This window comes from Anolis carolinensis, chromosome 2 (genome assembly GCF_035594765.1).
Source record: "Anolis carolinensis isolate JA03-04 chromosome 2, rAnoCar3.1.pri, whole genome shotgun sequence".
In the NCBI taxonomy this organism is placed as follows: Eukaryota; Metazoa; Chordata; class Lepidosauria; order Squamata; family Dactyloidae; genus Anolis; species Anolis carolinensis.
The window spans coordinates 163,154,146-163,293,582 of NC_085842.1; the positions used below are offsets into that span (position 1 = coordinate 163,154,146).

At 40.9% G+C, this 139,437-nt stretch overlaps 2 protein-coding genes across 4 annotated transcripts; both read right to left on the bottom strand.

Annotated features, from left to right (window-relative positions):
• Positions 1-6,053: 6,053 nt before the first annotated feature.
• Positions 6,054-71,141, bottom strand: mmd (monocyte to macrophage differentiation associated). 3 transcript variants are annotated; one of them, XM_062970991.1, is made up of 7 exons: positions 70,921-71,141; positions 29,370-29,451; positions 24,802-24,962; positions 22,439-22,513; positions 14,052-14,153; positions 12,576-12,645; positions 6,054-9,285 (listed from the first exon to the last, which is right to left on the bottom strand). In XM_062970991.1, the coding sequence occupies exons 1-7, from the start codon at positions 71,139-71,141 to the stop codon at positions 9,085-9,087; spliced, it is 912 nt and encodes a 303-aa protein (XP_062827061.1). In that variant the 3' UTR covers positions 6,054-9,084. The 3 variants fall into 3 exon arrangements, with proteins under 3 accessions (XP_062827061.1, XP_003229902.2, XP_062827063.1); XM_003229854.4 differs by lacking the exon at positions 70,921-71,141 and adding an exon at positions 57,253-57,503; XM_062970993.1 differs by lacking the exon at positions 70,921-71,141 and adding an exon at positions 54,143-54,217.
• A 634-nt stretch (positions 71,142-71,775) lies between these two features.
• smim36 (small integral membrane protein 36) lies at positions 71,776-120,303 on the bottom strand. Its single transcript, XM_062970994.1, has 2 exons — positions 118,471-120,303; positions 71,776-71,906 (listed from the first exon to the last, which is right to left on the bottom strand). Exon 1 carries the CDS (start codon positions 118,842-118,844, stop codon positions 118,560-118,562), a length of 285 nt encoding a protein of 94 aa, XP_062827064.1. The 5' UTR covers positions 118,845-120,303; the 3' UTR covers positions 71,776-71,906; positions 118,471-118,559.
• Positions 120,304-139,437: the final 19,134 nt, after the last annotated feature.

A 139,437-nucleotide genomic window follows, 5' to 3' on the forward strand; every position in this document is an offset into this window, starting at 1 on the left:
TCTGGAACATGGACATACAGCCCGAAAAAAAAAATCACAGCAATCCAGTATATTTTTAATTTGACAATCTGATTGGTGAGCAAACCATTTCTGAGGAAACCCCATTGTTGGGGGGAGGGGGGGAATAGTAGAGAGCTGCCTTTCTGTTAATATCTAATTTGATCCTATAGACCACAACCTTCCCTCAACCCATGTTTTTAGTTGTGTATTGCTGCTCACACTCCTTCATCCTCAGAGAAAGACAAAGATGAACCTCCTTTAGATAAATCTTTCTAAGAAGCCCCATGATCTTGTGGTTGCCATGAACTGGAAATGACTTAAGGGCACACAGCAGCAGCAGCAGATGTCTTGACATGACATGGAGAAAGCTGTGCCCTTAATCCATGACTTGGAAATCTGTGGTCCCTATTTGTTGTTAGATTATGGTCTTTAACAACCTTGACCATGGTAGATGCTTATTGGACTTGGCAGTCTAAATCTGAGGAGCCATAGAATTCTTATCTCCTCTGTGTCTTTTGTTAGTTCAGTTAAACTCTGTATTTCCATCCTTTGCAACTGCTCAAAGATTTAGGGTGATAGGGCAGGAATTCATTGTTGTCAAAATCTACAGAACAGCTATATACTCATCTTCTATATCTCCTATATCTCTATCTATATCTATATATCCATAATAAAAGTGAAAACCCGTATGTGTGTATGTGGCACGGGTATCTGTTCACACAGACAGCATCCGGCCTCCACAAACAGGCTACAGTTCCCAGTGCTGAGGAGCCAGCAAGTCACTCTTTTCCACTGACATTGCGGTTACATCGAGCTCCATGAACATGCAGCTCAACCCTTGCCAATGTCCTCCCCAAACACTACGGTCCACGGTTTGGGGACCATTTCATCCTAGATTTTGCATTGTCCTCCACCACAGGTAGGCATCCCAGGGTTCTCCATTGGTGTGAAATTTGCATGATTCCCGCCTACTGCCTTTCCCTTTCAAACACAGCACAACTACACTTCCTGGAGGAGTTTGGGGGATTGACTCCACATGCATCAAGTCAGAGCCCTGACTCCTACTGGGGAATGTAGAGGAGTTGTAGTTCACCTACACCCACAATGCTATGAACCCAAACAATGAAGGTTCTGGGCCAAACTTGCCATGCATACCTGATATGCCCAGATTTGAATACTGGTGGGTTTTGAGGGGAATCGGCCTGGACATTTGGGAGTAGTAGGTACTGGGATTTATAGTTCACCTGCAATGAATGAGCACTCCGGCACACAGAGCCCCCATAACCAAAAGAGCATATTGGACAAGTTTGGGGGAAAGGGAGTTATAGTTCACCTGCATCCAGAGAAACAGTGACCCCCACCGACAATGGACCGGGACCAAACTTTGCACAGAAAAGCCTCATGACCAACTGAACATACTGCAGGGGGTTGTGGGAATGGGCCTTGATTTTGGGAGTTGTAGTTCACATGCACCCAAAGAGCACTGAACCCAGCCAACGACGGATCTGGATCACACTTGGCACACAGACTCAACATAGCCTGCTGTGGATACTGACAGATGTTTTGAGACAATTGCCCCTGGAATCTGGGAGTCGTAGCAGTTCACCCCCATCCAGAGAGCACTGCAGCCAAGCGATGACCAGCCAACGACAGATCTGGACCACACTTGGTACACAGACCCAAAATGGCCAACTTTGAATGCTGGCAGGATTTAGGGAGGATTGACTCACGATTCTGGGAATTGTAGTTCACCCACTCCAAACTGAGAATACCTAACAAACAAAGACAAATAATGCCTTTATCAAATAACCTGGGCATCGCCGGGTTCCCAAGCTAGTTGTTATATAAAAAAAAACCTAGGAGTACAACAGCTAATCTAATTACAATAGTTACTTTTTAATTCATGGATTGAAAATCGAAAGGGGGAGAGGTTTCCAGAATCAGGCAAGAACACAATAGGGACGATAGTCACATGTCCTTTATTTCAGAGCTGCCTGTCAATTTCTCTTTGAAATGTAACAATAAAGTACATATTTCTAAATTGAAAGAAGTGCAGCTCGCTGTCTCCCACAGCTAAGGGCACAGAAATACTGAGCGATGAATATCTGTACTACTTTTTATGACTCACTTGAAATCATCAATCAAAGCCTGCTGAAATAGGAATGAGCTCACAGTACTGAAGTTTGGGTTTCTGCTGCCCTGTCTGCGCCTTATTCATGCCTATGAGGCAAAGGCAGCAAGGAGTCCTACATCTTGGGCTGAGGACTGCTGGAGCAGCCAAACATCTGGTTTTATGAGTGGTGAGGTCAAAGGCAACAGCGCAGGGCAGCATAATTTCCCCCCTCCCACATCACCGGGTCTCGGGATAAAAGGCTGGGTTAGATAGTAGAGGGCCTACCCAGCAACCCTGAATCCTTGAACTAAGACTGGTCACCAGTCAACCAGGCCAGGAAGAAATTTTCCCCGCAAGCTACTTTGGTTCAAAAATGATGGGGTTTCACTTCTGCCATCACATCTTGCCTAATGTTTCTGTTAACAGATGCTTCCTCTTTGTAACAATGTTCACTTTGTGGGCATTTGGGTGGAAAAAGGGTCAGCTTGCCCTGGGACTTAAAAGATGCACTTTCAGCTTGGGGACAATTGTGCCAGATCTGCCCCAAAGTACCAACACCACTTTACTCTACTGTAGAGCCCCAAAGTTGTGACTACTCCTTTGGTGATCTCTGAGGCATGTTGCTTGGCCAGTTTTTAATCTATCCAAATTTTACCAGTCTAGTGTGTTTTTACCCCGCTTCTTTTGCTCTTGATGTCCAATTTGGCTAAGGATGTAATAGCTCACTCTTTTGATCTATCAGACCAGAACTTCAAACATAGTACGATAACATGTAAAAGTGTGTAACAGAGCTCCATCACCATAAATTCATCTGATTATGCCTACTCTGCCCCGCATCAAAAGGCTGTTCGCTTTCACCTTGACAACACCCCAACCAAGAGGCCCTGCTCTCGATCCCACCACCAATCGTGCTTGATCCTAAGCACGATTGGTGGGGATGAGGGACAGGGCCTTTGCAATGTTGGCCATCCATCTGTGGAACTCCCTCCCTAATGAAATCAGGTTGCCCCCCCTCCCTCCTGTCCTTTAGAAAAAAACTCAAAACATGGTTGTGGGGCTAAGCTTTCAAGCCGTAGATGCCGCGATAATGAGAATGATTTATATGACTGATAATGGACAGACCTGGATTATGACTTTGAACTTGGATGTTTCATATTTGATGTTTTTAACTATTTGTTTTACATGTAATTGTTGTTTTTAATTATCTGTGTTGGCATCTAATGGTTGCCGGTTGTGAGGCCACCCTGAGTCCTCCCCCAGGGGTGAGAAGAATGAAATATAAATGTATGAAATAAATAATAAAATCAGTGACTGCCCCAGTGCTCTCCCAATCACAGGGCACATCCAAAATAAGCTCCTGGCTCAACTGCTTGTCCCAACGTGCTCTTCAACCAGGAGTGTGCATCAGACATTACTTCCCACTGCCCTGATCTGTGTTGCCTCAGAAACCCTTTGGTTGGACTGCTGCTAGGCTGAAAAAGTCTGGTTTGGAGGATTACATCTTAAATATGAGCGCCCATTAGTAGCTCTGTGTCGAACAGTACACTCTGCAAACATCTGCTGCTTATTTTTAATCTAGGTTTGGCTTAGGTAGCTAGCGGAAGAACACAGTGGGTAGAATGATATTCAGTTGTTATGAAATCATAAACTGGATTTACAATCTGGGATTTTTTAGGATTCACATTTAAGGTCCTTAGTGGCCAAAGGTGACCTGCTCTCAACTTACCTTTCTTGCCAGGCAATGCCTCAGCCAAAGGGTTTCCAAGTCACTGCAGACTGGGTTACAGTGGAATTCCACTTCAAGCCCTTTCCTGATTACATTGAGATTGTGCATTGAGAGTCACAGCAGGAACTAGAGGGGGTCTCTTCAGCTTTTTGTTCCAAATGTTTCCATAGCTTGGAAAGCTCTACAGATGGCATTTCCCAACACATCAACCTGCAGACTCAGAAATGCCTGCTTAGCAGAAAAGTTCGATTTTGGGGTTGGCACAATCTGACATAGCTACATCCACAAAGTGCTGGCATTGCAGTTGCAACTGACAATACCAAAATACCTTGGCCAATCCTTTTAAGGGAATGTCCCCCAGGCCCATCTGTGAATGTTTCAGCAACATTTCATATAGCGAGTCAAGTTGACTAGATAAAATTATCACACATTCTAAAACAGAGTATATGACAGATTTCACTGAGATGTAAAAAACTGATTTGTGTAAACCATTTTAAAAAATTAGTTCTGAGTCAACTGAAAATCATTTATCTATTTATCATTAAGCAAGAAAAAACATTATCAAGGGCAGCAACTGTTTCAACTTGCTTTAGAGTGACAGTCTTCCATGAAACAATGCAAGATGCCTGCTGCTATTATGGAAGCTTTTAAGAATTCTGTGTGAATTGTTTGTATCAACAGTTTTTGTGGTTTTACATTTCCTCCGTATTCTTAACATGCTTCAAGATGTGGTTTCAAAAAGACTTTAGTTGCATTTGACACGTGCTTTTCAGAGTCCCATGTAAACGATGTAACAGAGCAGCCTTTCCTAAGCATGTCACCTCCGGCAATTCTGACTGTAGCTGATGACATGTGGAACCCAAAGCCTTTGGGGAAAGCATGTGCACTTCACTGCAGCTATATTTGTTGTTGTGTACCTTTAAGTTGTGTCTGACTTATGGTAACTCTAGGGCAGTGATGGCCAACCTATGACACGCGTGTCAGCACTGACACGTCTAGCCATTTTTGCTGACACACTGCCGCATGCAGATTGATTGAATGACTAATGTATTTTGTGGCCAAATTTGGTGTGATTTGGTCCAGTGGTTTTGTTGTTTACTCCATGGGAATTATGCACATTACACACACATATAATCATTCTATTATTCTATTATTATTGTAGTATATTATTATATTATTACTATTATATTATTATTATATTATTCATTATTCATGACTACAATAGAGAGAAATCAGCGTGGAAATTGCAAGAGGTACCATAGATTGTCGTACATGGAAATAATGGTAGTAAATAGTTTTTGATTTATTAAATAGTTATATATTACAATTATATATTTTTGTTATTTAAACTATATATATTGTGAAATTATGGTTTTTTTCTCGAAGTGACACACCACCCAAGTCATGCTAGGTTTTTTGGTGAATTTTGACACACCAAGTGCAAAAGGTTGCCCATCATTGCTCTAGGGCAAACCTATCATGGGGTTTTCTTAGTAAGGTTTGTTTAGAGTGAAATTTTTGCTTTACTCCGAGGATGAGAGCACGTAACTTGCCCAAGGTCACCCAATGGTTCTTTCATGGTCAAGTTTGGGTTTGAATTCTCGTCTCCCGAGTCCTAGTCCAACAACCAAACCTCAACACCATGCTGGCTCACGGTAAAGTACACAGAAGCAAATATAGGTAAAGGTAAAGGTTTTCCCCTGACATTATGTCTTGTCATGTCTGAGTTGGTACTCATCTTCATTTCTAAGCCGAGGAGCCTGCGTTGTCCATAGACACCTCCAAGGTCACGTGGCCGGCATGACTGCTCGTTAACTTCCCGCCAGACCTATTGATTACTCACATTTGCATGTTTTGAATTGCTAGGTTGGCAGAAGCTGGGGCTAACAGCAGGAGCTCACCCCACTCCCTGGATTTGAAGTTCAGCCGCTAAGCAATTTAATCCACTGCACCACCGGGGGCTCCGGAAGCAAATACAGATCCCTGAAAAGTGGGAGGAAAGCCCGAAACACCTATTATACATTTGACTCTTTATTTATATTAAGAAAGGGGCAACTGAACTTTTCAAAAGTGAGAGATTTAATACTGTAAGAGCCCTACTAGCATGGTAGTTTAGATGTCCAGATTATGGCCACAGTGTATCAACCATGAGTGACAAATAGGAATGAAGCCTCTTAAAATCAAACTAAGACATAGAAACTTCAACAACATGTCTCCAAATTGCACAAAATGTTTATTTGCATTAATCTAATACATTGATACCTTTGGGACTAGACTGAATTACAATTATTTTTGGCGAGTTTAGGTTTTTTTATTTAAAAAAACAAAACACCTTTCACTTTTATAAACAAACACATTAAAAAGACCATGATAAATCACCATAAAAGTAGCAGAATTAATTGGAGCAAGTTTCATAAATTCTGACAAAAGCAGGAAGCTTTACATATATCTTAGTGGTCTTCCACTAAGTTCTGGACTGGAACAGCATACAAGAACACAGAAAAAAAGAGAATATATTCAAAGCCAGACATGTTCGTTGTTTTTAAAAAGTGAGCAGGGGAAAGAGACAACAAAGATGACCGAGGCATTCAGATGTTCCAAGACTGCCAAGTGTAACCTATTTCTTATTCTATTCGTTTATTCAATTAAATAAATCTCAATTGCCCCAGACCAGGCATTGCAATACTTATGCAGGAATTATAGTCATGTGAGCGCCTGCATTCTTTGCCATTGTGTATTCAGATACAAGTGACACAGAGATCTCCAGAGATCTGTGTGTATCCTAAGCCATGCTTCTCATGTTATTTGATGTGGGAGACTGACATCCCCCTGTCACCCAATATGCCATGGACCAGCACCATATTTGTGCCCATTGGCTAAAAGTGTTTCATTCCTGGAAACTTGCCAGGGAGCAGGAGGCAATGGCTCAGGGGCCCTCACTTTGCGCAGTACTGTTGTTGAGTTCTGGAAAGCTTAAAAATGTTTCTGATGAGGGACAGATGTCGGGTCATCAGCTAATACTATATGGAAGTCAGGGTGTGATGCTCTAAGTCCAGTGGTTCTCAACCTGTGGGTTCCCAGGTGTTTCGGCCTACAACGCCCAGAAATCTCAGCCAGTTCACCAGCTGTTAGGATTTCTGGGAGTTGAAGGCCAAAACATCTGGGGACCCACAGCTTGAGAACCACCGATCTAGTCTCATCAGAACATTTCTCCCTTCCTGCATCATATACAAATGCACCCACTCCGAAGATATAAACAACCCACTTTCAAGTCTAGATAATGTTAAATATTTCTAGGGGTATCTCCCTCTACACCTCTATTGTATAGATCTATTTTTGTGACAGGCAAAATATCCAGAATAAAATCTGAAAAAGGCAACATGTTTGATTTTAGTTTTCAAAACACTGGTATGAAAAAGAGCAAGTTAGAAAAAGCATAAATTCAATCTTAATATAAGACATTCATAGTACAGTGGGACATGCTACAGTAACTGGACACCAATCAATACAATGAGGAGTCTAACATCTGGTTATTTAATGCACATTTTCTACAATCAAATTGCTACAGCATTTCATTGTCTGAGATGCTAAGGGAGCAGCACATCTACAGCCCAGTTTTACTACTTTTAAGTCCCAGACTGATGAGACCTCTCAAGTTCTTTAAGTTTCCCTCCCTGAAAAGGCCATTTGGGTGTATGATAAACCTAACTATTAATACTCAAAGGTTATCAGCAACTGTTATAGGCTACGTTCTCAGAAATGATAGGAGTAGCAAGGCTACAGCCAACAGGAATCATTTTCCAAAACCAGACCTCTTTAACACTGCAGGGACGCAATCCTAAACATATGAACTAGGGAGTAAGCCCCACAAAAAGGAGACTTATTTCTGAGTAAACATGCCTAGGATTGTGCTGTTAGGATTACTTGAGCACCAAAGTGTCTTGCACACCATTACTGCTGCTTGAGAGTAGTTTAGATCTTGCAACTGTTCGTTCCTGGCCACAAGAATGACAACAGCCAACATTTCTCGAGTGCTTTTCCCATCAACACATGCAACTGCCTTTAGAAATGGCACTGTGTGATGGATTCAGGTGTTATCTAGCATTGCATGTGCCCTTAAATCATTGGTTCTCAGCTGGTGGATCCCCAGATGTTTTAGCCTTCAACTCCCAGAAATCCTAACAGCTGGTAAACTGGCTGGGATTTCTGGGAGTTGTAGTCCAAAACACCTGGGGACTCACAGGTTGAGAACCATTGGCTTAAAGAAACCTAGATTAGGCAATTCAGTTTACTGTTTAGGATAACAGGTTAAAGCTTAGCCAAGCCAATTGTGAAATTCATCATTATCGACCACAGTTTTCACAAAAACCTTTGAAAGAGGTATATCCGTCAAGACAGTAAGTGGAATGTAACTCTCTCTTGCAAAGTTTCACTACAGGCACAGCTGCACAACAGCAGCTGCGTATACTTTTAAAATACTGTTAAAAAACTATTCTGTTTATATATATATATATATAAAAGTCACAGCAGCACAGCAAGGGGGTGGTGAGGAAAGCAAAACATTATCCACGATCTTCATTTTATTAAATAGTGTGTGAAAAAAGTGATAGAAAGCAACTATTTTTTTTAAAAAGGAACCAAGCCTTTGCTTTACACCAACTTTCAAAATTCAAAACTGTCATTTAAAAAGTTTATGTCATTTGAAGTTGCAGAAATGAAACTCATTAAATACATTTCTTTTTTTAAAAAAAAAACCAAAGAATTTGTAAACATCAGGCCACTAGCCAATTTTTTACACTGTTTTCCCTGTTAATGTGGAATGGATTATTGATAATGCAGCATGATGGTTTGAACCACAATTCAAAGCTAGGCATGCTGAATACAGCCTTCACTTTCTTAGTGGATATAATACAAGAAGGAAATGTTTCTGTGCAAGACAGACTGAAATGAATAGGAGCTGTGTAATGCTCTGCTTGCATTGGTCCTATTTATTCCAATAATTGTTGCTCGAGGAAAAGTGCTTGGAGAACTGTGTGCCAAGCACTTGATATACAAACAGTAATTCTAGGACACATGTTTTTGTCATTTCAGTTCACAGTAAATGTGTTCAGAAAACAAAGTCAGTGCTTTTCTCCCTGTGCAACATTTCCCCCCTCTTCCTCAGGATTTCTTTTACATGAGTAATACTGAGTCGGAGGCATAGTGCAGGATACAGGTGTGTGTGTGTGTCTGTGAGTGTTTAATATCACAAGTGACGGATGATGTCGGCAGGGCTCTTGTAAAGATACTTCCAGATAGCGTAGTAGTGAACTGCAGCAGCTGTGGCAACGAACAGGTGCCAGATGGCATGGGCGAAGGGAATGACCCCATCACATTTGAAGAAAATCACCCCCATGCAGTAAATGAGACCTCCCCAGGCAACTTCTTGTAGTCCATCGGTGTTGTTCTGTGGATTAATAGAAATACAAAAAATAATAACATTTTTGAGAAAAGGATGCCAACTGAACAACTGATTATATCACAGAAGTACAATTACTGTTGAGATTGCATATGGAAAAAACTAGCTAGAAACTGTTATGGGTCACCAATACTCTGCCAAATGATGTCCAGGTACCATGTAGTTCCTGGTGGACAGTGAAATATTCTAGGACAGCCGTTCTCAACAATAGCAATAAGGGACAGTTAAATTAACCAAGTCACCCTGTAGACCAGTCGTTCTCAACTGGTGGGTCCCCAGATGTTTTGGCCTGCAACTCCCAGAAATCCTAACAGCTGGTAAACTGGCAGGGATTTCTGGGAGTTGTAGGTCAAAATACCTGGGGACCCACAGGTTGAGAACCACTGGTCTACGAAGATCACAAGTGGGACATGAACATGATCAACTATTTGTCTCTATGGCAACACCTGGAATTTGATAAAATGTTGATTCTGAATACAGAGCTGGCACTTTACAATATCATAACAAACAGACATATTTCTGGAAAAATCTCTTTTTTGAAGCCATTTAATCACCCTTACCATATTTTGTAGCAATGTATCTGATAGCTAATTGCACGCTGAGCAAAATGTGCTCCCTGAAATTATTGTCAATCATTTTTACTGGGCGTCATTAAAGAAGGAGAATTATTATTATTTATTTAGTTTTCTCCCGTTTTTCTCCCAGAAATGGGACTCAAAGCAGTATACACAAAGCCTCAATAGGTACATAATAAATAATACAAAATCCCCCATCCCGCAACCCAACATATAAGCAATAACACACACATTGTATAAACCCAAGTTACAAAAATATAGGTAAAGGTAAAGGTTTTCCCTGACGTTAAGTCCAGTCGTGTCCGGCTCTGGGGGTTGGTGCTCATCTCCATTTCTAAGCTGAAGAGCCGGCGTTGTCCGTAGACACCTCCAAGGTCATGTGGCCAGCATGACTGAATGGAGCGCCGTTACCTTCCCGCCGGAGCAGTACCTATTGATCATGTTTTTGAACTGCTAGGTTGGCAGAAGCTGGAGCTAACAGCGGCCGCTCCCGCCGCTCCCGGGGTTTAAACCTGGGACCTTTCGGTCTTCAAGTTCAGCAGTTCAGTGCTTTAACACACTTCGCCACTGGGGCGAAGCATAAAAACACATAAATCAATGTCAGTTTAAAAAACTTCTACAACTCTGGCCACTGAGGTTATCTTAACATTAAAAAATAAGCTGAACAATTCAGAGCACCTTAGCTCTGGCTATATAAGCCACGAGGCTTTATCTGATCAAAGTAACTAGTCTTGTGTGTTATCAGGGAAGGTCTGCTTCCATAAAAAAGTCTTCACTTGGAAGTGAAAGGCCAATAACAAGGGGGATGAGCGTACTTCTTTGGGGAGGGAGTTCTAGAGCTGCGGGGCCACCACCGAAAAGGCCCTTTCCCTTGTTCCTACCAAGTGTACTTGTGATGGTGGAGGGACCGAGAGGAGGGCCTCTCCTGATGATCTTAGGGCTCGTGTGGGCTGATAGGAGGAGATATGGTCCCTCAAATAGACCTCTCTGTCTTCTTGCCCGGCTGCATTCAGAAAGTCTTCCAAACTATTTTGTTCCCCCTTATCTGCGCCCTTTCCTCCTCTCTCTAAACTTAGGAAACATCAAATGGCTTTGCCTTCTCTGCCAGGGACATTGCCCCATCATTTTGATGCTCTATTTTAGGTATCAATTTTTGAGGCTTCTCTGGCATCATTCTCTCCTCTCCCAAATGGATTCTTCTCTTTCATGGGTCAAATTCAAATAAGTGCCAGAAGGATGGCCTTGTAAACTCCAAAGAAAACCCTTACTATATTCTAATGGAAATTTAATTGGATATGCCAGAGTGAAATTAATTGTATTTTCTTTGAGTATCTGACTGAATGGGGTGCTTTGTTAACATTATAAAAATAGGCTACTTAAAAGCCAAGGAGAAAGCATTACCCCAAGGGACAAGAATGAGTTTCTATCAGATAAAAAGCACATGGCAGCCATTGTGCCTTGTCTTTTCAAAAGGCAGCCTGTTTCCTCTCTGCTTCATACTGGTACACACTGCTTTGCCTGAGGGCAATCAAGCAATAATTCTTTAAGAGGATGTAGTTAAAAATAATTGAATGAAATACTGCAAGGCTATTATTATTAATAATACTTTTAATATATCCCTCCCACATCCTTTTACTTAAGCGAGAAAAATCGGGAGGCAACGCTTTAAAAAGAGCGACCAGAAATCATGTTGTGCATCAGCACGCAAAATATAGTTTGGTTCGTAAAAGTGTCAGACAAAAGTGATTACGCATGTGGTGGACGTAGTCAAGAACTCTGCAGTCAACCAATATTCAAAATATGAGCTTACACCTTTTACTACAAGTGGAACAATGCTGCCAATGACTCCAATCGACCTTATATACCTGGGTAAAAGAAGTCTCCAAATCTTTAACTCCCTGCCTATCTTTAACTTCTCTACCTATAATTAGAATCTACAATAGCTTGTATCATAAGCCTTTAGGCCTCTGTGTACTAGGAACATGAGGTGATGGTGTGAAAATGACAGGAGAGTCCTCCATGCCCTGTCTGTGACCTTACAGTGAGCATCAATGCTCAGGATGAGCTCCACTTGCATTTGTAGGCCAACACAACTCATCTACAGTAATTAAGACCATGACCCTGTATCCTCAGGATGCAAACCTGCAGTTTCATTTAGCTTCATTAGACAAAATATCTCCTTCCTAGGCAATTTCTAGTCCTCCAAATGATTCTATAGTATGCCTTTGCCAGAGGTTGATCACAGAGTTAAATTGGAGGACGTAGCAATGCTAGAGGTGTCCACTCTATACATTTCCTAGGTTCCTCAGAATGATCGTATGATATGCCCCCACCAGAAGTTGTTAGTTCAATAGGGTTCAAAAATTGTTTGATGGACTGCTGAACCGATAGGTCAGTGGTTCAAATCCAGGGAGAGCGGGGTGAGCTCCCCTCTGTCAGCTCCAGCTCTCCATGCAGGGACATGAGAGAAGCCTCCCACAGGATGGTAAAACATCTGGGTGTCCCTTGGGCAACGTCCTTGCAGATGTCAAATTCTCTCTCACACCAGAAGCGACTTGCAGTTTCTAGTCGCTCCTGACACGAAAAAAGGGTTTGCTATTAGGCCATTACATGAGGGTTTGTACTGTAATTCTCAATAACCTAATTGTCAAAAATGCTTAAAATTTACATTTTGAACATCATTAATGAACACCAATTACTCACCATGGAGGTCACAACTAGAGCAGGAGAAAAGCCCATTGCTAGGTAGAAGAAGAGCTCCACAATTTTGTACCTACAAAATAAATACATAGAGACTTATGGTGAATGTTTTCTTAGTCTACATATAATTCAGGGAATACGTAATTATATCTAGCAAAATATTCTCATTCTTCTCAAACATAATACTTGTAATACACCTTGATGATCAGCCTATTTGTTTTTATTGCATTGGTTTTAGTTGATTCACTTTTCCATGATCAATTGCTAAAGGATGATAAATACCCACTAATACCCAAAAATATGTCTTTCTTCCATAGTGATACAACATGTCTGCAGTCAAGGCACACACACACAAAATCTTATAACAGCATCCAACAGACTGAGTAGCTTTTCTTCAGCTCTCAATAGGGAGGGAAAGAAGGAAAAAAGGAGAACAACATGACTAATGAGAAAAAAAAATCAGACAAAATCAATCAAAAACTTGCTTTCCTCCTCCTTGCATGGTTTTAGTTTATTTAAACACACATTAGTCTCTGTAGAAATGAGATCAAATAACAGAAGTGTGCAGTTTGGCTCCATTCAGCAGAACAGAAGATGGACTGCAGGAACAAATTTTGTTTCTCTGACAGAAAAGCAGGCTCTTCTCGCCCACTCATATTAAATGCTGATTGAATTATTTATCACAAGGAAATCTCAAAAAGCAAGACACTGTTATTTTCTCAACAGTGGTTATCTGCCTGGTGATAACATGCTGACAGACAGTTGGAAAAGGTTAATTTAATAGCTGAGCAAAAGGGTTCTCCTTCTTCTCAGGAGAAATAAGAGTGTGTTTTAAAGTTAAAATTGGTTAGCTAGAAAAAGTAACATGATTTTCTGCTCCTATTTCGAATACAGTGTTCCCTCACTACTTCGAGGTTCACTTTTCGCGGATTTGCTGTTTTGCGATTTTTCAATAAACTCTAAAAAACTATTATAAATCATACAAATTACAATTTACAGCCTAAGGAAGGGAGGAAGGAGAAGCCAAAGGGAGAGAAAAGGACTCCAAGTGGCAACGGGAGGAGAAGGAGGTGATTTATCAACACACGATTGGTTGATAAAGACTTAAAATACTGTATAACTACTAAAATAATGTATAAATATTAAAATAAATATAGTGTCCCTACTTCGCGGATTTTCACTTATTGCGGGTGGACCTGGAACCTAACCCCCACAATAAGTGAGGGAACACTGTACATAAAAAACCCACATGTAATAAATACAGGTTACATATCTGAATAACAAAAAATAGTGTTGTGACATTGTGCTTATTAAAAACCTTGGTCTCAATGGGAACACAAGCTACCCTCCAGACATTACTACCCTGCAACCTCTATCATCCTTAACCAGCACTGCAAATGGTGATGAGAATTAATGATAGCTGTAGTGCAACAACACTTGGAAGAAGATGTAATTTCAAGTAATCACCATGTTTCTTACTTTTCATGGTAGAGAAATACATAAATGGCTCCTCCAGCAGCCATGAGCCAGATAAACCATCGCATATGTGATGCCAGTGGTCCAAGCTCACGAAGATTTAACCTAAAAAAAATGAAGATAATTTTTGAAGCAGTGAGCAGACATCAATAACTTTTTTGAATTCTATTTGCAGATACAACAAAAGTATTAACATCAATTTAAGTAGAGAAAGAAGGCTAACTGAGAGACACTCTGGCAGAGACCTGTTTGTTAATCCCAAAGAGAGAAGGCAAACCAAATCAATCATCGAATGGTGAGTTGGTATGGCCCACTGATTCAGTGGGTCTACTCTATATAGGACTCATACCTAGTGGCTTTCAAATAGCAATAAGTGGCAGTTAAATTACACAAGTCCCCGGATTATTTTGGCCTTCAACTCCCAGAAATTCTAACAGCTGGTAAACTGGCTGGGATTTCTGTGAGTTGTAGGACAAAACACCTGGGGACCCACAGGTTGAGAACCACTGATGAAGACAATCAGAAAGTAGCTATTAACATAGTGTGTTCTGTCTAAATACAGTAAAACCACCAAATACTGCACTTACTGCAATTAGTGAAAATTGTGGATAATGGAGAATCATATTGAATGAATTACTTTTGGCAGAACTGTATCACAGAATTACACCAGAGGACCTAGGAAATGCTTAGGAAGGACATCCCTATCGGCATCGCTATATCTTCCAACATGGCACTACACTCAACTTTCAGTGGAGGAATAGCATATAGAGTTACTTTGGAGAACCTAAGAAACACCTAGAAAGCACTATATTGTTAGATACAGTAAATGAAATAATGAGTAACAGTCCCATGGATATGAGGCTCGTGCTGTACCAAATAAGGGTTAACTTAGCAATGTGCTACTCTGTAAAATGAACATATAGTTCCTGTTGTTATCAACATAAATTACATGATGCCAAACCTCTGTCTTTAGGAAACTCCATATTTAATATATGTTGTTATCATAGAAAAATACTGGACAACTATGACTGAAGTTCAGAGTAACTGATTTTATTAGATTTTAAAAAGACCTGTTACTTTCATTATTGCCATTTGTGGAATACAACACCAAATAAACCTTTTCTATAAAAACATATGACACTGAAATACTTTAAACAAGTGAGACAAAACTGCAACTACAGTTCCACTTAAATCCACAGCCAGAGTAACAATCCACCTTGACTTAAATACTTTCAATTGTAAAGAAAATATTTCAATTCTTTTGATTCACCTTTTCCGCAACATTCAAAGCTCTATAGCAGGGGTCCTCAAACTTTTTAAGCAAAGGGCCGGTCCACAATCCTTCAAACTGTTGAGGGGCCGAAATATCACTTTTAAAAAATACAAACAAATTCCTTTGCACACTGCATATGTCTTATTTGTAGTGCAAAAGAAAAAAGAAAAAAAGAACAACAACAACGAAAGAACAATACAATCTTTAAAAACAAAAACAATTTTAACCAACATAAACCTATCAGGATTTTAATGGGAAGTGTGGGCCTTCTTCTGGCCAATGAGATAGTCAAGTTAATTAGGATTGTTGTTGTTGTTGTTGTGTGCCTTCAAGTCATTTCAGACTTTGGGCAAGCCTAAGTCTAAAACTGAGAGTGGGGGCCAGGTAAATGATCTTTGAGGGCCGCATCCGGCCCCCGGGCCTTAGTTTGGGGACCCCTGCTCTATAGCATCTTGTTTCAGTTGGAGTGACAACACGAAATGTACCATGCCATAGCTATGTAGTCCTATACTGGCATAGGGTTGGGGTAGATGAATTCAGGGATTCCATCCAACTCTAGGATTCTATGGGATTCCACATGTAATGATTTATGATGTAATTACCAAGTTCAAATACGATTGTATGATATGTTTGCCTGCAAGCGCAATACAACCTCATCTTTACTTAAAGGACTAATACTTCGAAGTAAAAGTAATGGGCAGGCCCAGTTCTTCATGGACGCCGCTGAAGCCCCTGCCTCGGGTGCAACGCCTTCCTGGGCGCACCCAAAGCAGCAGTGGCGCCGGGCAGCGGCGGCGACCATGGGGTCACTCGCCGCAGAACCAGGAAGTATTTTGTATTCTCGTGATATTTCGCGAGATCTCGCAAAATATTGCGAGATTTATGCAAGATCTCACGGAAATCTTGCGAGATCTCATGAGAATACAAGCTACTTCCTGGTTCCGCGGTCAGCGACCCAATGGTTGCCACCGCTGGCGGTGAGTTTGGGGTGGGGGGCGCTAGGTTGGCTTACCACCTGTAAAAAGCTAGGGTTACGGGTTTATGGTAACGGGTTATGGATTGGATCAATGTCAGAACATGAAATTGGTTGAAAAGTGAAAATCAGGGTATTTAATTTGCAAATGGAAGACTAAACACTAGATGGTGTTGAGTTGACTGAGAAATTAAGGCAGGAATGAAGGGGTAGGAGGAAATGGCCATATAAGGAGGTACGAGCAGGCCAGGAACACAGCCGATGGGTTATCACATGGTTTCCCTGAAATCATGTGTTTTGAGAGAAACGAAAGTAATGAAATGTAATACTGCACCACAAATATGCACCAATGGTTTGATATGTGGGCGGTCGTAAAACTGAACCCACTGCCTTGTATAAATAGACACTCGACCCTGTCTGCGGGGTTCTCCCCTTTTGAGCATCTAGTTGTGCGTGGGATGAACCTCTGCAGCTGCAGGAAACTTTTAGTAAACTGCTTTCTTTGGGAAAAAGAAAAAACCTCCAGTTGTCTGTCTCCTACTTCCACTGCGTCCGCACAGACACACGAGAAGCCGGGAAGAGGGGAAATCTGGTTTCCGCTACATTTTCTGGTGACCCCGACGTGATTCCACAATAAGACGGGCCAGGAGATCGGAGACGGATCCCGTTGGCGGGAAGGTCCCAACTCGGCGGTGGGGGCCAGAGGCAACTACCGTGAGACGAGAAGGGGCCCCTGAATATTGTAAGACCGGCTGCGGTACTTGCCTCTGATGCCAACGCCGGCCGACGGTGGGAGCCGCAACGACAGCGAGGTTCCAAAGAAACCAGGCAGGGAAAAGGATCCAGGGAAAAGTCCAGGGGCGAAGGTTGGTCCGACGTCTACAGCAATCTGGCAAGTATAGTGGTTAAAATGAGACACTAAGGGAACAGCGCCGGGAGGGGACACACAAAGGTTCCCAGGGAGGTATAAAAGGGTTTCTGTCTTGTGATTCCTGACACACACCGTTGAGTGTCCAGGTGCCCAGTCCAAGGCAGTCCCCTCTATTAGGCAGGATGGGAGGCAGTGGGTTCAAATCCACCACCCCATTACAGTGTATGTTAGACAATTTCGGCTCAGTTGCAAGTAGAGCCGTAGAAGGAATTCCCCAGAGAACAAGACTTGTGAGGGTGCCCCAAGACCAAGTCGTGCAGGGCTCATGAGGAGTCGCAACTCCCGGGGAAAGGGAAAAAAAAAAACTGTTTGATTTCTTTGTCATGTGTGGGAAATAATGAGTTTCAAGTTCTGCATGTTTCGTGGTAATATTGAAGTGAAAATGAAAAATGAGTCTATAGATTTACACAAAAAATGTTGAGCACAAATATCTAGAAATGTTTTATTACGGTTGAAAAAATCTGATTCGAAGAGGTTCTGTCTGTGTTAGTTTGCTTTTGCTGACAAGCTGCAGAGAGGCGAGAAAAAGGGAGGGAGTTAAAGTGGTGTTGAGGCTCAGAAAGTTTTTTTTTTTCCTTGTTATTTCTGAGGAACAAAGGCTGTTTTCTTAAAAAGTTTTCTTTTGCACCTGGGCCTCATGCCAAAAAGATAGTGGGAAAATCTTGACAGTTCAAGGTAAAAACTCCCTGTTATTCTGGTTAAACTCAGGCGAAATGCCCAGAGGAAGATAATGGAATTCCAGTGGACAGCCAAGGTCAATGAAAGCCGCTGTGAAATGTAATGTGAATTTAATATGAAAAAAAAAAAGAAAGAAAGAAAATGATGATGTAAATGTGTGTATATATATATATATATAATATTTTGGGGTTCTGTCTTTCACCTGGATCTTAAATCCTTGCTTTGGACTTATTTTGGGACAACTGGGTGAGAATGTTTTCATGAGCTGAGAGAGAGTGTGTGACTTTATCTAAACAACTAACCACTAATCAGAATTCCTGTGGACTTTGTGTGAATGAGATGTATGTGTTGAATTCAAAATGCATAAAGAGTTATAAACAATGTTAGTAGATTTGTTCAGAAGCAATTCGGAAGCTGTAGATATTTTTTTTTTTTTGGAAAAAAAAATGGTCTTAGGCTTGAAAAAAAAAAAAAATCCTTGTTTTGAAAGAACAATGCTTCAGTGTTTTTAGAGAACATGGTGCTACAGACTTTAAACCCCTTACAGGTTATAGGGAAATGTTGGAGGTTCTTTTTTTTTTTGCAGCACTTTGGAATACAAGGAGAGGAGTTATTGGTTGTAGAGACTTTGTATGGAAAACTGTCACAAGTTGGCAGTGCAAGAAAAAATAAATAAATTGTTTTTGAAAAAAATTGACCCCATATTCCTGACACAGAAGGATTAAGAACTGACATTGATTTTTAAATTTTTGATTGACATTTTATTCAAAAAGGGAGCTAGTGCCCAAGTGATAAAAAGTTATCCTTTTGAGAACCAAAGACATGATATAATTGGCTACGTCTCATGTTGCTTCATAATAATTTTGTGAGATTTGGATTCTGGACTTTGTGATTTTGGCCCAACTCTTTCTAAAGGTTACGGAAAGGGAGGACTAGGACTTTTGTAAAATGGGACATTAGATCATGCAAATAGGGGCATTTTTCCATCGCCCCCAGCCTGGATTTTGCCAGATTTGAGAAGCGGCAGGAGGCTTTCCAACGTGTGTTACTAACAAATTTTGATCTGTTCAACGAGTCGGTGTAAAAGGGGAATTGAGTAAGTTTAACACTGCAGCAGGACTGGAGTGGAAGATTGCATTGCAGCAAGTGGATACACGATTGTTAAATCGTTTGCGGAAAGGAAAAGAAAAAGATGCGGAGAAGAAAGATTTTGTTGGATTTCAAGACAGATGAGTGAGTTGTCAAAGGCACAACCTCTGAGGAGGCCTGCCGTGGATGTGAGCGAAACGACTAGAGAGAGTGCTTCAAGAGCCATACAGCCTGGAAGGATGAGTATTTCCCTCCCCTTCTTTTCCCTCTCATTGTTTTTTTTTGCTACAGGTCCTGAACTCCTGTATGGGATAAAAACCCAGAAGTCTATGAGACATGTTTATTGAGAGGCCTGGGAGGGCCTATAGGTGTTGCTGAGTGCTAAGGCTGTGATGGAGTGTGGCATCAGGCTGGAGGCTGTAAGGGCTGACCAACTCAACAACATACAATTTTCTATTTTGACCCAACTCTCCTGGTTAGGACCTTTTGTAACGGGACATTGCAAATAATTCGGATTTTTGCCGGATTTGAGAGACAATGAGGGACTTTTTATATGCCATCTAACAACCTTGCTTTTTAAGCCAAAAGGAGGATATAGCACGGAGGAAATGTGACAAAGAATAAAATAAGTTAACCATTGCAGCAGGACCAGAGTAAAAAGGATTACTGCAGATCGCGGAAGAAGGCCCATGGAGGAATCATTTCTTAAGAGGCCATGGAGGGGTCGTTTGGGAGCTGAATAGTGGCCTACCTGCCCCACCCGTGGAGAGACAAGGGATTTCAACAAGATTGGCTGAGACAAAAGTGATGCCGAACAGGATGATCGACAGATGGGTAATCCGTTCCCCCTCCCCCATTCTCTCTCACTGTCTTCCTGCTTTCTTTTTCAGCTTTTTTTTTTGGACTCCTGTTCCTAAATTGGAGATCCATAAGGCATTGTTACTGAGAGGCCTGTTTTCCAAAATGGAGATCCATAAGGCATTATTACTGGAAGGCCTGTTTTGGAATCCAAAACCCGTAGGAGTTTAAGTCTACCCCACGCCACACATACTGGGTATGACAGCTAAAGCCCTGTGAGAGATGGAGATTTTCTTTACAGATTTTTCTTTACACAGAGACAATTCTTAGAGACTAGAGACTTGATTGGACAAAGAGACTTTCTTCAAATTAACTGAACATTATTCCTTTGATCAAGGAAGAGGAAACACACCCCCAGTTTGACTTTATGCCAAAGACTGAAAAGACCTGAAAGTTGGACATGTATGTGAATGGCCACCTCTGGCCATAGCAACAAATCCATCATCGGAAGAAGCCAAATGACTGGGCTAGATCAGAATTCTGCTGTGGACTATGTCTTTTCTAAAACCTGATTAATATTTTTAATCCTCATGTGTTGTTTACCTCTGGTGATGAAACTATGTACAAATGCTATTCTGCGCTCATTTTCCACTGAAAAGATAGCTTGGCTGCAAGCTAGAAGGGATTGGAGGGACCCATAAGTCTGCTCATTTAGTTTGCTTCAGCTTTTGTATACACGCTTCGCAAAAAAAAAAATGGGGGAATAAGGCAGGAATGAAGGGGTAGGAGGAAATGGCCATATAAGGAGGTACGAGCAGGCCAGGAACACAGCCGATGGGTTATCACATGGTTTCCCTGAAATCATGTGTTTTGAGAGAAACGAAAGTAATGAAATGTAATACTGCACCACAAATATGCACCAATGGTTTGATATGTGGGCGGTCGTAAAACTGAACCCACTGCCTTGTATAAATAGACACTCGACCCTGTCTGCGGGGTTCTCCCCTTTTGAGCATCTAGTTGTGCGTGGGATGAACCTCTGCAGCTGCAGGAAACTTTTAGTAAACTGCTTTCTTTGGGAAAAAGAAAAAACCTCCAGTTGTCTGTCTCCTACTTCCACTGCGTCCGCACAGACACACGAGAAGCCGGGAAGAGGGGAAATCTGGTTTCCGCTACAAAATAACATTCCATATAAAAACCATACCTGCTCCCCCCCCCCCAAAAAAAACAAACAAACAGAAAACAGACCATGGTCTGTTCTAATCAGTGTATATAATCAAACAAACAAAAAACAGACCATGGTCTGTTCTAATCAGTGTATATAATATACAAGCTTTCTACTCTTCAAGAAAAGGACACCTGAAAACCCTATAATGGGCAAGGTATTGCCCTTCAAACAGTGCAATGGCTCAATGTTGTCAAATCATGGCAATTAGAGTTTTAAAGCAGTGATTCTCAACCTGTGGGTCCCCAGGTGTTTTGGCCTACAACTCCCAGAAATCTCATCCAGTTTACCAGCTGTTAGGATTTCTGGGAGTTGAAGGCCAAAACATCTGGGGACCCAAAGGTTGAGAACCACTGTTTTGAAGGGCCTTTAGCCTTCTCTGCTAAATAGTGTGCCAAACAATAGCTCTTATGATCCCACAGTACTGAGCAATGGCAGCTAAAGTGATGTCAAAGTGAATTAATTCTACAGCATAGTTGCACCTGTGGAAGGTTCAAAATGTTTCTGTTAGTTCATAAAAACAAGGTGACCTGACTTGTTGTTTCATTTTATATATGCATAATGTTACTTTAGAATAAACATATTGAAGGGTTCTTTTTTTTTTTTTTGAGGGTAGGAACGTATTCTTCTTCTTTCCATGCCTCTGGTACCAAGCTTGATGTTAAAGTAAAGCCCAGGGACATATCTACTTTGTTAACTGAAGTATATTTGCACTGGTGCTTGGGGGAAAATAGAAAGGGCGAAGTCAATGAAAGGCCATGTTATTAAACTCCATGGTCCTCATCCAGAGGTGCAAGCACTGCATAGCCACATAAACAGAAATACGCAAAAGATAAAAGCCAGGATTTATTAAATGGGCAAAAAAAAAAAAGATTTCTTCTCACCCAAGCAGATTAGGCCATAAGCAATTAGGTCACCAAGCTGCAAAGGAGTCATGCTTCTAAGTACAAGAAGTCCCTGCTTATCTGATGGGTTAGGGATTGGACCATTGTCAGAAAATGGAATTGTTGAAATACGCAAGTCGATCCCATGTATAAGCCAAGGGCAGGTTTTGGAGCCAAAATTATGGATTTTGATATGACCTGTGGATACATTTAAGGTCATTTTGAAGAAGGAAAAGCACGAAAGCTGCTTAGGGGGACAGCCGTCCCTGGCCGCCGCTGCCATTTCTCTGCCCGGGCATTTAAAAATGCCAGAAGTGGCATCACAACAGAGAGAGCCGAGCAGGTCAATGGTTCTTTTAGTTTTTGTCTTTCTCCGCTGTACTCAGAGAAGTGGATGGGTCCTTCATTGATAAGAGTGGATGTCAACACAGGTGTCTGGGGGTTGATTTTTTTGACTAAAAACTTTAAACTTATACATGACTATAAAGAATATATGTCCTTTCAATTTTAACTATTAAAGTACATATTTTAATCCTTACCATGGTGCATATGATGCTGCAATGAAGATATAGATCATCACTCGGTCACACATATGGAAACAGTGCTCCATTGTCCTAAAGGAAAAGGTAGAAAAAAGGGAAAGTTCATCTCAGATCTGGAGGCTACTAATACTGGGCTATTGAGATGCTGTATCTGCTCTCTCTGGGAAAGACCATCATGGCAAAGCAAAGATCGAACAGCCCCAGCGTTTCAATAATACAGGGAGCTTGCTTCACCCTACTGAGCAAGAATACACTTCCTAAGAATTTTGCAACTCAAAAGGTTGTTTTTTCCCCACTTGTCTGCGAGTTTCTTATTCTTCATAAATGTACAACTCTGGGCACATTTGATATCTCTAATGTGGTGTAAAAATTTAGCAAAATAAATGTTAAAGATGGAAATATTCTTTCCCCAAAAAACTACCATTAAACAATTCAGAGGCAGAACGTATCTAGTTCTTTAGATAAATATCTACTTCTTAAGCAGGATATAACATTACTCTGGAGGAAAAGATAAAAAACACATTCCATTGAAAGTATCTTAGCAATTCAACTCAGGGAGATGCCAAATTAGAAGAGAACGATGCCTGGTGCATATGCATGAATACAGATGGCCAGGGGATGACAATGCATCACACTACTCTCCTGTCTTGTGTTTATAATACTAAATTTTCATTGTTTTACTGTGGTGTTATTAAACTAGTTTGCAAAACTCATCCTGCCTTGTCATCATATTTGGCAGTTAAACAGACAGAGCTCAGCACCAACAGCAGTAACTGAATCCTAGGTCAGTTGCAGACTTGCTTACATTGCCAAAGGCATTTGCAGTCATGAGTTTTCAGACTGAAAACTAGAAATAGACTCAGGCCACAGTTTGATGACTTCAAGGATGTTTCATTTCCCTTGAGTCATATTTAGTCTCCAAGAAGTTTAATCATGAAATGTATAATTGAGCTGTTCGGTCTCTATTTTCAGAAAACCCCTGAAGTCCTATCTATTCCAAATGACTTCTAACTGAGATAGTTTTACTAGATGTACTGCTGATTCACTGCTTTACTGTTGTGGCTTGTGATAAATTATTGTAAAGTACTGATGCTTATATTTCAATTACTATAATCTGCGATACTATACCAGTGTTTGGTTTATGCTGTTAACCATTGCCTCAAGAAGACTTCAGGAAGAGAAACTTCACATTTCACTTTTGAGGATTTGATTAATTGTGGATTTGATTAATACATTCTATCTAGGATTCTTTGGGCACTCCAGCACGACATGGTTAACTTTCACCATAGATTTACACTGGAGGACTTAGGAATTTCATAGAGAGAACACTTTCATAAGCATTTGTAGGTTTCCCAGCATTATTCTATGGTCAACTTTCAGTAGCAGTTTTCTAGAGGACCTAAAGATTTCTAGACAGGTGTTCCTTCAAGTAAAAAAATAGAGATTTTTTTTTATTGTTTTCTCACTTTTGCAGGTGTCTTGTGCCCTTAACCTGAGAAAATGTGGGGAGCCAACTGTTATGTGATTACAGGAATATGAAAGGGAAGTAGACATACAGCAATCCAATGGGATCTGAAACTGTTTGGTTAATTCTAAAGCAGTGGTTCCCAACCTTTGGACCTCCAGGTGTTTTGGACTTCAGCTCCCACAATTCTTAACAGCTGGTAAGATGGCTGGGATTTCTGGGAGTTGAAGTCCAAAACTCCTGGAGGCCCAAAGGTTGGGAACCACTGTTCTAGAGAGAGGACTGTGAACACAGAGGATGGTAAGAGACAAGCAGATCAATTCATTGATGTTTCAAAAAGAAGAGGGCTTCCTACTCAATAAGGTGAAAGACCCTGATCAGATGTATATGATACTACTGATACATGGGTCACTTGCTTGATACTACAAGTAGGATGTAGTCAGAATTAATGTGTGTTACATTTGTGGGGAAAACCCGAGCATCTGTTGGGGTGCTTTGACTGTGCTTTTCCTGCACAGCAGGGAGTTGGGCTTGATGGCCCATGTGATCTCTTCCAACTCCTATTAGTCTATGATTCTAGCTAGACCAGTGGTTCTCAACCTGTGATTCCTCAGGTGTTTTGGCCTACAACTACAAAATCCCAGCCAGTTTACCAGTGGTTAGGATTTCTGGGAGATGAAGGCCAAAACATCTGGGGACACACAGGTTGAGAACAACTGACCTAGACAATCAGACTTTTGACCGTGATGTTTGCCTTGGATCAAAAGAGAAGATGTAAGCAATGAGGGTGGCTTTCTCACTACTGCTGACAAACATAAAGAGAACAATGAAGAACATAAGAAGACTTTCAGCATTTGCAATACAAAGGAACCACAACTCAATATTCAGTTTATACCTTAAATGACTCTTTTTCCAGGAAATTATGTGAAACACTGTAGAAACGATGAAGAGGGCACACAGGCCGATGCCATACATCCATGCTGTTATCTTTTCCCATTGATCATCGGAGAGTCGGTGGAGAAGGGTGCTACCCACAATGGCTGGAACAATGAGAAACTAGGGAAATCACCAGAACGTGTTATTTGCCATTCTCCCACACCACCTTTCCTACTTGTTTATCATTTCTGCTGCCTACCCCTAGATCAAGCCCGGCTTCTCTAGCCTTGGCTTCAAAAAGTGTAAATGAAAAGATGTGGAATTTTGGAACATTAAAATTACAGCCAAAACGGTTGTCTCTTTTCTTTACAATGGAAAGGAGAGACTCCTGTGACCTTGGCAAGTAAAAAAAAATTAAGAAGTTGCTCTTGTTGGAGGTTACAGAATTGCAATGTCACCCCAAAAAAACACAAAGCAGTGCCAAATTGTCAGCTAGTATACTGTATTTGGAATTAAAATCTGCTGAAACCACCACTTTGTTAAGCTTGTTGTGAAAAAAGGAAATGCAAAAAGCGCTGAGAGATGAACTACTGCAAAAAAATGCAAACACAGTGGTGTGTAACACACATATACACACACTTTATTTTTAAAAACAGGAACAGTTATACAATTAAGAGATTCTACAGAAAAATAAGCCCAATTGCCTGTGTTCGATACTAACAGAAACAACCCGAATTAGATTTTTAAGGGAATAAAGGCTACCAGAACCGGCTATGGAATGGGGAAATTGCATGACCAGGAGAATAAAATGCAATATGCTTCAGTATGTGAACTATACAGTTGAGATTATTACAATTACAATAAAATGAAAATTCTTGTTTACTATCAGTTTTTCATGATAAAGGTGATTTGGATAACTGAATGCATTATATTGTTGATTTTGGGAGTTATAGGCCGGAATTTTTATATATTTGCCAGAGAAATCTGCTAAAGCTTTTCACAGGTTACTTAGAGAAACCTCCTAAACCTTTAGTTTATTTTTAACATAGGTAAGAACTAACTATATGGTTGTTCTAGATTCAATACAGGAACTAAATAAAATCAGTTATCTGTATCCATGCATTCAATCCACCATATAGTCAATTCTCCACAGCTTGAAAGTATTTTTTTAAAATAAAGCAAACTTTGATTTCCCCATTTTATATAAGGGTTGCCATTTTACTATGTTCTTGTATAACAGGACTCGAGCATCCATGGATTTGAGTATCCATTGGGGGAGGGGGGGGGAGTCTTGGGACAATCCTCCACAGATACTAAGGAAAGGATGATTGGAAGAATGAGTAAAAGTAGTAGTCACATATTTGTTTTGAAGGAACTAGGGATTCCTAAATGGGACGTATGAATCAAATCAGTGAACAATCAAATCCCCTAAAGTTAAACCCACAAATGTAGAAGGCCAACTGTATCACATTTTAAAACATGGTCAATAGTTTAATTCTTGTTTAATTGTGAATTTTCAATGTTTTTACTATGTTACAACTAATTTGATTTATAGAGGAGTCCCTGGTGACGCAGTAGGATAAACTGCTGAGCTGCTGAACCTGCTGATCAAAAGGTCGGCAGTTCAAATCTGGGGAGCGGGATGAGCTCCTGCTGCTAGCCCCAGCTTCTGTCAACCTAGCAGTTCGAAAACATGCAAATGTGAGTAGATCAATAGGTACCGCTCCAGAGGGATGATAACGGCGCTCCATGCAGTCATGTTGGCCACATGACCTTGGAGGCATCTATGGCCAATGCTGGCTCTTTGGCTTAGAAATGGAGATGAGCATCAACCCACAGAGTCAGATATGACTAGATTTAATGTCAGGGGAAAACCTTTACCTTTACCTAATTTGATTTGTACACCAATTTTGAGAATTAGGCCCGTTTTAAGTTGTTAATAACAACTTTAGAAACAAGATCCCCATTTTAAGTCTTCAGACACGTCTGTCTGACTGATCTTCCGCACCACTCCAACTTGCAAAATGAGAACTAATAATACTAATACTAACACTAACACTAAAAACTTTACCTACAGGGGCATTAGAAGCATTATAAAGAATATTTAGGAATCACTTTCAAGGGTCTCAGCACCTTAGCTATTATTGATTTGAATCCTATTGCTAATAATGCTAGCTAGAGTAGACCTGCTGAATCAATGGAATTCATTTATTATTCAACAACGGATTGCATTAGTTTACTCGAGTTGGGATCAACCAACAGGATAACAGCAATTGTTAGCTATTCTACAAACATTTCCTTGCATTTAAGATACAAAGTAAAACTCCTGAAATATGCTGCTTAAGAAATGCCTGCTTTGTGATCTTCCAGCCTGATAACTACCGTAGTTGGGTTGTTCAACACTGTCTGGTTGATATTTTGGGAGACCTGGTATGTACAGTCGATGAAGACCTTCAATATCGTGCCTTCCACAGCACATGTTCAACATAAGCAGGTGACTATGAGCCATAAGCTGATCAACACGTTTTTGCCCCAATATGTATCTTTTCTTCAGTATACAAACACAGTAGATGATATAAATCATCAGCATTATGGCTGAAAATCAATCCATTAGTCTGATAAGGCAAAAGCTGCTCATCCTTTAATACCCGAGAATTTTTTTTAAGCTGTTACATATTAGACTGTTTGTCTAAGAGAGTTCTCTTAGTGGTCATGCAAACCTCAGCTGGTTCAGAACAAACCCAAAAGAAAGTACAGTGGCATTATGCCATTACGTCAGTGTATGGATTAGTTTTCTGGATCCTAGAAAAAAATCCAATGTGCTGAGATCTGATTTAGCACATCTGACTTTTACGTAGAGAGCAACATTTTAAATGTATGCAAATTATACATATCTGAAAATTATATCTTAGAAGTCATTCCAAAAGTATATTCATTGGAAAATCTATTTGGTGAAAATATCAATAAAAAGAAAGAAAAAATCAATAAAACACATGTCAACATAGAATACACTGAAGGAGATAGCTTTGGTGATAAGGACGTCACACAGAGGCAGATTGTATAATATGGAAGAGAGAGGCAGATTCTGTTAGAATGCTATCTTCCTAACAGCTTTTTAATAATTGTGAAATGTTTTGAACATATGTTAATTTTCAGTGAAGGTTCCCATAAAAAAGTGCTTCAGGTCACTGTTCATATTGGTACTTTGGGGGTAAGGAGGGAACAAATCAACATTTACAGATCTGAATGTCTTGCGTTTACTGATGTTCATGGCCCACCAGAGAAAAACTACTGAGAATATTTTCCATGGTTATGTATGTATGAACATTTAACGCAACATTTAAGTTTCGGAATAAGCTCTCAAAACATTACTGTCCCAATGTTACCTCTATACCTCACAACAAGTTAAACATGAGCCTACAATGTGATGCGGCAGCTAAAAAAGCCAATGGGATTTTGGCCTGCATAAATAGGAGTCTAGTGCCTAGATCCAGGGAAGTCATGCTACCTCTCTATTCTGCCTTAGTCAGCCCACACCTGGAATCACACTGTGTACAATTCTGGGCACCGCAATTGAAGAGAAATGTTGACAAGCTGGAATGTGTCCAGAGGAAGGCAACTAAAATAATCAAGGGTCTGGAGAACAAGCCCTATGAGGAGCGGCTTAAAGAGCTGGGCATGTTTAGCCTGCAGAACAGAAGGCTGAGAGGAGACATGTAACAAGTTATGAGGGGAAGTCATTGGGAGGAGGGAGCAGAATTGTTTTCTGCTGCCCTGTAGACTAGGACGTGGAACAATGGCTTCAAACTACAGGAAAGGAGATTCCATCTGAACATTAGGAAGAATTTCCTCAATGTGAGACTTGTTCGGCAGTGGAACTCTCTGCCCCAGTGTGTGGTGGAGGATCCTTCTTTGGAGGCTTTGAAGCTGAAGCTGGATGGCCATCTGATTTGAATGCTATTTTCCTGTTTCTTGGCAGAATGGGGTTGAACTGGATGACCCACGAGGTCTCTTCCAACTCTATGAGTCTATGAAATGACTCATAGTTAAGAACAGAGGTGAGCCAACAGGTAGTGAGAGAAACCTACCGCTTGGAAGGGAAATTCACTCCTGAAATAATTATTATAATGGGGAAAACGGGTCTTCACTGAAGCTTTAATAGGTGTCATAAGCCATATTTGCAAGACTACTTTAATAGGGAAGTACAAAACACTGCTGTCTCTTCATTCAAAAAGTGCCTTTGAAACATTTAGGCAATAAATATCTGTAGATTTGTGAAAGTGACATAATAATATTTTAGCAATCATCAGTTTTTTACAGGATGTACTTTCATGAGGATTTAGAGAACCTTTGCATCCTAAATATAGGTCAAAGTGAAGGAAAACTCTATGAATTAATAAAATCTAGTGGAACTGTTATAGTCCCAAAACACAAATTTATGTCAGCAGCTTAATCCACGTTAATGACACTTCCAGGACTAGCATATAATCAGGGGTGATTTAAAACACAATAAAGTCTAATGCAGACGAGAATCTTAATGATTTGGATGTCACGTGAATTGTGCTGTCAGTAAGACAATTTACTTACCGCATGAGTGTAACAGTTAGCAGCATGTTCATAGCAAGTGGGTTTGTAACGACTGTTCGCTGGGGCTGGATGGTTCATGAATCTGTCAAGATAATCAAGATAAGACAGGTTATACATAAGAATACACTTATTTATTGGGTTTAAAATGAATACAATGTTCCTATATTCTATTACAGGGACTACACAATTACAATATTATTGAACATCAAGGTCAGGATTGTCCACACCACTGTTCTTCTGTGTTTTGCTGTTAAAGCTGGATGGGGAAAAAACATGGAAAAGGAAAATAATCCCATTTGAAAAGTGATGTTGAAGGAGAATTCAGCAGATAACATGGACTGCTGAAAAGAGAAACAAATGGGTCCTAGAGAAGCTGCAGAAAATCCTGCCGATTGAAAGGTTGGCAGTTCAAACCTGGGTTGGGGTGAGCACCCACCATCAGCGCCAGCTCCCTGCCCACCTAGCAGATTGAAAGCAGAAATGCGAGTAGATAAATAGGTATCGCTTTTAGCGGGGACGTAATAAAGGCACCCTTAAGGACATCGATTGGGAGGGCATCTAAGGGCATGGAAGATGGAGCGACATCACCTCCCGTAACCGGAGGCAAGCACAACCTCCAAGATGCTGGAAACGGAAAGCCGCAAAACGTCTTTACCTCTGTCTTTATTGTCTGTCCTTGTTAATTGTATAACGGCATTGAATGCTTGCCATATGTGTATTCTGTAATCCACCCTGAGTCCCTCAGGGAGATAGAGTGGAATAAAAATAAATATTGTTGTTGTTGTTGTTATTGTTAAATCAAGCCTAAACTATCCTTAGACACCAAAATGACCAAGCAGAGATTATGCTGCTTTATCATGCAATGATATGACTCACTAGAAAATACAATAATGATTGGTAAGGTAGAAGGCAGCAGGAAGAGGAAGAAGGTGGATAGAGTCAACCAAGGAAGCCACATTCCTGAGTCGACAAGACCTGAGCAGGGCTGTTAGTAAAAGCATGGCTTGGAGGTCTCTCATACATAGGGCCATCATATGTTGAAGTTGACTTGGTGGCACTCAACAGCAACAAAGCACAATCACATTGAAAACTGTATTGATATAAAAATGGATAACACAATTCCCCATGTAAATTCAGAATAGTTTCAAACAATGATGAGGATGTTTCTGGTGCCCCAGATGTTGTGAACTGCAGCCACCAGCATTCCTCTCCAGCTGAATTAGCTAGGATAGTTGCAGTGCAAGAAGAAGTGGAGGACTACATAATTCCTACCTCTGCTTGAGAAGTCTGAAGGAAATACTTCAAGACATTTTAGCAGCATAGATAAATTGACCTCATGTATAGGTTGAGAGCAGGTTATGGGGATTACCAACCTTAAAAGGACATTATACTTCCCAATGTATTTAACGGGATTCGGGCTCCTGGAACCAAACCTCACCGACCACTGTCTTTTTATTTACTTCTGGAACATGAACTTAATTTGAATATTTGTCTATGAAAAACTATAGTACAAATGGATGGTTTATGCTAATAAATATACTTTATTTATATCCCATTCTATCTCCCAATGGGGACTCAGAGCAGATTACAGAATATATATATTTGGCAAATATTCAATGCCAATATACAATTAACAAGACAGACAGTACATAAACCTGTGGTTCTCAGCCTGTGGGTCCCCAGGTATTTTGACCTACAACTCCCAGAAACCCCAGCCAGTTTACCAGCTGTTGGGATTTCTGGGAGTTGAAGGCCAAAACATCTGGGAACCCACAGGCTGAGAACCACTAACATAGACAGAGGCAAGGCTTTTCTGTTTTTGCATCTCTGACACTTGGAGGCTGTGCTCGACTCGGCCATGCGGAGGCCAATTTTTCTATGCCGAGGAGCCCGTAGTCCATGGACTCCTTCCTGATCAAATTGCTGGCATGTCTTCAGGGCACCTTTTTACCTCCTGGCCGAAGTGGTAGCTATTTATCTACTCACACTGCTGTTTTCGCACTGATAGGTAAGCAGAAGCTGGGCTGACAGCTGGAGCTCACCCCAACCCGCGTCTTGAACTGCTGACCGTCCGGTCAGCAAGATTTTTCCTTAGCTGTTGGTTTGGCCCACTGTGCTAACCATGTTTTATTTGGGTTTTACAGTAGTCTCACTTATTCACTTCTGTTGGATAGGTGAGATTCTACTGTATTTGAGATCGTTTTATTTGGGGTTTTTAAAAATACAGTAGAGTCTCACTTATCCAACACTCACTTATTCACCGTTCTGGATTATCCAACACATTTTTGTAGTCAATGTTTGCAATATATCGTGATATTTTGGTGCTAAATTCGTAAATACAGTAATTACTACATAGCATTACTGCATATTGAACTACTTTTTCTGTTAAATTTGTTGTATAACATGATGTTTTGGTGCTTCATTTGTAAAATCATAACCTAATTTGATGTTTAATAGGCTTTTCCTTAATCTCTCCTTATTATCCAACATATTCGCTTATCCAACGTTCTGCCGGCCCATTAATGTTGGATAAGCGAGACTCTACCGTAGCTCCTTTTGTAGCAAAGATGTACATCCTATACATATTCATGTATAAGCCTAGAAATTTTAGTGAAAAAAACCAACTCAGAAAACCTCGGCTGATTTACCCATGGGTCAATGTAAGTACTATATCTTAACAGTGATAAAAAAGAAACAATGGCCATATTTTAATACAGCAGTGAAAGGTAAGAGCCCAGTCTGTATCAGCTGAACCTATAAAAAGTACCAGTCACCTCCACTGCACTGTTTCTGGCCTTTTTGAATGCCAGAGAGGGTAAATGATGCCATTGGTGCTTTCCCCTCTCCTGAATTGGGTTGCTGTGAGTTTTCTGGGCTGTATGGCCATGTTCCAAAAGCATTATCTCTTGGCAGGCATCCTCAGAGGTTGTGAGGTCTGTTGGAAACTAGGCAAGTGGGGTTTATAAATCTGTGGAATGACCAAGGTGGGAAAAAGAACTCTTGAGGGTTTGAGGCAAGTGTGAATGTTGCAATTGGCCACCTTGATAGGCACTGAATAGCCTTGCAGCTTCAAGGTCTGTTTGCTTCCAGCCTGGGGGAATCCTTTGTTGGGAGGTTTTGGCTGGCCCTGATTGTTTTTTGTCTGGAATTCCTCTGTTTTCTTAATGTTGTTCTTTATTTACTATTCTGATTTTAGAGTTTTTAATACTGGTTGCCAGATTGTGTTCATTTTAAAGGTTTCCTCCTTTCTGTTGAAATTGTCCACATGCTTGTGGATTTCAATGGCTTATCTGTGTAGTGTGGCATAGTGGTTGTGAGAGTGGTCCAGCATTTCTGTGTTCTCAAATAATACGCTGTGCCAAGATTGGTTCATCAAGTGCTCTGCTATGGCTGACTTCTCTGCAGTGCTTTTATTGTTCCTTGATTTATGTTTGGGCAATACGAAGTTCTGGTGAATTATCAAACCCTGAATTATCCATATCATTCATAATCCCCATAACCTGCTCTCAACCTATACATGAGATCAATTTATACATGGGTATATATATATATATATATTCAAACATTGTTCCTCCATGATAAAGATAGTGTGCATTCCAAACTTGGATCCTGCTTTTGTCCAGCTATAACTAAAAATTGCAGACATTCCAAAAAAGAACCACGAATGAAATTTGGTTTCCAAACCCTTCAGAGAAACGCTGGCACTTCCCCCTCTAGATGAAATGACCCTTAACTTATCCATGGGTCATATAAAAATCCGTAAGTCCTCAAAACCAATCCTCGACATACACGTGAGGTTGATGTATATATCAGGAGATATGGTACTCCGTTTCCATCTTTTTTCTTTACAAAAAAGACACCTCAATTCTAGAGAGATGTTTTTTCTATTTTTTTTTTAAAGTTTGGCAGGTACATCTTTAGTGAAGCAAAGGGGAGTCACGTACAACCAAGGCAAGGAAATGAGCTTTCATACAAAATCCATCATGTTCTACCAGTCAAGGCACATAGGACTTTACGTAACTCATTGCTCATGTGTGCTGCCCAGAGTGCACACCGAGAACAGATGAGTCATTTTTAAATAGCTTTAGAAGGAAAAAAAGCCAGGGTTTTGCATAATTGCTTTTTAGTACCTTTCTCAGTTTGCGACAGACATACTGAAGTGCCCTACACTTCAGTCTATCTTACAACTGGGAAAAATGCAGTCTGGTCACCTAAATGAGGAAAGGGTTGATCCAAACTGACCAATCCAAGAGTAGAAAGCCGCCTTCTCATCACAGAAGGGATCTGGAAGTGGCTCTCTGCAGGAAGAAGAGTGCCAGGAGGGGATTTTGGCAGATTTCCCTTTCATCTTGCATCATCTCTTATGCTAATCTTTAGGGTTTCCTAGCCCTCCAGAAGAGCTTTTTCACAAGGCATAGGTGGTTGAATCAAGAAAAAAAAAACCAAGACTGCTTTCCCATCCCATTTCTGCAGGAAAGGCGGAATTCCACTAATCTGGATGAGGCCCTTAAACACTGATAGCAATAATTAATTCTCCAAAGTACACTTGGTTGTCACGCAAAGCCAGGTGATTTTCCATTTGGTCTTCCTGTCTTAACAGAGGGATGTCTGAGAGCAAGATAGTGAGGGAGAGAGGGACCTTCCAGACAGGCCCTATAACCCAGGATCTGATCCTAGTATTTCTGCTTTAACCTGAATTATATGAGTGCCCACTGCTTGATAATCTGAGATAAACAGAAAACCTGGGATCAGATCCTGGGATAAAGGGCCTGTCTGGAAGAGCCCGGAGTTGTTACTACATGTGCTCCAGTGCAGACTCTTAAACTAATTTCAGGAGAAAAGAGTTTCATGAGTAAGTGGTGCAATCCAGCTTGGACAACGTATCACTTTCCCTAGTGTTAGCTATTGCTGTTCTGGTCTATCTAGTCTTCAAATACAGTACTTTTTAAAACTTTGTACTAAAATAGCAGTTCTCAGTCTTTTCAAAACAGGTCTACATTACATGAGGCCACTTCTAATTTTCAAATATATACATATGCCTAATTTTAAGGCGACTAAATACCCTAAGGGCACCAGATCTTAACTTAGCATGGTACGCCCTGATTAGTACTTGAAATGGAAACCACAATGGAAAACCAGGTAGTGTAGGCTATATTTCAGAGAAAGAAATTGACAAAACTAACTCTGAATATTCCTTTTATAGGAAAATCACATGAATGTGTTGTCGAAAGCTTTCGTGGCCAGAATCACTGGGTTGCTGTGAGTTTTCTGGGGTGTATGGTATATTTCAGATGCATTATCTCCTGACATTTTGCGTGCATCTATGGCAGGCATCCTCAGAGGTTGTGAGGTTTGTTAGAAGCTAGGCAATGGGGTTTATAGATCTGTGGAAAGTTCAGGGTGGGAGAAAAAACTTTTGTCTGTTTGAGGCAAGTATGAATAGTTCAATTGGCCACCTTGATTAGCATTAAATGGCCTTGCAGCTTCAAAGTCTGGCTTCTTCCTGCCTGGGGAATCCTTTGTTGGGAGGATGGAAATGAATTAAAATGAACAAAATCTGGCTAATAGTCCCTTGTGTACGCCTTCCCCAGCACTTTAATGGGAATTATAGCTCTGGTATCTACCTCTCCCTGATGGTACTGACACAACTTGCACTTTTGGCCCAGTTCCTTTTGGAGCCAACCCAAGATTTTATCATTATATTTATTGTATGTGACCTTATTTGTTTTATGATTTGTTTTATTATCGATTGACTTGTTTTATTGCTATGTTTTTATATTGTCTGATGTTTGGGCTTGGCCCCATGTAAGCCGCCCCGAGTCCCTTCGGGGAGATGGGGCGGGGTATAAAAATAAAATTATTATTATTATTATTACCATAATTTTAAAAAATTCTAAAATCAGGACAGTAAATAAAGAACAACAGTCAGAAGACAGGGCAATTCCAGACATGAAACAATCAGGGCCAGCTAACACCCCCAACAAAGGATTCCCCCAGACAAGAAGCAGCCAGATTTTAAAGCTGAAAGGCCATTTAATGCTAATGCCTGCTATAGATGTGGGTGAAACGTCTGGAAAAAATGCTTCTGAAACATGGCCATACAGCTCAGAAAACTCACAGCAACCCAAATCCTATGAAGTTTATAGGTCATCATAAGTTGGCAGATACTTTGAAGGCAAAAACACAAAATGCTTAATTTTCACCTTGCCTTTGTCTGTTTCCCTCCCCATCATCCTGCTTTGCCCTCTCTTTTCTAAAAGGAAAAGGTGGTGGAGAGGGCAGATTGGTGGTGTCCTGTTTGTTTAACTTGTGCAATTTAGGATATCCCAACACTCTAGTTTGGAGTCCCAAAATATCAGCTTCAAAACAATTTGCCACAACCCACAAAGTGTAGTATAAACTGTTGGATTCAGATATTCCTTATCTGCCCCTGAAAAGACAATTGCTGAGATTTGGAATAGGATGTGATGTACCAACAAGGGATCCCTTGCAGAAAGGAAAGTTCAGGAGCTTGTGATGTAGTCATGCAAGGAAAAGAATCAAGAGATACACAAAGAGTGAATGTGCTAATTGGCATTTTGCATTTAAATTTCAATGAAGCCCAGTCAGTTCTGCTGAGATTTATATCATGAACAATACGTAAAGAGGGCTTACAGACACTGTGTACATTGTGGTAAGAGCATAAAGCTGAGGTTGAGCCTCAAGGTAACAGATGTATGCCACCGCAAGCAAAGCTAAACAAATTAAAACCCTCTAACAAAGAAGCCAAGTTCTTTTGCGCTGCATTAAATTTGGTGTTTGTAATCGCTTTCACACGCTCGGTATTGTCTCTTAAATAAACAGATGATAAATGCACTTTTCTGAACAACAGGGCACTATTATATTTTCTGAAAGGCAAGAATTGGCACTGATATACAGCCAAAACATTTCTTTGGTTAATATTTGTTTCAGTTACATGACCACATATGAGTTAAAATACAGAATGCAGTACCAAGAAACAATAACAACCATAACTGATCTGACAAATATCTTGATATATTCACCAAAATGGGACAGGACAGACCAGAACACAAAATACAATAAAAGTATAGTATAACCCCAATATCTGCAGATCTGGCATCCATAATTTCATTTATCCACCAATGACAAAATATGTCCTGTCAAGGCCTTTTCTACATCTCCCAGTGCAACTCTAAGTTATTTGGGGATCAGAAGTCCTTCATTTCAACAGAGTCTGTATTATCCTGTTTTGCAGGAGTGGCGCAATTGGTTAAACCGTTGTGAACTGCTAACGTGAAGGTTGGGTTGCTGATCTGAAGGTTGCCGTTTCGAATCCGTGAGACAGGTGAGCTTCTGTCTGCCAGCTCCAGCTTGCAGGGACATGAGAGAAGCCTACTAGCAACATATCCGGGTATCCCCTAGGCAACATCTCTGTAGACTTGTCTCACACCAAAAGCAACTTGTAGTAGGTTCTCAAGTCACTTCTGACACAACAAAAAAAAATAAAAAAATCCACATGAAGCCCGGGGAACATATCCCCCTGCTGATATAGGGATCGTATATCAAAGCTTCATAGACTTCCACTTTCCATGAAACCAATCTATGTTTGTTTAATGTTTAGGGACTGTCCAGTTTCATTCAAGTTTCAAATGCTGCAGTTCTGTTAAGGGCTACACCTTATATGCAATTTGGGGAAAATGCCTGCCATATGGTATCTTATGCTATGATTAGTCCATAAGAAAGACCATCAGTGACAGTGAACCTATGTCTCAAATTTGTCCTTTCACTAGAGTAAACATATGGGGTGAGTGCATAACCAGCTGGTCTCATAGTTTCTTGAGTATGCTTGATCGCTCATAATGAATAAACAATGGAGCTTTGCATTTTTTACTGTACAAAAATAGGAAAATACTGTCCCCTGGAAACTAATGGGGGGGGGGGGGGACAAGCAAAAACCTTGGACTGAACAAACAGGAGTAGGGGAGCTGCTCATATATGCACGATGTGATAGCTCAGGGTCAGTTGCACTTCTAGTGCATACATTTCCCAATTTGTCCCTAAATTTACTAGTTTTAGCATATGGGAGCAGAAAGCTATCATTATATCTGTTAAATTTATCATCTCGTTTGACAGCCCATTTTCTTTTTATGCTGAGGTGTTGTAAATATCTAGCAAAGATTTTTTTTTTAAAAGCTACACTAAATGGTAGCAATATACAGTATTAAGTTTGCACTGTGTATGATCTTTTACCAATATGGTCTTGTTGTTGTGTGCCTCCAAATCATTCATGAGTTATGGTGACTCTAAAGCAATCCTATTGTGGGATTTTTTGAGACTAAAAGTGTGTCGCTTGCACAAGGTCAACCATTGGGTTTTCAAGGCCAAGTGGGAATTCAAACTATGTTCTCTAGAATCGAAGTCCAACAATCATACCACAATGCTTCCTGGCTCCTAAATATGGCCTATCTGAGCAAAAATATCCAAACCATGTTACCAAACGTTGTTCCCAGTTCCTATCGCCTTATAACCAAAGAGTGAGCCGATGTTAGCCTTTATTTCTACCATTCTAACATGGCTGTATTCTTGTTTAACTCCATCATGTCTCTTTTTGGTCACAAAAGAGAAGATCCTAGACTGGGCAGCACTACTGTTAGTAAGATTTACTACCACCAGACCGTAAGCGCAGTTGCCCTAAATATCAACATATCTTGAATGCTGCTCTATTTTCTCATTTTCATTGGTATTCTGTGAAATTTGAACTTTAAGATACTGTAATTCATTGTTTCATCTACTGACTCCTAAACAAAACTACTCATAAAGGTTCACTTGATAAAGTTACTATTAAAAGTAACTGTGAAGGTGCTTAAGGGGGCCTGGATTGGTTATGTTCATGGAATCACTAAGTCCCAAATGTGTGGCTTGATAATATTGTCCTGCTGAAAATCACAGGAAAAATTTGTCTCCTTATAGATTCAAATTAATCTTTAAATTAAGCCCCCTTCTACACTGTTGTAAATACAGTAGTCTCTCGCTTATCCAATGTCCTGGATTATCCAACGCAGTCTGTCTTTTAGTAGTCAGTGTTTTTGTAGTCAATGTTTTCAATAAATTGCGATGTTTTGATGCTAAATTTGTAAATACAGTAATTACATAACGTTACCTTGTATTAAACTGCTTTTTCTGTTGATTTGTTGGAAACCATGGTGTTTTGGTGCTTAATTTATAAAATCATAACGCGATTTGATGTTTAATAGGCTTTTCTTTAATCCCTCCTTATTATCCAACATTTTCGCTTATCCAACGTGCTGCTGGCCCGTTTATGTTGGATAAGTGAGATTCTACTGTAGCAACATTCTTCAAGCCTTCACTAGTAATTTGCTTGTATATGATTCTGTTAGTTTACTGTATTGTATATGTATGTTTTGGTATGCAACTTTCCCTTTACTCTATGTTTCTTTTGTTTGTGGGAGGGGCTGCAGACCATATGATCAGATCTGGGACTACTCTGAGCTCAGATTACATTTTAGACTTTAGACTTCATTAGAGCACAGACTTCAAGAGACACCATGAGACTTTGGACTGTTATAAGAAAGATGTCCTGTGTTATCTGCACAAATCTTACCTGTAACTGGATTGACTAGTTATGGGCCTGTATGCTGAATACATGAAGTATTCAGCATACCCGTGAGTAAACCAGATATGTTACTTTTAACCAAGTCTACTTTTTGTCTCTTGAGAGTAAGATGTTTTATGAGAGTAGATGTTTTTGGGCACTGAAAAGAACACTTCTGAAGAACTGCTGTTTTTGTGCATTGGCATAATCTCTGTTCTTAGCAGATCAGACAAGATTATCAGTCTAAGAAATGAAAGCCAAATTGCCTTGCATAAGTACATGTGGTTATATACTGAAGATAAGATTTTGCTCAAAACGAGTTTTTGGCTCTTCTCTAGAAGATCATTTTCTACAAAAGGTTATGATTTTCAAATGGTTGTGAATGCCATTTTTCTCCATAAGACTATGGAGATTCTGGTTTTCCAAAAGGTTATGTTCTCTAAAAGGTCATGCCTTTCCAAAATGCACTGCCATAAAATCCAGATTATCAAAGCAGATAATCTACATTACGTATCTGCTTTGAACTGGATTATATTAGTATACATTGCCATATAATTCAGTTCAAAGCAGATAATATAAATTTTATATGGCAGTGTAGATCCAGCCAAAGCAACCCATATTTACTAATTTCAACAAGGTCAGCTCCACCATGTGTTGATTTTTCTTAAATCTGTTGAGGCTGTATTGTTTATTCTAAACAAAGTGTCTCATTAATTTTAAATAATCTGTTGGATGTGCTTTGAATACGATTTTCCTGCTTTTTGGCAGGGGGTTGGACTGGATGGTCCACAAGGTCTCTTCCAACTCTACGATTCTATGAAATAGTAGCCTCTCTGCTGTGATTGTGAATAGAAAAAAGTACAAAGATCTGCCTCCAATCTTCTGCTTTGCATCCATCAAGTGCGTTGTATAGTCTGTGGATGGAAAATGGGTAGAGACTGAAAAACTGACCTGATCACAATTTGATACCCAAGCAAGACCTGTAAAGTAAACCAGGTGCTTCTTTGATTTTTAGTGTTCTATAAAAAGATAAAGACTTAACTAAACTGATACCAGCTGGAAGTAGAAATGAGCATCAACATTTATATTGTTTTAGTGTCAGGACGGGTCGTGATCTAGAAGGTCTACCAACTAATATCACGTGAAAAGTTCACAGCTTTATTTGGAGTTGTTCTATATAAATGGGTCCAAGATTAAAGGTTCTTTATATCTTCCAAGTGGGTGCATTTGTATATGATGCAGGAAGGGAGAAATGTTCTGATGAGACTAGATCAGTGGTTCTCAACTTGTGAATCCACAGATGTTTTGGCCTTCAACTCCCCAAAAATCCTAACAACTGGTAAACTGGCTGGGATTTCTGGGAGTTGTAGGCCATAACCATCTGGGGACCCCAGGTTGAGAACCACTGTCCTGGAACCAGTGTAACTGGAAAATGTTTCTTGTCCTGGCTGCAAACATTCTGGTCTAAGCAGGCTCCTCAAAATAGAAAATGTGTCCAAAAACAACAATATAGACCATAATGCCATACTTAATATCTACCTCTTTACTGAAACCTACATTTTAATAATGCTGTTCTCAATTCATGAACCATTAGTTTTAGATATTTGTATTCAAAGGATTATTTTCAAGACATAATTCAAAATCAGAATGGATCTGTAGGAGGAGGCAAAAGCAGACAACTGATATTTCTGTATATCTGATGTTAAAATTTTACAGAGACAATTTTGTGAACAGAAGCCAATCCTGCTCATCTATCTATCTATCTATCTATCTATCTGAGATGTATTTCTCAGCCACCGAAAAAGTAATACTGGAAAAGAGAAATCTCTTTCTCTCTGAGATATTAGCCCCCACAATACAAAACAAATGTTTGTATTAGCATCTTGGTCTGAACAAATACATATGTGGTCAAAAATAACTCAGTTGAGCAGGATCCGATTTCTGTCTCCCAGAGAGATGATTTTCAAATTGCTTTTACTTTCTTCCACTGCCCCTCTTTCTCCAGTTCTACATCCTAAAAAATGCCAAAACAAGCAGAGGAATTCTGTCTCATTGCAATGCCAGTCCAGTCGTTCAGAAGGGTAAAAAAAGACTGGGAAAAATACTGAAAATCCTCTCTTTCAAACATGAAAGAGAAGCTTGACAAACTTGATGACTATGACAAATACCGGATATATGAACTTTCACCTAGTTCTACAAACCTCATCTTCCGCAGTGATCTATTTCCTTTATAAAAACAAAGCAGGGTAACCTTTGTCAGTCAGCAGATGCCTAGATGATTTTCTCAACACTAGAAAGAGAAAAGCCATTGCATCTACAGTAGAGTCTCGTTTATCCAACCTTCACTTATCCAACATTCTGCATTATTCAACACACTCTGCCTTTTAGAAGTCAATGTTTTTGTAGTCAGTATTTTCAATACATTGCGATGTTTTGGTGCTAAAGTCGTAAACAAAGTAATTACTACATAGCGTTACGGTGTATTGAACTGCTTTTTCTGTCGATTTGTTGTAAAAAATGATGTTTTAGTGCTTTATTTGTAAAATCATAATGTAATTTGACATGTAATAGGTTTTTCCTTAATCCCTCCTTATTATCCAACAATTTCGCTTATCCAACATTCTGCTTGCCCGTTTATGTTGGATAGGCAAGACTTTACTGTAGTTAGTTACAGTACATTCAGTTCTCTGTATCCACAGATTGTGTATCCACATATTCCTCCATTCAAGGCTTGAAGATATCCCCCCATACCCACATTCTCAAAAGCAACCATTTTGTATATAACGGGACTTGAGCATCCATGGTGGCGCAATGGGTGCTACAATGAGTAAATCCCTTGTGCTGGCTGGACTGCTGACCTGAAGGTCGGTGGTTTGAACCTCCCATGCGGGAAATGAGAGAAGCCTCCCACAGGATGGTAATACATCCGGGCAACCACTGGGCAACGTCTTTGTAGACGGCAGATTCTCTCACACCAGAAGTGACTGACATACAAAAAAATCAATGGATTAAGGTATCCACAAGGGGTCCTGGAAACAAACTGCAGCAGATACCAAGGACTCGCTATATAATACTACTAGCTTTGACCGGCCACGCGTTGCTGTGGCTTATGGGAATCCTTTGTTGATCAGGTGGAATAGCAGTGAATAGCCTTGCAGTCTCAAAGCCTGGCCGTTTTCTGGAGTAGCTGGAGTAGCACCCTCAATCAAAGAGCCGCTTTGAAGCCTGCTACTTCCTTTGTCAGAGAATCCTTGTTTGGCCAGCTTGAACTGCACTGAATAGACTTGCAGCTTAAAAGCCTGGCCACTTTCTACATAGGGCATCCTTGCTAGGCCAGGTTGAATGGGATGGAGTAGCCTCGTGGCTTCAGAGCTTGGGGGTTTTCTATCTAGGGGAAATCTTGGTTGGCCAGGTTGAATAGCACTGAATAGCTTTGCTGCTTGCAAGCCTGGCCGCTTTCTACCTTGCGGAATCCTTAGTTGGCCAGTTTGAATAGCAATTAATAGTCTCGGTGTGGGAGGTATGAATGCTGCAATTAGCCACCTTGATTACAATTTAGTGGCCTTGTAGCTTCAAAGCCTATTTGCTTCCTGCCTGGGAGAATCCTTTGTTGGTAAGTGTTAGCTGGCCCTGATTGTTTCCTTTCTGGAATTCCCAATTTCCCTGCTTTCAGAGTGTTGCTCTTTATTTACTGTCCTGGGTTTAGAGATTATATAGTTCTGTATTATTATACCACAGTAATTATTTCATAGTACAGTAGACTCTCACTTATTCGACATTCGTTTATCCAATGCTCCGGATTATCCAACGCAGTCGGCCTTTTAGTAGTCAATGTTTTTGTAGTCAATGTTTTCAATACATTATAATAATAATAATAATAAAACTTTATTTATACCCCGCCACTATCTCCCCAATGGGGACTCGGGGCGGCTAACATGGGGCCATGCCCAGAGCAATACAACATAATAAAATATAAAAACAACATATCATAGCACCATTTAAAATACAATAAATAATAAGAAACAGAACATCAAGAAATCAAAAAACAATAAAGCAAGGGCAGGCCGCGTGAACACAGAGATAAAACCCGGAGTGAGAGGGACAGAGGAGTACTCCACTATGGGCAGGGACATTTGGAAGGGGTAATCTAGAGGATAGATGTTCGGAGGGGAGTAATACGGAGATATATAACATTATGATGTTTTGGTGCTAAATTCGTAAATACAGTAATTACTACATAGCATTACCACGCATTGAACTACTTTTTCTGTCAAATTTGTTGTATAACATGATGTTTTGGTGCTTAACTTGTAAAATCATAATGTAATTTGATTTTTAATAGACTTTTCCTTAATCCCTTCTTACTATCCAACATATTTGCTTATCCAGTGTTCTGCTGGAGTGTTTATGTTGGATAAGTGAGACTCTACTGTATATTTATAATCTTATATTATCTGCTTAGAACTGGATTATATGAGGCTCCTTCTACACAGTTGTATAAAATGCACACTGATGTGGATTATATGGCAGTGTGGACTCAAGATAATCCAGTTCAAAGCAGATAATATAAGATTATAAATGGGTAATATAGCTGTGTGGAAGGGCCTTAAGTCTACACTGCCATATAATCCAGTTCAAATCAGATAATCTGTATTTTATAGACAGTGTGGAAGAGGCCTGATTGAAGCGGCCCTGGGTGCCATTAAATGGCTGAGTGGGTTGCTAGGAGACAAAGTGGGCAGAGCTTACCCTTCTTTAGTTTCACTGTTTACTTTAAGTTAGAAATGGTCAGAACATTATATATATATATATATATATATACACACACACACACACACACACACACACACACACACACATACAGAGAGAGAGAGAGAGAGAGAGAGAGAGGGAGAGAGAGAGAGAGAGAGAGAGATTAAAAACCTGTACAATAATAATAGTGTGTAATAACAGATGTCCATATTCTCTGTAACCTCCAGTACCTTGGCTTTCATTCTCAAAAAATGTATATCAGCAATGAAAACTTGGAGTGTCTCTAAGCCAGGGGTCCCCAAACTATGGCCCACAGGCCAGATGTGGCCTTTCAAAGTCATTTATTTGGCCCCTGCCCTAAACTTTAGGCTTATAAGATATGTACAGCGTGCATAGGAATTCATTAATGTTTTTTTCAAACTATACTCCACCCCACTCGTCCACCAGTATGAGAGACTGTGAACCAGGCCACTTTTTGAAAAGTCTGAGGTCTATGCTGTAGAATTAATGCAGTCGGACACCACTTTAACTGCTGTGGCTCAAGGCTATGGAATCATGGGAGTTGTAGTATTGCAAAATCTTTAGCCTTTAGTGGTGGTGTCTCACCAAACTACAAATCCCATGATTCCATAGTAGTTAAAGTGGTATCAAACTGCATTAATTCTCCAGTGGAGATGCACCCTTACTTTGGTCCCTCCTTATCACTAAACATCTAGAGCAGAGTTTTTCAGACAGATGGCACAGAAACCTAGAAATCATTCCCAACAAAGGAATCCCCCAGTGTCAAGACCCAGGCTACAGAACACCAATAACCATGCGCAGAGGCCAGATTCTATCTAATATCTTTATTAAAGAAATATATAAAGTCAATAAAAACAAGTGAAGAATATAGTTCAGAAGTAGACCTTTCAGGAAAGGTCAAATATAGTCCAGGAAAATAATGTCCAATATGTGATATCAGAGTCCAAAGTTATAATCCATTAACCGAAACACACACTTTGCCAAGCAATAGTGTGGGGAGATGACAAGGTCTTTTAGTCCATTGAAGCTTGACAACAAGGCTGGAAAACAAACTTGATTCTTGGCTAGAACAAGACTTGAAACGAGGCAAACAAGAAGCAAGAACAAGGTCCGTGGCGAGGTCTGCGGCAAAACGTGAAACAAGGCAGGCTTGGAACTTGGTCCGGGAAACAAGGAACTTGGGTTACGAAGTCCACACACGATCTCACTCCTCAAGCTGACAAATTGACTCTGCAAGGTTTCCTTTGCGGCAAAACTCCTATATAGGGTCTCATTTCCCGCCAGAAGAACACTTTCCCTGGAGAACGAGAAGCGAAACCCAACTCTGTCCAGATGCATGACTCCTTAGAATTTCCCAAGGGAAGCAGACCTAATCAGCTAGTTGTTTGGCTGCGATTCTGAGGCTCCGGCGATTAGCCTCCCTGGCTCCTCTATCTTTATTATAATTGTCCTTTCGGGAAAACGGGGGAGAATTCTGCCCAAGGCTTGTTTGGCTGACTTCTTGAGGGCAAACATCCTCCAGGTGCAGGGGCTCCGATTCTGGCTGAACCGGTGGAAATCCCATGTTTTCCTCCTCGTCTGCCGCAATAGTACTAGGAACGGGACTACAAGGCCCATGAGACATCACACTATCCCCCCCCCTCAAGGCCCCTCTCCAACATGGGCCCTCTCCTTGGGGCGTGGGGGCGTGGCTTAGTAGGGTAGGCCTGATGGGAGCGGCGGACTAAGTCGGGGGCATGGACTGTGGAAGCGTCTTCCCAAGAGCGTTCTTCGGGGCCAAAACCCACCCAGTCAATGAGATACTGAAGGCGGCGGCGATGAAAGCGAGAATCCAAAATGTCCTGAACCTCGAATTCCTCCTCCCCATCCACCAAAACGGGGGTGGGGGCCGGCCGGCTCGCATCAGGGCGTACACCATCCGCCGGAAGGTGCAGGGAACGATGAAACACTGGATGAATGCGCATGGAGCGCGGAAGTTGGAGTTTGAAAGTCACGGGGTTAAGTTGCGCCACCACTGGGTAGGGACCAATGAAACGGGCATCTAGCTTCCGGCAGGGACGGTGGGAGGGCAAAAAGCGAGTGGACAATAGAACCCGATCTCCTACCTTGATCTCGGGGCCCGGCTGGCGATGACCGCCAGCGTGGCGTTTATAGTCCTCCTTGGCTTGATCCAGTTGCTGGTGTAAGAGTTGTTGTACCGCTGTGAGTTCTTGCAGCCAGTCCTCCGCTGCGGGGACTTCTGAGGTTTCAATGACAGAAGGAAAGAAACGTGGATGGAAACCGTAGTTTGCAAAGAACGGGGTTTCTTTAGTTGAAGCCTGGACACCGTTGTTGTAGGCAAACTCTGACAGAGATAATAGGGACGCCCAATTGTCCTGTTGATAGTTTATATAACAGCGAAGGTATTGTTCCAAAGTGGCATTGGTGCGCTCCGTTTGCCCATCCGTTTGGAGATGGTGAGCTGAAGATAAACGAGAGTCTATGCCCAATAGTTGTTGCAGTGCCTTCCAGAACCGAGAGGTGAATTGAGATCCACGGTCAGTGACTAAACTCTTGGGCAAACCATGTAGGCGGAAGATATGTTGAAGGAATAAATCTGCAGTCTCTTTGGCCGTGGGAAGGCCATCCCAGGGAATGAAATGGGCCAATTTGGTAAAAAGGTCCACCACTACTAGAATCGTGGTGAATCCAAGGGAGGGTGGTAAGTCAGTGATAAAATCCGCGGAAATTATCTTCCATGGACGAGAAGGAGTGGGAAGGGGATGAAGTAGCCCTGAGGGCTTCTCCCTTCGTGTCTTGGAGCGCTGACATACAGGGCAGGTATTGACATATTTCTCCACATCCTTGCGGATCTTGGGCCACCAGAAGTCTCGCAGGATCAAGTGCATGGTTTTAAATAGTCCGAAATGCCCTGCTGGCTTGCTGTCATGACACAGACGAAGTGCCTTTTCTCTGCCGGGGCCTGGAGCGATGTAAACATGGTTCCTGTAGCATAGCAGGCCATCTTTAAGTGAAAATGGGAAACGTAGTCCTTGGCGAATCTGTTCTTGAGCCCAGGCATCTGTCTGTTGACTGGCTCTAATTTCTTGAGAGCAAAGGGATTCTGGGTTAGAGGGAGTTGGTTCAGTTGGAGTGGATTTGGTGTTTCCCACTGTGAGCGTGGCAAAGTTTTCGGGTTGCAGCAATCGAGATTCTGAGGTCTCTCTGCACCCTGCAGCATACTCCGGTTTCCGTGATAGAGCATCTGCTTGCTTGGTCTGAGCCGGGGTCACATAATGGATCTGGAAGTCAAAACGTTCAAAGAACAAAGCCCAGCGCTGCTGCCTTTGATTTAGCTTTCGTGCAGTTCTTAGATGCTCCAAATTACGATGATCAGTATGAACCTCAATGGGAAATTTGGCCCCTTCCAACCAATGTCTCCAGTTTTCAAAAGCTGCCTTTATGGCCAAAAGTTCTTTCTCCCAAATAGTGTAATTTCTCTCTGGGGCTGTTAGTTGACGGGAGTAATAGGCACAAGGATGAAGATGCTCTCCCACTGGTTGCATGAGTACAGCCCCAATTGCCACATCAGAGGCGTCAGCCGGTACAACAAAAGGGGTTTTAGGATCAGGGTGCTGTAGAATTGGCTGGGTCGTGAATAACTTCTTTAGCTGCTGGAACCCTTTCTCTGCTTGCTCCGTCCAGCGGAAAGGCTGTTTCCCACAGATGCAGCTGGTGATTGGGTCAGACCAGCGAGCGAAGTCTGGGATGAATTTGCGGTAGTAGTTTGCAAACCCCAAGAAGCGCTGCACTTCCTTCTTGTTGGTTGGCGCCCGCCATTCCAATACTGCTGAAACCTTTGCCGGGTCCATGGAGAGCCCTAGAGGCGAGACACAGTATCCCAGGAAGTCTACTTCTTGCAGATCAAAGGCGCATTTTTCTAACTTGGCATATAGACCATGATCCCGCAATTGTTGTAGCACCATTCTGACGTGTTGCTCGTGCTCCGATTGTGATCTAGAAAACACCAAAAAATCGTCCAAGTATATGATCAAAAACCGATCTAGATAATCCTGGAAGATATCATTGACAAAATGCTGGAATGTTGCGGGAGCTCCGGATAATCCGTAATTCATGACTAGGGACTCAAATAATCCGAATTTGGTCTGGAAGGCGGTTTTCCATTCGTCCCCTTCTCTTATGCGAACTAGATTGTAAGCCCCCCGGAGATCCAGCTTGGTGTAAACCTTGGCCCCTCGAAGCCGGTCTAATAGGTCCGAGATCAAAGGCAGGGGGGTAGCGATTCCGCTTCGTGATATTGTTCAATGCTCTATAGTTCACAACCAAGCGTAGGTCCCCTGACTTCTTTTTCACAAACATCACTGGGGAAGCAGCTGGGGATTGAGAGGGTCTGATGAATCCCTTGCGAAGGTTTGACTTTATAAACTCTCTGAGAGCTTCTTGCTCTGGTTCAGTCAGGGAGTAGAGGTGTCCTCGCGGAATCGGAGCCCCCTCCTCCAAGTCAATGGCACAGTCGTAGGGTCTATGTGGGGGTAGTTTCTCGGCTTCCTTTTCATTGAAAACATCCCAAAAGTCTGAATATTTCTTGGGCAAGGTGATGATGGGCTCAGCGTCTGTGGCATGGCAGACCTTGGCTACTAGACAATGGTTTTGGCAATATCTTGAGGCAAACTGCAGTTCTCTGTTGGACCAGGAGATGTTTAGGTCGTGGAGCGTCAGCCATGGAATCCCCAAAATCACAGGGAAGTGGGGAACCTCGGTAACGAAGAAGGAAATTTCTTCCATGTGTTCCCTTATCTACATCCTGGTGGGTTCAGTCCATTGGCTTACTGGACCCGTCTTTAGGGGACGACCATCTATGGCCTGCACCACCCGGGCATTCTTGAAATCGTGATATTGTAATCCCAGAGAGTCGGCATACTCTCTATCGATGAAATTGTTTGTTGCCCCTGAGTCTATCATGGCATGGATCATGACAGGTCCCTTTTTCACCGACCACAGCGTAATCACCAGGAGAAATAGGACCCCAGTTTGAGGCTCTTGAGCGGGGTTTTTGACCGGGTTGTCGAGCCTCTCTACGCCCGGTCGCTGGCTTCCCCCGCCGGCTTGATTCCAGTCGCCGCGGCCGCTTCCGGCTCCGTGGAGGACGCCGCCGCCAGGCGGGCGGTGGGCTTTCCCTTGGCTAGGCATCCTTTGGCGAAGTGCCCCCCATTCCCGCAGTACCAACAGAGGTTTAAACGTTGGCGGCGGGCCTTTTCGGCAACATCTAGTCTGGGGCGCACATTGCCCAACTGCATCGGCTCCTCCTCGCTTCCCCTGGGGTTTGGGGCTGGTGGTGGGGATCTCCACACTGGACGTGGCTGAATACTGGCGGAAGCGGGGGGTTTCACTCCGGCTCTTCCACTCTGGCCTCGGAGCCACTGTTTTTTGTTGGCAAGCAGGACTTCGGCTCGTAAACAATGATTGATAAGTCTCTCAAGAGAATCTGGAGGATCCACCTTAGAGATTTCTTCCTGCATCTCGATGTTGAGACCCTCACGAAACTGTCCTCTGAGGGCTATATTGTTCCAGCCGGTGTTCTGAGCCAGCACCCGGAACTCGGCTATGTACTGGGACAACGGCCTGTCCCCTTGGAAGAGACGCCGGAGTTTATGGCCAGCCGCCTCCTCGTTGTCCTCGATCCCCCATGTCATTCTAAGGTGATTCAGGAAGTTGTGCGCGAAACTTAGGTGCATGGAACCCGCATCAAATAGCGCCGTCGCCCAATTGGCCGCAGGCCCATCTAGGAGGCTGTAAATCCACGCCACCTTGACTTCTTCTTGGGGAAACTCGGCTTGGCGGGCTTCTATGTACGCCTGGCACTGGCGACGGAAAACATGAACCTTGGAGGCTTCTCCAGAAAACTTGGTTGGAAGCGCTAGGGCAGGGAGCCGGACACCGCGTTCTTTCAAGCCCCGTATTTCTCCCTCCTGCGTACAGAGTGTATCTCGGATCCTGTCGAATTCTTCCTTGGAAATGGTGTAGCTGAGTGGTTGGGCTTCCGCCCCGGTTCCTGTAGACATTCTGGCCTAGGTTAATTGGTGCTTAGGGTGGCGGAGTCAAACTGTCAAGACCCAGGCTACAGAACACCAATAACCATGCGCAGAGGCCAGATTCTATCTAATATCTTTATTAAAGAAATATATAAAGTCAATAAAAACAAGTGAAGAATATAGTTCAGAAGTAGACCTTTCAGGAAAGGTCAAATATAGTCCAGGAAAATAATGTCCAATATGTGATATTAGAGTCCAAAGTTATAATCCATTAACCGAAACACACACTTTGCCAAGCAATAGTGTGGGGAGATGACAAGGTCTTTTAGTCCATTGAAGCTTGACAACAAGGCTGGAAAACAAACTTGATTCTTGGCTAGAACAAGACTTGAAACGAGGCAAACAAGAAGCAAGAACAAGGTCCGTGGCAAGGTCCGCAGCAAAGCGTGAAACAAGGCAGGCTTGGAACTTGGTCCGGGAAACAAGGAACTGGGGTTACGAAGTCCACACACGATCTCACTCCTCAAGCTGACAAATTGACTCCGCAAGGTTTCCTTTGCGGCAAAACTCCTATATAGGGTCTCGTTTCCTGCCAGAAGAACACTTTCCCTGGAGAACGAGAAGCGAAACCCAACTCTGTCCAGATGCATGACTCCTTAGAATTTCCCAAGGGAAGCAGACCTAATCAGCTAGTTGTTTGGCTGCGATTCTGAGGCTCCGGCGATTAGCCTCCCTGGCTCCTCTATCTCTATTATAATTGTCCTTTCGGGAAAACGGGGGAGAATTCTGCCCAAGGCTTGTTTGGCTGACTTCTTGAGGGCAAACATCCTCCAGGTGCAGGGGCTCCGATTCTGGCTGAACCGGTGGAAATCCCATGTTTTCCTCCTCGTCTGCCACAATAGTACTAGGAACGGGACTACAAGGCCCATGAGACATCACACCCAGGCAGGAAGCAGCCAGGTCTTGAAGCTGAAAGGCCATTCAATGCTAATCAAGTTGGCCAATTGCAACATTTACACTTGCCTCAAACAGACAAGAGTTCTTTCTCCCACTCTGGATTTACTTGCCTAATTTCCAACAAAGCACACAATCTCTGAGGATGCCTGCCATAGATGTGGGCAATATGTCAGGAGAGAATGCTTCCGGAGTATGGCCATACAGCCCGGAAAATTCACAGCAACCCAATCACTAGTGATTATGAAAAAAAAAACCCCATTCCTGAACTATAAATACAACAATTTATATATAGGGGTTCTCTAAAACCTGACTCCTTTAGGGTAAAAAGGTTTAAAAAGGCTAGTTAAGAAAGATAAGGAAAAGACAGAAATGCAAGAAAATGTGGAGAGTATCAACAGCATGATATTAATGCAAGGAGTTGAATTTCAGGTACACTTCTGAGAAAACAACACAGGCGCTGAGTGTTTATCTTCCTCAGATCATTACTAACATTTCAGGAAGAGAGGCAATGAAGAAATTATGGACAATCCATGACTGTGGAGGATTAAAGAAGACTTGCGACAGGCGAGAGACCAAAATCTCTGTGGGCAGACCTAAGCTGAATGTGATTGCAAGCACCTGGAGCCTGCAATGCTCGAGATATAGATGAGCGAAAACAAATATTCTCTAGATAAAAGGATTTGCTCCCAAGGGTTCACTTCAGTTAAAGAGGCAGATCTTTACATTCCTCCGCATCACAAGGAGTTACAAAATTTTTCCTCACCGTTGTCTCTGCAACACGCAAATACAAATGCAGGCAGTCCCCAGGTTATAAACATCCAACTTACATACGGCTCTTAGTTGCAAACGGGTGAAACAACAGAAAATGAGAGGCAATCTACTCTCCAAGAAGGGAAACTCACTCCTGGAAGAGTTCCCCATGAAAAGGTGTCTCCACTGAAGCTTCATCACCAATCCTTGTTTCCATGACAACCAAAAATTGTCAAAATCCAATTTTCACAGAGACAGAAAGTGAGGTGAAATCATCTGAACTGGGGCACAGACAGCAAAACAAACACCACAGTGGCATTCACCCTTCCTTATGCTATCCAAAGCGTATATAGATAAATAGATAGATAGGTAAAGATTTCCCCTTGTCATTAAATCTAGTCGTGTCCGACTCTGGGGATTGGTGCTCATCTCCACTTCTAAGCTGAAGAGGCGGCATTGTCCGTAGACACCTCCAAGGTCTATGAACATGTGGCTGGCATGACTGCATGGAGCGCCATTACCTTCTCTTTGGAGTGGTACCTATTGGTCTACTCACATTTGAATGTTTTCGAACTGCTGGGTTGGAAGAAGTTGGGGCTAACAGCAGGAGCTCACCCTGCGCCCTGGATTCAAACTGCCGACCTTTCAGTCAGCAAGTTTAGCAGCTCAGTGGTTTAACCCGCTGCACCACTAGGGGCTCCATATATATGTGCTCCATGCAGACATGCCACATGACCTTGGAGATGTCTATGGACAATGCCGGCTCTTCGGCCTAGAAATGGAGATGAGCACCAACCCCCAGAGTCTCCTTTACCTTAGAGTCTCACTTATCCAACATAAACGGGCCAGCAGAACATTGGATAAGCAAAAATGTTGGATAATAAGGAGGGATTAAGAAAATAGCCTATTAAACATAAAATTACATTATGATTTTACAAATTAAGCACCAAAACATCGTGTTTTACAACAAATTGACAGAAAAAGCAGTTCAATACACAGTAATGTTATGTAGTAATTACTGTATGTATGAATTTAGCACCAAAACATTACAACATTTACTACAAAAACATTGACTACTAAAAGGCAGACTGCCTTGGATAATGCAGAACATTGGATAAGTGAAGCTTGGATAAGCGAGACTCTACTGTATATATGTGTGTGTGTGTACACATATATACATACACACACATATATACAATACACATTTAATTGGAATTACATTTTTTTAAATGTACCTATTCCGACTTATCTACAAATTCAACTTATGAGCAAACCTACAGGACCTATCTTGTTACACCAGGGACTGCCAGTATCTCTGCTCATTCTTCAAATGCTTCATACATTGCTGCTGTTTGAGTCAAGAAGAAGTTCTCAAGAAAATGAATTAAAAATATTATTTCCACCCCCACAATTTCACATTACAGTGTCAAATCACACTGTTTAACGCAATAGAAGAAAATCTTGCATCTCTCTTTACTCTAATAGCAGCAATTATAAATTCAATGTATATGTAAAAAGCAATGGAATGTTATTACTCATTCATATACTTTAAGCATTGTGCCCACTGTATTTCTTAACTCTTAAATAAAACAAGGGAGAACTACTTCACCAACAAAGCTGCCAAATATAACCTTTAGATAAAATAGAATATACAGACAGAATAAAGTCCACCAGGGAAAAAAAGAGCTGGGAAAAGATTTCTATGGCTGTAGAATTCCTTGCCTCTTTCTAAGTTCGTGTAATTTCATGCTGAAATTACACATCTCCCCATTCCTTTCTCCCTAAAGAAATACCCCCAAACTTCTGTTTAGACTTAGTATATGCAGGTGTCGCTTTAGATCGGCTTTTAAAAAAACCCAAAAAACCTGGAGGAAACCTTAAAATAATGTTCAGGTCTCAGGGAACCCCCTGCATAAAATTATTATACTTACAGCTCAAAAAAAGTGTATTGTTTTTTTTCCAAATCACAATCTTTTGTGAAACCTGAGCTGAGAAACCCTGCTTAAGATAGTTAGGATTATGAAGGAAAAAAAAACCACAGGCACTTTCAATGGGGAACCCTCTGACTCTCCAGGATATATCTATATGAGGCAAAGTGTTTTGGAAGAATTTATTGGGAGTCAGCCAAGACCCTTGTGCCTCATAGGTTTCCAAATACGGGATTCACAGAAACTGGACACAAAGGGTAACCCAGATCACCCAACACCACTAACTTATGTGCATACACACACTTTACTGACCAATCTTTTTGTCTGTCTTTCTGACTGTCTACTTACCTGCCTGAGATGAATTTCTCAATTACTGAAGTAGCAATACTTGGAAAGAGAAATCTATTACACTCTAATATAACCAATCCTAAATAACAGATCCCTATCCCGCCTCCCAACGCTCACTTTGCACTATATTTCATTTACGTTATTATTATCACAGATATTAAAATCTATTACAAGATGCAGGCTCCATAATTCTGGAAACCCCTTGCCTCCCTATCCACTTTGCAAACCACAAATGCTAAGCATAGCAGATCGGAATCTGAAACATGCATTGATAGTAGGAGAGAGTGGGAGAAGAGAAAGAAACACCCAGCTTTAAAATACTCCTCTGCTCCACTGATTAGAACTACTATGGAAAGAGTAGGCTTTACTTGCATTGTAGACCACTCTTGAGAGCCTTAAGGAAAGGTGGAAGATAAATATCAGAGGTTAGATAAACTCAGGGCTCTTCCAGAGGCCCTATATCCCAGGATCTGATCCCAGGTTTTCTGCTATAAACTGGATTATGAGTCTGCACTGTCAGATAATTTGGGATAAACAGAAAACCTGGGATCAGATCCTGGGATATAGGGCCTGTCTGGAAGGGCCATGAGAGAAGCCAGGGTCCTGAGTCTGCAAGACCTGAGCAGGACTGTTGAAGGTGGTGACTTGGAGAGCATCTACACCAGGGGTCCCCAAACTTTTTAAAGAGGGGGCCAGTTCACGGTCCCTCAGATCGTTGGAGGGCCGGACTATAGTTGGAAAAAAAAAACTATAAACAAATTCCTATGCACACTGCACATCTCTTATTTTGAAGTTAAAAAACCCCAAACGGGACCAAATACAGCCTCAATGTTAATAACAATCATAATCATAATAAAAATAATAAAGAAGGTTAGAAGAGACCCCTTAGGCCATTTAGTCCAACCCCCTTCTACCTTTGTGCACCAAAAGCACAAGCAAAGCACCCCTGACAGATGGCCACCCAGCCTCAATGTTGTTAATAATAATAATAATAATAATAATAATAATAATAATAATAATAATAATAATATGTCACACAGCCCTAAACGCTTGGGAACTTGTGATTTTATGATATAAAATCCAGCATATATATCTTGTTTGCTGTGTTTGCTTGTTTGCATATATACTGTGTCTTTGTGTCAATAATAATAATAATAATAATAATAAAGAGGATTAGAAGAGACCCCTTGCGCTATTTAGTCCAGCCCTTTTCTGCCTTTTTGCACCAAAAGCACTAGCAAAGCACCCCCCTTGATAATTAATTATTAATTAAATACTAATTCAAATACTATTATAAACAAGAAAAACTCTGGAAGGCACGCACCGGGTGAGGGAGGGGCCGGGGGCCGGATAAATGGCTTCGATGGGCCGCATCCGGCCCCCGGGCCTTAGTCTACACTGATCTACACTGTTCAATTATTGTAGTATGACACCACTTTTAACTGCCATGGCTCAATGTGAAGTCATCTTGGGATTTATTTCACCAGCCCCCTTTGGCAGAGAAGGCTGAAGTTCTTGTAAAACTATAACTCAAAGAATCCCACGGTATTGAGTCTTAGTACCTAATACAACCATGTAGGTGCATTAATTCAACAGTGTAGCTGCACCCTAGAACAGTGGTTCTCAACCTGTGGGTCCCCAGGTGTTTTGGCCTACAACTCCCAGAAATCCCAGGCAGGTTACTAGCTGTTAGGATTTCTGGTAGCTGAAGGCCAAAACATCTGGAGACACACAGGTTGAGAACCACTGCCTTAGATGGTCTCATATGTGGGTTCACCTAAGTCAAAATCATCTTGAAGGCACTTTGCACCATTAATGAGATTTCAAAATTTTGGGGGCTGAAATAGGAAAAAAAACCTCACAATAAAATGTCACATCACATAGATCTTTCCTAATTTCAATCTGTCCCATCCCAAACCCTAGTTTTCCAGATGTTTTGGACTTCAACTCCCAGAAGCCTCGGCCAATCAGGAATTCTAGGAGTGAGGTCCAAAAACACTTGGAAGTCCAGAGTTTGGGAAACACAGGCCCCTTTCACACAGTTGAACTGGAATATGTGGAAGTGTGGATTTAGGGCCCTTCTGCACAGCCATATAACCCAGATTATCAAAGCAGAAAATCCCACAATATCTGCTTTGAACTGGGTTATCTGAGTCTACACTCAGATAATGTGGGGTTTTCTGCCTTGATATTCTGGGATAAAGGGCTGTATGGAAGGGCCCTTAGATAATCCAGTTCAAAGAGGATATTGTGGGATTTTCTGCCTTGATATTTGGAGTTATATGGCTGTGCGGAAGGGCCCTGAACTATCTGAGTCCACACACTGCCATATATTCCAGTTCAAGGCAAATATTGTGGGATTTTTTCTCTTGTATGGCTGTGCGGAAGAACCCCTAGATAAACTCTAAAATCAGGACAATACATAAAGAACACCACTCAGAAAACTGAGAAATTCTAGACATGTATCAATCAGGGCCAGTAATACCTCCCAACAAAGGATTCCCCCAGGCAGTAAGCAGCCAGACCTTGAAGCTGAAAGGCTATTCCATGATAATTAAGGTGGCCAATTGCAACATTCACACTTGCCTTCAACAGACAAGAGTTCTTTCTCCCACCCTGGACCTTCCACAGATACAGTAGAGCCTCACTTATCCAACATTCGCTTATCCAACGTTCTGGATTATCCAACACATTTTGTAGTCAATGTTTTCAATATATCGTGATATTTTGGTGCTAAATTTGTAAATACAGTAATTACTACATAGCATCAATGTGTAATGAACTACTTTTTCTGTCAAACTTGTTGTATAACATGATGTTTTGATGCTTAATTTGTAAAATCATAATCTAATTTGATGTTAATAGGCTTTTCCTTAATCCCTCATTATCCAACATATTTGCTTATCCAATGTTCTGCCGGCCTGTTTATGTTGGATAAGTGAGACTCTACTGTAGTTCATTACACATTGATGCTAATTTACTAAATTAGCACCAAAATATCATGATGCATTGAAAACATTGACTGCAAAAATGCGTTGGATAATCCAGAACGTTGGATAAGTGAGACTCTACTGTATTATTATTGTTGTTCCAGGCCTGGGTTTGAACAGGACACAAGCGTGGGCCAAGCAAGTAAGGCAAAGGTGGTGGTGGGAGGGGGGATGAGTATTATAAAGCCACCTCCATCCTGTGGGGAAAAAGGCATTGTTGAAAGGATTCCCTGGCAACCTGGGAGGCGGCTGCACTGGGGAATGAGTGCAGTTTGACACCGCTTTGCCTGCCAGGGATGCTATGGGATGCTGGGGAATGTAGTTTGGCGGAGTCTTCGGTGCCGGTGCCTAAGCAAACTCCACCTCCCATGATCGCCCAGGCTGCATCCATGCTGCTGGCAGAGACCGCCACTGCCGTGGGATTCCCCGGCCGCAGAGACAAAGGCCTGCCTTCCCTGCCTGCCTGGCTCGCTCGCTCGCTCGCTCACTCACCTGCGGAATCTCTCCTGGAGGCGCCGCATGGGTCTGCCGGGCCTGCCTTTCGGGGAGCCGGGGGTCGGCAGGGGGGGCTCCTGGCGGCTCCGGAGGCGGCGAGGGACGGGGTCCGGGCCCTCATTGGCTCGCACGCCCCCAGCCCAGCCCGCCCGCCAGGCCCCAGGCGCCCTGAGGAGAAGGAGGGAGAGGAGGGAAAGGAGGTCCCGCTCGCAATGGGGCGCCCGCTTTCTCCCGCTCTCTGTCTCTCTGTGACTCCTGGCCCGCCCCCCAAATGTGTGTCACTCCAGGCCGGCCGTGCGAGGAGGAGGAGGAGGAGGATGAAGAGGACCCGCCTCCCGCCGAGGGAGGGGGAAGGAGGAAAGAGAGAGGGAGGGAAGGAAGGCAGGAGAGCGAGAAGGAAGGAAAGGGGAAGGATGGAAAAGGAAGAAGGGAGGGAGAGGAAGGCAAGAGAAATGAAAGGAAGAGGGAGAAGGGGATGGGGAGAGGAAGGAAATAGAGGAAAGGGAGGAAAGGGAAAAAAAGGAAGGCAAGAAAGGGATAGGAGAAAGGAAGGGGAAGAAGAGTGAGAAGGAAGGAATGGGAAAGAATGGAAAAGGAAGAAGACAAAGGGAGGGAGGGGAAGGAAGGAAAGAGAAATGAAAGGAAGAGGGAGAAGGGGATGGGGAGAAGAAGGAAAGAGGAAAAAGGGAAGGAAAGGGAGGGAGGCAAGGGAAAAGAAGGAAGGCAAGAAAGGGATAGGAGAAAGGAAGGGGAAGAAAAGTGAGAAGGAAGGAATGGGGAAGGATGGAAAGAGAGAAGAGGAGGGAGGGAAGAAGAAAGAAGTAGAGGAAGAAGGAGAGGAGGGAGGAGAGGGTGGCAAGGAAGGAAAGAGAAAGGGAAGGAAGAAGAAGGAAGGAAAGGGAGAAGGGGAGAAAGAGGCAGGACAGGAAGGGAGGGAGGAAAGAGAAGGAAGGAAGGGGAGGGAGGCAAGGGAAAAGAGAAGAGGAAAGAAGGAAAGGAGAGAGGAAGGGAAAGAATGAAAGGGAAAGAAAGGAGAGGGAAAAAGGATGACAGGAAGGAAAGGCAGCAAGAGGAAGGAAAGGGGTTTGAAGGAAAAAGAAGAGGGAGAGAAGGAGAATGAGAAGGAAGTAGAGGAGAGGAAAGATAAGAGGAGGGAGGGAAAAATAAAGGGAAAGGGAGGAATGAAAAAGGAGAGGAGTGAGGAGAGAAAGGCAAGGAAGGAAAGAGAGAAAGGGAGGGGAAAAAAAGAAGGATCGAGGAAAGGAGATGTGAAGGGAAAGAACTAAAGGGAGAGAAGAGGAGAGAGAAAAGGATGAGAGGAAGAAAGGAAAGGGAATTGAAGGAAAAAGAAGAAGGGGGAAGGACAGTGAGAAGGAAGGGAAGGGGAGGAAAGAGAGGGGGAAAGGGAGGTAGTGAAGAGAAGAAGCCAAGGAAAGAAGGAATAATAACACCAGTAATACATTATTTCTATTCCACCCTCTCTCCCCGAAGGGACTCGGGGCAGAGTACAACAGCAACAACAACAACAAAAAACTGACAAACATTCAATGCCAAACATATTCATAAGTAAAAAAAATACAAAACAAACCAATCAAATATCAAAAGGAAACAGCAGCTAAGATAAAAATTAAACAAAAAAAATTAATGGATACCTTAACCTACCAATTACTAATGCTTCTTGTATAAAAACATTAAGCATATATATATACTAGCTGTGCCCGGCCACGCGTTGCTGTGGCAAAGTGGTGGTGGTACTGGTTAAAAATTCTTGTGTAATTTTTATTTGACGTTATTTGTATTTTTTAATTAATTTTATTGTAAGTTATCTTTTTATTTATTATATTTTATTATTTTCTTGTATTATTTTTAGTTATTTTCTGTTATTATAGTATTTTATTGTATTAATTTTGTAGTGTTTTTAATTATTTTTTTAGTGTTTTTTATTATTTTTTATTGGGTTGCTAGGACTGGCAGCAATTGGATAAAAGCAATTATTCCTCTCTCTCTAATTAGGACTTTATTTTTCTTTTCTTTTTGTTGTATCAACCTAGAGGTGTGGATGATGGGTTGTGTTGTCAAATTTCGAGGTTGGGGGGCCTGTAGTTTTGTTGTTTTGTGGGTCGCCGTGATGCCATCACTCATTTATATATATACTAGCTGTGCCCGGCCACGCGTTGCTGTGGCTTTTTTTTAGTGATGTTGGTCAATCTACATTGGGTTTTATTTTTGTTGTGACCGTCAACAAAAATTATACAGTATTATTTATTCATTTATTACATTAAAGACATATGATAGGATATTACGCTATAACATATACGACTATTTCACAATATTAGTAGTAATATATATATATATATATATTGTTTTGTTTTGTTATTTGTATTATATTGTAGTGTATTATAATATTATTAGCAGTATTATATGTATATACAATGTATTGTATTATATATGTATTGTATTATTATATATATTAATATATTGCAAATTGGCCCCAGAGTACGGAATGGCCTTGTAGTTTCAAAGCTTGGGTGGTTCCGTGTGTTAGGGGGGGGGGGAATGCTTTGTTGGGAGGTGCTAGGTGGTCCTGATTGTTTCCTGGATGGAATTTGTGTGTTTTCAGACTGTTGTTGTTTATTTACTGTGCTGAGATGAGAGAGTGATGAGTACGGAATGGCCTTGTAGGTTCAAAGTGTGGGTGGTTTCCTGTGTGAAGGGGGGAATCCTTTGGTGGGAGGTGTTAGATGGCCCTGATTGTTTCCTGGATGGAATAGCTGTGTTTTTAGAGTGTTGATCTTTATTTACTGTCCTGAGATGATATTGTTGTGTATTATTGTACCACAGTAATTATTTCATATTACAGTAGAATCTCACCCAACATTCGTTTATGCAATGTTCTGGATTATGCAATGGAGTCTGCCTTTTAATAGTCAATGTTTTTGGAGTGAGTGTTTTTAATGTATTGTGATATTTTGGTGGTAAATTTGCAAATACAGTAATTACTACATAGCATTACTGCGCATGGAACTACTTTTTGTGTCAAATTTGTTGTATAACATGATGTTTTGGTGTTTAATTTGTATAATGATGACCTAATTCGATGTGTAATTGGTTTTCCTGAATCCCTTCTTATTATCCAACATATTTATTTATGCAACGTTCTGCCGGCTTGTTTATGTTGGATAAGTGAGATTCTAGTGTATATTTATAATGTGATATTATTTGTTTAGAAGTGGATTATATGAGGCGCCTTCTGTTATAACAATAATAATTATTATAGTCTTGAATGATTATCATTGTGATAAAAATAATAACTACTTATTATTAGTTGTTATTATATTGTTGAATGATTATCAATGTTATAATAATAATTATTAATTTGTGAATGATTATTACTATAATAATAATAATTTTCTATTATTACGATTTGTTAATACATTGTTGAATGATTGTCAGTGTTATAGTAATAAGAACTGACTATTATTATGAATTATTATGTTCTCGAATGATTATCAGTATTATACTAATAATAAATTAGTATTATTATTGGTGATTATTACATTCTTAACTGATGATCAGTTATTATATTAATAATTATTACAGGGAAGGGAAAGGTGAGGGCGATAGGGTTTGAGAGGGGAAAAAGAGGGGCTTCTGAGGCATTGGAGGGGTTGTAATTTGTGGGTGAGAACAACAACAACAATAACAACAACAGAAAAGGGGGAAGCTCAGCCTGGGCCAACTTGGGCCTTCCCTTGACTTGTTTTGGGCGCCAACTTCCACCCTTCCTGGCCTGAGGCTCTTTCCTTTTCCCCACCAGCCGTTGAACCGGGTGAGGGGGAAAAGGAAGGGCCCTGAGGCCGGGAAGGGCGGGGGTTGGCGCCCCAAACAACTCGAGGGGAGGTCCAGGCCTGCTCGAGGGCCGTGCCCTCCTCTTCCCCCCTCACCTTGAAGAGCTTGAAGACCTCCGAGAAGAACCGAGAAGGGAGGAGGAGAGAGGGTGAGGCGGGGGGGGGCTCCGCGGGGCCTTCCTCGCATTGGGGGGAGGGGAGAGGGGCGGGAGGAGGGGGCCTGAACGGCAACCGGGGCCCTCCATGGGCCCTGAGGGGGGAGGACATTGAGGGGGAGAGGGCAGAGAGCGACGTGAGGCCCGCACGCCTCCCAGCGCGGCCTCCTCCATCCCGCGCCCAGCAAGGAATCGGCCTTCCTGCCTTCCTTCCTTCAGCTCTGAGGCGAGGTGTGTGTGTGCGTGCGCGGGAAGGGATGGGGGGGTGCGCGCAGGCGCACATCGCCTGTTGCAGTTTTTGGCCGTTTGTGGCCCTGTGATTGTGTTTGTCATATAAATCTTACTGGAGCCGCGCGAGCGCCATAAAGGTTTGAAGCATGGTGTTTTTGCGCATGCGTACTTAGTTTTGGCATTTTTTGGTGTTGTGATAGTGTTTTATGTGTAAATTTGTTGTATCTTACTGGAGGCGGGGATGATGGATTGCGTTGCCAATTTTCGAGTTTGGGGGGGCTGTAGATTTGTTGTTTTGTCCATCGCCGTGATGCCATCACTCTTTTATATATATATATATATATATATATATATATATATATATACACACACACACACACACACACACACACACACACACATACACACACACACACACACATAATGATCCAATTAAATTAGTTGTAAGGTATTAAACGGCCAATAAAGCCAACAAGCCAACCATACCAAGTAAGCGGAAACCAACTAAAGTTAGAGTATAATGGCAATATCTGGGACATTATGTACTGATTGCATGTAAACTTCTAATCCTTCTCTCCATATGCCATTGAACAAATATAAGTTTTTAATTCTGTCTTGGTCAGACCACACCTGGAATCACACTGTGTCCAATTCTGGGCATCACTATTGAAGGGAGATGTTGACAAGCTAGAATGTGTCCAGAGGAGGGTGACTAAAATGATCAAGAGTCTGGAGAACAATTCCTATGAGGAGCGGCTTAAAGAACTGAGCATGTTTAGCCTGCAGAAGAGAAGGCTGAGAGGAGACATGATGAGGGCCATGTATAAATATGTGAGAGGAAGTCATAGGGAGGAGGTAGCAAGCTTGTTTTCTGCTGCCCTGGAGACTAGGACGTGGAACAATAGCTTTAAACTGCAGGAAAGGAGATTCCACCTGAACATCAGGAAGAACTTCCTCACTGTGAGAAAGAGCTGTTCAGCAGTGGAACTCTCTGCCTGGACTGTGGTGGAGGCTCCTTCTTTGGAGGCTTTTAAACAGAGGCTGGATGGCCATCTATTGAGGGTGCTTTGAATGCAATGTTCCTGCTTCTTAGCAGAAAGGGGTTGGACTGGATGGCCCACGAGGTCTCTTCTAACTCTAAGATTCTATGATTGTTTTTTAAAAGAGAAGGAGAGAGAGAGAAAGGGAGGGAGGGAGGAAATGAGAGATGGAGAGGGAGAGAAGGAAGGAGTGAGAGAAAGGGAGAAGGAAGGACATGGGAAAGAAGGGGAAGGAGGTGGAAGGAAAGAGAAAAAGGTAGGGAGAGAGGGAAGGAAAGAAGGAAAGGGAATGGAAGGTAGGGAAGGAAGGAGAGAGATAAAGAAACACACACACATACCCTTTGAATATTTTCCACTGTTTGTGTCTCCAGTGACCCATGAATTTCATAGGATGTTCTTGGGAAATGAAGACTCTCCATAGTTTAACATCACTTTTAACTCTACGGCTCAATGCTATTATTGAATCCTAAGAGCTGTACTTTGAGAGGCACTAGCATTCTGGAAGAGAAGGCTTAAAAGTGGGGTGTTGTGTGTTTTCCAGGCAGTATGGCCATGTTGCAGAAGCACTCTTTCCTGATGTTTCGCCTGCATCTATGGCAGGCATCCTCAGAGGTTGTGAGGTCTGTTGAAAACTAGTCAAGTGGGGCTTATATATCTGTGGAATGATCAACGTGGGAGAAAGAACTCTTGTCTGTTGGAGGCAAGTGTGAATGTTGCAATTGGCCACCTTGATTAGCATTGAATAGCCTTTCAGCTTCAAAGAATGGCTGCTTCCGGCCTGGGGAAATCTTTTCTTGGGAGGTGGTTAGCTGAGCTTGATTGTTTCTTGTCTGGAATTCCCCTGTTTTTGAGCGTTGTTCTTTATTTACTGTCCTGATTTTAGAGGGTTTTTAAAAATATTGATAGCCAGATTTTGTTCATTTTCATTCCAGAAAAGAAACAATCAGGGCTAGCTAATAACCTCCCAAAAAGGATTCCCCCAGGCAAGAAGCAGCCAAGCTTTGAAGCTGAAGTGGTTATTCAGTGCTAATCAAGGTGATTAATTGCAACATTCATACTTTCCTCCAGCAGACAAGAGTTCTTTCTCCCACCTTGGACATTCCACACATTTATAAAACCCACTTGAGTAATTTCCAACTGACCTCCAACCTCTGAGGATACCTGCCATAGATGTGGTGAAACGTCAGGAGAGAATGCTTCTGGAACATGGCCATATAGCCCGGAAAACTCACAGCCACCCAGTGATTCCGGCCATAAAAGCCTTCGACAACCCAAGGCTTAAAAGCCTTGTAAAACTATAACTCTCATAGTTCCATAGCATTGAGCTATGGCAGTTAATCTAGTCTCAAACTATATTAATTCCAGAGTCTAGATGCACCACTGTTGATCTGAAAGAGAACCCTTTTGGAAAATGTTATTTATCAGAAAAATGCATTAAAATACTAGTCAATGTTGAGCTGGATCCAGAGGTTCCTTTTTCTTTGATGTTAGGAAACTTTGGGTTCAGCCCCTGATCTATTGAAGCCTTTGAATTCTTATTGAGTTAGGTGTTCCATATAGTGAACAGTGCCCTTGTGTTATCACTGTTTTGCCTTTCTGTGACATCTCATTGTGTCAGCTGAGAGTAACCGTCTTGGTTGCTTAGGTTGGTTTCATTTCCATCTCTAGAAGTGCTCTGTTTTATAGGGCAAAGTGCATCCTTGTTGTTGAAATCAAACAGGCACATCCTTTCCATGCAAGGAGAACCTAGCCGTGCTGGCAAGCAGACAAAAATGCCATCATAAGATAAGAGAATGGAGGAAAGAAAACAGTTCTCTGCTTGGCTCTTCCTGTAAATCAAACTTTAAAGTATACACATAGCATTCAAAACATTCATTTTAGTTTGAAGGAAGCAACTAATAAGGAGGGGAGACCAGAATATGATTTAAATTCTACATTAAACCAACAGTGTGTAACTGAGGCGTATTTTAAAAAGCAGCAGAAAACGATGTGTTGGAATAACTGTGGTACATAAAAGAGTTCTACCAAAGAATTTAGAGGGATTGAAACTAGCTTGCACCACATTTGTAAAGTCACAGCTCATCTTGTCCTATTATGTTGAATGGATTGGACTGACAGCTTGATCCCACGGATTTGATGCTTCCAAAAGCGTATTGTGGCACTGGCAACTGAAGCATGCCAACTAAAGGCTGATTCAAGCATTATGTGTGTGTGTGTGTGTGTGTGTGTGTTATTAACTATGTCCTGAAACCTAGGTGTCCATCAAAATTGTAATGGGAATGCATGAATCATGGCCACACAGGTGCACTATCAGTACGAGGCAGAATCAGCCATGCAAGCCTCTCCCCAAAATAGCACCTCTGTATCATCCGAATAAAATTACTTGGGGTGCATCAACATTGTAGAATTAACGCAGTTTGATGCTACTTTAATTGCCATGTCTCAGTGCTGTGGAACCATAGGAGTTATAGTTTTACAAGGTCTTTATCCTTCTCTCCCAAAGAGGGCTTCCTTCAAACTAAAAGTTACATGGTGGTTAGTGGTGTCAAACTATTTATTCTACATTGCAGAGGCATCCTAAATCTCCCCGCAAGACAAAACATGCACAGCAGAGCAATGTTGCATTGTATTGAAAGTTTTGCCAGGTGTATGGAGGGGAGAGGAGAATGTAGAGATACTTTTTAAAGCTGAGTTTAATTTCTAGCTAGCATCCACTGGCTGCACTGGCCCATAATGTTAAAGATTGTAGATGAGATTAAATAGACGCTCTTACGTCCACCTGTGAACTAAAGTCATAGAATCATAGAATTGTAGAGTTGGAAGAGACCTCACAGGCCATCCAGTCCAACCCCCTGCAAGAAGCAGGAAAATCTCATTCAAAGCACCCCCGACAGATGGCCATCCAGCCTCTGCTTAAAAGCCTCCAAAGAAGGAGCCTCCACCACAGTCCGGGGCAGAGAGTTCCACTGCCGAACAGCTCTCAGAGTGAGAAAGTTCTTCCTGATGTTCAGGTGGAATCTCAGTCACCCTGCAGCATAATGATGTGCCACTTGGCTTTGTAGAACAATTAACAGGAACTTTACTGACTTCAAAATGATCAAACAGAGCAATAATATTTACAATAGTCTCTCTGATTGCTTACAGAGAACAGTAGGAATAAATAGTCCTTTTAATGGCCATAAAATTGCCTTAGTGCCTTAGAAATAACAGGGCCACTGAGAGCCGGCAGCCGTCCTCTCTCCCGGCTGTTTCCAGTCAGCATACACTCTATCTATGAGGTAAAACCTGCTCAAACCAGTGCCCCAGTAGCATGGCAGAGAAATGGACCAATCAGATTCCTAGCTGTTCACAGGCTTAGCCAATCAGCTTCTTACATATACTTTTCCAGTTAACCCATCCATAATGGTGTCTTTAAAACCTCAACACATAATATAGGGGCTGGGCTTAGCACAGCAGTTTAACCACTGTGCTGCAGAAAATCCTGCTGATCAAAGGGTCAGCAGTTCAAGTCCAGGTCGGGGTTGAGCACCCGCCATTAGTGCCAGCTCATCTGCCCACCTAGCAGGTTGAAAGCAGAAATGCAAGTAAATAAATAGGTACCGCTTTTAAGTAGGGAGGTAATAAAGGCGCCCTTAAAAAGATATCGATTGGAGGAAGTTCCTTGGCATGGAAGATGGAGCGACAGCACCCCTCCCCCCCACCCCCAATGGTTGGAGTCAAGCACAGCCTCCAAGATGTCGGAAATAAGATGGGGGGAAACTGTCTTTACCTCTGTTGTGTTATCTGCCCTTGCCTGTCCTTGTTAATTGTATAATTGTATAATCGGCATTGAATGTTGGCCGTATATATGTTCTGTGAGCCGCTCTAAGTCCCCTTCGGGGTGAGAAGGGCGAGGTATAAATAAATATTGTAAAATAAATAAATAATATAGGGAAAGGCGCTTATTGGCACTGTTATCAATTATTTCCTAGCCCATTTTCCATTGCTAGAACTAAGCAGATCAAGCTTTGTTTTAATTTTGTACCTTTCTTGGCAGCAAAACAAATTGGCTCCTGAACTAGCTTACAGCTACAGTCCAAAAAAGTACAGCATATAATGGGCACACAGAAGTGCTGTGGCAGTCTGTTGTAGTCCCTGGCTGTTGACGTGCCAAGCTTTCCTTTCCAGAGGATGTGGTTGAAGATGCTGGAGATAGAAAGTTCACCCACCAATTAAGTGAAAGAATGCTGGCTTGAATGGTTTATGGGTCACAATCCATAAATGCCAGTAGTCTTAACTCATTCCGCATTTCAATTGAGGAGTAAGTCATAAGTCATTTCATGTTGTTTAAACATATGTTCCAATATTTTTTTTACCCCAGATTTCAAAATATTTGGATTACTGTACACTGAATAGCAAAGCTAACCTAAAGGATGGAACAAATAATGGAAGCATATATACATATCCACATACACATATATGTTGCTTACTCATTCCCTTCATCTGACCAAATAAATCAGTGCCTCTGTTGTATAACACACAAAAATTCAAGAGCTTTTGTTTTCCTATACTGCTCCTCCATGATGAGAATGGCCATACCTGTTGAATTTCTATCTGTGCAAGTAATATACAGTAGAGTCTCACTTATCCAACATAAACGGGCTGGCAGAACATTGGATAAGCAAATATGTTGGATAATAAGGAGGGATTAAGGAAAAGCCTATTACACATCAAATTAGGTTATGATTTTACAAATTAAGCACCAAAACATCATGTTTAACAACAAATTTGACAGAAAAAGTAGTTCAATACGCAGTAATGTTATGTTGTAATTACTGTATTTACAAATTTAGCACCAAAATATCACGATGTATTGAAAACATTGACTACAAAAATGCGTTGGATAATCTAGAACGTTGGATAAGTGATTGTTTGATAAGTGAGACTCTACTGTACTGATGTATAAACAGGGACATGTAGATTTGCATAAGATTTCAGAGGAGTGTGGCAAAATACCCCCTTTTAAAACACAAAAGGAGGTTTTTTCATAACAACTTTGGGTAAGAGCATGGTGCTGTTCTAAACATACAAAGAAAATATCAATATCTATCTAAAAGAAATCTTGCCCATACTAAAAAAAAGTAAGATTATGTACAATAATCAGCACTTGCATCCCACCTTCTTCAATAAATCTATATGGCAGTAGAAGGGAACATATAGCCTTCCATGTGATGTTGGGGTTCAATTCATATCAGCATTAGCAAGCATGGCCAGTTGTTGGGGATACCGGGAATGTGATCAAACAATATCTGGCAGGGTATGGGTTTGCCAGTCCTAATATATGAGATTAGTCCTCTTCCCCTTATGTTAGTGAGTTGACTTGCCCAAAGCAATTGGGCAAGTCAGCCAATTCCAGCTCTTGATCTGAGAGCCAGTATGGTGTAGTGGTTTTATTGTTGGATTTAGCCTTCTTTGCCTAAAGAGGGCTGGTATCTCAGCATACTATAAGAAAAACTGGGTTCCCAAGGGTTTAACTGACAAGTATCCATTATTAGAATAATAATAATATGAACAATAAATGAATGTAAATTCCAGATAAGCAGTTAGAAATCACAATCAAACTATTGCATTCACAGTATGATGCAAAGTAGTTGTATTCACAATGTAGTAAATGATGTAAATTTCCTTGTTTATTTTCTTAAATTTTCCTGAAGGATGAGTAGACTCCTAGTCCACAACTTCAGGATGCCTGCTATAGATGTGGGCGAAACGTCAGGAGAGAATATTTCTGGAACATGCCATACAGCCCGGAAAACACACAACAACCCTGTGATCCCGGCTATGAAAGCCTTCGACAACACATCAACTATGTTGGCTGAGTGGTAGCATAATGTGTAAAATTATTAAATCGCTATTAAAAAGACCTGTTCTCTTTCCAGTAGAGAAGTTTCAAAAACATTTCCTCATCATTCAGTGTTCTAATAAAAACACCCAAGGATGAATTTTGGACATATATTCAAAATGTACGCACCCTTTGGACATTTTTAAAAGGAAAAAAGCCTATCATTGCCATTATTTATCTTTATTGTGCATTAAAGATTTTTGTTTCAGCATTGTTTTTTCCCCAAGCCTCTCAGTCACTTTGAATTATATATGTGTATCTTTTATATTGTGAGACAGAGATCCAGTGGAGTGACAGGCTTGTCTAAAACAGGGGCAGACACAAGGGATTTATTGTCGTTCCAACAGCTGCTTTTCCATCTTTATTTTATAACCATTGCAAGGCCTTCATAACACAGACTGTTCCGGCCAAATGACAGGAAGATCAAGCAAGAGGAAAAAGCAAGAAGTGCTGCAGTCTATTTTTCATGTTAAATCTGAAAGATATTAGTGCAAGGAGAGACTACAGGTCTCTAAACAAAAGCTCCTGAGAGCAAAACAGGTTTATATATATTTCATGCAAGAGCCCCAATGAGGCTGTGCAATAGCAATTATAGCGATAAACATTCCACAATGAAAATACCGGTTTGGCACCCACATGCAAACTACAGTTGCACTATAATCAAATAGAAGACTCCGCAAGCAGAAGAAGAATGGAAACCAAATGTCACGGGGTGGGAAACTTGTAAGGAAATAACTTTACGTCATCATAAGGCCTTCTTGGTGACAAACCCTAGACTCTAGAACTCCCTTTCCAGGGAGGTTAGATGGTCCTCTGTTTGCAAAGAGAATAATAATAATAATAATAATAATAATAATCCATAATATGAAATCCAGTATATCTATCTTGTTTGCTGTGACATAATATAATAATAATAATAATAATAATAATAATAATAATAATAATAATAATAGCAGCAAAGACTGGCACAAGCCAGTAAAGGTGGTCCTAGTGGTGATCGGCACACTGGGTGCAGTGCCTAAAGGTCTTGGCCAGCACTTGAAAACAAAATTACCATCTGTAGCTGCAAAAGGCCACCCTACTTGGATCTGCATGCATTACTTGCCGAAACATCACATAGTCCTTGACACTTGGGAAGTGTCCGACATATGATACAATATAACAGCCAGCATAGTGATCTTGTTTGCTTTGTACTCATCTTGTTGTGTATCAAATAGCAATAATAATTTTATTTCTTACCCGCTTCTCTTCATGGCTCGAGGCGGATTACAGCATAGTCAAAACACATAAACATTGTAAAAATGCTATAAATACACATATTAAATGTATATGTATAAAAGATACATATTACAACATATTTCTATAAAATACATATTAAAATACATGGAACAGAGATTGAAACAGAGGGCATGAGTTTAAGTCATGATTAAAACTGTCTGGGTAGGCCTGCCGGAAGAGATAGGTCTTAAGGTGGCATTTAAATTCCGACAACTCATTTAGCTGTCAGATCTCTATTGGCAGGTCGTTCTACAGACTTGGGGCAGCCAATGAAAAGGTTATCTGGGTGACGATTTCCAGTCGCATTCTGGCTGGTTGGAGTAGCTGCCCCCAAGAGGACCTCAGTGCTATCTTGTTTGAATTTGAACTGTGCTCAGATGTTTTTTTTTAATCCTTTCAAGTAAATGTTTAAATTCTTATAGAATCCATTAATTCATATTTATCTGTATTGGTCTTGTTTTAAATGATTTTTTTTCATTTCAGGAGCGTTTTGAGAAACTGCAAGTCACTTCTGGTGTGAGAGAATTGGCCGTCTGCAAGGGAGGCCCAGATGTTTTACTATGCTTGTGGGAGGCTTCTTTCATGTGAAGCTGGAGCTGACAGATAGGAGCTCACTCCACTCCTTGTATTCAAACCACCAACCTCTCAGTCAGCAGTCCTGTCGGCACAAAGGTTTAACCCATTGCTCCACCAGGTGATCCAGTTTTAAATGATAAGCCACCCTGAGTCTCACTTCTGTTAAATGGCAGAATACAGTCATCCCCCCCAGATGTGCTGTTTTGACTTTTGCAGATTTTATTGAAAATATTGCCTCAGGGAATATCTAGGTCCTCCATTGTGACTAGATGGTCAACATTGTCTAGTTATGCTGGAGAATCTGGAGACTTCTAGAGGAAACACCTCTATAGAAATCTCTCGGTCCTCCAGTGCAATTCTGTGGTTTGCTTCCAACAGATGTTGATCACTGAGCCATGCTGGAAGACCCAGAAGTTATTCGAGAGATGTTCTTTCATATAAAAAAATAGCATTTTTTATTTGTGGTTTTTCACTTTCATGGGGATTCTGTGCCCCTCACCACAGTGAATGTGGAGGGATGGCTGTATTAAAAAACACAACAAACTAATAACAATTTTTTGACACAGTGAGCTCAGCAGGTTTACTACTAATGCTACATTCAAATGTACGCACAACTGCAATATGCTACCTGCTGACTGCTTTCCAATAATACTCACTTTTCTGAGTCTTCTTTGGTCTTAGATGAATCCTTGTTGGTTAAATATTTTCTTTTTTTACCCCAGAAGCGGTTGTGCATTTGATAGAGTAAAAGCATCGAGTAGGAATTCTGTGGATGGTCTTCTAAAACAACCCCGGAGTCGTCAAGTGGCAATTCTTGCCTTTGCCAGTGTACACCATACGTTGATTCAGTCTTCCTGAAGATTAAAAGCACTGACATGCTCGAAAACAGGTCCGCCTACCAAACAGGTATGGGGTAAGAGATGAGCGAGATCTGCTCATGTGACTGTTTTGGCAAGTCGTGATTTTAAACAAGTCCTGGAGCATTTAGAGAAAAACATCTTTTGTGCTCCTTATTTTGCTGGAGCAAAACCGGTTGCAAACTGATCTCTTTTTTTCCCAGGCTGAAAAATGTAAAACAACAACAGCCTCATTATTGTCAGTCCAACAGTTTGTTCAGATTGGGTCCTCCAATATTTGCTGTGTGTGCGAGGATTCAAACAGCAGCAGAACAGACTATGACCCTTCACTTTGTTTATTCATGTCGTGCAAAACTGGGGAACGATCTTTCCCTTTTTGAAAATTTGTTTCTCTACTGTGCTTCTCTCCCAACAGACCAGAGAAAGAAACCAAGAAAAATAAAATCAGAGATAGGTATGTGCCATGTGTTCATATTCACAAAAAAGAAATCATAGAGCAAACTGCCATAGTTTGTTTAGCCATTTATGCTGGGATCAGGAATGGCAACAGTGCCCTGTTAGTTCACAACAGTCCATGGTCCCTGTGAATTTCTTCCTCCTCTTCCTCCTCTTCCTCATTCTCTTTCACTACAGACTTATAGTAGAAGCCAAAGCGATCGACCATCTTACTGTATTTATATGTTTTTCTGCCAAGAGGTTGTGTCCTCTTCTTACTCAATGTTTAGTCATCATGTTGTTGATTTTTCCCTTTCACAAGGAGGCATTTCACAAGAGAGCTCCGCATTCTGAAAGATATATGGAAAATAAAATAAAATGAATCCCTTTGTTCCTCTGGGGGAACTGCAAGAGATAAATTGCTAGCTTCCCCACAGAAAGACCTTTTCCCGTGGGTCAAGAGATTATAACTTTCTTCTCCTATCCTTTCATTGGTGATTTTGGAGAGCAAGGTGAAAGGTGGCATTCTTTATGGAACAAAAGGATTCTATGACTTGTGCTTTGTGTTCTATAATGCACTACATAATCAGGTGACACAAAGGAGTACAAAACATGCATTCTTCATTTCATTTCAGTTAAGGAAAGGTCACCACATTTGGTGTGTTAGAGAGGAAGCATACATACATTTTGCAAGAATTAATTCCAAGAATTATTTTCTCTCAAGAGTAACAGAGGTACTGAATGGAGGCCAGCAGCTTGGCACAGACACCCACTTATCCTGGAAGCAATATTTCAAAATAAACTCTGTACTTTTTGTTGAATTGCTTGTTGTGAGCTTTGAATTTCAAATGACACTGCAGAATCACCTGGCTAAGGCAATATGGCAAATCGTTTCTGGAAAAGACAAGGTGTGCCAGAGACTAAAAGTTTTTGGGATGCGCTTTTGATTATATGATTAATTCACAACGTTCTTTGCTGACATTGAGTGAACTGTCCTGGAACCTAAACTAAACTGAAATAGCCCACTTGTGTTTACATTTATCTTCAGACTGTCTTACTCTAGGAACCTGTGGTTTTTATAACACTCTTGATCTTTCAATACATCTCACTATTCAGCTTTGGAGCCATGGGAGACCCCTTCTTAGTCTACAACTCTGTGTGCAAGTAAACTGTCAACTTATGGCAACCTCATGAACTTCATAGGGTTTTCTTAGGAAATAAATACTTTCTGAACTTTTGGTTTTGCCAGATACTTCCTCTTTCACAGACATTCTGTGGCAGTCTCCCCTCCAAGTACTATCCAGAGCTGTCCCCGATTAGCTGCCACAGTCAGGTAGGGTCAGGAACAGCCTAAGACAGTGGTTCTCAACCTGTGGGTCCCCAGGTGTTTTGGCCTACAACCCCCAGAAATCCCAGCCAGTTTACCAGCTGTTAGGATTTCTGGGAGTTGAAGGCCAAAACATCTGGGGACACACAGGTTGAGAACCACTGGCCTAAGAAGTCAAATCCTCTGTTTAGTGATGAACTTCATTTGTTGATATTTGGTAAGTTACAACCTAAAATATTTTTGGGAAGAAACAGAATCGAATAGATTGTCCCCATTCTTTTTCTGTGCCACGTCTTCCCATGCCCAATAGATTAAATCAGGAATATTGTAGTTTTAACACTATTGCCTCTGTGTCATTTTCCCCTGCTTCCAACCCATCTTATGGAAGGGTCTTAACAAACTGTCTGCAACCCTTTTCTCACATGGGGGCACCAGTTCATTCAAAATATCTTCAACAAGGCACCCTCTGCAACAAATAGGGGGATTTTTCCCATTCAGACTCTGTTGGACTGCATCTCCCAGGAGCCTCAACTGTATGGCCAATGTTGTAGTCCAGCAGCATCTGGGGAAAAGTAATTCTGCCTCCATATGACCAAAACATAAAATGTAGGCACTTTATGAATTTCTTAGGGAGAGACATCTTTCAGTATTACGAATATGACACTTGATAAACATGATCGATGTGGATGTATGCCAGTGCCTTTCAATGTCAGCCGCTGTTATTTTAATTCTCACCTTCATCTCAGACTTATTCATATATCTAACAACCAAAATAATTCAAACCAAAGAAAAGATGAGGGCTCAGTAATTTTGGAAGCAAAGGCTCAATGCAAAATGTGGATATACATAGGTGAGATACAACTAGTAAAACAACCATCTGCAAAACTGCTGGATTTGCCAGACTTAGAGAAGCAGAGATACATTATCGAAGGTTAAAAGAATCTAGTGGCATCCCATTAAAATGGCTACAAGATTCTCTCTAGTTGAGCAGAAATGAAAGTAAGAGGTGAAAGAAACAGCTGAAGAGAAGGTGCTGATAGGAAAGCAGAAAGTGAAGGTCTGAAGGAGGCTATAGACCAGTGGTTCTCAACCTATGGGTCCCCAGATGTTTTGGCCTTCAACTCCCAGAAATCCTAAAAGCTGGTAAACTGGCTGGGAATTTTGGGAGTTGTAAGCCAAAACACCTGGGGACCCACAAGTTGAGATCCACTGTCATAGACCTAAGAGACTGGAAGGATGAATAGGTGGGAATCATTTGCACATCTGTTTCACTAGAACTCATTATTACACTTCCATACACATTCTCAATGTGGGCTGAGTCTTTCACGAGCCTATTACAAAACACATTGACATTAAAACTATTGTTCAGTGACAAATCAAAACAAACTCTACCAGTGAGTCATTTCCTAAATGTTTATAGCTCTATCCCTCTCCTCCCACCCCACCCTTTTTGCCTTCTGATCCTTATGCTTTGTTTATAGCATATGTCTGTGGCAAGGATAAATCACACTGTGCATCTCTCCATCTAGAGTAGTTTTGATAATGTCCCTAAATGAAGTCACCAGGTATTCTTCTGTGTGCCAAGAAACATATTTGTTCTGTGTTGCCAATCTACTTGGCACCTGCCTAAAATATGCTCCTGCCCTTTTACAGTATACTGTTAAACAAATAAAAGTCATTGCGGCCCCTTCTACACTGCCTTATAATATCCAGATTATCTACTTTGAACAGGATTATATGAAAGTGTAATTGTAAAGGCAAAGGTTTTCCCCTGACATTAAGTCTGGTTGTGTCCGACTCTGGGGGTTGGTGTTCATCTCCATTTCTAAGCCAAAGAGCTGGCATTGTCCGTAGACTGCATGGAGCGCTGTTACCTGCCCACCAGAGCAGTATCTATTGATCTACTCACATTTGATGTTTTCGAACTGATAGGTTGGCAGAGGCTGGGGCTAACAATGGGAGCTCACCCCGCTCCCCGGATTCAAATCACTAACCTTTGGTCAGCAAGTTCAGCTCATTTCTGCTGAGCTGCTGAACTCAGAAGTTTAATCCACTGCACCACAGGGGGCTCCAGGAGTGTAATAATAATAATAATAATAATAATAATAATGTGTTGTCGAAGGCTTTCATGGCCGGGATCACAGGGTTGTTGTATGTCTTTCGGGCTGTGTGGCCATGTTCCAGAAGCATTCTCTCCTGACGTTTCGCCCACATCTATGGCAGGCATCCTCAGAGGTTGTGAGGTATGGATAAACTAAGTAAGGAAAGGAAAGAATATATATCTGTGTCCAAGGTGTGGCAAGAGTCCTTTGTCACTGGGAGCCAGCATTAATGTTTCTGTTAATCACCCTAATTAGCATTGGAGATGTTGGGACAAAACATCTCCAATGCTAATTAGGGTGATTAACAGAAACATTAATGCTGGCTCCCAGTGACAAAGGACTCTTGCCACACCTTGGACACAGATATATATTCTTTCCTTTCCTTACTTAGTTTATCCATACCTCACAACCTCTGAGGATGCCTGCCATAGATGTGGGCGAAACGTCAGGAGAGAATGCTTCTGGAACATGGCCACACAGCCCGAAAGACATACAACAACCCAATAATAATAATAATAATAATAATAATAATAATAATAATAATAATAATAATAATAATAATAACCCTTGACAAAATTGAAGGAAAAGCTGACAAGGAGAAGACCTGGCTCTGGCTCACGAATGGGACCCTGAAGAAGGAGACAGATGGCCTGATCCTTGCAGCCCAGGAGCAAGCCATCAGAACTAATGCAATCAAGGCCAAGATCGAAAAATCAGCTGATGACCCAAAATGCAGACTGTGCAAGGAAACCGATGAAACCATTGATCATATCCTCAGCTGCTGTAAGAAAATTGCACAGACAGACTACAAACAGAGGCACAACTATGTGGCCCAAATGATTCATTGGAACTTATGCCTCAAGTACCACCTCCCTGCAGTAAAGAACTGGTGGGATCACAAACCTGCAAAGGTTGTGGAAAATGAACACGCAAAGATACTGTGGGACTTCCGAATCCAGACTGACAAAGTTCTGGAACACAACACACCAGACATCACAGTTGTGGAAAAGAACAAGGTTTGGATCATTGATGTTGCCATCCCAGGTGACAGTCGCATTGATGAAAAACAAAAGGGAAAAAATCAGCCGCTATCAGGACCTCAAGATTGAACTTCAAAGACTCTGGCAGAAACCAGTGCAGGTGGTCCCGGTGGTGATGGGCACACTGGGTGCCGTGCCAAAAGATCTCAGCCGGCATTTGGAAACATTAGACATTGACAAAATTACGATCTGCCAACTGCAAAAGACCACCTTACTGGGATCTGCACGCATCATCCGAAAATACATCACACAGTCCTAGATACTTGGGAAGTGTTCGACTTGTGATTTTGTGAAACGAAATCCAGCATACCTATCTTGTTTGCTGTGTCATACAACGTCGTTGTGTCAATAATAATAATAATAATAATAATAATAATTATTATTATTGCAAAAGGCCATTATTATTACTGCAAAAGGCCACCCTACTGGGATCTGCACACATCATCAGAAAATACATCACACAGTCCTAGACACTTGGGAAGTGTTCGACTTGTGGTTTTGCGAAACGAAATCCAGCATATCTATCTTGTTTGCTGTGCCATACAACGTCGTTGTGTTGATAATAAAAATAATCTCCCCCCGGAGGGAAACTCATATAATCCAGTTCAAAGCAGATAATTTGGATTATATGGCACTGTAGAAGGGGCTTCTTTGGTTATCATTACAACCTGAGATAAGTGGACTTCTTCGGTCAAACCAAGCATTCAATTGCATCCATTTCCTAACTAGCTAGCTTGTGAGGAAGGGTTAAAACATTTCCCCAACACTGTGGTTGTAATGAAAACCAGTCCTCTGCACCCTAAAGCAGTCATCTGATATGAGACCTTTTACAGTAAATCTCCAGAACCAATATCCCTCCAGATGCTGCTAAACTGGCCAGACTGTTTTAGGTTGCTGGGAACTGAAGTTAAGAATTATGTTTAAATGCTATGGGTTTAAACATTTTTAACACTGTGTTCATTGTTTGTATAGTATGTTGTAAACTGCTTGGGAGGAAGGCGGTATATAAATGATGTAAATAAATAAATAAAATGTAAAGGTCCACCTAGTCAGGTAATCATTTCACCATAGATGTGATTGCTAGTCCCTATAGTGGTGATATCTTGGTTCTTAAGTGCATTGCATGTCATATAGACTATTACAGATCAGGAAGTGCCCAACTGAAAGACCATCTCTATCATGAACATACTTGGTGGCCTGAAGCAAGCTGGTGTTTTTCAGTCCTTCCATCTATAATACAGAGCACTAGTACTGACTTACTGTAAGGTCCTTATCTAAGATGATGACCTTAAAATATGTTGGACTATCAACTGATTGTCTTCACCTAACATATTATGATGAACATTCTAGTACAACACATCTTGAGGGCACCACAAGGATTGTGTAATCTTAGCTACACAAGTGAATCTGTGCAGGAACCCAGGAGAAGCTATTTCAAAAAATTTCCCTCCATATTAAAAACACCCCTTAATGGCCATTCCTAGCCATGCCGCTTTCTCCTTTAACCACAATTTCAATGTAGAGAACCATTCACAAATGTGACTGCCAATTCTGAGTCCATATAGGTCTGAACCTCATGTTCAGTGATTGGCAGGAGCAGGAATCCTACTTTATGATTCCAGAAGCAACCTTAATGTGAATTGCTAAATGTAAAATACACAGGAACTATCAACACATATTTACTTGAGCCTAGTGCGCCATCAAATCTAATGTGCACCTCAGTTTTCAAAAGTATTTGCTGGTGAATGTAATGCACAGTGGCAAAAAGTGCACTCTTTGTATTTTGGCCAAAAAAGGTGTGCATTACAGTGGCTGCATGCTTATAATTCCTTCTTTAAAAACAAAAGTGTCTGAACACCAAAGCTCTCAACAATGAAAAAGAAAACTCTGGATTGCATTTGTGCTGTAGAATGAATCCACTAAATGTAACAGTATTTACTATGGGATCATGGGGATGCCCAAAGAATGCTGATGACTCACCAAACTACAAATCCCAGGATGACATAGCATTGAGCCATGGCAATTAAATGGGAAATGATGTCCCTCAAATAGGAGCTCCAAGTGTTCCTGAAGTAGGTTCCCCTCTTGCTTTGGCTCAGCATGAAGGTTACCACATTACATGAATCTAATGTGCACCCTTATTTTGGGAAGATAATTTAGCCAAAAAAGATGAGCATTACATTTGAATAAATGTACTTTATCACATAGACTTTGAGTCTAACGAATTCTATATTTTGCTCACAGACTGGCAGCAACACTTCATGGGCTTAGAAAACCATCTTTCTCAGGCCTTTCCTAGAGATTCTAAGGATGCCCTGGGATCCTTGAGAGCTTGGAAAAGTTACTTTCCCAGATTGGAGTCTTTGAGATGCTCTATGAATGCAGTCACAATTGAGATGGCCTCTCCTCAAGGAAAAAAAATTTCTTGGCCAATAAGATATCAAATGGACAGCTGTGGAAAAATGATCAGTGTCAAGTTCTGTCTAACAGCCCTTTGTAACAACTCCAAAAATGGAAACAAAGTCAAATGCATTATTGATGGAGCCTTGCACAAGAAATGAGATACCGTAACACACATCGAGACCTTCATAACCATTCACAACAATGGGGCCCATCAGTTGAAGAAGAAGCATCCCATGAAAACAGAGCTTTTGTGTCTTAAATGTCAAAGCATTTATCTTTGAGTCAGTGTAAGTATTCTTTTAAAAAAAAGAATGGAAAAAGTTACATAGAAGATAGGAAAATGATATCCTAAATAATATTCCGGCAATTGTAGAGTCCCTATTATACTGACGTTCAGAATAATGTGATTTGCAGTCATCCATGCTGAAAGTAATTTTTCAAGGACTTTCCAGAATAATCTTAATGTTGAGACTTGAAAAGATCATACTGTGCGTAGCTGCCGCCCCAATTGCCAGAGCAGTGAGATATACCAGATCGACTCATAAAGCAGGAATTGAATCATAAAGTGCAGGAAGCTCAGAGTGTTGATATTGGCCTCTGAAAACGGGCATCAGGCTCTGAGATTCCTTGGTCAGCAAAGTCCAGCTATAACCCACCAGAATCCTCCAGTCTGCAAGTGTCACTTTCTCAAGCTCTGTCCTTAGTAGAGGGGCCACCAGTGAATGCCTATGCTCCTCACTATGCTCCTATGGATTGGGCCCAGATCTTCCCTTCCACCTTCTCCCATGCATTGGCAGTCTTCCATTGGTAGGTCAGCCATTCAGTTCCCATTTGAACACTGATGTATTGGATTTCCAAGAATTCCGTGTCTAGTGCTTGCCAGGTAGAAACTGAGTTGCTTGACTTCCATCAAAACAGTGCTGGTGCTGCCAATAATGCTGCTGTAGACTGAGGTGTAAGAGTCAAAGGATACTCTGGAGAATATATTTTTCCTAACATTGGTTGCAACACTATAAATAGTGCCCAGCACTTACCCAATTTTGCTTTTGAGAAGCAATAAGGATTTTAGCTCAGAACTGTGTCCTGTGGATGCAGATTTTAAAATACCTATTTGCTTTAAAACTAACCTGCTTTTGTTTTCTTGTACAATTCTCATTTAAATCCCCTTTAGATAAAGTCTAAGAGAAAAGGATTGTGCTGAAGTCTATGTTGACAAGTCAGTAGCCTAACTCAGTTCTCATCCTCCTTTACACATACAAAATAACTATTCAAGGACACAATTGAATCACCCTGCATTGCAACCCAAGACTGAATGACGTAACCATTGTTTTTTTGTTTTTCTCCATTGAAGACACTAACCTCTGCTGGGAGAACTGACCTTATCTTTATCCACACATGCACTGAATCTATATATATAAATGAGTGATGGCATCACGGCGACTGACAAAACAACAAAACTACAGGCCCCCCAACCTCGAAAGTTGACAACACAACCCATCATCCACGCCTCTAGGTTGATACAACAAAAAGAAAAGAAAAATAAAGTCCTAATTAGAGGGAAAGCAATAATTGCTTTTATCCAATTGCTGCCATTTAGAGGGCTAATCTCTGCCCACTTGGTCTCCTGGCAACCAACTCAGCCCAGGGGGCAGGCACAGTTAGGCCTCAGGCCTCTTCCACAGATTATCTAATTTGCACTGGATTATATGGCAGTGTAGACTCAAGGCCCTTCCACACAGCTATATAACCCATTTATAATCTTATATTATCTGCTTTGCACTGGATTATCTTGACTCCACACTGCCATATAATCCACTTCAGTGTGCATTTTATACAGCTGTGAAGAAGGGGCCTCATATAATCCAATTCTAAGCAGATAATATAAGATTATCAATATACAGTAGAGTCTCACTTATCCAACATAAACAGGCTGGCAGGATAAGTGAATATGTTGGATAATAAGAAGGGATTCAGGAAAAGCCGATTAAACATCAAATTAGGTAATCGTTATACAAATTAAGCACCAAAACATCATGTTATACAACAAATTTGACAGAAAATGTAGTTCCATGCGCAGTAATGCTATGTAGTAATTACAGTAGAGTCTCACTTATCCAACACTCGCTTATCCAACGTTCTGGATTATCCAACACATTTTTGTAGTCAATGTTTTCAATATATTGTGATATTTTGGTGCTAAATTCATAAATGCAGTAATTACTACATAGCATTACTGCATATTGAACTACTTTTTCTGCCAAATTTGTTGTCTAACATGATGTTTTGGTGCTTAATTTGTAAAATCATAACCTAATTTGATGTTTAATAGGCTTTTCCTTAATGTATCTTTATTATTCAACATATTTGCTTATCCAACATTCTGCTGGCCCGTTTATGTCGGATAAGTGAGACTCTACTGTACTGTATTTACAAATTTACCACTAAAATATCATAATGAATTTAAAACACTGACTACAAAAACATTGATTACGAAAAGGCAGACTGCGTTGGATAATCCAGAACATTGTATAAGTGAATGTTGGATAAGTGAGATTCTACTTTAATATGAAATAATTACTGGGATAGAATAATGCAGAACAATATAATCTCTAAAACCAGGACAGTAAATAAAGAGCAACACTCTGAAAGCAGGGAAATTGGAAATTCCACAAAGGAAACAATCAGGGCCAGCTAACACCTCCCAAGAAAGGATTCTTCTAGAAAGGAAGCTGGGAAGGGAGTGAAGCACTGTGTATTACCAAAGTCATTATTATTACTATCATTACTATCATTATTATTATTGTGTTTCGGTCAACCGTGAAAATGAATACAATCTGGCACCAAGTATTCAAAAACACTAAAAACAGAATATATAAAAATTAATGTGGTATAATAAAACAGAACAATACAATCTCTAAAATCAGAACACTAAATAAAGAACAACACTCTGAAAACAGAGGAATTCCACACAGGAAACAATCAGGGCTAGCTAACACCTCCCAACAAAGTATTCCCATCATCAAAGTCTGGCAAATCCTCTGTTTTCTCAGGGCCACAGACAGTAGAAGCACATAAAATATTGCAAAGAACACCACTATGAAAACAAGGAAATTCCAGACAGGAAACAATCAGGACCAGCTAACACCTCCCAACAAAATTTTCACTCAGGGAGGAAACAGCCAGGCTTTAAAGCTGCAAGGCCATTACATCCTAATCATTTTCCCTAATTGCAGCATTCATACTTGCCTCCAACAGACAAAAAACAAAAACAAAAAAACAATCAGAAATATTGTATATTCACAACCTTTAGGAAATAATATCCCCTGATGGCGCAACGTGTTAAAGCGCTGAGCTGCTGAACTTCTGGACTGAAAGGCCGCAGGTTTGAATTGGGGGAGCGAAGAGAGCCCCAACTGTTAGCCCCAGCTTCTGTCAACCCAGAAGTTCAAAAACATCCAAATGTGAGTGCATCAATAGGTACTGCTCCGGCGGGAAGGTAACGCCACTCCATGCAGTCATCCCACATGACCTTGGAGGAGTCCATGGACAACGCTGGTTCTTCGGCTTAGAAATGGAGATGAGCACCAACCCCCAGAGTCAGATATGACTGGACTTAATGTCAGGGGAAAACCTTTACCCTTTACCTTAACTACCACCAATTCCTCAATTCTTTATTTTCCGTACCACCAGACTTCGCCACAGCAACGCGTGGCCGGGCACAGCTAGTACTGTATAAGATCAATGTACCACAAGCTTTTAAAAGTTCCACATTTGCCTAATAAATGGGCCCTCTTGACGTCATCAAGAAATAGTTGGTCTACTTGTTCTTGAAGTGGGATACTCCTTTGATCAAAGGTTAGGTATTTTTCCAAGCTGATTCAGAGTGTCCACTCACAGTCCACTTACCCACTGGGTGATATGTGGCAGGTCTGATATTTTAGAAAGAAAAAAATGCAGTTAAACATCTAAAAAGCCAAGATTATGGCAACCAGACTGATTGATAACTGGCAAATAGAGGGAGAAAACATGGAGGCAGTGACAGGCACGAAGATTACTTCAGACGCAAACTGCAGACAGGAAATCAGAAAATGTTGACTTCTAGGGAGGAGAGAAATGATCAACCTCAATAGAATAGTGACGAGTAGAGACATCACACTGGCAACAAAGGTCTGCATAGTTAAAACAATTATATTCCCTGTAGTAACCTATGAATGCGAGAGCTGGACCATAAGGAAGGCTGAGCGAAGGATGATAGACTTTGGTGCTGGAGGAAAATCCTGAGAGTGCCTTGGACCGCGAGAAGCTCCAGCCAGTCCATCCACTAGGAAATAATGCCCAACTGCTCTCTGGAGGGAAGGATATTAGAGGCAAAGATGAAGTATTTTGGCCACATAATGAGAAGACAGGAATGCTGGGGAAAAAGGAAGGAAAAAGGAAGAGGGGCCGACCAAGGGCAAGATAGATGGATGGTATCCTTGAAGTGACTGACTCCACTTTGAAGGAGCTGGGGGTGGCCACCGCTGACAGGGAGCTCTGGCATGGGCTGATCTATGAAGAGTTGGAAGTGAGTGAACAAATGAACAACAAAAAATGATATCTTGGATCTGGCCCAACAAAAGCAGCATAATGATCCCAAGCAGGATGTGCCACAGTGTCCCATAAGGTCCATCACAATAGTTAAGGATATAAATCTTGGCATTCTTCATTCTAACACATAAGAATGAAGAATTCCCATAGTATTCTCTGCATTACACAAAGCTTTCTGAGCAATTTTTAGTTGCTATTAGCACTTCGGTAGGTCTTTGTCTATACAGATATTGTCTATGAAGAAAGCGTGATTCCCATTCAGGGAATATACTGTTCCTTGCCTAAGAAATAGGTTTGGGTTTTTGTGTGTGTGTGTGTTTTATGCTCAGGGAGAAAACATGTGTCATGATGATGACACAGCAAGATGAATACTTACTGAAGAGTAAAGAATCTTATAGCAGTCTTGTGTTGCTTCTGATTTTACTGATAAGGTTTCTTTGTGGGAAACAAACAATAACAAATATCATTTCAATTTCCACGATGTACATGAATAAATACTAATGCCAAAAATGATGCTAAGATGATAGAAAGGAGACAACATGGTAACTCCATGTCAGATACAGCCACAAAAGCTATTTACATTTCATCTCCTTAGAAGGAGAGGATCAACTCTTCCAAAACCTGTTCATTTTCTCCTTCAATATAAATCTCCAGGGACTAAGATAGCCTCCTATCTCTCACTTAGGAATGATAACATTCCTACTATTGATGGTAGCAACATGGGTGTGTCTCTTTGATTTTTCATAAAATGTCCACCTAAGAAAAGAAAGAAAGGAATTCTATCTAGGGGGGTCGGGACCCCTGGGGGGGTCACAAAGGGGGTGTCAGAGGAGTCACCAAAGACCATCAGAAAACACATATTTCTGATGGCCTTAGGAACCCCTTTGTAGGTGAACTATAAATCTCAGCAACTACAACTCCCAAATGTCAAGGTCTATTATCCCTAAATTCCACCAGTGTTCAAATTTGGGCATATTGAGTATTCGTGCCAAGTCTGGTCCAGATCCATCATTGTTTGGAATCCATAGTGCTCTCTGGATGTAGGTGAACTACAACTCCAAAACTCAAGGTTAATGCCCAACAAACCCTTCCAGTATTTTCTGTTGGTCATGGGAGTTCTGTGTGTAAAGTTTGGCTCAATTCCATCGCTGGTGGAGTTCAGAACGCTCTTTGATTGTAGGTGAACTACAAATCCCAGCAACTACGACTCCCAAATGACAAAATCCCCCAACCCCGCCAGTTTTCAAATTTGGGCGTATCGGGTATTTGTGCCAATTTTGGTTCAGTGAATAAAAATCCATCCTGCATATCAGATATTTACATTATGATTAATAACAATAGGAAAATTACAGTTATGAAGTAGCAAGAAAAATATTTTTATGGTTTGGGGTTACCACAACATGAGAAACTGTATTAAGGGGTTGTGGCATTAAGAAGGCTGGGAACTATTGATCTAGGGAATGGTAGAGCCAGTAACATAAAGACAGGGTGACACAATTGTATTTCTTCGCCGTGAGTAACTTTGCTGGTATGGATATTCTTACTGCTATGACTTCTTGTTGTCATAACTGTATTGATCCCACCAAAGACCTTACATAGCATAGACTTCTGATCACATTACAGTCAGGATATGCGTATGTGTGTGTGAAGAAAACTATTGAAGTTGATTGGTGTTTTTCTGTTGGAACATAATTGAAAATTCCAGTGCCAATCCTATTGTTATGTCACATTGGCATTAGTTGACCCAGCACACAACAACATAGGTCAGTTGGCATGTGTGGCATTAGTTGCTGGAGCTACTTGGGAAGCAGTCTTCCTAGACTCACCTTGTATGTTGAGCTGAACTACCAAAGCCCTACACTTTGAATGCACTGGGATGGTCTTTCCCAAGCTGAGTCCCCTTGGGGAGATAGGACGGCCATGGAATACAAATAAAGTTTTATTATTATTTATTATTAAGCTGGTACCATCTGAATTATGCACAACTGCAAAGCCCACAAGTGTGCTTGATGGTTTGGGATGGTGGATATGGGAGCCCAGCACATCTGAAGGGCACCAGGTTGGAAAGGGCTGAACCTGTAACACAAAGATCTCCGGTGCCAAGAAATCCAGAGATTTATAAATATCAAGTTCGTACAACTGAATAAGGCAGTTTCTTTGTATGAACCTGACATAAAAGTGGAAATACATTTCTTTCCATGACAACAAACTTCAAACTTCACTCTAAGAAGTCCTAAATGATGACACTAATAAATATAGGTCCTTAACAACCTCAGACTTCTGCTTAGAAACTCCCCAGGTATATTTGGTCCTGAGGAGGTAAAGCACCTGCTCTTCTTTTCTATTTAAGGATGGTGATCCCCTTAAATCTCCAGATTACCTGTGCTTAAAAAAGAAAAAAAGGAGCCATTGTCTGTGATTTCATAATGGAATGATCACACATCCTCAAGTCAAAGTGCTCTTGAAATGCTGTAGCTGTTGTCCAGCAGAGATGCTTTCAGAAAGTCTGGCCAGTACTAACGTTATGACACAGCTACTTCCTGAGAGCATTCTAGACCAATGCGGAGAATCACCTTTCAAAGTGTTTTGCTTTTTTTGTTTCACATTAAATCTGGATAAGAAAGCAAGAAATATTATAGAAAAACACTAAAAAAAAGTTGCAATCATATTAAAAGAGCTCCAGCTGAAATCCATGCAACTTATTTTCTATCTACCATGTTTATATCCTGCACTTCCTGCAAGGAAATAAGACTTCCTCCATCCCAGTTGACAATCAAAACAGACCACTCAGGGCGCATCCAGACAGTGCCTAAATCCATGTTTTAAAAGTGGGTTTAAAAATCCTGGGACCTGGCAGTAGATCCACACAGAGACCTGTCAGTCCCAGGATAGGGTCTCCCACTATCCCCACAGTCTTCTTTTGATGTAGATCAAGTTGGAGGGATGTGCACATTTTTTTTAAAATCGTGTCAGAAGTGACTTGCAAGTTGCTTCTGGAGTGAGAGGATTGGTCGTTTACAGAGACATTGCCCAGGGGATGTCTAGATCTGTTACCATCCTGCGATGGAGGCTTCTCTCATGTCCCCGCAAGCTAGAGCTGACAGATGGGAGCTCACCCCATCTCACAGATTCAAATTGGCAACCTTCAGGTCAGCAATGCAACAAGGTTTAACCCACTGCACCACCGCGGCTCCTATATGTGCACATGTGAATATCTTTATATAAATATAAGCAGATTTGCATGTGTGCATTTGAGGTCCATCATGTAATGGAGGGAATTAAAAAAAAAACTTCTGTGGGATCTCTCTCTTCCCCAGATAGATAATTTAACCTCTGTTTAAGATTATAAAGTGCAAAATAAAGAGTTTCAGAATTCCAATTGCTTTCCATTTGTGCTTCCCTTGAACCACCTGTGTGTCCGTTTGACAGCCCAATCAGCTGTTTCATGGTTTTAAAAAGTGTACGTGCACTCTATAGTCTACACGGGGGGAGGGGTGAAGAAAAACATGTGTTCTGCATGACTGTGGGTGCATATAGTCATGCAAAGGTGCACATTTTTTAGCTGAATCGGGTTATAAGCACACCTTTTAAGCACGTGTTTTTAACCTCTTAACCTGATCCCTCCCACACCTTGGCTAAACATTGTTTAGCCGCCACCCCTATTAACCCAGTTACTTCTGGATTTTACAGCATGTGTAGAAGGGTCCTTGGACTGATTTAGTTAAGTGAATAACTAGTTATGGTTACCAAGTGAGTTGCATTACTCAGGAGGGATTTGCTTCTAAACATAACAGTGGATATCTGCTGTGTTTGGGTTCCAGGATCTACATGGATATCAAAATCCATGAATTCACGAGTCCCAATGGCATAGTAAAAGGGTGTCCAATAATGACAAAAACAAGGTTTTGGGAACTGGTGTATGTGTTTTAATATTTTCAAGCAACAGGTGGTTAATTCCAGAGATATAAAATACATTGATATGATGGGACTGGATACCCAGCCAGTACCATAAACCATTGGCGAGATACAAGTTATCTTGGATTTTTTTAAGGGCCCCATTTCAATATTTTCCAAGAAGGTAATGTTACTTGGACAGCATATTTTCAGTAAAGATTTTTAAAAAGCTGGTATGTTTTCCATGAATTTTAAGATGGACAGGAATTGCAAAGAAATGCAACATGCACACAATTGCTTTTACAGTAAGGGAGCCATTAGGCAGAAAGAAGATTTTTTACCCCTTCCTGGCACAGAGGGAGCAACAGAAGGTCTTTGTGATGAAAGCTAAATTGTATTTAATTGTTGAGTTTTTATACCACATGAATGGAAATTTAGGTGGGGAGTCTTGAGAAAATATCCTGGCTGCTAAGGAGTAGGGAGCAAACATTGATAAAATAGCCGGCACTTATTTCACTTCTCAGTAAAGACAGTCATGTCATTTCCACCTGCAAATTAAAGCCTTGAATCTGAAGTTCTGGGGAAAAGATTACTGTCAGTACTTTTAAATATAATGAGACTTATGGAAAGGGATAACTAGTTCCAGTTCAATTTTTTAAAGGTAATCTCAATGAGTTTTTAACTCTGTTTCCAAATTCAGTAGAGTTTATGTATGGAAGCAAGTTCAACTGAGTTAAATGGTGCTTTCATCCAAGGAAGTGTATACAAATTATTGTCTAAGGTTACCATCTTGTACCTGTTTTCTGGGAGTGAGTCCTAATGAATTTAATGGGACTAAACATTTCCATCTTGTGCTTTCATCCAGGGAAATGGCTATTCTCTAATGGGAACAGGTTGTGTTCCCATAGCTGTGGTCTAAAGTGGTTTTTTTTTAATGTTTGCTTTGTTTTGTTTTACACATTTGCACTGTATTGTAATATAGACAGGGGGGATGACTCTAAATTTGCCATTATGACTGCGTGCGATAATTCTTGAACTTTTTTTCGTGTCAGGAGTGACTTGAAAAACTGCAAGTCGCTTCTGGTGTGAGAGAATTGGCTGTCTGCAAGGACGTTGCCCAGGGGACACCTGGATGTTTGATGTTTTACCATCCTTGTGGGAGGCTTCTCCACATGGGGAGCTGGAGCTGACAGAGGGAGCTCATCCACACTCTCCCCGGGTTGGATTTGAACTGGCAACCTTCAGGTCAGCAACCCAACCTTCAGGTCAGAATAGGGGGCTTCTATTCTTGAACTAAAGGGCCAGAATGGGTAGCAGTATACACTTATATGGGGAAATTGGTACTAGTCACCAACAGGATTGCCAAGTGTACTTGAGACAGCACTACCTTAGTGTAGACTCCAAATTATATGCAGCTGTGACATAATCCAAGGGTGCATCTATACTGTAGAATTAATGCACTTTAACTGCCAAGGCTCAATGCTATGGAACTGTAGGATTTGTAATTTGGTGAGACACCAGCACTCTTCAACAGAGAATGCTAGACTTTGTAAAACTACAACTCTCAGGATTTCATAGCATTAAGTCATGGAAGTTAAAGTGGTGTCAAACTGCATTAATTCTACAGCATAGATTCACGCTAAGTCCACAGCATCTCAAAGTAGAACTAGAAATTAACCCAGTATGACACTACCAGTGCCAGTTGGCATAGATCAGTTTGTGTGTTGGAGTGGTCAGCAAGCTTTGTTATTCCAGAAGTTGTAGAGACTTTGGTTTTCACTAGCCTTAACCAGCATGTCCTATGGGGAAGTATTCTGGAAGCTTTAGTTCAATAACATCTGGAAGGCCACAAGTAAATCATCCATCTTGAGCTGCAGTGTCTTAAGCTAAATGGATCAGGCTCAGTGAGAGATAGCTTGCTCTTTTCCTACCAATTGTCATTATGCCAATGTGACATGGTGCTTATATAAAGGGCAAGTGCATTTATAAAGTGTGGGGTGGATGCAAATGGAGTACTTATAGAAAAAAAGCTTTATTCTAGTAGCATTACTGAGCTAAAAAGTAGCAGTAAAAGGAGAAGTGTGTAGCCCCAGTTGATCCACAGAGCCCTGCCAGAAGTGAATGTGCCTCGTGTGATGAGCGGTGTGGGGCTCTGTGGATCAACTGGGGTGAAAGCATCCTATGACGCTGCTGAAGACACGTATGATCAAGTCCTTCCTGGGAGAATGTGATTTGTTCAAAGTTACTCAGTGGGTTTCTGCTGTTGATTTGAACCTTGGTCTCATGGAATTCAAGTGCAGGACTCAGTCCACTACACTGCAATGGCTCCCTTTAGAAACCTTAGTTAGGATCCTTTGGAAACTTTAGGGGTCTGCTTTCCTTGTGGTGCCAATTCTTCAGATAAATCACAAGCGCCTATCTATTTTCTATAATTTCTCATGAGGATGCCTAAGGATCCTCTAGTGCAGTGGTTCTCACATTCTCCCAGATGTTTTGGCCTTCAACTCCCAGAAATCCTAATAGCTGATAAACTGGCTGGGATTTCTGGGAGTTGTAAACTAAAACACCTGGGGAGCCACAGGTTGAGAACCACTGCTCTAGTATAAAACGCATTACCCTAAAATACAGATTTAAAATTCTCGCGGTTTCCATTTTAATACCCTTTGAGCTCTTTGAAGCACAATTTCATTCTGTCATGTTCCTGTATACGATTGCACTTGCTTTTGTAAAAAGGCCCTCATCAAAAAATTATATGCAATTTTGTATGCTTTTTCCTCCAATTGTATGCATATTTGTATCAATTTTTGATTAGAAGTCTGGATCACAACATTCAGAAAAGTACAAAAGCTGAAGGGCAATTGCATTCTGGTTCCCATAGCAGTTTTGGAAGTACAAATTAGGCTGGTTTATATCAAAATACGAAGTAGACCAATGTCTCTCCCATTTTTACTCTGAAGCAGGAGCCAAGAGATGATTTCAGGGGAAGGCAAGTCAGGCGGCTAGAATGTCATCCTGATAAGGCAATTTGTCCAACTCATTCAGCAGCTGAAACAAATAGGACCAGAAGGAGAAGTGTTGGCATATCCTATTCCCTATAGTAGAGAAGGAGGAAGCTACAACCATCATGACTTTACCTGCCCAGTGGTTATGGAGGCAGACTTTTCTGACTTTACTAGGAGCTGGCAGAAGAAGAGGAGGAGGAGGAGGAGGAGGAAGAAGAAGAAGAAGAAGAAGAAGAAGAAGAAGGAGGAGGAGGAGGAGGAGGAGGAGGAGAAGCAGCAGCAGCAGCAGCAGCAGCAGCAGCGACCAGCTCTACACAGAACTAGTTCTTTCTTCAATATTTGGATGTCTCACCATCGAAGCCTGAGTTTCCAGACTCAGGGCTGAACCAAGGAGCTTCAGGGTAATCCCATCCAGTGCAGCCTGAATTCCCATTTTTTGATCTATTGTTTTGATAGAGTTTCAATTTGTTCACCTTCATTCAAATCATTATTGATGACAGGCATTGATTTAGAATAAAAACAGGTTCCTTGGCTTGTCGTGGAAAGGTGTAGAAGATTTGGCTATCATCTATTTTCTGGTGATACTGAGCCCACAAACTCTAGAAATCTTTCCTAGAGTTTCACATGCAGTAGAGTCTCACTTATCCAACATAAATGGGCCAACAGAACGTTGGATAAGCGAATATGTTGGATAATAAGGAGTGATTAAGGAAAAGCCTATTAAACATCAAATTAGGTTATGATTTTACAAATTTAGCACCAAAATATCATGTTTAACAAAAAATATGACAGAAAAAGTAGTTCAATACTCAGTAATGCTACGTAGTAATTACTGTATTTACGAATTTGGTACCAAAACATCACAATGTGTTGAAGACATTGAATACAAAAACATTGACTACTAAAAGGCAGACTGCATTGGATACTCCAGAACGTTGGATAAGCAAATGTTGGATAAGTGAGACTCTACTATACATGTTAAATAGTATGAAGTGCAGAAACAAGCCCCGAGGAACCCCGAGGCTAATAGCCTAGGGGTTGTACTGAAGTGCCCCAGCACTGTCCTCTAGACCCATGCCCCCCAAAAAGAATAAAGCCACTGTAAATTGCTCCCCTGAAGTCCCATCCCAGCAAGGCAGTCAGAAGGATACTATGGTTGATTGGATAGAAAGCTACTTTAGCAGTCCAGCAAAAGCAACAGAGGCATGCATCCCTATTTGGTCTTCACCCACCAAAGCAAGCAAAGCTATCTCTGTCTCATAGTGAGGCCTGGAACAAGACTGAAATGTGTCTAGATAATCTGTCTCATCTAGAGCCCCCTGAAACTTAGAGACATTACCAAGCCTCATGATTCTTAGGATATAGGGAAAGAACTACTCTGCTCTTGAAGCAGCTACACTGGCTCCCAGTTTGTTTCCAGGCACAATTCAAGGTGCTGACTTTAGCCTATAAAGCCCTAAATGGTTTGGACCCAGCATACTTACATACCACATCTCCTCCTACGAGCCCACACAAGCCCTCAGATCATCAGGAGAGGCCCTTCTCTTGGTCCCACCAGTGACACAAATGTGATTGGTGGGAACAAGAGAGACGGCCTTCTCAGTGGTGGCCCAGTGGCAGCTCTGGAAGTCCCTTCTAAAAAGGTGCGATTGGACCCCTCCTTGCTGGCCTGTTGTTCACAAATTAAAACCATTTTTGTGGAACCAGGCCTTTCCTGATGACCACCACATAGTTACTGGTAATATCTATCTCTGAATGCTATCTCGGACCTGGCAGTGCTGTTACACGGCCCAATGAGAATTATGTTTTTAGGATTTCAACACAATCTATTTTATGGATAATCTCAGTGGCTGAGGTTCAGGGAAATTTTAAATGATATATATTGTAATTTATTGATTTATTATACATATGTAATGTGCAATTTGTTTATTTGGTTTACGATGAAGGGCGGGATAGAAATGATGAAATAAATAAATATGTAATTTCTATTTTTAACCTTTGTATGACATTTTGAATCCCACCCATGGGGAAAAAGCAGTATAAAAATAAATAAATAAGTAAACAATTAAACTCTGCTATCAAGAGCAGGTTTCGGGACCAAAAATAGGGTTGTTGTTTTTTTTTACATAACCTGTGGATAAATTTGGCATAAAGCTTATGGGCTTGTAACCAAGGATGTAAAGGATGAAACAAAGGAAAATGGTGCCAAAAACCTATACAATTCCACCAGTTGTAACCATTTTATGCTCATTCTAAAGGCTGGATGATTGAGAGCTATGGCAAATGGTGGCTGTGTGAAATGTAGAGGAGGCAACCAGGCATGGGCAGGGCTAAGGAAATGTGGATCCAATCCACAGAGAAACAAAAGCATCAACAATGCCTTAGAGAACCAGCAGCTCCAAGCCATTTTCCCACCCTGGCATTCAAAAAGACTAGCGATGGAACTGTTTCAGATATAGTAGAACTTCTTTGAGGTTCTCCTGGAATGGACTAAGCTCTCACCCAGACAGGCAAACAAAACCACAGCTGTTGTTGTTGTTGTTGTTGTTGTTGTTGTTGTTGTTGTTGTTGTGTGCTTTCAAGTAATTTCTGACTTTTGGTGACCCCAGGTTGACTGTAGCACAGTGCTTTCTTGCCAGAATTTGTTCAGAAGTAGCATGCCTTTACTTTCCTCTGAGGTTGAGAGGATGGCTTATCCAAGGTTACCCAAAGGGATTCCATGGCTAGGAAGAGACCCAAACCTGGTCTTCCAGTGATCTAGTCCAACACTCAGGCCACTATATCACGCTGGGTCTCATAACAACAACATCCCAGTGGATTGGGAGACCACCTTGTAAACCAGCTTTTGATTCGGTGAGATATCATTGCACAAACCGACTTCTGAAGTATCTACATTCTTTGCTTGACCAGAGGCATTAAGCAGAACCATATTTTTGAGACAATTACTACTTTTTAAATAGGACTCATCTAAGCATGCTGAAAAGTAAGTCATGAAGTAAGAAATTCACTGGTATTTACATCCAAATATATGTTAGTTTGTGCAGAAGTAAGACCCACGGAGATCAGTGGGCCTTACATCTTCATGTAAAAGTGCCTAGACTTTCAGTCTCAGAGTTGTGGGATGCTACTAAAGTTACAAGTGAGCGCATAACTGTTTTAACCATTACCCCATGGTATTGTATTGCACATTGCAAGTGATCTCCACCTACCTGAAGCTCTCTCCCAAATGAGTCTTCATGCACATCCTCAAACAGTAGTTAAGTTAATTGCCTGGACAAATTACTGTTTAAGTTACAGCACACAAAACAACAGAGAACATGGAAATGAACACTCAAGGGAGCAGGACATCACTGTTAACACAGAGGAAGGAAGGCAGGGCCACTAACCCAGTATTACCTGCTCATAGACTGGAACGCAGCAGCAGCTACACTTTGTAGTGGTTTTAAACATTTCTGACAGACCAAACAAATTAAATTGGACAAATGATGGCAAGAATCAAGATTTTTAAAAAGAACATGTGCAAAAACAAATCTGACAATTTAATCATATACAGCTTGTTTATCTCTTATCCAAAACACTTGGGACCAGGAGTGTTTTAGATTTTGGATATTTGGGAGGGGGTTGGAATAACTGTACTTGCATATACATACCGTATATAATGACATATTTTGGAAATAGGACCCAGTTCTACATAGCACTGAGTTGCTGAACTTGCAGATCGAAAGGTCCCAGGTTCAAACCCCGGGAGCGGCGGGAGCGGCCGCTGTTAACTCCAGCTCCTGCCAACCTAGCAGTTCAAAAACATACCATTGTGAGTAGATCAATAGGTACCGCTCCGGCGGGAAGGTAACGGTGCTCCATGCAGTCATGCCGGCCACATGACCTTGGAGGTGTCTACAGACAACGCCGGCTCTTCGGCTTAGAAATGGGGATGAGCACCAACCCCCAGAATCAGACATGACTGGACTTAACGTCAGGGGAAAACCTTTACCTTTTTACTCTACGTACAAAATATGTTTATGTTTCATGTATACCTTATTATATACCTAACCAGCCTGAAGGTAGTTTTAAAAAATATTTTAAAATGTTGTGTTTGAAACAAAATTTGTGTACATTGAAGCATGAGAAAACAAAGTGTCTCTCTCTACCTTAGTCACCCATGTGGACAATTTTGGAGTATTTAAGGTTTTGAGATAAGGGATGCTCAAATTGTCTTTAAACAGTATTGAAAACACTGTTACAAATCATAGAATAATAGAGTTGGAAGAGACCTTGTGGGACATCCAGTCCAACCCCCTGCCAAGAAGCAGGAAAATCGCATTCAAAGTACTCCTGACAGATGGCCATCCAGTCTCTGCTTAAAAGCCTCAAAAGAAGGAGCCTCTACCATAGATCAATTATATTCAGATTCCTCTAAACACGTCATTTTTAGAAGTATTTTAGAATGGATTGTCAGCAAACATACTAGGTGGCCTAGGGGATAAAAGCCTTGGGTTGCTGACCTGAAGGCTGCCAGGTTCGAATCCCACCTGGGGAGAGCGCGGATGAGCTCCCCCTATCAGCTCCAGCTCCATGCGGGGACATGAGAGAAGCATCCCACAAGGATGGTAAAAACATCAAAACATCCGGGCGTCCCCTGGGCAACGTCCTTGCAGATAGCCAATTCTCTCACTCCAGAAGCAACTCCGGTTTCTCCTGACACGAAAAAAAAAAAATACTATGGAAAATATTCACAGATCATGATCCAACAGTGTTCCCTTCAAAATCGTTGGCTTCTTGAAAAAAGGCAATACGATATTTCCATGTGGTCAGTTCAGGACTAATCCTGGATTCCCAGTTTTATAGGAAGAACTCAACATATATGTATGTATACTTTTAGGGACAATTTTAATGTTTGTTGTAATACTGTAATGATGTCAATTTCTCTCTCAAATGCACACTGTTGCATTGTTGTTGTTGTTGTTGTTGTTGTTGTTGTTGTTAGGAAGCTGGGTATGTTTAGCCTAGAAAAAAGAAGGCCAAGAGGTGGCACAATAGCCATGTTTCGATAATTGAAAAGATGTGGGAGATGATGCCTTGGGGTGTGGAATCTCTTTGGAAGTTTCTACAGCGAGACTTGGCCATTATCAAGAGTGCTTTAATTGTGTGCTCTTACATAGGAAGGGATTGCATTGGATAGCCTTTGTGGTTCTTCCAGCTCTATGATTCTATGGAGCACACTTGTTTTCTGCTGCTCCAGAGACTAGTGATACATTTACCCGGGGCAGGCTAATCCAGAGCATTTGTGCCCTGGAACCATCATGTACCTGCTGAATCTGGAGCTCTGTGTCCAGACAATTAGCTCACCCACTTTTTGTCCTGATTCATTCTTCAGATGTCATTGCCGTAGCTCCTCATGAGCTCCCAATGAGCACCTGACCATACCCTGTCATTTCTACTGTGGCCATATGGTCCATAATGGGTATACTGACACCCCTTTTTGCAGACTGCAAGGAGCCCAATTCTGACTTCAGTAGACACAACTGTGATGGTTAGGCACTTGTAGGAAGCTCTGCGGCTCACAAAAAACTGCAGCAATAACACTGTGGTGTGGTGGCCCATCCTCTTCCCTGCATTTGAAAATAACATTTTGCAAACATCACTTGTGAATAAGTCCTATTTTTCAATAAGCATTACTTCACCACACAGTAGTAACAGGTAACAACCTTTTTTGAAATTTGTTACCATAGAGCTCTGCCCTGGTCACAAGGTTATGGGGTGCTACTGGCATAAGAAAGCCTAGGTTCCTCTATCTCTGAAATCTCTAAAAGCAATCCTTTTAAAAAAAATTAGAACCAATTTACAAGGAGGTCAGGCAAGGCTGCATTTTATCACCCGATGTGTTTCATTTATTCATAGAACATATTGTACAGAAAACAGGACTCGAGTGAATGAAAGCTGGGAGAAAGAATATCAATAATTTAAGATATGGCCATGATACTCTATTGCTCACAGAAAATAGGAAGGCCTTTGAATGCAAAAACAGGGTCACAGCTGAATAGCAAGAAAAGAAAAAATAATAATCACAGGTGATTTCCACAATTTTAAACTGGGAGATGAAGACATCTAGTCTTGCCTAGCCCCAGCCAAGCCCAAATCATTGTAGATATATAACTTGTTTTTATACTCATAGCTGCAAGGTTTTTGTGTGTGTGTCAGGAGGGATTTGAGAAACTTCAAGTTGCTTCTGGTGTAAGAGAATTGGCTGTCTGCAAGGATGATGCCCAGGGGATGCCTGGATGTTTTGATGTTTTACCATCCTTGTGGGAGGCTTCTCTCATGTCCCCACATGGGGAGCTGGAGCTGGAGCTCACCCCGCTCCACAGATTTGAACCGCCGTCCTTTTTGTCAGCAGTCCTGCTGGCACAAGAGTTTAACCCATTGTGGCACCGGGGGCTCCAAGGTTATCTATATACTTTCTTCACCTCTGGCAACCAGCCCACCCCTCAACTGAAGTTGCCAGGATAAAATAAGATTTGTAGATCAAACTTAGCTTGGATTTCACGCAGTAGACCTCAGTGGTAGCACAGAGTCTGAAATCAAAAGTCTCTCAAGACTCAGTGTAAGGTTCCTTTGTGCATTGACTGTGTTGCTGTAGAGCTACACTTATCTTCAAAGGAATTCTCCAAGGTGCACAGGAGTTTGAGAATACCAAACGTCTTTATTGTTCCAAATCCATGAATCATGTTCTATGGCCCATATATAAGGCTTAACCTGTTATGTCGTACATCACAGAAATCCTCTGATGTGTCCCTTTTCCACATATCAGAGTAATTGATCAATCCTATCCTGCCATCAATATGTGTAGGGCTTGCACCCATCATGTCATATCAGAGCAATTGATCGATCAATCCTACCTTGCCATCAATATGTATGGTGCTTGCACCCATCATGTCATAAATTACCCAAAACTTTGGATGTTCCCCCTTTCCCACACATCAAAACCATTAGTCTTTATGGTATGCTAATGTCACCTTTCCATTTTCTGCCCCGTTTGTTCCCCTCCCTATTTGTCCTTGTGCTACGAGATTGCACAGGGGTTGTCATAACTAAATAACATATGATTATGACACTCCGTCCTGGGCAGCACTCTCTTTTATGTAGGATTTCAGAAAAACATTTTGGGAAGCTTACCAGGTGCTGTGGGCTATATTTCAGAGGAAGCAACTGGCAAAGCCACCTCTGAGGAATCCTTGCCTAAGAAAAATCTGTGAAATCTATGTGTTCACTATATATCAACAGGGGTCTTGAAGATACACACACATAGAGCTTTACACTGATCTGCAGTGCTGGAGATCTCAAAGAGTTGGGGAGATGGTGACTGACTACATTACAAAACCTCTGAGCTGGAGGTCTTGGATGGCTTATATAAATTGATCATGGTATCTGTCACTTTGATGGTTGGGTAGATACACCTAAGGCCTCATCACAAAAGCCAGGTGAAGTGTCCCGCACGCAGCTCCCTCTCGGTGACACTTTCCCCATCACATGGGGAAAACATCGCCATGCACAACATGGGAAGCCTCCCAAGTTGTGGGGAAGGCATCTGGCGATGCTTTCATCACGTTGGGCATGTGGCTTCTGCTGGAAATCACATGACACTGTGTGGGGCTGACATGGGGTGTGAAAATGTCCTAGGATGCTAAATTCCTCCAGTCTGATGAAGTCCCTAAAAAGTGAGAAGATTTTTTTTCGTGTCAGGAGCGAATTGAGAAACTGCAAGTTGCTTCTGATGTGAGATAATTGGCTGTCTGCAAGGACGTTGCCCAGAGGATGCCTGAATGTTTTGATGTTTTTACCATCCTCGTGGGAGGCTTCTCTCATGTCCCCGCATGGAGCTGGAGCTGATAGAAGGAGCTCATCTGCGTTCTCCCCAGGTTGGATTCAAACCAGCAACCTTCTGGTCAGCAACCCAACTTTCAAGTCATCAGTTCTGCCGGCACAAGGGTTCAATCCACTGCACCACTGGGGGCTCCAGTGAGAAGATAACTGACTATGAAATAATTGCCTAGCAGTCTTGGGAAATTGCACTATTAATAAATAAAAAAGCATCCTTCATGTAGGTGGATTTGTAGTTGGTTGACTCACTAAACCCAAGGGGTGCTTACCAGTGATTCCTCTTCATCCTGGTGAGAAGTGATCAGAAGGGTGCCATGGGATCTGTTCCTGGACCAGTGCTGCTCTACGTCTTTATCAATTACTTGGATGATGGAATAGAGGGCATGCTTATAAAATTTACAGATGATACCAAATTAGGATGTGTAGCTAAAACCCCAGAAAAAAGAATCATAATTTTTTGCAAAAAAAAAAATCTTTAAGAGATTTTATAGCTAAACTGGGGGATTAAGTCCAAGAACAGTACTTTTCCCGGCTCTTACTGCTTGAACTGTAAATTCTCCGGAGAAAACATTGGCAGGAGTCAAATGTATGTATCAGAAGAAGGAATGCTGTGTGAATCCCCCTTCAATCCCTTTATTTAAAAAAGGAGAAAGATACTGTGTGTGAAGTACAAAGACCAGAATAAGATATCAGGAACTCTCCCTGGAAATTTCACTGTTATCTTTTCGCTCAGATAAGTTGGCGAAGGAAGAACCTTTGCATTCTTTGCATTGGTTTCCCAAGTAACAGCCTTTGAATCCCACCCCTCCCACACGTACATCCAAGGCCATTTCTGACACAATTCAAAAGTACGGCACATTCTTTTATATATGAAGCACTTTCCATTTCAGGTGGCCACGCAATTTTCAACTGAAAGGTTGATGCATTTCCCACTCCAGATTTCAGACAGACACATTCTTCAACCCATTTTGGCATACAAGGGTGGAGAAGCTTAAATTACTTGGCTGCTTAAGAGACAGGGACAGATCTGCACAAAGGAAGGTGTGTGGTAGAAGACATGAAAACACTATTAGACATGAAAACACCAACAATTTGAGATTACTTTCATCTCTTTATCCACTGCAGTGACTCTGGCTGATATATGCCAAATGGTTAAAATTGGTTTCTCTCCCTCTCCCTCTCTCTCTCTCTTTTTGCAGAAAAATGATTTTTTTGTGTGTGCAGAAAAATGATGGGTTTTTTTGGCACACAATAAATTCCAAATACTAAATGGTTTTCAAAAGGGTGATTACTTTCTTTCAGAAAAGACAAAATGATACAATTGTTCTTCTTTGTGAAAATATAGTCACCATAGAAGCAAAACGTAGAAGGCTGAAGCTATATATGAAGACGTATAATCCTTAAAGATAATTGAAATCTCTATAAGGATTATATATTTTAGTCTGTGAAGCAAAACAATGAATTATGCATCTACAAAGGCTTGGGCTGCGATCAGGGTTTCCAGGTTTGTACTATCCCAGAACCTGAGATTTTAGGGCCAAAAACTGAGTGCTAAGAATGATTGCTTTGTATATCATTTTGTTTGAGTCCTAATGATGCTAAAATTTTCATTTTATAAGGCAGACCCCTGATTATATTGTCAAGCATCAACCACAGCTACATACACAAACACATAGAGACACACTCTTTTCAAGGCAACACTTTTTCACTGAGATTCCTTCCTTGACTCTGTGAACTGGAGAAGAGGAGCAATGCAACTCCAGATCAGGCCTTGCGGCTTATAGGACTTTGCTTTACTATCTGTGTCTTGTTTATTTATTTTTAATAGATATTTTTTTTTAAAAAAAAAAAAACAACTGAATTTTGTTGTATGAATACCAATATTTGTATAATATTGTATAATACAATACAATAATAACAATACACTATTATAATTGTATATTATATATTACATGTAATATTACTAATAATATTGCAGTATAGTGGTATAGTACAATAAAGTAATATATAATGCTTATACTGTGCTATGTTAATAATATTATATATTGTATGTACATATAACTTGTAAGCTGCCCTGAGTCCCCTTCGGGGAGAGAAGGGCGGGATATAAATGTCGCAAATAAATAAATAAATAAATTGTAACTTTTGTTTTTGGTATTTTAGTTATGTTTCCTTTACAATTTAAGCACGCCAATGCCTTAAATCAATAAATACTTTTCTAAGATCTACAGAGATGCTTGCAAAAACACCTCGGCAAGCGAGAGTCCAAAAGTGGCAGGCTAAAACATGGAACCTCAATCAGTGGTTGATGCTGGATGAGAGGCTCCCTCCTGGGCACACGGAAGACTGGGCGATTTGGAAGGCATTTAACAGACCACAAGATGCAGACCCAACCGTAAGAAATGGGGCTACAAAGTGGAGTCCACGACATGCGAGTGTGGAGAAGAGCAAATACAGACCACCTATTATAATGCAGTCTGAGCCCTGCCATATGCACAATGGAGGGCCTTCTTATAGCAACACTAGAGGCAGTCCAAGTGGCCAAAGGACATTTAGTAGAATGCCAAGTTTTTAAAATTTTGTTTGTGTTTTCAAATACATTACAACTTGTACCCTTGGTTCGCTTTTGACATGATAGATAGATAGATAGATAGATAGATAGATAGATAGATAGATAGATAGATAGATAGATAGAGTTTAAGCCACCTTGATTACCAGACTGAGAAATAGGTGGGATAGTCTTCTCAGCAGAGAGTTCTTGTTCTTTAATAAACTACAATTTCAGAATTTCATGGGATGTTGCCACTTGCCATGGAAGTGGAATATAGAACTGTAACAGTGCAGGATGATGTATGTTTCTCCAGAGGCTCTTCTTCAGGTTTTGAAGAACACAATGTATTCCAGGGTGGATGGATGGGTAACAAAAACAATGCTTTTGGGTTTCTGTCTTTCCCTTGCCTGCGTCACTACATTAATTCCTTTCTTCCAGCCAGACAACCAGCCAGCCAGCCTTTATTCAGACATGCAAAGTTAAGAACTGCTGGGATTGGGACTGATGCCAAGTCTGTCCCAGTGCTAAACAGCTGTGTTCCTTTGATGTCCGTCATTATGTAGATACTAGTTTTTTTAAAATAAAAAAACTTTTATTTTTTTAAAATAAAAAAACTTCTTCTTTGATGACAAAGTTGAGCGTCAAGAAAGAAATTCAAAAATGAAACCCAGTGGGAAATCTATGGAAAGATTTATTGAAGTTTCCGTTCTCCTTGACTCTACCTACAAGCATCACATTATGGCATGGGGAGGAGTTGTAGTTCATTATAATCAAAGTACCCGATAGATGGCTGTCCAGCCTCTGTTTAAAAGCCTCCAGAGAAGGAGACTCTGCCACACTCCTAGGCAGCATACTCCACTGTCAAACAGATCTTACGATCAGAAAGTTCTTCCTAATGTTTAAGTGGAATTTCTTTTCCTGCAATTCTTTTCCTGGATTAGATAGTAGTATATTTGCCTCTTTAGAAAATTTCCACTCTGACTTGTTGGAGATTGTGTGGGTAAGACTGGGGCAATGGTAAATGGTATTTGAAGGGAGAGAGGATCCTGTCTCACTTCTTTATTCAGCAGTAGATTTAAAATCTCTTGATTGACAGCTGCTAGTGGTAATCTCCCACCCTCTCATCAGAAAATAATAATAAAAAAACTGTTTACAGTTTCATGTTTATTCATCACCAACCTATCTATCCACATTGGTTGGTTAGGCAGAACATGCAGAATGGGAGCCTTGGAAGGAAAAGAGTGTTTGTATATGTGTGCATGTGTGCGTGCTTAGAGGCAGAACTGGGATCTGTCCCAGTCCCGTAATCCTGGTGGTGCAATCATGAAGCCTGCAGACAAAGTCCAGTTATCTGGCCTGCCGCCACAGATATGCATGATGTGATCTTTGCCTTCTTCTTACCTGCCTTCTGTGCATGAAGGATTGTAAGATCAGACATGACAAGGTAGTGGGCAGATCATGGTCAGGCGACCAGGCCACTGAGCTGCTGTGCCAGACTTGTCAGTCAGTTATCTTGGTGTGTGAACTGTGATAGGACTTCTTGCCTCTCTTTTCCATCATCTTCTGAGAAGCCAGTACAATGAGACTTTTGATTTGATTGTCCATCCACTAAATTAAACGCATCTGTTTCCATTTGGCCTGGGAACTAACTCCAGTGGTTCTCAACCTGTGGGTGTTTTGGCCTACAACTCCCAGAAATATCAGCCAGTTTACCAGCTGTTAGGATTTCTGGGAGTTGAAGGCCAAAACATCTGGAGAACCACAAGTTGAAAACCATTGGAGTAGATGTTCTTCTAAGGATATAGTCTTCTAGACTCAAATAATAGGATGCATCTATAATGTAGAATTAATGGGTCTGACACTACTTTAACTGCCATAGCTCAGTGTTTTGGAATCATGGGAGTCATATTTTATAAGATGGTTTAGTTTTCTCTGTCAATTGCTGCTAGTGTCTCACCAAACTACAACTCCCAGAACTCCATAGCATTTACCTTTGGCTGTTTCTTCCAGCAATTTTAACTCCAGCCTTGGATTCGTCAAGCCTGCGTACAAGTTGAATAGGTAGGGCGATAGTTACAGCCCTGCCGTACTCCTTTTCCAATCTTGAACCAGTCTGTTGTTCCGTGGTCTGTTCTTACTGTGGCTACTTGGTCTTTATACAGATTTCTCAGGAGACAGACAAAGTGACATGGTATCCCCATACCACCAAGAACATGCCACAGTTTATTACGATCCACACAGTCAAAGGCTTTAGAATAGTCAATAAAGCAGAAATAGATGTTTTTCTCAAACTCCCTGGCTTCCTCCATTATTTAGCGGATGTTGGCAATTTGGTCTCTCGTTCCTCTGCCTTTTCTAAACCCAGCTTGGATATTTGGCAACTCTTGCTCCACGTATTGCTGGAGTCTGCCTTGCAGGATCTTGAACATTACCTTACTGGCATGGGAAATAAGTGCCACTGTGCCGAAGTTTGAGCATTCTTAAGCGTTTCCCTTTTTGGATATGGGATATAAATTGATTTTTTCCCAATCTGATGGCCATTCTTGTGTTTTCCATATTTGCTGGCATATGGCATGCATCACCTTGACAGCATTATTTTCCAAGATTTTAAACAACTCAGCTGGGATCCCATCGTCTCCTGCTGCCTTGTTATTAGCAATGCTTCTTAAGGCCCATTCAACCTCAGTATGTCTGGTTCTAATTCACTCACCACGCCATCAAAGCTATGCTTTATATTATTATCCTTCCTATACAGATCTTCTGTATATTCTCGCCACCTTTTCTTGAGCTCTTCAGCTTCTGTTAGGTCCTTGCCATCTTTGTTTTTGGTAATGCCCATTTTTGCCTGAAATTTACCTCCGATGTTTCTGATTTTCTGGAAGAGGTCTCTTGTCCTTTCTATTCTATTGTCTTCTTCCACTTCCACGCATTGCTTGTTTAAAAAATTGTTCCTTGTCTCTTCTGGCTAGCCTCTGGAATTGTGCATTTAATTGGGCATATCTCCCCCTATCATTGTTTCCTAAAAGTATGTTTTCTAATACTTATTGTTTAATCTTTGTTTACTTGTGCTTTGGTTTATTTTGTTGTATCTTATATTTTATTTATTTATTACTTATTTAAAACATTTATATGTCACCTGGTGGCCTAGGGGATAAAAGTCTTGTGACCGAAGGTTGGGTTGCTGACCTGAAGGCTGCCAGGTTCAAATCCCACCTGGGGAGAGCGCAGATGAGCTCCCTCTATCAGCTCCAGCTCCATGCGGGGACATGAGAGAAGCCTCCCACAAGGATGGGGTCAAAACATCTGGGCGTCCCCTGGGCAACGTCCTTGCAGACGGCCAATTCTCTCACTCCAGAAGCAACTCCAGTTGCTCCTGACATGAAAAAAAAGTCACCCTTCTCACCCTGAAGAGGACTGAGGGCAGAACAAAACATATATACAGTAAACATTCAATGCTGGGACATAAAATAAACTATAAATATACATAAACACTAAAATCAGTTATTTTCACATTATATTGGTCTGATGTGTTAATATGAAGATGCTGATTATGACTCTTGTTTTAACTAAAATTGTTGTGCTTTAACTGTTGTATTATTGTTGTGTTAGGTTTTGTATAATGTCTTTCAACTTGGTGACTCTATGCTCTCTCACCCAGAAAACTTTCACAACACATACTTCATGATCAGAGGTGGTTCAACCACCAGGCCAACTAGGCAGTTGCCTGTGGCGCCATCTTCTTGGGGGCACCATCGAGGCAACTCCTGTCTTCTGCGGCCTGCCTCCGCAAGGTATTGAACTGCTTTTTCTGTTGATTTGTTGTAAAATATGATGTTTTAGTGCTTAATTTGTAAAAATCTTATTGTAATTTGATGTTTAATAGGCTTTTCCGCACTCTCCCTGGAGTATAACAACTACTTTCAAAGTAAATAGTGCACAATTAAACAGGAAATAACACCTTCAAACCAGCGACAGAATCTTTTTCAAATGTTGTTACATTATGTAATCATGAGCAGAGCCGGCCCTAGGTATTTTTCAAGTGTAGGCAAACAGAATTTTGGCGCCCTCCCCCAAACCAATCACTGAAAAATAAAGCATTGGATAAGCGAAAATGTTTGATAATAAGGAGGGATTAAGGAAAAGCCTATTAAACATCTAGTCTGTTTTTGTGGCTGCCACAAACTATGTTGAATTGGTTGTGTCCCTATGAAATATTCATTGAAAAACTATAGCAAAATGGGCTGCAAGATGTCCAACAAAAACTCTTTTTTTTTGCAGTTTAATAAACCTTTACCATTTTTATGATAGAACCAATTAAGAAGTGACATTTATAACACAGGAACAAAAATGGTGTTACATAGTGTTATTTGTGGTGTAAAGCTAGCACTAATCTTGTTAGCACACATTTGGCAGAGTTATAATGTAAGCTTCAAGTACATGCCTCAACAGGAGTTCACGGGGGGCAGCTTTCCCTTGTCTGCAAAATTATTTCTGTTGTTTCACTCCTGTGGTGAAACTCAGTGAGAGATACGTTGTCCTTGAAAGCACAGATAGCCTTCATGTTTGCTCCAGACTCACAGAAGGATAATTTCATCATGGATTTTCTCAGTTCCTTTTAGATTCTCAGAGCAATAGCTCAGAAACAGCTGGGCTTCAACAGACTGCAGGGGCGTATGATTATCAAAACCTTATTAAGCTCCTGGCTCCAGCTCCAGACAATTGCCATCCTACAACATTGATTCCTGGGTGGATCCTTCCAAGCCACCACCTCAGATAGTTTTATGAACACGATCATCTTGGAAACTAAGTGTTAAATTATCTCCTCTCATTCTGACAGATGGGAAACTAGGCCACACGTCAATGTTGCCCACACAATCTCTGTAGCAAAGGAAGATCTTAATGATCTATGCCTCATGCTCTCAGCCTCTGTGAAATAGCCAGCAATGCTGTGTACTCTCACCTTCTAGAATGAGTTCATTCATGCATAAAATGCTTTCCCAGAAAATTGGCTCTTCATTTCAGAGTCTTAAGCATCCAAGCTGGAAATCTTTATTGTGGTCTACTTCCCATCTACTTTATGCATCATCAGGTACATAGCAAAGCTGCTAACAAATGCTATTTCAAGATAAGTATCACTTATCCAAAATGCTTGGGACCAGAAATGTTTTGGAATTCAGATTTTGGAATGCCTGTATTTGCACATACATACATAACTAAATATCTTGCGGATAAGACTCAAGTATAAACATGAAATTTATGTTTCATATATACATATACACATACCCTGAAACTAATTTTATACAATATTTTTTGTGTACAAGATAAATTTGTGTACATTTGTTGTAGATGAAGGGAGAGATAACAAGAGAGATCCTTTTGAGAGGCCAAAAAGTCTGGTTTATTATATTCAGCTGAGGACTCTGGAAGTGGAATCTCTTCCCAAAGAAAACCAGAGTAGTGATCAAGGCGTTCACATGGCCTTTTATACATTTTCAGACAAAGAACATGCTTCTACATACATTTCGTCATTAGTACGTCACTTCACATGCTTACATACATGGGCATAAATATGCACAATCAGCATTTTCCTATCTAAGCATTCTTAAAAGCTTGTAGCAAGCTACAGACACCAAAAGAAATCCATCAAGAGGCCTACTTTGACCTGTCTGCTCTCCTTCCATTTAGCTGTACTAGGAACCAATTCACACTGGAATGTATATATAACCGCCCCCCCTTCTCCCCCCTGTCCTGTCAGCTTGTGCATCCCTAAAATCTAACACAGAGAGAGTCTGATTTTTCTACATTTCACTGCTTCTAATGTACATACAATATATGTCTAAAAATCCATATTTTTCAGTTCTTCATCACATTGAACCATCAAAAAACAAAGGTGTCACTCGGTCATCCATGTGGATTTAACAGCGCAATAGCTGGGTATTTCCAGTCAAACAGAACAAGTAAAGTACATATCAATTATATCTAAATATGTGAAAGCACACATGTTAATAAGAAATGTGCTTCTGCTATCACCTTAGGGTGCTTCTGTACCAGTGGTTCTCAACCTGTGGGTCCCCAGATGTTTTGGCCCAGAAATCCTAACAGATGGTAAACTGGCTGGGATTTCTCGGAGTTGTAGGCCAAAGAACCTAAGGACCCATAGGTTGAGAACCACTGTTCTACACAGTTTGGAAGTTGAGGATGTTGAATTGGTTTTACTATGCAATGCACACCCCTAGTGTTTACACAAAAGCCCCAGGAACTGGTTTGAGGCTGTGACTGTGATCATATAATTGGCTGATTGTGAACTAGAACCACACTCAAGAAGTGCAGTATCCATAGCTAGACAACTGCTGGAAAATGCAGATTGAGCTGATGCGCATATCCATGTTGACTCAGGAATAGCACTGGACTGCGGCAGGGCAAAGGAAATGAGAATAAAGGGGCAGAAAGCTAGAGTTTCCCTGGGAATAATCAGGCTTCCTTCCCAGAGGAATAACTGTTTCCCTTCTGCCAGCTGTGTTCTAGAGTTTTAAAAAAAGTGCTTCAGTACTAGCCATGTCTGCATTTTCTGGTCCCAATTTTCAACCATGCACGAGATATATTCTGATCGACTGCAAAACATTATCTGGCTTTTTCTGAACTTTCTGGTAACATCTTTTAACACATGGATGATCAACTCTATGGTAAGTATTGTGGATGTGCATTTTGTGGACATCCTGCCTTCGAGCCAGCTTTGAACTGCATTATAGTATTTGTGTAGAAACACCCTTACTCACAGCCAAAAAATATGGTTTGAAACTACAGAAATTTCACCGTTCTTGTTGAATATGCGTATTAGGAAGATGGTACACTGGAAACAATTGATGTTATGGCTGATATTATGTGGGCATGTGGAATATATTCCTTCATTTCTTAAGCCATTGTAGCGGTGAAGATGTTGCTTTGTTAGCGTGTGTCTCTGCTTCCAGTTTTCCACATAAGAAAGCAATTCAATATTGTAAACAGAAAAAACTCACAAACACAAACAAAAAAGAAATCATGAATATGTGTATGTACTTCATTGTAAAGATGGTGCACACCTTTGCCATGTGGTTGGTTGTGCTTCATTATGACTTCAGAATTTGTACACATGCACTGCAGATAAAGGCCGTGTCCTCACCTAAAAGCTTGTGAGTAGACTTCATGCCAGTTCTCACATCAAAATGCTTTTGATCTGTTGCAGGCAAGCAGCACATGTTCGATGAGTCACCTGGAGGCCTCAATTGCTTTCCGTGAGGCCAGAGGAGCCCAGTGGTGCTCCCTCAACTTCCCAGCTGTCCAGCCATTAGTGCAATACTGACACTAATCTTATCAATGGGATATCGATTTCCTTTGGTGCTATTAGCAGTGGAAGAACAGTGATCTTTTTTCTTAAAATAGTTGGGAATGTATTGGGGTTTAATGTTTCCCCACTTGGAGGTCCTGTTCAGAATCAATTTCCCTGCAAGGAGACTCCGGTGCTACAATGGGTTAAACCCTTGTGCTGGCAGGGCTGTTGACCGACAGGTCAACAATTCGAATCTGGGGAAAGTGGGTGAGCTCCCTCTGTCAGCTACAGCTCCCCATGCTGGGACATGAGAGAAGCCTCCCACAAGGATGGTAAAACATCAAACACCCAGACATCCCCTGGACAACGTCCTTGCAGACGGCCAGTTCGCTCACACCAGAAGTGACTTGCAGTTTCTCAAGTTGCTCCTGACATAATTTTTTCCCCCCTACAGCCATCATTGTGTGCATTAACAATATCACATAGATGCACACAAGGCCCTAGATGGGTACGTTGGAACACTGGCCTCAACTCCAAAAAGTTGGATCAGGTATGTATGAAAGGCATACTATCTGAAGCAAGAAGGAAAAATAACTATGTAAGATATATACAGTGTTCCCTCACTACTTCGCGGTTCACTTTTCTTGGATTTTCTGTTTCTCGGTTTTTCAATAAACTCTAAAAGACTATTATAAATCATTAAAAATTACAATTTACAGCCTAAGGAAGGGAGGAAGGAGAAGCCAAAGGAAGAGAAAAGGAGCCCAAGCGGCAACAGGAGGAGAAGGAGGCGATTTATCCATGCACGATTGGTTGATAAAGATTTAAAATAGTGTATAACTACTAAAATAGGTTGGCTCCCTCTCTACCTTCCTTCAGGAAACAACTGAAGACTTGGATGTTTCGGAAGGCCTTTGGAGATACAGTCATTAATTAATCAGCCCCAGAGGGTTTTTAATAATCTATCCCGTATTTATTACGATTTTACCATTTATATGTTTTAAATGCAATTTTTTATCCTGTATTTTTGTTTTAATTGATATATTGTATTACTGTTTTATCTTTTTATAGTGTGATTTGTATTATGGTGCCTATGTTTTGTCCTATGTTGTTTGGGCCTCTGCCCCATGTAAGCTGCACCGAGTCCCTGCGGGGAGATGGTGGCGGGGTATAAATAAAGTATTATTATTATTATTATTATTATTATTATTATTATTATTATTAAAATAATGTATAATTATTAAAATAAATATAGCGTCCCTACTTTGCGGATTTTCACTTATTGTGGTTGATCCTGGAACCTAACCCTGGTGATAAGTGAGGGAACACTGTATATTTTCTGTTGCTCCTAGATTATGGAATGCAGTCGACATGTCAGCTCCCACTCTTGCTTCTTTCTATAAATGTCTGAAAGCAATATCTTTCCAGCATGGTCTTTAAAACTATTCAATGATTATTGCTGATTTAGGACCTCATCATATTGATGAGGTCCCATGTTCAAATTTACCATGGTAAATTGGTGGGCAGCGGGGCAATCCCGGTGCCCTATGCCCACCTCACCAAAGCATTGCTTTCTCATCACACGTGGGGAAGTGTTGCCATGTAGCTCCCCCCCCCCCCGCACAACCCTGTTGTTCCTAATGGAACTTGAGGAGGCTCCCATGTTACTGGTTTAGTGACATAGGACACTTGCGCCCCGGTTGAGCCATGGAGCCCCACTGAAAGTGAGCCTATATCGACCAATGAGCAGCGTGGGGCTCAATGTCTCAACTGAGGCAGAAGCGTTCTATGTTGCTGAAGTTTAGTCATATGACAGGTTTATTGCTTAATGTTACTTTCTGATGCTGCTTTTTGTTTTATTTTATGCAAATTGTTTTTAGTGAAGGTGTAACTCTGTTTTAGTAATATTTTTCATTTAGTGGAAAGGTTGTGATAGAAATGCCAACAGCAAGAACATTCAGCACATTTGGTGAACTGGATTGAAATCTGAGAACCTGATGTTGAAATGAATCAGCCTCACAGATGCTGCTAATTGTTTTTGCCAACACACACACACTGCTTTTCTTCTCCCCCCCCTTTAATGATGAAATAGACAAACACAATTATCTCTTGGAAATCATCATCATCATCATCAAGTACAGGATACAAAAACACACACACAACCATTCTCAAGAATTATATGGAAGTTCTGCATGCATTTTGATTCTCAAAGGCCTGAACGTCCAATTTAGGCCGTTCTCCTTATATTTAATTCTGGCAAAGAACTTTCTCTCCTCATTTCATACAAAGTGAAAGACCTGGAAGCTTTGTCTCACATGTGAGAACTGAGAAAAGAATTAACAAAGCAAAAGGAATCTTCTCATTCAGACCAAACACACTTCTGAGATTCCCCGGTATCTGGGGAAAGGCTGGTGTGTGTATGGGGTGGACAGGAAATCCTTCATATTAATCATTGTTCAAGAGACAGAATCAAAGCCTTGTATTTTTAGACTTTCAGCAGGAAGCAAGGGATAGCTTCTGATTCCTTGCAAGATTCCTATTGCCCTTCTATAGGATGTTATCTCTCTTCATTCAACAAACAAGACAGTTAATGTGTGATGACACACACTGTAGAAGTTTCCTAAGACCAAAGTTTGCCTTGAAAAAGCAAAGCTACAACTAAATTTGGACACAAGAATCTCTTTCTCGATTTCTGTTGAAGTCACCTGTCAGTTCATGTTGACCCCGTGAATTTCATGGGATTTTCTTAGGCAAGGAATCCGCAGAGGTTGTTTTTCAAGTTCCTTCTTCTGAAAAACAACCAAGAGTCCCTGATTTTCACTGACTAACCCTGCTCGGCTTCTAAGATTAGATGGGATTTTTTTTTAAAAATGTTCAGATTAATGTAGAAACATAACATAATTTAGAGCAAACTCTTGCAAAAGTAATACAGACTGAAGATGCTGGCCAATCCATATTCGGCTGTGGCATATTTCATAGCAAAATTGTATCTGAATCTATTAAATAGGTTTTAAAAAACATTTCCTTCTGGATTGGCAAGCACAGCACTGTATGTCCAAAACCAAAGCACCTTGTAATTAATGACTGACAACTCCAGAGCACACTCCAAAACTTTTTATGTTCTGAAAATATTTTTCTCCTGAGCTGTTTGGTGCTGGCCCAAACATGAAACCAGGTATCTCAGACATCAGGGTCCTTTTACTGCCCTGGGTACTATGTGTCAGGGCAAAGTCTTCCTAACTACAGCACAGAACTGAGAGTAAGATATCAACCTCCCGTCAGACTACTGCTCTCTTGTCAACAGCAAAATTGTAAGAAACATCATGTCTGTACTCCTGTGAAATATTATTGTGTGCGCATGTGAATATCACATTTGTTGCACAACAAGGATATTTGTCGTAGTGCAGTCTCAGTGAAACTGGCACTGTTGAACAGTTGCTAGCTTAATTATTTTGATAGGAATCGAAAGATCTGTGTACACAGTCTTGATGGAAGTAGCATTTCTGTACCTCTGGAGATCTGTTATGAGTAAACTCTCCTCTTGAACATCCCACACTTAGTAGGCATAACAGGGCATTTCTGAGATGTGTGCACCAAGCAGTGTAAATCATTTTTAATGCTTGTGGCTAAAACACACATATTGAAAATAAAGCATAGAAACATGCTTCAGTTTATCAGGAACAGTAGACTAAATCTGGTAAAGGTTTCCCTTTGACATTAAGTCTAGTTGAATCCGACACTGGGGGTTGGTGCTCATCTTGATTTCTAAGCCGAAGAGCCTGCGATGACCATAGACTCCTCCAAAGTCATGTGGCCAACATGACTGCATAGAGTGCCATTACCTTCCCGCCAAAGCGGTACCTATTGATCTACTCACATTTGCATGTTTTTGAACTACTAGGTTGGCAGAAGTTGAGGCTAACAATGGGAGCTCACCCCATTCCACCGATTTGAACCACCAACCTTCTGGTCAGCAAGTTCTGCAGTTTAGCAGTTTAACCCGCTGCATCGCCACTGTCCCTGGAAATTGTACAAATAAATACATGCATGATGATAATGATATTTAAAAATTGTGTGCTTTTCCACTCTTGTAAACTGATAGAAAACATGAATGAGAAGGAAACTCAATGAAATCAAGACTGAGAGATTCCTCATAACTCTTTGTTTTGAGCTAATGGTAGCTGCTCTGCTGGTGAACTCTGAGTTGAGTGGGAAGAAGTTCAATGACATTAGATTCAGGAGTAGGTGGAAAATATATACATAAAAACCTAGCTGTTACTCCTGAAGGCCAGGCCATTTCTCCCCTACACTGGTATTTTTTAAGAATGGATTTCGTTTTGAAAGCTAGGTTTGCCCTTTTGCTTCTCAACTCCGTGCCAACCATCTGTTCCATAACAGACTGTAGTGTGAGACCTTCACACACAGCCTGTAGAGACTTATAGAGATAATGCTTCAGTGCTTTAGAAGCACAGAGGACATCTTTGAGTACACATCCTAGAAATGCCACTACAATGAAGGAAGTGAGGGAGGAAATAAATCACCACCTCCACTGTCACCACAAGAATCTCTTTCTGAGCTTACTTCCTCCTCAAACATGTTGTGATGTGTAGACTCAAACAGTAATGTGAGTCAGGTCAGGAAGGATTTAATTCACTCATGCCAGTGCTTCATTCATCAGAATAAGTGAGGAAGGATGAGCAAAATTGGATTCGTTCCCCATTTTTGGAAGAAAGTGAAGTAACGTGTTTTACCATAGCATTCCATCAATAACATTTTAAAATACACTATAACATTTTCTGAGGGCACCAATGTTTCATGCCTTCCTGCGCCAAAGAGAATTCAATTAAGAAATTAGTTATCACTTAGTCCACCCAAAGGAGAGCACAGAGACTTTTTATTGTATCAGGAGTGACTTGAGAAACTGCAAGTCGCTTCTGGTGTGAGATAACTGATGGTCTGCAAGGATGTTGCCCAGGGGACACCCGAATTTGATTTTTTAGCATCCTTGTGGAAGGCTTCTTTCATGTGCTCGAATGGAGAGCTGGAGCTGACAAAAGGAGCTCACCCACTCTCCCCGGATTCAAACCGCGACCTGTCGGTCATCAGTCCTGCAGGCACAAGGGTTTAACCCATCGCACCACTGGGGGCTCCAACCCAGAGCCTAAATCCAATTGTTAGTCTTAACTAGTCAACACCGAATCAATGAGACTATCAAAGGCATTAACTTTTCACAATTCAGCAAAAAAGCTTTTAAAGAACTTTCTTTATTAGCAATACCTCAAAGTAAAACAGCAGTCATCATGCAAATTTGTAACATTTGTAATATCATCACACGCTCTCTTATGTTTCACAGATGAAAATCATGACATGTGGCACTAAGTTACATCAAAGTCTGGTCAAGATGGTGAAGATTAATAATAAGAAGGAAAACAGAAGCTAGAAGAGAGCGCGGCAGTTTGCTTTTGCTTGAGCCTATCAGGATTTCTGTCCCTCATCTCCCTTTCTCTCTGTTGAATTAACCGAGTGCAAACCACTTCTGCCCTTTGAATTCAGTTTCAAGCAAGTAAGCCAAGATGAAGGGAGAAATTGGGAGAGAGAATAAATAGTGCAGATGGAAACCCACTCAGAGACCTTGGTCAAGTCACATGCTGTGGCCATCCACTTGGCAGAATTGTAGCAGTTCAACAATACATAAACTAGGAGCCCCCGGTGGTACAGTGGGTTAAACCCTTGAGCTGGCAGGACTGCTAACCTGAAGGTTGGGTTGCTGACCTAGAGGTTGCCAGTTCAAACCTGGGGAGAGTGCGGATGAGCTCCCTCTGTCAGCTCCAGCTCAAGTCGCTTCTGTGTGTGTCAGGAGCGTCTTGAGAAACTGCAAGTCACTTCTGGTGTGAGAGAATTGGCCATCTGCAAGGACATTGCCCAGGGGACATGAGAGAAGCCTCCCACAAGGATGGTAAAACATGAAAACATCCAGGCATCCCCTGGGCAAAGTCCTTGCAGATGGCCAATTCTCTCACACCAGAAGCGACTGCAGTTTCTCAAGTCGCTCCTGACACACACAAAACACTCACATAAACTGCTGTGGTTCTAGTTTGCTGTAGCACCAATTCTTTCTGTCAGAGAAGGATAAATATTTCACAAAACTACAAATCCTAGAATTCCATACCATTGAACCATGGCAGCTAATGTGGTGTCAAACTGCTCCGATTCTACAGTATGGATACAGCCTCTCTCAACCTCAGGGGAAGGCAGTGACAATCCTCTTCTTAACTTGAACATTTGTGGCAGGATTTTTTTTAAAGGCATACAATGATTTAGGAGGGGGAAAGGATACATTCCTTATAGAAGATTTTCTATAATGTACTTTTATTGCATACCTTTTAATTTAGGGCTGTAAAGTTTACATCAAAGGTTTCAAAACTGCTGAGTAGTATTCATAGAAAAGTTCTAAAATTAATTCCTGCATTGGAACCTTTTTGGATACATGGAATTTTGGGGACAGTTGATATGTGCTCAATTTAGTATAAAATCCATGGATCTTACACTCAATCATGGAGTTCACAATAAAAGCACAAATCTTATCTGAATCCAAAAAGGTAAAGGTTTTCCCCTGACATTAAGTCTAGTTGTGTCCAACTCTGGGGGCTGGTGCTCATCTCCATTTCTAAGCCAAAGAGCCGGCGTTGTCCGTAGACGTCTCCAAGGTCATGTGGCCAGCATGACTGCATGGAGCGCCGTTACCTTCCCACTGGATCGGTACCTATTGATCTACACATTTGCATGTTTTTGAATTGCTAGGTTAGCAGAAGCTAATAAAGAAAATATGAGATTAATACAAATATGCACACACTATATTTTCTTTCTATTAAGGATGACAGCTTACAACAGCAATTTTTAACTGCATTCTATCATGTGCGTAATTTTGTTTAGTGCTTTTGAAATCTCCCCCCCCCATATCTTTCCTGAATATGCAAGTCAATATTGAGTGCATTATTTCATGCACATGTATGTGTACACATGTGCACTCTCCCACACAACACATGTTCAGACTTCTTGATTCTTCCTTTTGGGAAAGATACTTTTCCAAACAATAAATTATTCATGTTAGTCAGCTTGAATAATTATTTAGTTTTCCATTCTATTGTTTAGAAAATGCCGTGCCTTCACTATTCATTTGCTTAATCCATTAAAATGATTGCATGAAAGCTTTCCAGTTCTGGGCACTTCTGACTCAATGTTTCCATGAAATACAATATGACCTTGTAATCATAGGGAATACATTCCAGCACTTCATGTGGATACAGAAAACCATGGGGAATAGCGAACATTACTGAAATAAAGACTTCTAAACCAAGAATACTATAAAGTCGTAGTGGGAAACCTAAAATGCCTAGAAATTACATATTTTCTTGTCAAAGTCTTTCATGGTGGGAATCACTGGGTTGGTGTGGGTTTTCCAGGCTGTATGACCATGTTCCAGAAGCATTCTCTCCTGACGTTTTGCCCACATCTATAGCAGGCATCCACAGAGATTGTGAAGTATACCTCACACCTCTGCCTGCCATAGATATGGTGAAACGTCAGGAGGTCATACAGCCTGGAAAACTCACAGCAACCCAGTGACATATTTTATCAGATATGGATAAATCAAACTACAGATACCAGTCCCTTGTAGTTTAATATGGCTTACAACAACATCTCAGACTAACCACAGGATTTTCTTTACCAAAACAAGTCCTGAAAACAAGCAGGAATAGATTCAGGTAATAATTTCCATCCACAAGTTCCTGACAGTGCTTGACAAACTACCTATTCGGACACCTTGGCCAATGAGCAGGTTCTACACATGACTAACTATCATTGGGAACCAAAGACGGTTTTGCCAGGAATGGCCTCATCCTTCCCTTAGTAAGTACCGTATATACTCGAGTATAAGCCGACCCGAATATAAGCCGAGGCACCTAATTTTACCACAAAAAACTGGGAAAACATTGACTCCAGTATAAGCCGAGGGTGGTAAAGTTCAGAAATAAAAATAGATACCAATAAAATTACATTAATTGAGGCATCAGCAAGTTAAATGTTTTTGAATATTTACATAAAGCTCAAATTTAAGATAAGACTGTCCAACTCTGATCAAATCATTATTCTCATCTTCTTCAATGTAAATGTGCTTATGTATCCTTTTAATAATAATAGAGTAAAATAATACATGTAATAATAATAATAATAATAATACAGTAGAGTCTCACTTATCCAACACTCGCTTATCCAACGTTCTGGATTATCCAACGCATTTTTGTAGTCAATGTTTTCAATATATCATGATATTTTGGTGCTAATTTCATAAATACAGTAATTACTACATAGCATTACTGTGTATTGAACTACCTTTTCTGTCAAATTTGTTGTATAACATGATGTTTTGGTGCTTAATTTGTAAAATTATAAAATTATAACCTAATTTAATGTTTAATAGGCTTTTCCTTAATCTCTCCTTATTATCCAACATATTCGCTTATCCAACGTTCTGCCGGCCCGTTGGATAAGAGAGACTCTACTGTAATAATAAATACAGGAAAATAATACATGTAATAATAAATAGAGTAAAATATTAAATGCAATAATAATAATAATAAGATCAGAGTGAAATAATAAATGCAATAATAATAATAATAAGATCAGAGTGAAATAATAAATGTAATAATAATAATAATAGAGTAAAATAAATGTAATAGTAGCAACAATAATAGAGAAAAATAATAAATCTAATAATACGAATAATAATAGAGAAAAATAATAAATGTACCATGTATTCTCGAGTATAAGCTGACCCAAATATAAGCCAACCAGGACCCTCACCAGAGTATAAGCCGAGGGGGGCTTTTTCAGTCTTAAAAAAAGGGCTGAAAAACTAGGCTTATACTCGAGTATATACAGTAATTTGTTAATCCCTGGTTGCACCCTCTTAATACTCTTCTGTTAGATGTAATGCTCCAAAAAAAAAAAAAACCCACTGCATTAAATATCACATCAGCACATCCTTGGGTTGTTCCTTTGTCCAAGAAGCCCTAGGAAGTTGACTGTCCCTCCTCCCCATCCCATCCTGTCCTTACAATAACTCTGCGAAGTAGGTGAAGTGGAAAGAGAGTGGGAACAAGGGATGGACTGCCAGGTGAAGATTTGAATATGGGTCTCTCTGGTCCTAATCCAACACCTTGACCATTTCGTCACTCTGTCTCTTGTAATCCCGGTTTATAGGATCCCATAACCCTGGGCGAGATGTTACTCTAGACACTGCTGTTCCCTTCAGAGGTCATTTACGAAGTGAAAGCTGTCCTGAACTTGTAGTCCACAGAAACAGGCATGCCATCTTGAGGACACTGGCAGAGATCCTGCATCTCATTGGTGGGCTGCTGCCTTCCCCCAGGTGTGTTATGTTTCATCCTGTCCTCGCAGACTTAACCCACTTTGTGCAGGATAGGCACCCTGGTCCACAGTCATTCAGTGGCCAGATAAGGACAAGGGAATGAAAGGATACACGAGGGCAGCCCACTTGTTGTTTTCCTACAGCTGTCTGAAATAAGATAGCGCTCCAATTCTGGGTCCCCCAAAGGTCCTTCTGGGGGACCCCCAGGGAGTTGAGGAGGTTGCCTTTTTGTCTTCCTGCAGGCAGTGGCAGAAAGAAAGCCAGCTGGATGCCCAGATCCCCTCAATCTCTCCACATCTTATCCTGATCATTGAATGGCTACAGCAAAGGCTGCCCAGCTTAAAAAAAGAACAGGTACATGGTGTGGGGAGAGAATCTTGGATGATGGAAATGCTCAATTTCTCCATCCACCCTGACCCAAAAGCATTCAGATATAGTATTCCGTTATATCTGGATATAGTGCTAACCAGGGCCGTAGCCAGAAAAAAAATTCGGGAGGGGTTTTGAAAATCTCGGGGGGTGGGTGGGTTTAACCCCTAGCACACACCCCTCCCTGCTACAAACCTGTCAATATCTGCTTGAGATAGTGCCTGTAGGGACTCTTAATGTTTTGTGTCTCATAGACTTAGCATGGGGATTTGGTTAACCAGTTAAAATTCATGAGTAAACCAGGTTTTTTTTATAACCTGAAAAATTTCGGGGGGGGGGGGGGGGGTTGAACCTCTAAAACCCCCCTCCTCGCTACAAGCCTGGTGCTAACAGGTTGCCAGCCAGCATTTCCAAAGCTGGGTTGAAGCTCAAGGTTGTTAGTCTAGAGCAGTGGTTCTCAACCTGTGGGTCCCCATGTGTTTTGGTCAACAACTCCCAGAAATCCCAGCCAATTTACCAGCTGTCTGGATTTCTGGGAGTTGAAGCCAAAACATCTGGGGACCCACAGGTTGAGAACCACTTCTCTAGAGAATAACATTGCCTTACAAAAGCATTGTGTCTGATGTCACATTTGCCTGGCAAAAAATGTCTACTTCTGCTGCATATCCATTAGGCCTCTTCCGGTCCTTGATATACTTGAGATTTATCTGGTTTGTGCTTGTGCCTCTCTCTTACGGGCCGAGGACAGAACAGTGTCCTTAAAAAAATGGGGAATCTTCACTACTTCGAAATGTGTTGCCTTTGAATCCTCCGCCCCATTTCTTCCACAAATCCTTGAAGCATTTCTAAACCCATGAAATGAGAGCTAGGTGGCTCTTACTCCATTCAAACTCTAACAATATCTCACGTCCACAGCCAAAGAGGACTCAGGATGATATAGCCCATTTTAAAGCATGTGTAAACACACACACACACACACACACACACACACACACACACACAATATGCCAATTCTGGCTTACCTTGCTCGGATGTCCTTATGCAAATAGGATGTAAACATGTCAGAGGAGGCGATCCTAGGCTAGACCTCCAGATCTCCGGAAAGGCCTTCTCAAACCACGGTAGTCCTTTTTCCTGGTGGGCTGGAAGTATTTTGATAAGGGGGGGCAAGTCCTTTCGGCCACTGGTTCTCAGGATTTCCTTGCTGCATCACCATCAGCCGGATTGGAGGCTGGGCTTCTGTTGGGGTCTCAGGAGCATACTCCTTACTGGGGTCTTTCCCTCTACAGTCATACAGGATGCAAGAAATCAGGAAAACCAAGAGCAAGATGACATAGCTAGCTACCAAGATGACCAGGTTCAAAGTCACAGGGTCAATTTCTAAATAAAAATCCATTGGAGCCCATAATAGTTAGGATCTCCACGAACAATGTTGCCTATGCACAGACATGCATGCACTAGTGGAGCAGTAGCTAACTGATAGATGTATTGGCTTTGCGGTAAAAATACTTTAATCCTGTGCACTCCTGTAGCAATGGATTTCCCCCCCTGGACGGCATGATTAAAGCTGCTCAGTTTAATAACTTAAGCTCCTTCTTTTAATACCATGTTGCCAGCAGTGACAGAAGCTGAATTTGAAATGTTTCAATGCAATGTGATATTCGGTTTTTTATGTGAGCCATGAATGTGTCCAGATTAATGTTTTATTCTATTTTTTTAAAATGTGAGGATGGGGTTCAAGTCCAGCCTTTGTCAGCTTCCACTTGTAGACTTCCTGTGTTTTCTCCATTGCCTTTTCTGTCTCTATAGACCAAGAAAAAAATCCATTAAGGACCAGATGATGCGGATGACATGGATAATATCCTATTTTGACCTATGAATCCTGTGGCTTGATATCCAATGTATCCTGCTGTGTTGATTGTTGATTAGTAACTTTGTAATTCCTTTTTAAAGGAAATCAGTACTTTCATTTCTTATTTTTCAAAAAGACAATATGATATCTGAGTTCTATTGGTAATTCTAATTAGTGTAGATCCATTGACTAACTGAGGAGTCATCACATATATGTGATGTATTTAAATGGGTCTGCTCTAGTTGGCAATTCCAACAAGATTGAGGTCAAAGTCTTTGAACGGTAACTTTGACTCATCCATCTGGAAATGTGATCCTTCCACCCTCATTTCGTCATTCAGTCTTGATGTCCCTTTTCCCTGCTCATATTCTGATAATATACAACTGAGAAGTTGATTGGATAGACTGGATGTTGTTTCATGAAATGAAAACTCCAATTTGATTTTGAAGATATTCCAAGAATAATTGCATCATGTATACAAATCCTTTTTATCTGTTGTGGTATTCCTCAAAGATTCCCACGAATATGCAGTCATTTTTTTAAAAAAAGGTTTGAGCTCATAATAAGTATTGAATTCATATCAAAGGTACAGCAGTGTTAGGGGGTGCAGAAAATTATAACAGTATCATAAAAGTACAGTAAGAACGTATTCATTTTTTTTTTGCTTTTCAGATTATTTTGCTTTATAATTTTGGAGGATATGAACATTACAGTGTGTCCTGGGTCATCATTGGGATTTGGTTTCAAGATCCCCCCAATATATACCAAAACCTGTGAATGTCCATGTCTCATTATTTATTTATTTTATTTACAGTATTTATATTCCACCCTTCTCACCCTGAAGGGGACTCAGGGCGGATTACCATGCACATATACATGGCCATTAGACATATGACATATAGTTGCACACAGAAGCAATGTAACATTTTCCATCTTCCGGCTTCATGAGGGTATGCTCGATTCCGGCCACAGGGGTAGCTGCTGCCTCACCGTCCATTTGTGACACCGAGTCCTTGATGGTATTACTTCCTCATTAGTTAAAGCGGTACCTAAATTTCCTACTTGACAGGTGCAACTGTCCTTTGGGCTGCTTGAGTCAACAACGAGCTAGGCAATTAATGGTCGGGGGCTTAACCTGACCCAATAGATCAATAGGTACCGCTCCGGCGGGAAGGTAACGTTGCTTCATGCAGTTATGCCAGCCACATGACCTTGCAGGTGTCTACGGACAATGCCGGCTCTTCGGCTTAGAAATAGAGATGAGCACCAATCCCCAGAGTCAGACATGACTGGACTTAACGTCAGGGGAAACCTTTACCTTTACCTAATTGCATAATTACATTACAATTATAACTTAACAAGGGATAATGCCACCCCTGTATGCAGCCAATTATGTTTTATATTGCCATTGTTATGAACTTCTTGTTAGGAAGAGTTTAACAGAGGACTATAAAGGATCAGTGAGCATTATTTATTTATTTATTTATGATGATGTTTATTTATGCCCCGCTTTTTCTCTCCACAAAAGAGACTCACAGTGACTTACATTAACAGCACTTCAATACAATTTAAAATCTACAAATATACAAACATTAGGTAGGTAGGTTTTCCCCTGACGTTAAGTCCAGTCGTGACCAACTCTGGGGGTTGGTGCTCATCTCCATTTCTAAGCCGAAGAGCCGGCGTTGTCCGTAGACACCTCCAAGGTCATGTGGCCGGCATGACTGCATGGAACGCCGTTACCTTCTCGCCGGAGCGGTACCGATTTATCTACTCACATTTGCATGTTTTCAAACTGCTAGGTTTGCAGGAGCTGGGGCTAACAGCTGGCACTCATTCCGCTCCCGGGATTTGAACCTGGGACCTTTCGGTCTGCAAGTTCAGCAGCTCAGCACTTTAACACACTGCGCCACCACCAGGGGCCATTAAAACAGTATTAAACATCAGTAGCGTTAAAAACAATTCAGATTAGATCCATAAAAACATAAAAACCACACCACCCTCTGATTAGATCTTAAGAACCTTAATCTTTAAATGCCTTTTTGAATTGAAAGGTTTTAGCCTTCTTCTGGAGGACAGCAGGGAGGGGACATTCTGGCTTCCCTGGGAAGAAGAAGGGAGTTCAAGAGTCAAGGGGCAGCCACCAAGAAGAAAGGCCCCCTCTCTCGTTCCCACTTGAGACGGAGATGGGACCGAGAGAAGTGCCTTTCCTGAAGATCTCAGGGCCTGGGCAGGTTCATACAAGGGGCTGCGGTTGGCCAAATAGCCTGGACCCAAACTGACTAGGGCTTTAAAGGTCATAACCAGCAATTTGAATTGTGTCCGGAAACAAACTGACAGCCAGTGGAGTTGCTGCAACAGGGGGGTTGTCCAATTCCTTCAGCCATCCCCAGTGAGCAACCTGGCTGCAACTCTTTGGACGAGCTGAAGTTTCCAAGCACTCTTCAAAGGCAGCCCCACGTAGAGCGCGTTACAGTAATCCAGATGGGAGGTAACTGAGGCATGGACCACCGTGGCCAGATCTGGCTTCTCAAGGAACAAGTGCAGTTGGCGCACAAGTTTTAATTGTGCAAAGGCCCTCCTGGCCATCACCAACCCCTGGGCCTGACACCACCACCATTTCCCCATCCAGGCATCCAAAAAGATTAAAAGTGCCGCCATGGCAAAGAGACTAAAGGGATCAGTGCTTCTTTTAGGTTCTCCTGGAATAAACTAAACTCTTGCATTTTCCCACTCTACTTAGAGAAGGGAATGGTTCCTTATTTAATAAGTGTTAGGTACAGTACTGTAGAGTCTCACTTACCCAAGCCTCGCTTATTCAAGCTTCTGGATTATCCAAGCCATTTTTGTAGTCAACGTTTTCAATATATCGTGATATTTTGGTGCTAAATTCGTAAATACAGTAATTACAACATAACATTACTGTGTATTGAACTACTTTTTCTGTCAAATTTGTTGTATACCATGATGTTTTGGTGCTTAATTTGTAAAATCATAACCTAATTTGATGTTTAATATAGGCTTTTCCTTAATCCCTCCTTATTATCCAAGATATTCGCTTATCTAAGCTTCTGCCGGCCCGTTTAGCTTGGATAAGTGAGACTCTACTGTACTTACATTAATTCAAGGATAAGTCAATCCAGTTTTTTCAGTTTCTTTTTTACTAAAATTTCTAGACTTATACATAAGTGTGTGTATATATATATACAGTAGAGTCTCACTTATCCAACATAAACGGGCCAGCAGAACGTTGGATAAGTGAATATGTTGGATAATAAAGAGGGATTAAGGAAAAGCCTATTAAACATCAAATTAGGTTATGATTTTACAAATGAAACATCAAAACATCATGTCATACAACAAATTTGACAGAAAAAGTAGTTCAATACGCAGTAATGCTATGTAGTAATTACTGTATTTACGAATTTAGCACCAAATATCATGATGTATTGAAAACATTGACTACAAAAATGCGTTGGATAATCCAGAACGTTGGATAAGCGAGTCTAGGATAAGTCAGACTCTACTGTATATATATACTAACAGTACTAACATTCATACATTGACAGCACTGTAAAATAGACCTGAGCCAGGACTGGTGAGAACGTGATATGGGGAAAGAGGATTGGGGGCTTCTGCTGTTTTACCCCAAGCAATGTGGGGGTTATATGGAACCACGTTCCTGTCTCTGCCAGCGATCAGAAAGCTCTGGAGCTGGAGTCTTTGCAGTCTAAGGGCAGGATCAGAGAACTTTATTGCAAATGAGCATCAGGTCTCGGTTGTTTTGCTGCCAAGAACAGACTCAATCATCACCAGGCAATCCCTGTCATGGTGGTAAATATTTCAGTTAGATCCAGATGTTACTGCATCCACAGAGATTTGCTTGTTGGTTGTCGCATAAGAAATTCAAGAGCAGAGCCACATTTACTTCAGAAATAAAGAATGCTGAATTATTGCTGTTTCGAAAGCACCAGGCAAGTGCAAAGTTTGTTGGCACTGTGAGCTTTTAGAGATAAGACACATACAATGATTTCATACTCATGGATTTAGATTTCTAGTTCAAAGGAATGGTTATGGAAGAAGATAGTGATTGAAAATGTCCACCTGTTTTCTTGTTTCCTTGTTTCTTTCCTTCCTTGTTTCCTTGTTTCTTTCCTTCCTTGTTTCCTTGTTTCCTTGTTTCTTTCCTTCCTTTTTTCCTTGTTTCTTTCCTTCCTTGTTTCCTTGGTTCCTTGTTTCTTTCCTTCCTTGTTTCTTTCCTTCCTTGTTTCCTTACTTCTTTGTTTCTTTCCTTCCTTGGTTCCTTGTTTCTTTCCTTCCTTGTTTCTTTCCTTCCTTGTTTCCTTACTTCTTTGTTTCCTTCCTTCCTTGTTTCCTTGTTTCTTTCCTTCCTTGTTTCCTTGGTTCCTTGTTTCTTTCCTTCCTTGTTTCTTTCCTTCCTTGTTTCCTTATTTCTTTGTTTCTTTCCTTCCTTGTTTCCTTGTTTCTTTCCTTCCTTGTTTCCTTGCTTACTTGCTTCCTTCTTTCTTTCTTTCCTTGTATCTTTCGTTCCTTGTTTCCTTGTTTCTTTACTTCCTTGTTTCCTTGTTTCTTTCCTTCCTTGTTTCCTTCCTATCTTGTTTCCTTGTTTCCTTGTTTCCTGGTTTCTTTCCTTCTGTTGTCAACCGCGTTTTAGGGGATGGGGCCCTTAAGGAGAGACCCGATCCGGTCCTGAGAGAACGGACCTTGGCGAAGCCAAAAGGAGAATTACGAGCCGCAATACAACCTGAAGCCGAAATGAAGAAGGTCCACCAAAGTTGAAGGAAAATCCGCCAAGGAGTCTTTATTGAGCAATTCAGCTGAAGAGGACTCTAGTAGCGATCATTCGGTCTACTAGGGTACCATACAATCAAAATAAAGCCATACTTATACAAAATTTCAGTCTGACAACCCTTTGAATTTCCCGCCCTGCTTCCCCGCCCATCTGATCGTTGATAGGCTAGAAGGTTGAACGAGGCGGGCTTTCGTTTCCCGCCTTGCTCCGTTGGCCCAATAGGAAGCTGCCTTTTGTCTCTACTCGGGCCAATCAGGAAAGAGAAGGCGGGAGTTATTGAAACAATGAGGTGACAGGGCAGGAACTAGCGGATTAAGTCCTGCTAGACCGATTTCTAAAGGGTGCTTAATTTATTAATGGCAGCAATCAAGGGTGTCTGGGTTTCTGTCACGTATACAGATTTTAGATATGCCTTGCGGTGTCAGAGATGGAAGCAAAGATGGGTGGTGATGAGCCATATTGACAGGCTCTGCAGGGCGCCTTCCTGAGGTGTCCTGGTTTTTCCTTTGGGTGAGATATGACAATGTTTGCCTTGGGGCGAATCACCTTTAGGTCAACACTCCGAATTCGGCGACTCAAGCCCTATATTGTCCATGCAATTTGAATTTGATTGGGTTTAGCGGTGGCGGATTATCCTTTTGTTTTTGGGAAAGGAAGCCTGGGTCATAGGAAATGGGATAAGTTCTGGGGTTCAGGTTCAGTTCAAAATATTTCCTATTTGATTTCATGATTTGACAATTATATGAAATAAAATGAAAAATAAAATAACGTTGGAAAATAAACCATGCTGGGAGAAATACATATTTTCCGGGGATCCCAAAGAGTACAGATACATATAGGCAGATAGATAGATTTCATGGAAATAAGGGAGAATTCATAAAAGTGAGTTACATTGCATAAAGGGGAATCATGAATGATATAAACAATTGAAAATACTTGATAAGAACGAAGTTCATAACATCTGGAGAACCCAGCGTGGAAATCCATAAAAGTGGAGTTTTAGCAGCATGATTTTACAATTCATGAAGTTGTTATCTCTTGCCTCAGGCTAAAAGGTCAAACACCTTTTGTGCAGAGAGTCACAGTAAACTCCAGTAAAAAGTCTCAATCACCTTCTACTATAAATATATGGAATATAGAACATAAAGTCTTGATTTTTGAACTATCTTTTACAAAGTCCTGGGGGGGGGGTCACCTCGATCACACTTCCTTCCTTGTTTCCTTCCTTGTTTCTTTCATTCCTTTTTTCCTTGTTTTCTTGTTTCTTTCCTTCCTTGTTTCCTTTTTCTTTCCTTCCTTGTTTTCTTGTTTCCTTGTTTCTTTCCTTGTTTGTTTCTTGTTTCCTTGTTTCTTTGTTTGTTTCTTGTTTCCTTGTTTGTTTCCTTGTTTCCTTGTTTGTTTCCTTGTTTCCTTTCCCCCTTGTTTCCTTGTTTGTTTCCTTCTTTCCTTCTTTCCTTCCTTCCTTCCTTCCTTCCTTCCTTCCTTCCTTCCTTCCTTCCTTCCTTCTTTCCTTCCTTCCCTCCCTTTCCTCCCTGCCCTGCCTGCCTTCTTTCTTCCCTGCCTTCCCTCCCTTCCCTGCCTGCCTTCCTTCCCTGCCTTCCTTCCTTCCCTGCCTTCCTTCCTGCTTTCCTTCTACTCGAGAATATATGGTACATTTATTATTTTTCTGTATTATTTTTGTTATTATTAGATTTATTATTTTTCTCTATTATTGTGGCTACTCTTACATTTATTTTACTCTATTTTTATTATTATTAATACATTTATTATCTCACTCTGATATTATTATTGTAATTTTAATTTTATTGGTATCTATTTTATTTCTGAAATTTACCACCCTCGGCTTATACTGGAGTCAATATTTTCCCAGTTTTTTTGTTGTAAAATTAGGTGCCTCAGCTTATATTCGGGTTGGCTTATACTCTAGTATATGTGGTATGTCTGCATGCATGTATTTAATTTGCAGTGGTACTAGTGGTAATGGTACATTAGTAGTTTGGCTAAAGAATTACTAACATGTAGCCCAAATACTTGTTGCGAGCATCATGTAGTGGTTTGAGTGTCGAACCAGTTTTTGGGGAGACCATACACTATGCATGGATATCCCCTCGGGCAAATCACACTTTCAAGTTTAAGGAAAGTCAGTGGGCCCCACTGAATAAAAATCTTGCTATTCTCCCACCCACATTATTGTGCTTAGCTTAGCTGCCAAAAATCCTGTTGATAGAAAGGTTGGCAGTTCAAGCCCAGGTCAGGACACCTGCCATCATCCTCAGCTCCCTGCCCAGCTGGCAGACTGAAAATAGATATGTGAGTAGATAAATATGTACCACTTTAGCGGGGAGGTAATAAAACACGGCCATAACGACATGTTGGCGATTCGATTGGGAGGGTGACAAAGGACATCAAAGGATAACAAAGCTCCTCGTCATGGAAGATGGAGTGACAACACCCCCCCCCCCCCCAATAGCCGGAGTCAAGCACAGTCTCCAGATGCCAGAAATGGAAAAGATGGGAAAAGCTTTGTGTTGTTGAAGGTTTCATGGCCGGAATTACAGGGTTGTTGTGTGTTTTTCGGGCTGTATGGCCATGTTCCTGAAGTATTCTCTCCTGACGTTTTACCCACATCTATGGCAGGCATCTTCAGAGGTTGTTAGGTATATGTGAGATATATACCTCACAACCTCTGAGGATGCCTGCCATAGAGGTGGGCAAAACGTCAGGAGTGAATATTTCTGGAACATGGCCATACAGCCCAGAAAACACACAAGAAGCCTTACCTCTATTTATGTATTGTCTATCCTTATTAATTGTACAATGGCATTGAATGTTTGCTGTATATGTGTTCTGTAACACATATGCAGTCCCTTCAGAGAGATAGAGTGGAATATAAATAAATTATATTATTATTATTATTATTATTATTATTATTATTATTATTATTGTGTCACCTTCGAGTCACTGTAATTCAAAAATGACTGGAAGACCTATGGCAAAAATTCAAGACAGAACAAAACAAAACAGTTTCTACTGCACTTTGTGAGGGAGATGAAAACCTCACACTCACAAACTCACTGGCAACAGAGCTTTCTAACTGGGCATATAAAAAGAAAAGATAACAAATTTAATCAAATGTAAGGGTAGCATTTTGTAAAGATGGGAGCTTCGCTGAACCTTTTCCACCTGGTATAGAAGCAGCCAGTGAGCAGTCCTACTTGGGAGAAATGACAACATGTCTCCAAGAGGAAATGCCCATAAAGGACACTAAATGATTCTATTCCATCACATCGGCAGATCCCAACTGACTCAGGTTAAGTTAGTCATCCTTGTTAACAAGATAGGTTGATTGGTTTAGCTGCCTTCACCATCAATAGCAGTCACTAAGAATAGCTGGAGGATATAGAAAAAGAAATCCACCAAAGCTTAGCTGGAAGCGAAAGACAAGAAGATGAGCAAAGGCGTCAGCAGTCTGGGTATATCCTGGAGAGGACAATAACCCAATGATACAGGTAAAGGATTGGACTGGATTAGCTTGTCCTGACAGTGTCCAATTGTCTGTTGCCAGTATTATAAGAGCAGACAAGCCTCTAAGAGCTGGTAATCTTCAAGGGGCAAAATACACAGAAGTATTCATATGATGTACTAAGAACAATGAAGATTTGATGAGACATACCAGTATGTGTGATAGACTAGAGCCATCAGCTGCTTTGCGGATATTATTAGAGGATGGCTTATTCATTTTCCTCATCTGAAGTAATATATTTAGTTAGCAACGTTGTTTGTGAATAATTCACTTTAAAGCCAGAACAGGGGCCCAAATGACTTAAGTTTTTCAAGCAGAACATTTCTAATAGAATTTGTATCATTACTAGCTGTGCCCGGCCACGCGTTGCTGTGGCGAAGTCTGGTGGTATGGGAAATAAAGTATTGAGGAGTTGGTGGTAGTTAAGGTAAAGGGTAAACGTTTTCCCCTGACATTAAGTCCAGTTATGTCTGACTCTGGGGGTTGGTGCTCATCTCCATTTCTAAGCCGAAGAGCCGGCGTTGTCTGTAGACTCCTCCAAGGTCATGTGGGATGTCTGCATGGAGCAGCGTTACCTTCCTGCCGGATGCACTCACATTTGCATGTTTTTGAACTTCTGGGTTGGCAGAAGGTGGGGCTAACAGTGGGGGCTCTCTCCGCTCCCCCAATTCAAACCTGCGGCCTTTCGGTCCAGAAGTTCAGCAGCTCAGCGCTTTAACACGCTGCGCCATCAGGGGATATTATTTCCTAAAGGTTGTGAATATATAATATTTCTGATTGTTTTTTTTTTGTCTGTTGGAGGCAAGTATGAATGCTGCAATTAGGAAAAATGATTAGGATGTAATGGCCTTGCAGCTTTAAAGCCTGGCTGTTTCCTCCCTGAGTGAATTTTTTGTTTGGAGGTGTTAGCTGGACCTGATTGTTTCCTGTCTGGAATTCCCTTGTTTTCAGAGTGGTGTTCTTTGCGATATTTTATGTGCTTCTACTGTCTGTGGCCCTGAGAAAACAGAGGATTTGCCAGACTTTGATGATAGGAATACTTTGTTGGAAGGTGTTAGCTGGCCCTGATTGTTTCCTTTGTGGAATTCCCGTTTTCAGGGTGTTGTTTTTTATTTAGTGTTCTGATTTTAGAGATTGTATTGTTCTGTTTTATTATACCACATTAATTTTATATATTCTGATTTTAGTGTTTTTGAATACTTGGAGCCAGATTGTATTCATTTTCACGGTTGACCGAAACACAACAACAACAACAATAATGATAGTAATAATAATGACTTTGGTAATACACAGTGCTTCACTCCCTTCTCAGCTTCCTTTCTGGAAGAATCCTTTCTTGGGAGGTGTTAGCTGGCCCTGATTGTTTCCTTTGTGGAATTTCCAATTTCCCTGCTTTCAGAGTGTTGCTCTTTATTTACTGTCCTGGTTTTAGAGATTATATTGTTCTGCATTATTCTATCCCAGCAATTATTTCATATTAAAGTAGAATCTCACTTATCCAACATTTGCTTATACAATGTTCTGGATTATCCAACTCAGTCTGCCTTTTTGTAATCAATGTTTTTGTAGTCAGTGTCTTAAATTCACTGTGATATTTTAGTGGTATATTTGTAAATACAGTACAGTAGAGTCTCAGTTATCCAACATAAACGAGCTGGCAGAATGTTGGATAAGCGAATATGTTGGATAATAAGGAGGCATTAAGGAAAAGCCTAATAAACATCAAATTAGGTTATGATTTTACAAATGAAGCACCAAAACATCATGTTAGACAACAAATTTGGCAGAAAAAGTAGTTCAATACGCAGTAATGCTATGTAGTAATTACTGTATTTATGAATTTAGCACCAAAATATCACGATATATTGAAAACATTTACAAAAATGCGTTGGATAATCCAGAACGTTGGATAAGCGAGTGTTGGATAAGTGAGACTCTACTGTAATTACTACATAGCATTACTGCACATGGAACTACTTTTTCTGTCAAATTTGTTGTATAATATGATGTTTTGGTGCTTAATTTGTATAACGATTACCAAATTTGATGTTTAATCGGCTTTTCCTGAATCCCTTCTTATTATCCAACATATTCACTTATCCTGCCGGCCTGTTTATGTTGGATAAGTGAGACTCTACTGTATATTGATAATCTTATATTATCTGCTTAGAACTGGATTATATGAGGCCCCTTCTTCACAGCTGTATAAAATGCACACTGAAGTGGATTATATGGTAGTGTGGAGTCAAGATAATCCAGTGCAAAGCAGATAATATAAGATTATAAATGGGTTATATAGCTGTGTGGAAGGGCCTTGAGTCTACACTGCCATATAATCCAGTGCAAATTAGATAATCTGAAGAAGAGGCATGAGGCCTAAATCTGCCTGTCCCCTGGGTTGCTAGGAGACCAAGTGGGCAGAGATTAGCCCTCTAACTGGCAGCAATTGGATAAAAACAATTAATCATATCCCTCTAATTAGGACTTTATTTCTCTTTTCTTTTTGTTGTATCAACCTAGAGGCGTGGATGATGGGTTGTGTTGTCAAATTTCAAGGTTGGGGGCCTGTAGTTTTGTTGTTTTGTCGGTCACCGTGATGCCATCACTCATTTATATATATAGAAGATTGCAAGATCTTATCCTATAGTCTTCTTTTTTAACCTTGACGCCATAGATCGGGAGGATGTCTAAGGATGACAAAGCTTCTCATTATGGAAGATGGAGTAACATCTTGTCTAGTATCTCACAATAAAGTTTCCAGCATCAAAATAAAAAACAAGAGGAAGAGAGGGCATGCTTGCCTAGTTTTTTTTTTTTTGATATCTCAACCAGCACTATAGCATTGTCAGTTAACAAAATATGAGCTTTTTGTACTGAATGTATGATGATGATGATGATGATGATGATGATGATGATGATATTTATTTATACCCTGCCTTTTCTCTCCACAGGGAGATTCAAAGCAGCTAACAGTAAAAGCATTTGAATACAATTTAAAAACTAAAAACATAGAAACATCAAAACAAAATTAAATATAAATGGTATTTTTAAAAAAACACAGTTAAAATCCATAAAAACTTTATAGCCTAGATAATATTTTCTCCAAAGTACATTCTTTTCAAATCTTGAAACAGGTAATTCCATTGGATATTCTCAAAAAGTTTTCTCCAGATCTATGGCCACTTTATCACTGTGATATGCCAAATATTCTATAATGATCAAAATAGCTCTTACATTGCTCCTTGATTCTGTTTTTGGTAAGGAGATCCCTTTGTCTTTGTGAATATATTCTCAGAAATATGTTTCCTGTGTTCCAGAAATGTGAATATTCTCATGTGTCTATTTGCCAATTATTTTGTAGCCATTGTGTAATAGAGAAAAAGACCTGTAATTCTTTGTTATAGTAAAAAAAAGACATTTCTCTGAGAAGCTGGTGTCTGACCTTTCCTTAATACTCCATCACACTATCTTAAGTGATTTACATAAATTACTTTCATGTTTCTTATAATACATTGCTAATAAGCCATCTGGTTCTGGAGCCTTTCTAACTTTAATTTAATAGCTTCCACCATTTCCATAGTTAACACAGGCCATTCAATCGTTCCTTTTGATCCAAAAACAGCCTATAAAACTGATATTTATATAAATATTCTCCTGTATCTGAAATTCTTTCTTTCCCACCTTGAATACAAGCTTCTATAATAGTCTTTTATAGTTTTAATTTTTTCATATTATCTGTCACATACTGTTCTCCCTTCTTAATATTTATCACAATTATCTTTGTCCTTTTTTTGTCTAAGTTTAAAAGAAAACCTCTTCCCAGTTATGTTTGCATACCTAAAATTCTTCTGTTTAAGATATAAAAGTTTAGCATTCATTTCTTGAATTGTGAAGATTGAGAACTGCTATTGAAGCAATTTAATTTTCTGTTGTATCTCTTTATCAATATTTTTCTGTAAATTTACTTCAAATTCCCGTCTCTTTTCCTCTAGCTTGCAGTAAGGCCCTTCCACACTGCTCCTGTATTTTGGGATCTGCTCCCAGATTATCTTCTTATCCCAGATCATCTTGCAGTATAGACTCATATATAGAGCCCCCGTGTTAAACTGCTGAGCTACTAAACTTGCTGACCAAAAGGTCAGTGGTTAGAATCTGGGGAGCGGAGTGAGCTCCCGATGTTAGCCCCAGCTTCTGCTAACCTAGGATTTCAAAAATATGCAAATGTGAGTAGATGAATAGGTACAGCTCTGGTGAGAAGGCAATGATGCTCCATGCAGTCATGCCAGCCATATGACCTTGGAGGTGTCTACGGACAACGCTGGCTCTCCGGTTTAGAAATGGAGATAAGCACCAACCCCCAGAGTCGGACACACTTATATAATCCAATTTAAAGCAGATAATCTGGGATCAGATCCTGGAATATAGGGCAGTGTAGAAGGGGCCTAAGACACACATGGAAAAGGGAATGACAATGGGAAAAGGGATTAAATCCATCAGATGCTGGCTTCTCTTTTCTCTCATGGAAGCCAGAAAACATCTCTAAGAATATGGAAAAGGGGCTTTCAACCAGCCACTGGAGACCTGGCATGATGGATTGTGGTGAATGGAAGAAACTGGTTGCTGAAAAATAGATCCACATTGACTGCTACTTGTGGAGCTATTATTTAAATTTCCCACAATGGCCTGGAGTGATGCTACACTGAGTTTTGTCCGTTGCAAAATATTTATGATTTCAAGGTTGGCGCTCTAGGAGTTGTTGGACTATAGATCCCAACATTCCTCATCACTGGTTATGCTGGTTGGGACTGATAGGAGCCACAGTTCAATGACATTTGAAGGACTGCGCATTTCTTTTCCCTGAGATAGTGACCTGAAGGCCCCTCCACACAGCTGAATAAAATCCCAGTTTCTGCTTTGAACTGGAATATATGGCAGTGTGGACTTGGATAACTCAGTTCAAAGACGATATTGTGGGATTTTCTGCCTTGTTATTCTGGGTTATATGGCTGTGTGGAAGGGACCTAAGGCAGCCAGTGTTCATTAGAGAACCATAGCTGCCCTCCAGCATGAATGGAGGAGCAAATGGTGGTGTAGGAGGGATGCCACTAGAGCAATGATGGGCTATCTTTTGTGCTTGGTGTGTCAAAATTCACCAAAAAACCTAGCACGACTTAGATGGTGTGTCACTTCGAGAAAAAAACCATAATTTCACAATATGCATAGTTTAAATAACAAAAATATATAATTGTAATATATAACTGTATTTAATAAATCAAAAACTATTTACTACCATTATTTCCGTGTACAACAATCTATGGTACCTCTTGCCATTTCCACGCTGATTTCTTTCTATTCTAGTTTCAATGTAGTCATGAATAATGAATAATATAATAATAATATAATAGTAATAATATGATAATATACTACAATAATAATAGAATAATAATAGAATGATATAATAATAATCTATCTATCTATCTATCTATCTATCTATCTATACTAGAAATAGGAGTCAAGTGGAAAATATTCCAGAAACTTTTATACCACATCATTATAGCATTATCATTCCACTTTAATTCGCATGGCTATGGAATCCTGGGATTTATAGTTCGGTCAGAGGCATCAGGAGATTCTAAATGCCACTCTCTAAGCTGGAAAACCCAGATCTATATAGTATACTAGCTGTGCCCGGCCACGCATTGCTGTGGCGAAGTATGGTAGTATGGGAAATAAAGTATTGAGGAATTGGTGGTAGTTAGGGTGAAGGGTAAAGGTTTCCCCCTGACATTAAGTCCAGTCGTGTCTGACTCTGCGGGTCGGTGCTCACCTCCATTTCTAAGCCAAAGAGCCGGCATTATCCGTAGACTCCTCCGAGGTCATGTGGGATGACTGCATAGAGCGGCATTACCTTCCCACCGGAGCAGTACTTATTGATGCACTCACATTTGCATGTTTTTGAACTTCTGGGTTGGCGGAAGCTGGGGCTAACAGTGGGGGCTCTCTCTGCTCCCTCAATTCAAACCTGCGGCCTTTCGGTCCAGAAGTTCAGCAGCTCAGCGCTTTAACACGCTGCGCCATCAGGGGATATTATTTCCTAAAGGTTGTGAATATACAATATTTCTGATTGGGTTTTTTTGTCTGTTGGAGGCAAGTATGAATGCTGCAATTAGGAAAAATGATTAGGATGTAATGGCCTTGCAGCTTTAAAGCCTGGCTGTTTCCTCCCTGAGTGCATTTTTTGTTGGGAGGTGTTAGCTGGCCGTGATTGTTTCCTGTCTGGAATTCCCTTGTTTTCAGAGTGGTATTGTTTGCGATATTTTATGTGCTTCTACTGTCTGTGGCCCTGAGAAAACAGAGGATTTGCCAGACTTTGATTATGGGAATACTTTGTTGGGAGGTGTTAGCTGGCCCTGATTGTTTCCTGTGTGGAATTCCCCTGTTTTCAGAGTGTTGTTCTTTATTTAGTGTTCTGATTTTAGAGATTGTATTGTTTTGTTTTATTATACCACATTAATTTTTATATATTCTGATTTTAGTGTTTTTGAATACTTGGAGCCAGGTTGTATTCATTTTCACGGTTGACCGCAACACAATAATAATAATAATAATAATAATAATAATAATAATAATAATAATAATAATGACTTTGGTAATACACAGTGCTTCACTCCCTTCTCAGCTTCCTTTCTGGAAGAATCCTTTCTTGGGAGGTGTTAGCTGGCCCTGATTGTTTTTTTTTGTGGCATTTCCAATTTCCCTGCTTTCAGATGGTTGGTCTTTATTTACTGTCCTGGTTTTAGAGATTATATTGTTCTGCATTATTCTATCCCAGTAATTATTTCATATTAAAGTAGAATCTCACTTATCCAACATTCGCTTATACAACGTTCTGGATTATCCGGTGCCCTGATTCCATCACTCTTTTATATTTATAGATAAATGTAATGTGCATAATTCCCATGGAGTAAACAACAAAACCACTGGACCAAATCACACCAAATTTGGCCACAAAAGACATAGTCATCCAATCAATCTGCATGCGGCAGCGCGTCAGCAAAAATGGCTAGGCGTGTCAGTGCTGACACGCGGGTCATAGGTTGGCCATCACTGCACTAGAGGCCACTATGAGGAGGTAGCTTGAAATGGGAGCCACACCTGCTAACATCTGCTGCCTATCAGAACACTGTTTGATATTTCATGCATGGTTTTTCCATCATCCAAGTAATTGATAAAGATGTTGAAAGCACTATGCCCAGGACAGAGCCCTATAGCATCCCACTACTCATTTCCCTCCAGGTTGAAGAGGAGCTACAGATGAGCACCCTTTGGGTTCGGTCAGCCAATCAATTACAGAGCCATCTAACAGTTGCATTTTCCTCAGCCATCAGAAATTCAGAAAGGGCGTGCTGATCAAGATAAAGGATGGGATTACGTGTGGATTGAACAGGCGGTTTTTGATGTTTTCATCCTGGTGCAATCAAGCAAAGTGTCCCTATTGCAATCTTAACCTGAGCCATCCAGTTCACAAAAGTGCAGTATCTATTCATAGCCAGTGGGTGGCAACAGAAGATTGCATGTATTGTGAGATCGGTTTCGGCAACCAAGAGAAACATATGCAACCCCCAATTAGGAAAGACATCCATTATTTTCAGAACACTTTCGGTCAATATTGTCATTCCCTCATCAGCATCTGAAGAGCGAAGCAATTTTCCACTGTTATTGTTCATGGTTTATGGTACAGTACTCTCCTCTCAGGAAATGTTTAAGTGCAGTGGATAAACCATTTCCTGCTCCAGGGTGCATTCTTCTCTATTTGATCTGCTGCATATACAATCCATGAGAAAGTTGCTGCTATTCAATGATCACTTCAACAATTATCCTGTTTTAGCCAGCCTAAAATACGAGGGAAACCCATTCTCTGGTGAACAAACCCATCTAAAATCGTATTCAAGTAGAAGGTTCACATTCTCCTCATTTTATGAGGGTTATCCAGAAAGTAGATTACGTTTTGGAATTAAAAATGAACAAAGTATAGGAAAAAACATTTACTATATGCAGTTGAAAGCCACACCCAAATACCACTTCTCAACATAGTCGCCATTCAAATCTAGGTACTTTTCATAGTGATGAATGAGCTTGGCAACTCCTTCCCCACAAAACTCTGCCTCTTGCATCCTCAACCAGTCGGTCACCCCTTTCCGCAGCTGCGCATCATCATCAAAACACTGCATTGAGGTCCCACAACTGGACCTGAAGCCAGACTGCAACTTCCTATTGATACAGTGGGTCTAGTCTAATTGGAACAACCAATTGGGTTTAGGGCTATTTCTTAATATCAAAATAGGCAGTAACTATATTCTGGCAAACAGCAAGGGCAAAAATGATCATCATTGTGTAATAAAGCTCTATTACAATTTTTGAAAGACCCAAATATTTCACAAATGGTTTATAAAGTAAATATCCCTTGAACTGACACAGGTCATGCAACTGGAGACATCTCTGTCCACCTGGACTCAATAATGTTCAGTGTCCTCAGTATTACTAATTTCTGAAAGTTTTAAAACTCAAATCCTTGGCCACCTGGTTATCCAACCCAGCTGTTAACAGCTGTTCTTTCTATCTCATTTGCTTCATTGTTTCCAGAAAACAATGAGATGATCAAAAAGCAAAATAGACTTGTGCAGACAAAATAAATTTAAGGCAGGGAGGGACAGAGAGAAAGAACTGCCAAGCTTTTAAACATTCTCACTCAAACCAAAAATCAATGGAAAATAAATCAAGCCTGGACACAAACAGGAAATTGAAAAATTACATCAATGAAAAAGGCAGAAACATAGACGTCAAACAGTTGGCTGTAGATGGGGCATGGTGAAGATTTTATCGTGGTTCAGGAGGAATTAAAATAATTATATTTCAGTTCTGTAGAGTGCTGTGCTGTCTGTATGCCAATTTCCCCCTCCTTATAGTTATAAGGAGCAGATTAATTCAAAAGCCCTTGTTAATAATTTGCGGGGGAGAAACTACATTTTTTCAGCTTCTCTGCATCAATTCTGTAAATCAGGTTAAGCAGTGCTCCTGCTGAGTTTTGGAGCTGACTGGAGACCCAGCACTTATTATCTGTAATGATAAAACAATTCATCCTAAACTTTACTGACTCCAGTGAATTTATCTCCAAGACAGTCTAGAAAGCTGATGTAATTTAAAGAGATTATATGGAAAAGCAGTGGCACTTCATTTATATGGGGTGATTTTCATAATTTATTTTTTTATCCTTGCATTTACTGGAATAAATGGATTTGATTCTCAAAAACGATGTCACTGTTAAAGAAAATGACAATAGATGCACCAGCAATGGGAGACAGTTATACATATTCTCTGCAACAGGGAGATAATAAAGCTATTGCTTTGGAGTCTCTTTGTTCAATGATTCCAGTATAAAAGATAAAAATAGGCTTTCTGGGCAGAGATGCGTCTCTAATTCCTCTGTGCATGTCAGCCATAATACTGTATTTGATTCACCTGGACCATACCTAGGTATCCAAATCATGACAACAACACAACATTGAATGGATTGATATCCACTGATTCACTTTATCCACTTTATCTTGTAAATCGTCTAGAGCATCGTGGATGGAGGGAGATTAATAAGTAATTAAATGATGATGATGATGATTCAACAGGACTTCTCCTTACTCTCTACACCTGTCATGTCCTCCCAACATTTTCTCCAGTAGGTTCCTCAAACGCTTTGAAGGAGACATTAACCACACATATAGGAATGCAGGAAGGGGAATCATGGTTTTAAAAATCTGACATAGTTCATGTTTATAAACTCCTCCACAGATCATTAATATTATGTGTTACTGACACTGTTGACTCATACATAACATCATACCCAGACAGAGTTTCAACTAGCCAAGAAGATACGCCTGCCTTTTGCACAGATTTTAAGCAGTTACAAAAACAGAATGTATTCTGAAGTCTTTGTGGCTACAGCCCATAATAGAATGGGAGAAGCTGACAGATTTAGAGTTTTTGTTGTCTTGGATCCTCAACAATTCCTGTTTTTCAGTCTGCTTTGAAAAAAAAAGAAGCTACACATACTACAGTTGATGCTTAAGCAGAGGCTGGATGGCCATCTATCGAGGGTGCTTTGAATGCGATTTTCCTGCTTCTTGGCAGGAGAGTGGATTGGATGGCCCATGAGGTATCTTCCAACTCTATGATTCTATGATGTAAGGAAGGGGAACAAAGTAACCAGCATGGTTTAAACCTAGTCACTGCTTTCTGGCTGTGAGATAAATACAATAGTGAGAACAATTGGAGATTGTATGGTATCAAATGATATAATTGTGCCAGAACCAGGTTTTGGGTTTTTGTTGTTGTTTTAACTGGCATTTCTCTGAAGAGCTTAACTTAATTGGTGGCCTTCTCCAGCTGATCTGCCTAAAGGAACAGAAGGAAAGAACCCCTTGGATTACAATTTTGAGAAAAGACATCTGTTCTTTATTACCTTGTTGAAATAACCAAAACAACATCTGGTCACTCTCTGCAGTACAACTGAAGTCCGATTCTTTGTTTCCTGACAGGCAATATTTGTATAAAGTATGCTTTGTGCCATTTTGTAATTGCTTATTTTATACATTTATTCCTGGTAAACATGATTAAAGTCTTAGGAAAAGACTGCGATAGTATTTCTCGACATCTTGTCATTGGATCATGCATTTTACACAATCGTTGGCATTTTGTTCCACATGGACAAACAGGTTTTTCTTTTTCTTTTTTAAATCAACACAATCTCCACCAATTCATTTCTCTTCCTAATGTCCTCAGGCCCAGAATTTCCATCTTATGTTTTTCTTCTTTCAAGGTTCTCCTCAAGAGCAAAAGCAAAATGCAGCACATGGACTAGAAAGTGATTCACTACCTTCTAAATCAGTGTTAAATGTATACAATTGCATACCCTCCACTATTTTGCATATGAACATACTCTCCACATTTGCAGTTTTCATATATGCAGATTTGATTCTTTCTTGATTGTATTAAAAATGTTTTTTTTTCTGGGAATCTCTAGGTCCTCCAGTATAACTCTGGTCAGCTTCCTCCAGTCATGCTGGAGGATCTAAAGTTTTCTAGAGAGAACAACTCTCTAGTAATCTCTAGGTTCTCCAATGCAATTCTGTTGTCAGCTTTCAGCAGATATTCAGCAGATATTGACCATAGAGTCATGCTGGAAGACCTATAATTTCCTAGAGAGGTATCTTCTCAGATAAAAAATAGCAATTTCTTTATTTGTGATTTTCCACTTTCATAAGGTCCTGTGCTCCCAACCCCAGCAAATGTGGGGAGCTAACTATGTATGTAGAATAATAGAATCATAGAATAGTAGAGTTGGAAGAGACCTCACAGGCTATCCAGTCCAATCCCCTGCCAAGAAGCAGGAAATCGCATTCAAAGCACCCCCGACAGATGGCCATCCAGCCTCTGCTTAAAAGCCTCCAAAGAAGGAGCCTCCACCACAGTCCGGGGGAGAGAGTTCCACTGCCGAACAGCTCTCACAGTGAGGAAGTTCTTCCTGATGTTCAGGTGGAATCTCCTTTCCTGTAGTTTGAAGCCATTCTTCCGTGTCCTAGTCTCCAGGGCAGCAGAAAACAAGCTTGCTCCCTCCTCCCTATGACTTCTCCTCACATATTTGTACATGGCTATCATGTCTCCTCGCAGCCTTCTCTTCTGCAGGCTAAACATGCCCAGTTCTTTAAGCCGCTCCTCATAGGGCTTGTTCTCCAGACCTTTGATCATTT

Excerpts from the sequence above, each read along its gene's own strand:
- mmd (XM_062970991.1), bottom strand. The coding sequence starts at position 71,141 with ATGTCAGTGCTTTTAATCTTCAGGAAGACTGAATCAACGTATGGTGTA. Across the intron at positions 29,452-70,920 it reads ACCAAAGAAGACTCAGAAAA|ATTCATGAACCATCCAGCCC; the intron begins GTGAGTATTATT and ends TTATCTTGACAG. Across the intron at positions 14,154-22,438 it reads GCAGCATCATATGCACCATG|GTTAAATCTTCGTGAGCTTG; the intron begins GTAAGGATTAAA and ends CATTTTTTTTAG.
- smim36 (XM_062970994.1), bottom strand. The coding sequence starts at position 118,844 with ATGGATTTTTATTTAGAAATTGACCCTGTGACTTTGAACCTGGTCATC.